Genomic DNA, 144,179 nt, shown 5'->3' with positions numbered 1-144,179 from the left:
CTTGCCACTTCCTATTGAATAAGGGCAATAGGACCCCACTATCCTGTCCCACACTGGCATGCCATGAGCACTTCTTGTTACATACAGTAAGCAAGGAACACACCAGCAATCAAAGGGTTAACCCTTAACCCCTCAAGGCTCTATGACACAAATGTACATGCAGGCACACACTAGGCTTGGTATACAAATGTATTTGCAATTCACACCTCAACAATGAAAGGTTTTATCATGGTCAAGCAATCTTATCTCTTCTACACTGGCAATGAATTAATTTAGAGCAATAAGGACATGAACTATTAATGTTTTTTATTTAGTATACACAATGTACAATGCTTAAAAACAATTAAGATGACATGACATTCATAACAAGCAATACAGTTTAAAATAAAGGGATTAAATTCAGAGTATAACTTACATATAAGTGGTATATTCTGGCCAAGGGAAACTGGCGTGAAGATGGACAGCTTATCAATCAGATTGATTTCTCAAAAGTACTGGATTATCTTTCCATAAGGTGATGTTGCCTGTTGGGAGGGAGTGGCGGCAATATACGGGATGGGGCAGGCCTGTACAACTCTTGTCCATGACTGGGGACACCTCTGTTGTGTCAGTGTACTGCAAGATTTGCCCCCTCTGTGTCCTATAGAGCACCTCATTAAGCGTTTTACCTCTATCCTGTTGTCAACTGGCACACATTTCAGTTTTTTGGCTACTGAAGCACCCATCAGGTCACACTTGTCATTATCTTTTTTTCATCAGCTTGTTTGCTGACTCCAGTACCCTCAAAGTCAAAAGTGTGTTTCGGCTTCCCTACTCTTTTCTTCCCCCTCTTGCCAGGTTGTTGCCCGTGTTGCTGAGTGGGTTCTTGGGTGGGTTGCTGAGGGGGTGCTGAGTAGAGATGGTCACTGACCCCCGTGTTTTGGTTTTGGATTCGGTTTTGGATCTGGATTACCGTCGTGTTTTGGTTTTGGTTTTGGTTTTGCAAAACCGCCATTGCGTGTTTTGGTTTTGGTTTTGGTTTTGTTTGGTTTTGTTTTGCTATTTTGTTGGAAAATCTATGTTTTTGTGCCTAAAATAACCCAATTTAGTGCTCCAACTGTTTTAGAGATAAGTAATCTAATTGTTGAGGTAATAAATCATCCAAAAAAACAGTTTAATTCTTTGTTGGTAGGCCTTCATTTATTCTACACACAAAACAGATTGTCTTCCTCTCCATCTATGCATATTGGCAATGCAGCCATCGTCTTTGGATGTATATTACACCCTACACTTATACTTAAATATGTAAAGAAATGGAAAAAGACAGTTTGCTTTCTGTCTCTATAGGCCCCCCTCCACTTTTTAAAAAAAAAAAAAAATTCAGCCATTATAGACTGTACAATATTAATTGACATGGAGAAAGCCAGTTTGGTTTCTGTCTCTCTAGGCCCCCCTCCACTTGTATAAAATACTAATAAATTCAGCCGTTATAGACTGTACAATAAAAATTGAAATGGACAAAGGCAGTTTGGTATCTGTCTGCATCAGATCCTCTCTCCACTAGGAGTAAAATAGAAAACTATTCAGCCGTTATATAATCTAGAATATAAATAGAAATTGAGAAAGGCAATTTGGTATCTGTCTGCATCATAATCATCAACATCATCATTAGCGCCCTCGTCGCCTACACAAATCTCCCCCTCATCTTCTTCTAATTCCAAAGTGGCATCCTCAATTTGGGTATCACCGGCTACACTCGGGCTATTAAGGCACACATCAGCAGAATGCTCACGATTAGACATCCCACTGTTGGATGGACTCTCTACAGGGATTGTTGTCATTTGTGAATCAGAGCAAACATTCTCCTCTAATGCCTTACTGTTATCTTGCAGCTCGGCTTTGACGCGTAACAGTAGTTGTGCACCAATTGTAGGCTGGGTAACTTTTTGGGATCTGCCACTAATAGCCAAAGGTGAAGGCTTCATTCTCTCTTTGCCACTGCGTGTGTAGAATGGCATGCTTGCAATTTTTTTTTTATTGTCACTTAACTTTTGCTCAGTTACACTTCTTTTTCGCTTCAATACAGTAAAAAATTTTTTGTTTTTTGTTTTTTGCACTAATTTGGAAACACTCTGTTGTTTGACATCGCCTTGGCCAGATGACGTACTGGGAACACTAACATCAGAACTGGTGACAGTACCTGGTTGCTCATTCTGATCATATGTGGACTGCTTTGAATCCATTCTGAGCGCAAAGCACTGGGGAGTGCTAAAAATTATTTGGTAGATACTGCTGACAGATATGACTTTTGACAGCCAGAAATATTAATGCACAATTAGGGAGGACACCCCAAAAGCACTGAGGTGTGCTAAAAATTATTTAGTAGATACTGCTGACAGATATGACTTTTGACAGCCAGAAATATTAATGCACAATTAGGGAGGACACCCCAAAAGCACTGAGGTGTGCTAAAAATTATTTAGTAGATACTGCTGACAGAAATGACTTTTGACAGCCAGAAATATTAATGCACAATTAGGGAGGACACCCCAAAAGCACTGAGGAGTGCTAAAAATTATTTAGTAGATACTGCTGACAGATATGACTTTTGACAGCCAGAAATATTAATGCACAATTAGGGAGGACACCCCAAAAGCACTGAGGAGTGCTAAAAATTATTTAGTAGATACTGCTGACAGATATGACTTTTGACAGCCAGAAATATTAATGCACAATAAGGGAGGACACCCCAAAAGCACTGAGGAGTGCTAAAAATTATTTAGTAGATACTGCTGACAGATATGACTTTTGACAGCCAGAAATATTAATGCACAATTAGGGAGGACACCCCAAAAGCACTGAGGAGTGCTAAAAATTATTTAGTAGATACTGCTGACAGAAATGACTTTTGACAGCCAGAAATATTAATGCACAATTAGGGAGGACACCCCAAAAGCACTGAGGAGTGCTACAAATTATTTAGTAGATACTGCTGACAGAAATGACTTTTGACAGCCAGAAATATTAATGCACAATTAGGGAGGACACCCCAAAAGCACTGAGGAGTGCTACAAATTATTTAGTAGATACTGCTGACAGATATGACTTTTGACAGCCAGAAATATTAATGCACAATTAGGGAGGACACCCCAAAAGCACTGAGGAGTGCTAAAAATTATTTAGTAGATACTGCTGACAGATATGACTTTTGACAGCCAGAAATATTAATGCACAATTAGGGAGGACACCCCAAAAGCACTGAGGAGTGCTAAAAATTATTTAGTAGATACTGCTGACAGATATGACTTTTGACAGCCAGAAATATTAATGCACAATTAGGGAGGACACCCCAAAAGCACTGAGGAGTGCTAAAAATTATTTAGTAGATACTGCTGACAGATATGACTTTTGACAGCCAGAAATATTTATGCACAATTATGGGGGACACCCCAAAAGCGCTGGGGAGTGCCAAATATGAAGAAAAAATAATAAACCTCTATCCTCCTCTCTGCACTAGCGATTTTGGTTAGAGCAATTGCAAGAACAATATTGTATTCTCTGTCCCTGCTCTAATTAGCCTATGACTACACCCTGCTCTCTCCCTCTGTCAAATGGCGATGGATTGCTGCTCAGCTCGGTACTCGGATACCCAAAGTTCGGGTGGGTTCGGTTCTCGGAGAACCGGACCCGCCCATCTCTAGTGCTGAGTGTATTTTGCAGACTGCTGGGCAGAGCCGGATTTACACCTCATGGGGCCCTAGGCAAGATATCGGTTTGGGCCCCCCCCCTCTTCACACACACAGTGGCCCCTCACACACACATAATACACGCACGCAGTGGCCCCTCACACACGCATAATACACGCACGCAGTGGGGACACACACACACATAATACACGCACGCAGTGGGGGGACACACACATAATACACGGACGCAGTGGGGACACACACACATAATACACGGACGCAGTGGGGACACACACACATATAACACGGACGCAGTGGGGACACACACACATAATACACGGACGCAGTGGGGACACACACACATAATACACGGACACAGTGGGGACACACACACAATACATGGACACAGTGGGGACACACACACACACAATACATGGACACAGTGGGGACACACACGCACAATACCAGGACGCAGTGGGGACACACACGCACAATACCAGGACGCAATGGGGACACACACGCACAATACCAGGATGCAGTGGGGACACACACACACTTAATATACTACCCCACCCCTCCCCCAACTTACCTTTTTCCTTGTAGGAGCTGTGGAGTATTCATCCCCTTCACACATGGGATGATGTAGTGCATGTCCCATGTGACACACAGCAGGCCACACAGAGGAGGGAGGGAGAAGACCAGCCACCACACTAGCCCCATGTGGCCCCTCCCCCGACTCGCGGCACCTGACCCCCCCTCCCCCGATTTGTGGCAAGCACGAGTCGCTCCTGTCCACCCCAACTGTGCCCCCCGAGATGCCTAGGTTGCCTAGCGGTAAATCCGGCCCTGCTGCTGGGTTGTAGTTGTCGTCTCCACCGGATCCTCCACCACATCACACATCCCCATCTCAACAAAGAGAGATGGCTGTGTAATGAAAATACAAATGCAAAAAGAGTTAGTATGATAACAATAGATGCATGTATTGATTTAACATTATAACAATTTTTCATTTACAGTTCCCAACGATTGAGTAATGACAAGTTATCGCAGAAGAAATTGACAACTGCGGTGGGGCCATAAATGGCAAACAGAATCAGAATTATGCCACCCTCTAAAAGTGGTTCTTATTTCTACAACTACAAGGAATTCTTCAGTAATATCCTGATGGCCATAGTGCTTGCCAAATATGAATTTATATTCATGGACATAGGGAAAAATGGCAAAGTGTCAGATAGTGGGGCATTGGAAAAGATGCCATAACAAATGACAACCTTAAAAAGAATGCCCTGAATTTGCTAACCACCTAAATTTTTACCTTTTTTGGCTGATGAAGCTTTTGCACTGCAAGCTAATATTTCAAAACCTTACTCCCAAAAAACTCCTGAAAAGAGTAGTGGAGAATACTTTTGGTACGTTGAGTATCAGATTTAGGACACCACTTGAGTCTTCTCAAATGAAAAATAGAAAAGGCCAAGTTAAAGAGGGAGGAGTACTTGCAATATTTTAATGCTGAGGGTGCTGTGTCCTGGCAGAATGACATGTTATAATATATGTACATTGACATATTATGCATTGAACTTCTATTTTTATTTGTATTTCAATAAAAGTTTTTTGCATTCATGATTATGTCTGTTTACTTACTATGCAACTTGCTGGTATATATTTGTTTTCCAGAGGTAACATTGCATATGGTACTGAAGATAAAGTATGCATTATTGCAGATGATGTAAAGATATGCAACAGGGTAAAACAAATAATGATATAGGTAGACTAGAGAAATGGTCAAGAGATTAGCAACTACAGTTTAATGCCAAAAAATGCTAAATCACGTACTTGGGTTTCAAAAACCCCAAAACCCAAACATAGTAATTATGACACAATAATGGAAATTACCGAAGAGGAAAGGGATCACTATTTCAGGTGCTTTGAAGACAAGTAAGCAATATATCAAAGCAATGAGATAGGCAAGTCAGATGCTTGGTTGACATAGGGAGAGGAATCAATAGCAGAAAGAAATAAGTAATAATGCCACTGGATGTGTAATTGGTATAATATAAATATATTGGTATAATATAAATACATTACAAAGAAGGGCAACTAAAATGGTGCATGGCCTACAGCACAAAACTTACTGGGAAAGACTAAAATATCTTAATATGTATAGTTTGGAGCAGAGAAGGGAAAGGAGGAACATGATAGAAACTTTCAAATATATCAAGGGTTTTAATAAGGTTTAGAAGGGAAACATTCTTCAATGGAAGAGACATTTTAGAATACAAGGACATGCAGTGAAACTGGAGGGAAGTAGTTTAGAGGAAATTTGAGGAATAACTATCTCAGAAAGGGTAGTGGATAAGTGGAATGGCCTCCCACCAGAGGTGGTAGAGGCTAATACAGTAGAGTAGTTTAAACATGCTTGGGATAGACAAAAGAATAAAGGATCAAATAGGATTTGAGGTTGGTTACCATAGGTTATAAAATATATATATATATATATATATATATATATATATATATATATATATATATATATATATATATATATATGTGTGTGTGTGTGTGTGTGTGCAGGGCTGCCAAGAGGAATTCAGGGCCCCGGTACAACAAATTCATGGGGCCCCCCTTATAGTCGAGTATGCTTAAAAAATTTTTCGGAGGTGTGGTCATGCATTTTGGGGCGTGGCAAATGTGCAATTGGGGCGTGGCTAACACATCAAAATCACTAGGCTCTCAATTCAGGACATCTAGCACCACAGTGTAGTATACAAAGAATGCAGTGTGTACACAAAGAGTTCAGTCTTGGCCTGCACCTTACATTGGGCACAACACTCACCAAAAATTGCCATTGTCCCTAGTAGAATCACAACATTTCACATACTGTCCTGCTCTCTCCTACCTGTTCTTCTCACTTTCACCACCTGTGGCTGCATGTTTCTTTAGTTGCGACTTGTCTGGATCCTGGAATGCTGGGGGCCCTATTTGGAAAAAAAATGGCTACATTTAGATAATTCCAAACAACCCTGGCGTTAAATCAATACCATCCACGATTAATAATTAGGCCATCCTCCAGCTCCAATATTACAATAATGTGCCCCTTCATCATCGCCATGCCTTATGATCACACTGCGCCCTCCATGCTGCTTTTGCCCCCTTCACCTGGCTCCCCTTCATCACACTATACTATGCTGCTCCCCCCCCTTTTTCAATCCCACTGTGCCATGTCGCCCCCCTTTTGAACCCCACTGTGCCATGCTGACCCCTGTTTTTTAACCCCTCTGTGCCATGCTGACCCCTGTTTTTTAACCCCACTGTGCCATGCTGACCCCTGTTTTTTAACCCCTCTGTGCCATGCTGACGCCTGTTTTTTAACCCCTCTGTGCCATGCTGACCCCTGTTTTTTAACCCCTCTGTGCCATGCTGACCCATACAAGAACACAGATGACATGTAGAACATGCAAAAGGGTTTATTATTGATTTGCTATGAAAAGATTACTATTTCCATTTGCTTTATGCTTTTCGTTTAGACAACAGAGCAGGTAGGTGTCGCTGTTGAAGGAACTATCAGCAATTGTCAAACAGACGTTTGTGATTATATTTCAGAATTTGACCGACATCATTCCATCATTGAATATGATTTTTAGGACATTTATAAAACCAAATCACATGATATGATGTACTTTGGTACAATAAAACTTGATCATTGGAGCGTTTACACTAATACGATATCTTACCAAATCATCATTATCATCATCATCATTTATTTATATAGCGCCACTGATTCTGCAGCGCTGTACAGAGAAATCATTTACATCAGTCCCTGCCCCATTGGAGCTTACAGTCTAAATTCCCTAACATAGTCAAACAGACAGATAGACTAGGGTCAATTTTGATAGCAGCCAATTAACCTACTAGTATGTTTTTGGAGTGTGGGAGGAAACCGGAGCACCCGGAGGAAACCCACGCAAACACGGGGAGAACATGCAAACTCCACATAGATAAGGCCATGGTCGTACACACTAAAATGATATCTTACCAAATGGTTATTTATCTTCTGATCAGCGCGATACTTGGATGAATAACCAGTAGTGTGTTTCCCAGCTTTATTCAAATGTATCAATGCAATAATAAAAGCAAAAATGTGCTTCCACAAAGTATTAGTTTAGTGGTATGCACACTTCTTTTTTCTAAAAATTTGTTTTCACTTGAACAAAATGCCCCCATATGCTCTCAGACCCCCACAAGCCTTCACATCGCACATGTACTCCAAAAACCACCCAACATGCCACTCACACCTCCCTAAATGCCTCCAGCATACCACTGAAGGGTGCCCCTTATAGCTCACCACATGCCTCCCAGAACTCAGCACGTGCTGATAAAACATTCCCCCATACCCATCAGACCTTCAGACATGTCCCCTTAGCTACTTTTGCAGCTAATTCTATTAGCTATTGTTCTCCTTCCAGCCAGGGCCACCTTCACTACATTATGGGCCCCCGGGCAATGCAGTGCACCGGGGCCCCTAAATACATTATATATATATATATATATATATATATATATATATAAATAGTGTGTGTGTGTGTAAAAAAAATATATATGTATGTAAAAAAAAAGTGATAATATATATAATCACTTTTTTTACATATATATATATAGGGGCCCCCTTAACTTACCTTAAGTCCGATCCCCTTCTCTTCTTTTTTCTGCGACGCTGAGTCTCTTCTACGCTCCTCCGTGCTGACTTGCAGTGAATGTTGGGCGTGACACGCCCAACATTCACTGCGATCACAGCACGGAAGAGGGGACCAGGGAGGGAGTCGGATCGCCGCTGACGTGACCGCAAGGTAAGTATTTTTATTAATTTTTTTTGCAGGATTTCAGCGCTGCCTCGGACGGGCCCCCTTGGGCCCCCGGGGACCTTCCCATTGTGCCCGATGGAAGAGACGGCCCTGCTTCCAGCCCATTGAAGAAGAAAGGAGCGCACGCTGCACTCCTTCCCTCTCTGGTGTACTATGTGAGCTCCCTGCATTATGTAGAAGAGGAAGGTGGCTGCTTCCATTCAGTATTATTCTCATTCTTTATTACAAAGTATGTCAGATCAGGAGCAACTGGCTATGGGCCACAGTTAAACGCTTGCCAGGTTACTGGCAGAAACAACAACTTGTTGTACTCACCAGGTCTTGTGCTATATTTATGTAACTTGTAACATTTTTATGGTTTTATTCACAGACACTTAAAGAGCCACTATTTTAACATTTAGCAAACATTTAAAATAAAATATTTGGATAGTAGGCAAAGAGGTCTAGCTCTCACTATTACAGTTCTCGTTCATCTTCCAAATATTTGTAGAAAGTTATCCACAATTTAAAATGATCCAGACAGTGCTATAATACTGCTATAGTTTATTGAGATTACAGGTTTATTTTTAACATGCTATTGATTGAAGGCCATTGAATGTCCAGATGCTGTTTCTATTTCAGGATTAACAGTTCTGCTGTTTATGCAGTAACTTTAAGCTGCAGGAATTATCAAATCTTTCCCTTAGATGAAGCCCTCGGCTTGCACTCCTGTGTATTGTAGAAATACACAGTAAGTATCCCGTGAGAGTATTATGAATGGGTACTCCATGACTCAGTCCTCCTGTTCTTTCCTGCAATACAATGAACAGGAGCTGCTGACAACTGTGCAACAAAGAATCCCTCCCGTATCTGACTATTGACTCAGCACTTTTATGTTTTCTTTTGTTTTAGAGCAGGGGTGTCCAACCTTTTAGCTTCCCAGGGCCACATTGGAAGACGTCGAGTTATTTTGGGCCGCAAATAAAATACACTAACACTAACGATAGCTGATCATCAAAAAAAACATAGAAAACATAGTTAACATATTAAACTTACTTGGAAATGAAGTTAGTAAGAGTTAGGAAACCTGTTGCAGAATCATGATTAAAGCAGTAGTCCCATTACCAGCTACAATTTAACTTACCTGCATCTGCCCCTTAGTGGGGTTTCAGGAATTAAATGCCAAAAACTTTTTTTTCTCTCTTTCTGCGCCCATGAATTATTTTTTTTATTCACCAGTTTGAAATGGTCATCGATATAGGTAGCATCAGGAGGACTAATAGAGATCTACAGAGATTTAAAGATAGGGTGGCGGGAAAAAATGGCTCATGGAGCAGCCTCCGATGAGGGTAACAGTGGGTGATATTTTCACCCTACTCAGCACTGCACATTTAAAATGGTTTAAAATATTAAAAATACAATTATCTCTTAATATTTATATTAGATACATACAGAGAACACAGCTAGTTCATAATTGCATGGTGCAAAAAGTCCAAATTCAGAGTAACAACAATAAGATACTGGATAATCTTTCACTGCTGCTGATAGTTCGCGCGGGTGACTCCTCTGTGCTGCGCTACGCAATGGATGCCGGGTGTGATGACGTCACCCCCGACATTCACTGCGATCGCCACACAGAGGAGGAGACCAGGGAGGGAGCCGGAGGGCCAGCTGACGTAACCGCAAGGTAAGTATTTTCTTTTTTTTTTTTTTTCAGGATTTTTTTTTTCAGCGCTGCCCCCTTGCCACAACCAAAACTCCTGCTGGGCCACATTTACAGGCATGTTGGACAACCATGTTTTAGAGTAATTCAGAACACCATTTTAAAGGATATGATTCTGGTAACATGTTCATTTACCAAGGACATCATTTCCTAAGAGTGCTCCATATCACTATTTACTGAAATGTATGTTTCCATTTATACTTACAAGCTCAGTAGTCAACCACATTTGTCCAATATATTTTACTTGATTTACAGAATGCTTCAGAAAGGTTGCCCTCTAAACCAGGATTAGGCATCCTATAGATTGCCTGCTCTTGTGGAACTATAAGTCTCACAATGCTAGCCCAAATCTTTTGCTGGCAGAGCATGTTTATTCCACAACAACTGAAAAGCCATAGATTGATGTTGTAAACTAAATGTAATTGTAGAAACTACACATATGCAAAAGTAATCATTTGAAGCCAATTTGAAGCATGAATTGCTTGAAGCAGAGTTAGCGACAAATGTTACAATGGCAGCAAAATACTCAAATGGCATGAATCTCAATGACTGGCTTTTATAAGACACAATTAAACAATTTAAATAATTTTGTGTACTGTCCCTCACATTAAGCACTATTTATGGGACTGAGAACTGTGTTTGAGATGAGTTTAACCACCCCAGGAGCGAGATTTAGTGTTAGTGGAAAGATTGGAAGATTTCAAACTCTTGCTTCAAGAGGGTGAAACGGGCTGTTGCCGTTTGACCACTGTGTTCCTAAAGTTCAAGAATATTTAGAGTGGGAGCCGAGTTTAAGTACAAGCCCATCTATATTCAACCCACAGAGCCTGGGTATATGAGAGAGATTGAGCAAGTGAGGAGAAACCCTGAGCGAGTGAGGTAGGTGCAACTTTGTTTCATTTAATGGCTCATTTGACACCATGCTGTTGGGAGACCCTGCTCCATTCCACTCTTGCCTCTACATACATAATTACACTGCTAATTCACAAGCAGCCCAATCACATCAATGGAAAGATCATTGCCTAATGCCATATCTGCATACTCATCTCCAAAAATACTCTGTCCTGCTGGGAACATTGCATTAGTCTGATTGGCTACAGATTGTTCTATCCCTGCCCTCAAAATCCCTGCTACAAAAGTTTTAACTTTAAAATTAAACCTATTGCTGCATATGATGGCAAATAAGTGACAGGAGAAATACAGTACTGCAATGCATACAATGAGAAGCAGTGACTCTTTAGCTAGTTATACCACTTTCATACTGCCGCCCCTGCAATATCCCGGGTTTTTGAAGCCGGGTTTTTGCAGGGTCTCGGAGCGTCCCAGCTCAGAAACACCATTCATACTGCACCTCGGACCCCCTCGGACCCGGGAATTTCCCGGGTTGACCCCATTCATACTGCACAAGTCTGTGCCCTGGCAATTTGTGGGAGTCATCACCAGAGCAGTTTTCATTGGCTGAAAAATGGTGATGTCATTGAAAGGTGACTGGTTTGTTGATGCATAAAGATGATGCTAAAGTGGGTGGTGATTGTTTACCACATTACTTTTCATCATGGCCGACGACTCACTTTTGTGTAGCCCAGAGTTCATGTTTACTAGTATTTTTTTGCTGTTTTATGCAGCAAATGAGAGTTTGCTGCAGCTGCTGACACTGTGCACTCTTGCACAGTCCCAGTTCAGGAGGAGGAAGGCGAAGTTTATGGCACAACAGAAGAAAACTCAGTGTCTGTATATGCGCAGGAGGAGAGCGTTTCTCAGGGCCAGCATTGCCTCAATTTTGAGATTCAGTGCTGCCAGTAACCGAACCATGCGTGCCAGAGAGCGTAGCCACGGAGAAGCTTTCTGGTCTACTGTGGAAGCGTTTGAGGAACAGCAGTGGATGCAACACTTCAGAATGTCACGTGGGACATTTAACTATGTGCTGGACCTTATTACCCCAGCACTTTCCAGGAAGGCCACTAACTTTGGGAAACCTATTCCACCATGTAGGCGCCTTTCTATTGTGTTGTGGTGGTATGCTACCCCTGGAGAATACCGGACAATCTCCTGCTTGTTTGGAGTGGGGATATCCACGGTGTGCACTCTAGTGCATGAAGTCACCACGGCATTGCTGGAAGCCCTGTATCATCGCTTCATCTCCTTACCGCAAGGTCAGCGCCTGGATGATACAATTGCAGGATTCCTGAAGCGTGGGTTTCCACAGTGTGCTGGAGCCATAGACAGGACACACATCCCCATCATTGCCCCCACAGACAACCATGCGGATTACTACAACCGCAAAGGCTGGCATTCCATCATTCTGCAGGCTGTGGTTGACCACAACTATTGGTAAGCATTTTTTATGGGTTTTTTTTATGTGACTGTGCCATGTGTAATGCGTATTGTAAAACATATTTATATATGTTGTTTTTTTATGTTAGTTTCACAGATGTTTTCATCGGGTGGCCTGGACGTTCCCATGACGCCAGAATTCTAGCAAATTCGGACCTTTACCAAATTGCTGAGGAAAGACAAGATGGCTGGCTGTTCCCTAGAGAGGTAAATATAGGTGTAATGTTGTATGATGTATTTGTAATTGAAGCTTATATACTATTGTTTGCTATCAATATTGTATGTATTTACTGCCCCTTTTTATATACAGATGTAACACTTGCAAAATGCATTTTCACCATATAGTACCAAGTGTACTGCGTTTTTGACCAATATTTTAAACATGGTGACGTGAAACTGCATGTTTTTATTTACAGAAATCTACATTTGTTGATGGTGTGGAGATACCGGTACACATAATTGGGGATGCTGCTTACCCTTTGAGGTGCTGGCTGATGAAGGGGTTCACTCAGCAACATCACCTGTCTCAGGAACAGATCCGTTTTACACATACCCTCAGCTCTGCTCGGATGGTGGTGGAAAATGCTTTTGGGCACTTGAAAGGACGTTGGTGCTGTCTATTGAAGCGCATTGACATTGACACCAAGCTTGTGCCCTACGTGGTTGCTGCTTGCTGTATTTTACATAACATTTGTGAAATTCAAAAAGACCAATTTCTACCTGAGTGGAATGTGCAGGAATCTGAAATGCCAGTGCTGTCAGTGGACTCCAGTACTTTTGAAGGAGAGCGCACCAATACCTCTGCTGAATTAATTAGGACCACCCTCACTGCCAATTTGACCTCACTTGTTTGAATGTACCACACAAATGTAAAATTAAAAAATATATGTTTATTTCACATATTGTATTTTGTTTTATACATATTTCCTCATATGTCTCTTCACAACAAAATATAAAATGACACAATATAAAAGTGCTTACTTGCATGTAGAAAAAAATAAAATATATACATAAGTAGTAAACCCAAGACACAAATGTGCCCAAACAGTAAGTGCAAATTTGCTTTTCAGGTTATATATATATATATGAGAAGCTAACGGTGTGATTCCAGATCACACGTAACATACATGATAACAATTAACAGTGAAACATTTGACCATAAAACATGATTATTACAATTGCCTATATTGTGGCATTTCTGGTGGTGGAGTGGTTTGGAGTGGATAACCCGGTGGGTATTCTATGTTGGGGTTACCCATAGGTTGAGCATTTTGTGTATTCTGTACCGGGTTTGGAGGGTTATTGTTGCCTAACATGGGTTGCCCCCGCTGGTACATAGGATAATGTCCGTCATAATAGTAAGGACTTGAAGGAGGTGCCTGCACCCGTGAGAGGAGTCTGTCCATGAATCCCATAATACACTCACGATTTTCGCGTAACACGCGTTCCTGCATGTTCATGATTTGCATGAGGAAAGAGTCCTGGAGATCCCGCTCATTGTCCAGGAAACGCTGTAGTTGTGTATTCTCGTGTTCCCTCATGGTGCTTTCCATCTCCCGCAGTTGATCCATCATGACAGTTGTCATTGTTTTAGTTGCTTGGTCCATTTTGTTGGGCCTTTTGCGTTTTTTTGGAACGTTGTAAACTGTACGTAGAAAAAACACAGTAAAACATACATTAGAATATATAATGTGGCAGAACAAAAAAGCAGTGTTGTAAGCTGATATGTGCTTGAGGCCTCCTCCCTCTAGTTTTGCACTGCAACATATGCGTGTTAATGTTTTAATACTTTGGAGTGTATTACATTTGTCTTTTGGGCTTTTTGTTGATATAGTTCTCTTTTTAAAGTTATGTAGAAACATTGGTGTTTGATTTGCATTTATGTTGATATACTTCTCTTTTTTTGACAGTTATGTTCAAACATTTTTTTTTTTAAAGTTATGTAGATATATTTATTGGTATTTGGCTTGCATTTCGGTTGATATAGTTCTCTGTTTTTGGGACTTTTGTTTATACAGTTCATTTTTTTTTTTTCAATTATGTAGATATATATATGTATGTATATATGGTTGGTTATTATGTGAGATTATTAAAGATACTTACTGTTGGAGCGTAAGCTGGGACCTGGCATAGACTTTGACACCGGCACTGGTTCTGGCTGCGTTTCTTGCGAAGTCTCTGTAACGACTTGCGCAGCAGTGAATGGCTGTGAATCGTTCAATTTCTCCCAAGACATGTTGGTGTCATCTGTTGTGGCAGAGCACTCCAGTTCTGGGGTGTCTTCAATAGAATCTTCTATTATTATCGTAGCGGTCTCGCTTGTCTGTGTGCTCTCTGGTGGTGTTGGTATAGCCGCATCCACATTGCTAGAAGATGACAGTGCAATTGGATTTGTCAGAGGAGAATGTCCAAAGACCATATTGCACTGGTCATAAAAGGGCCAGTCCATTCTTTCAGCGCCACTTTTGCGCCTGTTGTGGTCATGGACTTTAGTGTACTCTTCTTCAGGGACTTTAATTTGTTCAGGACTTGTTGCTGTGTCCTCTTTATGCCACGTTGAGTGAGTATTTTGGCGATGTTGTAGTACACTGTGGCATCCTTCACAGTCCCAGTCACTTGCCTTCTAATTTCTTCCTCCCCTCTGACATTCTGCAGCTCACGCACCTCTTCCTCTATCCAGTGTGTCATTATTGCTGTAAATAAACACTGTTTTTGCAAACTAATAAAAGCTATTTTCTCCCTAAAAAAACGTTTCTGCTTCAGCTTTATGTTCAGTACACCATCCACCATCTCTCCTAAAAAGCTTCTACAATGTTCCACGGGCTTCCAACGATGACATCATCCTCCAGAGACAGGCAGACAGCCAATCAGCATGTTTTCTGTGCAACCCAGGTTGAAAAACCCGGGTTGCACCATTAATCGTGCAGGCGACCCGGGTCCGACCCGGGAATTACCCCTCGATAAATGCCGGGTTGAAGCTCGACCAAGGAAAAACCTGGGATTTTGGTGCAGTATGAATGGGGTATAATAGGCATGGATCGCAAAAAATATCAAGTAAGACCATTAACTTATATACTGTGTGTAGATTATGCTTGTTGGCTTGCTGGTCTAACATAAAATAAACACAATAGCCTGTGAAGATTGTCATGGAAAGTGAGGACCACAAAACAGCTGGCCAGTCAGTTGGACAGTCCTGCTATGAAGATGTCCAGGATATAATAGGTCAAAATAAATGGGTCAAAAGTAATAAATCAAAATAAATCCAGTTTGGGGATTTTTTTCCTTGATGATTAGGTACTGTATGATATGACCTTCAAAATTTCCTATTATGTATCTCTAGTAGTCTGCATAATTCATATTGCATACTTTAGGATATTGTAAGGGCTGCAATTCCCTTTGGATAAAAATGTATGTCAAGACTGTGTGCATTATAGATTCCTAAATTATACTTCGGCAGACTACTTTGCAGGATGCACATACTGTACTTGACTATAATTTTAACTCCATGCACAGACTAAGCTAATATGATAAGAATCATTTCCTTCTTTCACATATGATAGAATGAGCCTTTGTGTTCTTATAAGCTTTGTTCACTACTCAGAAAGATTACATTATTATACCTAACTGCTCTATAGTAAGTGTATGTTGCACACACATATATACATTTTAAGTTAGGTAAATGGCTAAAATAAACAAAAATCTAAAACATAGATTAGATGCGTAGATGCTCATGTGTTAATAATGTTGGTATATTTGCTGACTGTTGCTAAAAGATCTAGACTCACTGAAGATTTCCAAGTGAATTTAGTATGATTAAACATTTAAAAGTGATACTGTCATCATCATTTATTTATATAGCACCACCAATTCTGCAGCGCTGTATGGAGAATATTTGTCACTCACATCAGTCCCAGCCCCATTGGAGCTTACAGTCTAAATTCCCTAAAACACAGACAGACATACAGACTAGGGTCAATTGGATAGCAGCCAATTAACCTACTGGTATGGTTTTGAAGTAGCAATATTATAATATTTATAATAATATTTTATTTTCAAATCCTATATAATAATATATGATATTATTATATAGGAGTATGAAAATACAAAGGGTTAGGCAGTCCATATATACAATATAACAGGTTAGTATAACTAATTTGCTTGTGTCTATGACTTCAAGTATCAAATTAAACCGTTAAATTCTTGTGGCATTTGTTGCTGTTGCTAAATTGTTTGTCATATATATGGTGGGGCTGCATACGCTATGTAGCTCTAAATAAACATACTACCCAATAGCACAGTTTTTAATGGAACAATCCCAATTGAAAGATTAAAGAATGCTGGGGTATAACGCAACAAAAATGAGGGTGTTGTTAGGTGCTTATTTCGTCCCTTTTCTTAAATGTTGGGAGGTATGAATAAAGTTGTACACACATATATATATATATATATATATATATATATATATATATATATACACACACACACACACCCCTTTCTTGTCACTCTTGGAAGGTATGGTTATAACACTATTTGCGTGGTTCCACCTCTAATCTTCGGCACAGTGGCACCACCCAAGTCTTTGGTATACTGAGAAGGGATGCAAAATTCTAGTCGCTCCACCAGGGGTCGTCTTGGGTAGCCCCTTGTACCTGACCACAACATCACTGACAATAATTTGGCACACACACAGGAATATACACATATATTGGGGATTATTCATTACAAATTGACGGGATAATAAGTGGGTATATAAAACAGGGTTTAAATCAGTAATGGATACGTAGTATAAAGTGAGGCAATTTCAACATGACAGAAACAATGAGGATTGTCACTCACTCCCACTTTTGGTGCCACAAACAATCACTACACAATTGGCTAAAAAATTACAATACAGTTATTACTTATTATAAACTAGTGCACTGCTAGCATATTTATATATATATATCAGTATTATCTCAAATTTTATCGTTGGTGCACTTGACTGTGACCAGGATTACTATATGATGTATACTATGGTTGGGTTGCTTTCCAATTCTCTATGTTGCCTTAGCGGATGGATGAAAATGACAAATTCTTCCTGTGAATGTCTCTTTGCGGAAGGGGGAGCAAAATGAGGATTGATAGTATATTACTGTTCAAATGTGACATAGGATTCCTCTTGATAATGGTACTTTACAATAATGGTAATGTAGTAGAGATGATGCAGTATAGGATTTTGTAATATGCCAAATTAATAAATGTGAATGTTAGGATGTACTTTTTGTGCGATACACTTATCTCAGTCCTCTGATGGAACCAAAAATATTAGCATCCGACAGTCATCTTCAGCCCTTATAATCACGCATCTCACCAGTTTAGTTCTATGCTGTTCATTGGTTTTCCTTGGTTACCGCTATCTGCTGTTCTTCCTGGCGTTCCTCTATCTTCGGACGTCATCTTGCCTAGTGGTCTGCGCATGCGCTAGCCCGGGAACCTTTTAAACCTCTGCTCCACAGTAATTGGATCATCTTCAGCCAGTTCACTTTATAAGGACCCTCCTCCGTTTAATGTGTGTCAGATCATCAGGTCTCCCTACCTGATAGGAAGCATCTCCTCTGACTCCTGTTCATATACTTACGTTGTTCCTTACATTGTGGATTGTGCAGCTCATCGCTTCTCAGCATCACCTGTTCAGCTCATCTCACAGTCAAGACTTGTGGCTGCTACAGCTATTCTGCCTTACCATGGTGGTTCAGCGCATTATCTGCTCTGCGCCCCCTAGAGGACTGCGACCTGCGGTTAAGAGCAGCTAAGACCATATTTCCTTGCGGGAATCCCTGGTGAATATCTGTCCTCTGTTAGACTCCGCACCTCTCTGGTGGAAAGCTATCACTCGAGCAGAGATCAAGACCATTCCCATTATTTGGCTCTTGTGACACTTATCTTGATTGCAGTCTAGCTTTTAGTCCTTCACCGCTCACCCGCAATTCAAGCCTCCCTCTTCATTGTCGGGCTAGCTTGGGAGCACTAGCTGACGCACACACCGGCAGATGTTCCTGGACTTGTAGCGCTATATAGCTCGCCGTCCATCTATCAAGGATGCTGGCACTAAAATCCAGCATCTCCTCTGTCCACACCACTGCTGCAGCCTCTCTTCACACATTGTCTCTCGTTCTCTGTAACTGTCTGCCTCAATGCTAATACCTCTGTTTTGACTCATATCTCAGGATTTTTTCATACTCCTCCCTTCATCATAGCTCATCCCTTTCTGTGTGTCTTATTCCTCCTCTAGATTCCACCTCATGCTCACAGTCCTTCCTTTCTCTCTCTGCTTTCCTTGGATACTGTCCCGATCTTTTTGGCATTGCAAAACTAGCAGGTCTGTTATATGGTGCCTGCAGTATGCTTGCTATATATATATATATATAAGAACCCGCTAGATGATTTGTGGAAGAGCTTAGAGTATCTCCTAAACAAAGGATTAGGCTTTGGGTGACTGACAAATTGAGCACCCCAGTATTTATTACTCCTTACACTAAAAATTCCTCTTTTACCACCTTTCAAAGATATTTAAAAAGCTAGAAAATACTCTGGGATGGTAGTTTGGACTTGGTATTGGCATGTTCACAGGCAAGAGACTGTGGATGTGAATATTTTTTAAAAATGGTTATATTTTAGAATCATTCTTGAATAATTCTTTGAGGTATTGTGAAGTTGCTGAAATAAATGATGTTATTAATTAAGCACCAAATCTGTTTAGATAGCTTTTAATGGTTTTAATGAAGTTAACTGAGTTTAATGGTGGGCTGATGTATTACCATGATTGCTACATTTGCTCTTTTTTTGACCGAGTTTTGTGCTTTCCCATTAGTACATTAGTACAGTATTAGTACAGTCCCCCCTCTCTGCGCTTCTCAATTAATTCTTGAAAGTTTGTAAATTGTTAGTTTTTTCTTTTGACACTTACAAGGAACTAAACTCAAATATACACATTTAATTTGAACTCTCGTTTTTTTAAGTACTGCTAAGTATGCCGTTGAGATATACTGTTGAGATTTGTTAGGGATGATTAAACAATTTTTTTTATATGTTTTGATTAATATATTGATTACTGTGATCTTGAGAATCAACAGCCCTTAATGAGTACTTATTGCATATTTGTTAAGGAGTACATTAGTATTACTATGAACACTCTTTTTAAAATATATATATATTTTTTTATGTTTTGATTTAATATTTTCTAACCAAACACTTTACTATTCGTTATAATCTGTTAGTTTGTGTCACACGCTGGCCCAGCAAGCGGGTACCAGCGGTCTTACCTCCCTCCAGCAGGCAGAAGTCCCGGCGATCGTGGCCGCATCCTCCTAATGGCGGCAGCCATCTTGCTTTTGGGTCTTCGTATGCGCAGACTTGTTCTTCCGTTTAGGACCTCCCACTTGTCCTTCATTGGCCCAAATCTGTTGGAGGGATAATTAAAGCATCTGACCTAGCTGTCAGGTGCCTGTTCTTTGTGCTCACTTCCCTGCAAGTGGTAGGACCAGGCTCTTTCTCTGCTCCTGGAATCCTGTCTGCAGATCATACATTGAACTTCCACGCTGTTCCAGTGACTCCGTTGCTACCTGCTCTGAGTTACCTCTCTAGTGTGCAGCTACAGTTCAGTATCTCCTGTCTGAAGACCACTCATTGAACTACCATGCTGTTTCAGTGACTCCGTTGTTATCTACTCTGAGTTACCTACCAGTGTACAGGTACCGGCTATTCTCTCTGTTCTCTGCTCTCCCAAACTGATCTGCCTGGTACTCTCTCAGGGGGCCGCGACCTGAGGGACAGGGGCTGCTAAGACCATACCTCCTTGCGGGGGTTCCTGGTGAAGTCCACCTGTTCCATTAGACCCCACTACGTTGGGTTTAGTGGTGCCAAATCAGGCAGATTCAGGGGATCCTAAGATCACCCACGAATTTCGTGACAGTTTGGTAGTAATTCTTTTATCAGATATGAGTGTTGTATTAAAAGTATATGGCAACTCTTGTAGGCACCATGTAAACAGCAAAAACAATAAAAGTATTATTTCCCAGGCGCAAGTGGTAAAGTGTATATCCGTATATAAACCAATTAAGTTAACAAAAATTATTTTTTATTCACAAATAGTTGCATATATGACCTTTAAAAACATGCAGTTTGGTCCGGACCAATAGGTAAATACCTTAATTCAATACTACAAATCAATAAGCGAGATATTACCATAATAAATAGCTTCAAAACCACATAGGATGAATCAAGCATTAATATATGAGAAACTAGGCACAGTTATGCATATATCATTCAATAAGGTCTCTCAACTCAAGTCCTTTTAGGCAGTTATCATGAGACAATTGCTACTTGTTAGCAGACAGGCTTTTCAAGTGGATGTGATAGGTTGCTAATACAAGTAGCAAGGAATTGTGGTCAAAAGAATCCGCGGTCTAACCGACTGAACAAAAAAAAAGTTAATGTCTTAAATATTCCACAATAAGAGTTTTGAGTGTCCGGCTCGGTCTATATAGAATTCCACTTACAGTTTTGTTGGTCTGACTAAATATAACTCTCTGGTCCTATGTCCATAATAACTATAATATCCCGGAACTCGAAGATACTGCCAGAGTAGGAGGAGCCTGCTGCCACCACTGGATTCCTTTATGGCATCCAGAACCACGTTCCTTCTGGGTAAATGTTGCTGCTAGCGTACTCCCGTGCTGGTACACTTGGACTGGTACCCCTGACTGCTTACTAAGGATCAAGGTGCTGTGGATGGATCCCCCCTGGCCTATCACACTGGCCAGAGCTGCTGGGTAGCGGCAGAGTGGTGGTACTGGAGAGCTGGGTCCAAACATCAGGCACCCAGAAACGGATTAGATTTTGAGTCTAATCTGTAGGTCACAGGAATACAGCAATATTGAAGAAGTTGTCAAGCAGGCTCTTAAAGCAGAGAGTGATGTTTATTTCACTCAAGTGTCCTGACAAGGACAGTTCCACTGATTAACGGTATCAGTGGTCAGCTCTGTTGGAACATCAGAATGATACATTTCAGTTTACAAGGGCTCTCTTTTTATACAGTTTTAGACACAGCCTCACAGGCTATTTTTAGAATAAAAAAACTGTTTACCCAAACATGCAGCAATGCAAAGCTAACAATATTTACTCTTATCTGTAATATCCTAAAACCTTGCTGTGACTTCCTGCATCTTATCTTGGACATAGTGGACATCTGACAGCAAGTCTAATTACCCCTTCCTTTCTCTTAAGGGGTATTGGACACTCACATCAAAAGGTCTAATCAACATGAGATTAGCAGGGATGCTTTCTTCCAACAGTTGCAGAATACACATTTCCTCCAAAGAAAAGAATTCCCCAAGAAAAGTTGCAAACCTCAAACAAGGCATTTCCTTACACCAAGATATACAAAAGACTTCTAAACAAAGGCTTATTGTATCAGATATATACATCAGAATTAATGCATTTCCTCTAGCAAGTTTAAAACACATAAAAAAGCGAATTTTCTCCCCTGGTCTCAGAAATAAAGATTTCCTGTATCAAAATATACACAATATCAAAAATGAGTGCATTGGCAATTATATAAATAAGCGCCCTGCGCTATTACCTTTCAATAAATTTATACCATAAGTTATTCATAAGTGATCCAGTCACACTTCTCCCCCCTTGTCTATGCGGGCAAACAGCATGCCATGTCCCAACGATTTGGCTCCTGGTCCGCAGTCTCCTAGGGTTACCGGAGTCGGCTCTTCCTGCCGAGACAGTCCATCCGCATTACTGTGAGCCTTTCCTTACTTGTGCATTTGAAGGGCAAGGCTCCAGCGCAACAAACAACCATTTTCCCCTGAGGTGTGTTGTAGCCACTTTAAAGGATTATGATCAGTCATCACAGTAATATATCGTCCATACAAATAAGGTTGATGTTTTTTCACTGCCTACACAGTGGCCAAACATTCCTTCTCAATTGTGGCATACCCCACCTCCCAGTTTAGCAGTTTTCTGCTCAAATATGCCACAGGGTGCTCCTGCCCATCTGGCCCCGCTGGTTAAGTACTGCTCCCAGTCGATACTGTGACAGTTTGCAGAATAAAGTCCTTGTCATAATCGGGCACCAACAGTACTGGAGCATGAACCAAGGCTTCCTTTAACAACAGAAATGCCAGCTCACAAGTGGGTGTCCAGTCAACTACTTTGGAGAGTTTCTTCTTAGTGAGATCTGTCAGGGGCTTCGCTACAGTGCTAAAGTTTGGTACAAAATGACAGTAGTACCATGATGTCCCTAAGAAGGCCAGCACATGTAACTGGGTCGTGTGCTGGAGCCAGTCTTGGATTGTCTTTACCTTAGCTGGTTCTGACCTAACACTACCTTCCCCCCTCATGATGACCCAGGAATTGCACCTTTGACATCCCCATCTGGCACTTCTTTGCCCTAACAGTCAGACATGTCAACCCAATCTTTCCACCACCAGCCCTATTTTCTACAGATTATATTCCCAAATCTTACTGAAAATGGAAATGTCTTCTAGGTGACCCTGAACTCTGTCTGTCCAGCTCATCTACAAAAGCGTTAATACAGGGCAAGGGGTAGGTGTCAGACATGGGCACATTATTCAACTGGCGGTAGTATACGCAAAACCAAGTTGCCTAATCATTCATGGGAACCAATTCACCGGAGGAAGCAGATGGACTGCACAGTGGCTGGATCACACCTAGTTCAAGCAGCCCCCACATCTCCCTGTATAAACTCTCCTTGGCCACTGGTGAGACCCGATATGCGGGTTGCCTAACTGGCCTATGCTCACAATTGTCCACGTGGTGCATCACCAAGGAAGTCCGACCAGGCTTTCTACTGAACTGAGTCGTAAAGGGCCACAGCACTGCCTCAAGCTGCTCACTCTTGCGGGCACTCAACTGCTCATCCCAGACCCCTTTCCTCTTCACCACCTTTCTCACTGGTATCCGCAAGGAGGTCAGGCAGTGGCTCACTTCCTGGTTCCTTAGTCAGTAAGCAGCAAGCCGCTGCTACAGACTCCAAACGCTCATGGTAGGCCTTCAACATATTTACGTGGTAGGTCCGCTGCCGTCTACCGTCATGCAAGTGATGTCACTCAGGCATTTTGAGACCCTGTACAGTCCAGCCCAGGCAGCCTGGATCTTGTTCTGGCGCGTGGGCATCTCAAACACTTTGTCACACGTGCCCTGATCATACCAAGTCTTCTGTTTTTGCCTGCGCTTCAGGTAGGTTTGCTTGCACGAGACCCATGAGATTCTCTAACTGATCTCTGAGCTTCAAAACATACTCCACCACAGAGACATCCTGGGTTGGTAGCTCCCCTTCCCAAGACTCCTGGAACAGGTCAAGAGGTCCACGGACTCTCCATATAGTAGTTCAAATGGGGAGAAACCAGTAGGCTCCTGCAGCACCTCCTGATAAGCAAACAGAAGGTGCAGCATGTAGCGTTCCCAATCCCCCCCTCGGAAGTTACAAATGCCCGTAGCATGTGCTTTAGAGTGCCATTAAACCGCTTGCACAGTCCGTTAGTCTGGGGATGGTAGGGGGCAGTATGGAGTTGCCACACTCTACACTTTGCCCAGAAACACTGGACCAGTTCACTGATGAACTGTGTCCCTGGATCGATTAGGATCTCACTAGGGAACCCTGCTCTGCTAAACACTCCTAGAAGCACGTCTGTTAACTTTTCCACATTTATGGAGGACAGAGCTACATCCTCTGGATATCGGGTAGCGTAGTCCACTACGGTGAGGATGTACCTCTTCACCGATCTACTGTGCACAGGCAGGGGACCTACTATGTCCACAGCCACTCGCTCAAAATTTTCTCCAATTATTGCCAAGGACCTGAGGAGAGCACCAGCACTTGGGCACCTGAGACGCTGACACCCATCACAGGACTTACAGTAGGCCCGGACATTCCATGCCAGAAAAATTTGTGTGTCAGGCGCTTATGTGTTCAGTTTCTTCCCTGGTGTCTCACCATAGGGATTACATGGGCAACTCACATTAGTTGCGCACAAAAGCCCTGTGGTGTCACCAGTTGACCTTGTTCCCGGACTTGTCTATCCACATATACCTTCCTAGCTACACCGTACAACAACCCTTTACGCAAAGTCACACTCCCCACCTGTATCGCTGGATGGCTGCCACCAGCCTGGCGCCTCATGTCTTTCAATGATGGATCAGAGAGCTGCGCTGCCCTGAACTCTTCCCTGGGGCCCTCACTATCGTCTAAGTCAGGATACACTGCATGGAGGTCTACACACTACAGCAACGCAAAATCTTCAAAAACTTTCCCGTAAAGCAGAACGTCACTGGCATAAATCTCGCACCTCTAATGACTTCTACACATATACTTCTATCTACCGCTTCTATCGAAATTCTCTGGACACTGCAAAACAAACATACTTCCAATCTCTTATCTATGCTCAGGCTTCTAACCCCAAACGCCTTTTTAACACATTTAAATCTCTTCTCAATCCTCCCACCCCGAACTCTCCGTCTACTATCAGTGCCCAGGATCTTGCTTCTTACTTCAAGGACAAGATTGATAAGATTAGACTAGAAATGGTATCCTCTTCCTTGACAAGCAATCAGCTCAATTCCTTCCCACTACCCTCTGACACCCTCTCTTCATTTGACCCCACAAATGAAGAGTAAACGTCTGCTCTCTTCTTATCTTCCTACTCTACCTCCTGTCCTCTTGATCCTATTCCCTCACAAATTGGTAGATCCCTGTATCCTGTGCTCATTTCACCTCTTTCCATCACTATACAAGCACGCAGTGATTACTCCTATTCTAAAAAAACATCTCTCAGCTCCCGTGCCCCTCCAAGCTTCTAGAGAGATTTGTCTACACTCACCTCACACGCTTCCTTTCCGCAAACAACCTATTGGATCCTCTTCAGTCTGGCTTTCGTTCTCAACACTCCACATAGACTGCGTTGACTAAGGCTGTCAATGATCTGATCACTGCTAAAACTAAACGCCATTACTCTCTCCTAATTCTCCTGGACCTCTCGGCTGCATTTGACACCGTTGACCACTCTCTTCTCATACAAACACTGCAATCCCTAGGTCTTCAAGACACTGTTCTATCCTGGTTCTCATCCTACCTTTCTAATTGCTCTTTCACTGTTAATTTCTCCGGGGCCACCTCTGTTACGCTTTCTTTATCAGTTGAAGTACTGCAAGGCTCAGTGCTAGGTCCTCTGCTGTTCTCTATCTATACCGCTTCTCTTGGAAATCTAATAAGTTCCTTTGTATTTCAGTATCATCTCTATGCAGATGATGCCCAAATTTATCTATCCTCTCCTGATCTCTCGACATCTATGTTGTCCCATGTAACTGACTGTCTTTCTGCCATTTCATCTTTGATGTCCTCTCGCCAACTCAAACTTAATCTTTCTAAAACAGAGTTAATAATATTTCCACCCACCAACAAGAGCATACCTGACATTTCTATTTCTATTGATAACATGACCATAAATCCCAGCCCACAAGCTCGCTGCCTAGGTGTAATCCTCGACTCACACCTATCCTTTGTTCCCCACATTGACTCTATATCTAAATCATGTTACATACATCTAAAAAACATTTCCAGAATTCGCACATATCTCACACAAGACACTGCAAAAACCTTAATTCATGCACTTATCATCATCTGACTATTGCAATTCCCTCCTTACTGGTCTTCCCCAAAACAGACTCAAACCCCTACAATCTATTTTACACGCAGCAGCTAAATTGATTTTCCTTGCAAATCGTTATTCCTCTGCTGAATCACTCTGTATTTCTCTACACTGGTTTCCTGTTTTCTACAGAATCCAATATAAAATACTTTTACTAACCTACAAGGCCATCAACAAAGCTGCTCCAACATACATCTCCTCTCTTGTCTGAAAATATGTCCCAACTCAGCAACTTCGTTCTGCACAAGATCTCCGGTTACAGGACTTTTTGCGGGCTGCACCCACTCTATGGAATTCTCTCCCTCGCACAATAAGACTCTCCTCTAGTCTACAAACTTTCAAGCGTTCCCTTAAAACCCACCTCTTCAGACAAACTTATAATATTCCTCAACCACCCTCTTAACCTCACTACATTACCCTATTACCATCCGTTACACAATTTCACACAAGACAACTACCCCCTGACCAACATTGTTGTGTAACAGGATCATTTAGCTTATGAGTCCCTTTTACCTTTGCAGTCTGGCTGGGCCAAAATGCAAAATGTAGACTTAACCTCATGTATCAAACTCTCATTGACCCAGAGATTGTAAGTTTGCGAGCAGGGTCTTCTCACCTCTTTGTCTGTTTTACCCAGTTTGTTTATTAGTTTACTGTGTTAGTCCCCAATTGCAAAGCGCTGTGGAATAGATTGGCACTATATAAATAAATGATGATGATGATGTTTGGGTGTCTAGGATCAGTCAAAGGGGGGTCACTGTGGTCTGCTATACTCACCGTTGGAGCTGGCATACTGCTAGGGACAGGAGCATCACCGGGCACCCACACAAGATCAAACACATAACCTGTCTCCCCTCTCTTCCAAAGTCCTTTAAATGTGCCCTTTGGAATGCACGCTCTGTTTGTAACAAACTTACCTCCGTACACGATCTCTTCATCTCAAACAACCTCAACCTTCTAGCAATAACAGAAACATGGCTCACGCATTCAGACACTGCCTCACCTGCAGCCTTTCACATGGTGGTCTTCATTTCACCCACACCCCCAGACCAGGAGGCAGACAAGGAGGGGGGGTTGGACTACTTCTCTCCCCACAGTGCACATTCACAGTTCTACCAAGTGTCCCATCACTCACGTTCACATCTTTTGAAGTACACACTGTTAGGATTTTTAACCCGTTCTCAATGCGTGTTGCTATCATCTATCGCCCCCCTGGTCCACACCAACACTTTCTTGAACACTTCTCTGCATGGCTCCCTCACTTCTTATCTACTGATATCCCCACCATCATCATGGGTGATTTCAACATCCCTATTTCTAATCCACGTTCCAATGCTGCTTCCAAACTACTCTCTCTAACCTCCTCACTTGACCTCTCCCAGTGGATTGAATCCGCTACTCATCAGGATGGCCACTGTCTTGATCTTGTTTTCTCTAGACTATGCTCAGTTTCTGGTTTCCTTAACACTCCTTTCCCCCTCTCAGATCATCACCTTATTAGCTACTCGCTCACCCCCAGTTTTTTACTCTCCCTAGTGTCAAACCCTTCCAAACCTCCTCACAACCGCAGGAATTTCAACTCTATTGATTTTCAACAGTTTTCCACCTCTCTCCAACACCTTCTTTCCCCAATTTCTACATTCTCCTCCCCTGATCAGGCAGTACCCCATTTTCATCAAACCCTAGCAACTGCCCTGGATCAAGTGGCTCCAGCGACACTACATACTTTGCGTAGAATTCGTTGCCAACCGTGGCACACTACAGTAACACGAACTCTGCAAAAACTTTCTCGTAAAGCAGAACGTCACTGGCATAAATCTTGCACCTCTAATGATCATATCACATATACTGATATCTACCACTCCTACAGAAATGCTCTGGACACTGCTAAACAAACCTACTTCCAATCTCTCATCTATGCTCAGGCTTCTAATCCCAAATGCCTCTTTAACACATTTAACTCTCTTCTGAATCCTCCTGCTCCAAATCCTCCAACTAACACCAGTGCACAGGATCTTGCTTCCTATTTCAAGGACAAAATTGATAAGATCAGGCTTGAAAGGTTATCATCTCCCTTGACAAGCAATCGGCTCAATTCCTTTCTAGCACCCTCTGACACTCTCTCTTCATTTGATCCCACAAATGAAGAGGAAGTTTCTACTTTCTTCTCATCTTCCTACTCTACCTCCTGTCCTCTGGATCCCATGATGAAGATCAGGTTGGCAAGAGACAACACCCTCTGCATTGCTAGGGGACGTAGTCTTTCCAGAGGCAAAGGGCTGACTGTTTCCTGAAGAAATAGCACATATGGTGTTTTCCTCTGGGCTGGCTGAAGCTGTTTTTGCTGGTGATGGCTTTTGTCTAGCAGCTGTGGTCTTTTCCTCCAGGCTGGGTTGTGCAGGTGTAGATCCTGAAGACTGTAGTTTAGCAGCTTGGCTCCGGTAATAGAGTTGAGAAATGCAGTCACAATTCCACCCCCAACATCGTTGCCCAAGATCACATCAGTCGGGAGGTCATCCATAACGGCAACATCTCGCAACTCTCGGCCATCTCCCCAGTCCAGACACACTCTTGCTACAGGCACTTCTTTCTCCAGTCCATCTGCCACGCTAACTTTGGCAGTGCGATCCTACAATACTGCGGCAGGATCAATAAGATGGGGACTCACAACAGTAATTGAGGAATTGAGGTCCCTGAGTCTCTCAGTCCTTCACCCTGCAGAGGTCCCACTTGGACCATCTGCAGTTTCCTCCACATGTTTTTGGGGGGTATTTTGGACACACAGATGACTCTCTCTGCCGAGTCACCTTCAGACACGCCACACTGCATTGGGCTGGCAGGGTTGGTAACAGTCTCTAATGACTCTCCTTCACCAGTTAAGCAAGTCAGCCGGGCCCCAGGACTCGGATTAGGGGCACTAGTCTGGGGTGCTGGGGCTGTGGGACAGTCCATCCTTAAATGACCGGTTTTCCCGCAGTTGTAGCACTTCTTCTCCCACCTGGGCTCCAGTTGTCTCTGATAACTCCCAGGGACAGGACGGGGTGGTGGCTGGTGAATGGTACCCGAAAGATTAGGTGCTTGCTTTTGGGGGTGAGTAGAAGAGGGGTGTTCCCCTGATTGTACAGTCCTTTGGTGGTGGCTGCTAACCTGGCACTTTTGCCAGTGTGGCCTCACTGCCACATACTGATCCGCCAGCTGGATAGCTGCTTCCAGGGTGCCTGGCTTCCGATCCAGCACTCATTCTGTCACCTCTGATGCGCACTGGCGGTGAAACTGTTCTTGGCACATTAAGTCTATTACCTCTTCCATGGTCTGGGCACCTGCTCCATGCACCCACTTCCAGGCAAACTCCCGCAGCAGGTTGGCAAACTGGTGGCGTAGAAGTTCTTGGCAAGGTCCCGGAACTTCAGACGATAGGTCTCTGGGGTAATAGTGTACTGTTTAAGGAGTGCCCTTTTCACTATATGATAGTCCACACAATCATCTGTGGCCACCCCACGGAAGGCCTCCAGTACACGTCCTTGCACCAGATGCTTAACCTATTCCTATCTGGGTACAGCGTGTAGCCTGCAGATCCTTTCAAATACCTGCAGGTGCTCATCAATATTCCCAATAAAGACCTCAAATTATGGGCAAGGTAGAGATGACAGTCCTGATCCTCTAGGGGGCTCCTCCCCCCCTGGACTGCATGGCTGGTGCCCTTCCCCCTTGGCACCATGCCTCGATGACCTGTGCTGGCTCAGCTGCACATGTGTTGTCCCCTAAGGCCGCCAGCTGGATCTTTAGCCCGGCAGCCCTAAGCTCATCATAGGACAGAAGGGCTGGTTGTGCGGGTGCAGTCTGCTGGGTAGAGGTTGCTGCTGTCTTCACCTCGATCCCGGTCGTCAACTGGGCCCCCGCCAGGCCACCATCAGTTTCCTCCACCTGGGTATGATTCTCTCTGTGCCATTCCCTCAGCGCCTCTCTCATCTTCGCCCTGTTTGGCGAATGGCTAATGTCAATGCCCTTGGCACTGCACAGAGTCTCCTGGCTGCAGTTATTCCTCTCCTGAATAACTCGGCTCTCATGATTGGTTCACAAAAAGCCACCTGGGGTTATCCCACTGCTTGCCACCAGAAATCTGTGACAGGATGGACCGCCTATGCCACCCTGTCTGTTATTGCTGGGAGCCGGCTTGGCTTACTTTGCCACCATCCCCTTTCATTATTCCGAATACGCCCCTCCTGTCACAGTAGGAGGTCCCTGCTGCCACCACTGGACTCCTTTATTACATCCAGAACCACGTTCCTTCTGGGTAAATGTCGCTGCAAGTGTACTCCCGTGCTGGTACACTTGGGCTGGTATTCCTGACCGCTTGCTATGAATCAGGGTGCTGTGGATGGATCCAACCTGGCCTATCACACTGGCCAGAGCTGCTGGGTAGCAGCAGAGCGGTGGTACTGGAGAGCTGGGTCCAAACCTCAGACAGCTAGAAACAAATTCGATTTTGAGTCTAATCTGTAGGTCACAGGATTACAGCAATATTGAAGAAGTTGTCAAGCAGGGTCTTGAAGCACATAGTGATGTTTATTTCGCTCAAGTGTCCTGACACGCACAGTTCCACTGATCAAAGGTATCAGTAGTTAGGTCAGATGGAACATCACAATGATACATTTCAGTTTACAAGGACTCTCTTTTTAAACAGTTTTAGACACAGCCTCACAGGCTATTTTTAGAATCAGGATGCAATCTGTTTAACCAAACATGGATTAACATGCAATGCAAAGCTAACAATATTTACGCTTATCTGTGATATCCTAAAACCTTGCTGTGACTTCCTGCATCTTATCTTGGACACAGTGGACATCTGACAGCAAGTCTAATTACCCCTTTCTTTCTCCTAAGGGGTATTGGGCACTCACATCAAAAGTTCTAATCAACATGAGATTAGCATGGGTGCTTTCTTCCAACAGTTACCGAATACACATTTCCCCCAAAGAAAAGAATTCCCCAAGAAAAGTTGCAAACCCCAAACAAGAGATGTCCTTACACCAAGATATACAAAAGACTTTCTAAACAAGGGCTTATTGTATCACATGTATACATCAGAATTAATGCATTTCCTCTAGTAAGGTTAAAATAGAAAAAAAAACGAATTTTCTCCCCTGGTCTCAGAAATAAAGATTTCCTATATCAAAATATACACAATATCAAAAATAAGTGCTTTGGCAATTATATAAATAAGCACCCTGCACTATTTCCTTTAAATAAATTTATACTATAAGTTACTTATAAGTGATCCAGACTCACCTCCCCTAGAGCAGAGGGCTGCTTGGGCCAGATGCTGTGGTATTCAGGTTTCTCCATACTAGGTTGAAGGAAAATGAAAATAGATGCACTGCTTGCAAGACCAGTAAATGTAAGGACACCAAACCCACTAAACAGCTCAAATCCAACACCATGGGTACCACACTCCATTAAGGGCAAAATCACATGTGATACCACAGGGGTAATTTATATCTCCCGGAATGCCCTTGTGGTTAAAGTTCACAGGGGTGAGAAAGCCAATAAGTCATGGTGGCGGGGGGTGATTTCATTAATAAAATATCACAAGAGGAAACTAGATGGATTTTTAAGCTCAAGACCCTCTCGCTCAATGGCCAGAATATTGATTTTGTTCTTAATACCCTTCTCTAACTTATGTCTGTCTAAAATTGAATAAAGAATCAGCTGTGAGATGCTAATCGAATTTAAGATATATCATCTGCCACCTGTATATAACCCTTCTCTGTTGTATGTACAGTGTGCAGATACATTTTCTGTGGCATATAAGTAGGACTACAATTATCTAACTACTATTGTTGGACTACTGAAACATGGCTACCAAATATAAAGGACTAACCATGAACATTGATCCCTCTCTCTATCTATTGTGACTGTCCAGTGCCTGTGTAGAATGCAAAATAAACTGAGTAAAGCCAACCAAGCTCAGGAACCCATCCCTTTAAAAAGGACTCCATGATAGACTCTTCATTCATAGTAATTTCATTACTGAACATTCCCTGAAGAAGTCCTGCCGGATGAAACGCGTAGAAGAAACTGCTACATCAAAGCAAGAACTATTGACATCCACACACATACTCCTCTCATCAGTGGGCCCGCTTGCCGGGTGATTATTACAGCAAATCAGCTGGAAGCCGGCGATAACCCGAGTCCTACTGTGCATGTGCGAACACGGAACAGGACTCTGAGAAACCTGCACCCCACAGCATCTGGCCCAAGCAGCCCCCCGCTTTAGGGGAGGTAAGGAGTATCTTCGAGTTCCAGAGATATTATCGTTATAATGGACAGAGGACCCGAGAGTTATATTTAGTCAGACCAACAGAACTGTAAGTTGAAATCTATTTAGACTAGAGATGAGCGCACTCGGATTTCTGAAATCCGAGCCCACCCGAACGTTGCCGATCCGAGTCGGATCCGAGACAGATCCGGGTATTGGCGCCAAATTCAAATCTGAAACTGAGGCTCTGACTCATAATCCCGTTGTCGGATCTCGCGATACTCAGATCCTATAAATTCCCCGCTAGTCGCCACCATCTTCACTCGGGCATTGATCAGGGTAGAGGGAGGGTGTGTTAGGTGGTCCTCTGTCCTGTTAGATCTCGTGCTGTGCTGTTTAGTTCTGTGCTGTGCTGTTTAGTTCTGTGCTGTGCTGTGCTGTGCTGTGTTCTGCAGTATCAGTCCAGTGGTGCTGTGTGCTGTGCTCTGTCCTTCTGAGGTCAGTGGTGCTGCTGGGTCCTGTGCTGTGTCCTGTTCAGTCCAGTGGTGCTGTGTCCTGTGCTCTGTGCTTCTAAGGGCATAGTTATTTCCCCAATATTCCCCTGTGTTTAAAAAAATAAAAAAAAGTTATTTAAAAAAATACCAAAAACTAATTTAATTTTTTTTAATTACCACAAAATTTGCACAACCAATCCTGCAGTATAAGCCCATTGGTACTGCAATATTACCAAGTTCACACATTCAGCAGTAAAAGTCCAGTGGTACTGCAATATTACAAAGTTCACACATTCTGCAGTATCAGTCCAGTGGTGCTGTGTCCTGTGCTCTGTCCTGCTGAGTTCCGTAGTGCTGCTGGGTCCTGTGCCGTGTCCTGTTCAGTCCAGTGGTGCTGTGTCCTGTGCTCTGTGCTTCTAAGGGCATAGTTATTTCCCCATTATTCCCAAGTTTTTAAAAAATAAAAAAAAAGTAAAAAAAAATAAAAAATTAAAAATTAAAAAAAAAATATATAATTATAACCAAATTTGCAAAACCAATCCAGCAGTATAAGTCCATTGGTACTGCAATATTACCAAGTTCACACATTCTGCAGTATCTTGTGCTACATATAATGGAGACCAAAAATTTGGAGGATAAAGTAGGGAAAGATCAAGACCCACTTCCTCCTAATGCTGAAGCTGCTGTCACTAGTCATGACATAGACGATGAAATGCCATCAACGTCGTCTTCCAAGCCCGATGCCCAATCTCGTAGTACCGGGCATGTAAAATCCAAAAAGCCCAAGTTAAGAAAAAGTAGCAAAAAGAGAAACTTAAAATCATCTGAGGAGAAACGTAAAGTTGCCAATATGCCATTTACGACACAGAGTGGCAAGGAACGGCTTAGGCCCTGGCCCGTGTTCATGACTAGTGGTTCAGCTTCACCCACGGATCTTAGCCCTCCTCCTCCTCCCCCCCCCTACAAAAAATTGAAGAGAGTTATGCTGTCAGCAACAAAACAGCAAACAACTCTGCCTTCTAAAGAGAATTTATCACAAATCCACAAGGCGAGTCCAAGGATGTTGGTGGTTGTCAAGCCTGACCTTCCCATCACTGTACGGGAAGAGGTGGCTCGGGAGGAGGCTATTGATGATGTAGCTGGCGCTGTGGAGGAACTTGATGATGAGGATGGTGATGTGGTTATTGTAAATGAGGCACCAGGGGGGGAAACAGCTGATGTCCATGGGATGAAAAAGCCCATCGTCATGCCTGGTCAGAAGACCAAAAAATGCACCTCTTCGGTCTGGAGTTATTTTTATCCAAATCCAGACAACCAATGTATGGCCATATGTAGCTTATGTAAAGCTCAAATAAGCAGGGGTAAGGATCTTGCCCACCTAGGAACATCCTCCCTTATACGTCACCTGAATATCCTTCATAGTTCAGTGGTTAGTTCAGGAACTGGGGCTAGGACCCTCATCGGTACAGGGACACCTAAATCCCGTGGTCCAGTTGGATACACACCAGCAACACCCTCCTCATCAACTTCCTCCACAATCTCCATCAGATTGAGTCCTGCAGCCCAAGTCAGCAGCCAGACTGAGTCCTCCTCAATACGGGATTCATCCGAGGAATCCTGCAGCGGTACGCCTACTACTGCCACTGCTGCTGTTGCTGCTGTTAGTCGGTCATCTTCCCAGAGGGGAAGTCGTAAGACCGCTAAGTCTTTCACAAAACAATTGACCGTCCAACAGTCGTTTGCCATGACCACAAAATACGATAGTAGTCACCCTATTGCAAAGCGTATAACTGCGGCTGTAACTGCAATGTTGGTGTTAGACGTGCGCCCGGTGTCCGCCATCAGTGGAGTGGGATTTAGAGGGTTGATGGAGGTATTGTGTCCCCGGTACCAAATCCCGTCGAGATTCCACTTCACTAGGCAGGCGATACCAAAAATGTACAGAGAAGTACGATCAAGTGTCCTCAGTGCTTTAAAAAATGCGGTTGTACCCACTGTCCACTTAACCACGGACATGTGGACAAGTGGTTCTGGGCAAACGAAGGACTATATGACTGTGACAGCCCACTGGGTAGATGCATCCCCTTCCGCAGCAACAGCAACAGCTGCATCAGTAGCAGCAACTACAAAATGGCTGCTCGTGCAAAGGCAGGTAACATTGTGTATTACAGGCTTTAATAAGAGGCACAACGCTGACAACATATTAGAGAAAATGAGGGAAATTATCTCCCAGTGGCTTACCCCACTTAGACTCTCATGGGGATTTGTGGTGTCAGACAATGCCAGTAACATTGTGCGGGCATTAAATATGGGCAATTTCCAGCACGTCCCATGTTTTGCCCACACCATTAATTTGGTGGTGCAGCATTACCTCAAGAGTGACAGGGGTGTGCAGGAGATGCTTGCGGTGGCGCGCAAAATTGCTGGACACTTTCGGCATTCAGCCAGTGCCTACCGCAGACTAGAGGCACATCAAAAAAGCTTGAACCTGCCCTGCCATCACCTCAAACAAGAGGTTGTGACGCGCTGGAACTCCACCCTCTATATGCTGCAGAGGATGGAGGAGCAGCAAAAGGCCATTCAGGCCTACACAGCCACCTACGACATAGGCAAAGGAGTGGGGATGCGCCTCAGTCAAGCGCAGTGGAGACTGATTTCCGTGTTGTGCAAGGTTCTGCAGCCATTTGAACTTGCCACACGAGAAGTCAGTTCCGACACTGCCAGCTTGAGTCAGGTCATTCCCCTGATCAGGCTGTTGCAGAAGCAGCTGGAGAAAGTGAGGGAGGAGCTGGTAAGCCATTGCGATTACACCAAGCATGTAGCTCTTGTGGATGTAGCCCTTCGTACGCTTTGCCAGGATCCGAGGGTGGTCACTCTTTTAAAGTCAGAGGAATACATTCTGGCCACCGTGCTCGATCCTCGGTTTAAAGCGTATGTTGTGTCTCTGTTTCCGGCGGACACAAGTCTACAGCGGTGCAAAGACCTGCTGGTCAGGAGATTGTCCTCTGAAGAGGACCGTGACATGCCAACAGCTCCACCCTCATTTTCTTCCACATCTATGGCTGCGAGGAAAAAGCTCAGTTTTCCCAAAAGAGGCACTGGCGGGGATGCTGATAACATCTGGTCCGGACTGAAGGACCTGCCAACCATTGCAGACATGTCTACTCTCGCTGCATTGGATGCTGTCACAATAGAAAAAATTGTGGATGATTACTTTGCTGACACCATCCAAGTAGACATGTCAGACAGTCCATATTGTTACTGGCAGGAAAAAAAGGCAGTTTGGAAGCCCCTGTACAAACTGGCTCTATTTTACCTGAGTTGTCCCCCCTCCAGTGTGTACTCGGAAAGAGTTTTTAGTGCAGCGGGGAACCTGGTCAGTGAGCGGCGAAGGAGGTTGCTTCCTCACAACGTTGAAAAAATGATGTTTATAAAAATGAATAATCAATTCCTCAATGAAGTACAGCACTGCCCTCCAGATACTACAGAGGGACCTGTGGTTGTGGAGTCCAGCGGGGACGAATTGATAATGTGTGATGAGGAGGAAGTACACACTGTAGGGGGAGAGGAATCAGAGGTTGAGGATGAGGATGACATCTTGCCTCAGTAGAGCCCGTTTAGTCTGTACAGGGAGAGATGAATAGCTTTTTTGGTGTGGGGGCCCAAACAAACCAATCATTTCAGCCAAAGTTGCTTGGTAGGCCCTGTCGCTGAAATGATTGGTTTGTTAAAGTGTGCATGTCCTATTTCAACAACATAAGTGTGAGGGCCCAAGGACAATTCCATCTTGGAACTTTTTTTTTTGCATTATATGACCAATCAACAGTCGTTTGCCATGTTCAAAAAGTAAAACCAAATTTAAACAAATTCAAGAAATTAAACCAAAAGTAAAATGCCCTGTCATAATTTAAAACAAGAGGTATTGACGTGCTCTAAAACTACTGTATTGTTGTTTATATTTTATAAACACTACACTTGAAAGCTTGAGTCTTTCAATAAAAAAGTAACTGTCCATTGCACTAATATTTGCAACAGGGACAATTTTAGGGTTAAGAAAGTCAACTAATAACACTTCGACGCTGTCTGTCTTTATAAACACTACACTTGGAAGTTGGAGGAGGTATTGTGGCCCCGGCACCAAATTTACTACCGGGGCCACTCCACTGTGCAGTCCATATTTAGGTGTATCAGATATTAAACAACGGTGACAGTTGATGCCCAATTTTTTAATTATATTGTGGCCTCGGTACCAAATTGTGTACCGGGGCCACCACACTACGCAGTCCATACCCTTTTTTGGTGGAATTCTGACCCGTGGAGGGTTTTTTAATTATATTGTGGCCTCGGTACCAAATTGTGTACCGGGGCCACCACACTACGCAGTCAAGATAGATAGATGCGTATCATAGATAAAGTACATTCAGTGGTGTGGGGCAAATTGAAAAATATTCAAAATGCACTGACATTATCAAAAACAAGAGGTTGTCACACGCTAAAACTCCAACATGTATATGATGGAGAGGATGGAGGAGCAGCCGTATGTGCAGTGTAATGCAGACCTGTTGAAGGTTTTTTATATATTTTATTGTGGTGCCCAGTGCCCACTCCTCTACGCAGTCCAGGTACATTTATTGGTGCGAATCATACAAGTTGATGGTTTTCTTATTATATATATTGTGGTGACCCACTCCTCTACGCAGTCCAGGTACATTTATTGGTGCGAATCATACAAGTTCAGGGTTTTTAATATATATTGTGGTGACCCACTCCTCTACGCAGTCTAGGTACATTTATTGGTGCGAATCATAAAAGTTCAGGGTTTTTAATATATATTGTGGTGACCCACTCCTCTACACAGTCCAGGTACATTTATTGGTGCGAATCATACAAGTTGATGGTTTTCTTATTATATATATTGTGGTGACCCACTCCTCTATGCAGTCCAGATACATTTATTGGTGCGAATCATAAAAGTTCAGGGTTTTTAATATATATTGTGGTGACCCACTCCTCTACGCAGTCCAGGTACATTTATTGGTGCGAATCATACAAGTTGATGGTTTTCTTATTATATATATTGTGGTGACCCACTTCTCTACGCAGTCCAGAAAGATACCTCGTTGCAACGTTTTGGACTAATAACTATATTGTGAGGTGTTCAGAATACACTGTAAATTAGTGGAAATGCTTGTTATTGAATGTTATTGAGGTTACTAATAGCATAGGAATGAAAATAAGCCCAAAAACTTAATTTTTAAACTTTTTATGTTTTTTCCAAAAAAAATCCGAATCCAAAACCTTAAATCCGAACCGAGACCTTTCGTCAAGTGTTTTGCGAGACAAATCCGAACCCCAAAAATAATGAAAATCCGGATCCAAAACACAAAACACGAGACCTCAAAAGTCGCCGGTGCACATCCCTAATTTAGACTGAGCCGGACACTCGGCACTCTTATTGTGGAATATTTAAGACATTAACTTAGAATCTTTTTCAGTCGGTTAGACCGCGGATTCTTTTGACCACAATTCTTTGCTACTTGTACAAGCAACCTATCACATCCTTTGGAAAAGCCTGTCTGCTAACAAGTAGCAATTGTTTCATGATAGCTACCTAAAAGGACTTGAGTTGAGAGACGTTTTTGAATGATACATGCAAAACTGTGCCTTGTATCTCATATATTAATGCTTGATTCGTCCTTTATGATTTTTAAGCTATTTATTATGGTAACATCTCGCTTATTGATTTGTAGTATTGAATTAAGGTATTTACCTACTGGTCTGGACCAAACTGCATGTTTAAAGGTCATATATGCAACTATTTGTGAATAAAAAAATAATTTTTGTTAACCAAATCGGTTTACATACGGATATACACTTTACCACTTGCGCCTGGGAAATTATACCTTATTGTTGTTGTATTTAGCTTTCTAGAGGATTGGGACCCACCTCTAACAAAACCAAGTTTATTTCCCAATAAGGCAGCACCAACTATAGTCTCACATATAGGGAAGTGTGAAGCTCTCACTTTCTTTTTGTTACCATGTAAACAGCAACTTCAGTATGTGAAAATAGGTTCTTATGGAGGATGTGTATCATGTTTAATATTAGTAGTTTGTCCTTCTATTTTGGACACAGTGTGCTTTGAAAATAAGTAGATAATATAAACAACTGTTTTACTTTGTAGTTTATGGATTATTGTTTTTTTCTCTTTCTGCTGATCTAGATATTATTATCAATTGCTTTTATTATAAAAGTAACAAATTATTTTTACTAAGATTAGTTTGTGAATAATTTTAACCATTAACCAGAGCCATCGTACACCTGTTCATTATGAATGTCTCCTATTTAAACTTATTCATGATAATACCAAGCCATAATTCCTGACTAAGCCCTCAGGACGAAATGCGTTGGACCATGGCTTTGCACAGGTTTCCATGGATACTACATGTGTTTGTTCACCTGACAACATTGAGAGATTAGCATTTTACAGCACATGCTGTAGAGAGAAGTTTGTTAAACGAATAAAAGTGAAAATTCAGCACAATGGAAGTGCCCCTGTTTATGTTTCAAAGCTTTGTAACTCCTGTTGAGATCAGGTAATTTAAAGGGGAAGCTGCAGAAAGAATACATACTCAATAAGAAGTTGCTAACAGTCAAATGATTAACATAGATCTTTCTGAAGTTGGAGCTATGAACTTTGCATATTAATTATTTGTTGATTGAGCATGGCACACTTATTTCCTGTTTTATACACATAGAAGGCTAAAAAATGTGCTGCATTAAATGTTATAAATTACATTAATGAATGGTACATTGTACCATGTTACAAAGAAATAGCTATGCATTAACCAAATATACAAGCATATGTCATTTTAAGTAAATTTTATTTGGTAAAAATATCAGCTGCAATGCATACACAACATAAGAAATCTCATATCTGTGTCATCTATTGAATAATATAAATCTTTAGTACACACAGGGAGTGATCAAATATAGTACTAACTCTAAAGAAATATAAAATAGGAACAAAAATGCAAATAACTAAATAAATAAACTCATAGCAACCAGACAAATTTTTGCCATACTCTGTCTTGTACTAGGCTGGTCAAAGTAGAAATCGTATTCTTACCTCTTTATGTGCATCAGACTTGTACTTTTTAAGAGGTTTTACAAGGTTACTATTTTACATCCTCAATATAATGCATTAAAAGTGAACTTTTTTTATTCCACATATTAGCCATAGTAATTTCTTTACTAGGTAACTATGCTTTGTGGTTTGAGAAGAATACATATGACCATATGTGGCTTCACAGAGAGAAACATGAAAAAACAGATAAGAGAAGAGATACAAGCTGTCTGTTGATATGGTACTTGTGAATACGTTTGTTTTTGCAACCAATTACTTTTCTGACCCACAAATGTTTCAGACACTGTATTTTATAAAACATGTCTAGTTGATTAACAATAGAGTAATACATCATGCTGATATTTGCTTTGAAATAGCGTGCAGTTAATGATTGCATACATTCTACCAAACATCTTCATAGTACACTGATAAGTTTTTACTAGAATAAAAGTTTAAAACAGTGTTTATGTTGAATGATTGTTAGCACATTTTCTGTATACCTTGACTATGTAGCTTAAATGTTTATGTAATAATCAAATGTATAGAGTATATCACATGCATTTGTTTGCTTTAAGCATTTTGACTTTATACTATGCATCCACTGGTAGTAGTCGTTATTACAAAAATACCAACATGAAAATGCCGATTCTACTAAGGTAGACGTAGAAAATAGAGACTAACTGAAATACTTACAGAGAACATTTCCATCACAGTGCCGGCTTGTTCTGCTGTTGGCTTTTATACCAAGCTTGCCGGAAATGTTCTCTGGAAGTATTTCAGTTAGTCTCTATTTTCTACATGTCTATATTAGAAGAGTCAGCATTTTCATGGTGGTTTATTGTGTTGTTGGTATTTTTGTACTTTCAATAATGTACCCTACCCGCATCCACATCCAAATACATTTTTCTGATCATATGCAGGTGTCAGTGCAATGAAGCCCCGTCTGGGTATTCAGTTCTGGGCACCATAAAAGTGCACCCCTTTCAATGGTGGGAGTTCCAATAAATGGTGCAAATTTTGTGCAAATGTGCCTCTTCTTATGGAAATTGTATAGCTCTGTATGTCAACATGGTGGTGTCAATGGAGGGTGTTCAAGAGTTTCCTCTAATTGGAGGAGCATGGTGCTTTGGGGTTTTACTAACTAAATTCAGGCTGGATGCATTCATGGACTACACATAGCACCTACATGAAAAAGTTTTTGTTTTGTGGGGTGAGATATTTAAATGAGTTTGAAGGTGTGAAGAGGATGCACCTCTGGTTACCAGGTGATGACAGAGCTTTTTTTCCCCAATTCAAATGAAATGTTTGTGCTCTGGTGTCAATAATTCCTATATATTCAATTGGATGTCTTTTGTATCGTCCAAGCTCATTTGAAGCAGGTAAGCACATTTATATATGTACAAATATCTATGCAATAAAAGCATTCAGACAACAAAACGACACCATATAATAAAGGAAGTCTCAATATTCCCTTACTGTCATAACTGATTTAAGACAAAGGGATTAGGCAGGACTTTTTTTCTTCTCACACAAGCATTTTCATATGTACCCGCATTCCCAAAAGTAGGAGATTTCCCAGTTAAATGTGACGTTCCCAATAGCAGAATTTTGTCATGGTCCTTTACTGAAAAGCAAGGTTTGATGCAAAGGGTCAAGGTAGGGGTCACAAGAAGCCCTGGGCATTGTTACAAATGAGACCATTGCTACCCCAATAGAATACTCCCATCCATATTAAAATAGGCAAATTTTATTTGTCATACAAGCAAGAACTCTGGCAAAACACGATCTTCCCATTTCTTACACATACTAAAGAAAATCTATATTCTTTAGTCTAATATATTTCACCTAAGGAACAAACAAACTTCTCTTGTCAATCATTACTCAACACTGAAGTGTAGTTACTGCACGGCATATACATAAGTAAAAAATCTTTTTAATAAGTCTATCTCAATCACTTATCATTAGGGTGGATGTAGTAATTAGAATGAGTCTATTGATTAGATGAGTTCTATATGTTGTTCTTCCTCAGCCAAAAATTTGTTTATTGTTATATATGTCCCAGTATTTTCCTTCCACACACAATATAATGAAAAACCATATACAGTTTGTAATTATGGGCAACACTATGGCAAATGGTAACACAGTTAATTAAAGAGTAAAGTTAATAAAACAATTATAACGTAAAATAAATGCTTCAAAGTATGGAATAAATTTCATAACTTTTTCTAGTTTTGGAAAAACAAAATATTATAGCTTTTCAGCCTTATTGCAATGCATAAGTAGTACAAACTGTTTAATCCACTAAGTACTAATTAAGCTCAAAACAATTTACAGTTAAGGTATTTAAAATAGAGTTCTGTTTAAACAATTGTAGTCACTTGAGGATCGGTCTTCAGCATTCAATAAATTCCATTTGGTTTGATGATATCCTTTTTGCATCTAATAAAATATAAAACAGCACAAATGAGGTAATACTATTATCATGTATCCATTGCATCAGTCCACATGTATTAAAATAATCAAAATGGTCAAAAGGAAAATGTTTGTAAATCCACTCTTGTCATCTAGAGAGACTTGGGCTGAGTCATTAAGGAGAGTAAAGCATAAAAATGGAGTTTTCACCTGGGCAAAACCATATTGCATTGGAGGGGGGGGGGGGGGTAAATTTAAAACATGGGAACATATTTATAGTTGAGGTAGGGCATGTCCTAGATTAACTTTAAATGTCAGTGTAAAAATAAAGCTTTCAGATATTTGTGTGCTACATGAGAAAACAGCCAGTATTTTCCTTACATGCAAAATAATAAACTAATTTACATTCCTTGCATTTTAACATGGTTTGTCTAAGAGAAAACATACTACTTTTTTTTGCCTTGCTCTCCTTAATGACTCAGGCCCACTATTGGCGTGTTTGTGGCTTCAGAGTCGTAGTTACCTATGTTTCCATGTTTAGGAGGATAGAATATGTACGTAAACGTTTCAGCTAATGGAAAGTTAATAGAAATCTGTTTTATGAGCTCCACCCACACATGCCAGGATTACTAACTTTCAGTATTCTATCAAATGATGTCTAATGATTAGAAAAGATTGGCCAGATATTTATTTAGGCTAATACATACTATCACTCGTTAAGTTCATTCTTTTATGAACTTCACTAAAGAAGGCAGGTTTGTAGTTGCGGAAAAGCCACAAATATTGAATTATATAACTAACAGGCTAACCCAATAGTTCACATCATTTCTGCAGCTTCTCACCTAAAACAACATGAGGAAAAGAAACGATTATAAAATACTTAACATCTAACAGGTTGGTCGGAACTGCCAACCAATCAGATAAAATTATGTGTTCAATAATTCTTATAACTTAGTCTTCCACTAACCAGTTTACATTGGTTAGCATGATTTTAGAGAAACCTGTAGCATCAGCTATCTTCAACTCAAGATAACCAGCACCAAAACACTAATAACAGACCCAGAACATTATTTTGGATCTGATTTAGCCCAAAATGATCTAATAAAGTGAAATCAAGTAAAGAAAAGCAACCTGAAAACCTAGATAGAAAAAATACATCTTATTCTATACTATAATAAATTCTCAAGTTGAAGCATTCAGCAATCAATGGTAGAGTTCCCTTTGACAGACCAGCAAATAAAATACATTGAAATGTTTTGAAGCTATTTACAAACATTTCTCATATACTTGATTGATGGGAACTGAAAAAAAATGCATATATCTGATGTAATATCTCTGCCTGTGCGGATAGTTGCCAATATCTGATGCAATATCTCAGGCTGTGTGGATCATTAGACAGTGGAAGAAACAGTGTAACTGGACTGGAACCAGAATGCTGACTGCATTGTCTGGGCAGAATTAACTGAGTAGACTGCTAGAAACCAGGTTGGCATCTTAGGAATCAACATTGCACTTTCAATGGGTTATAGGTCTAGGAAGTCCTTTTATAAGAACTACTATGCCCTGATTGGAGGCTGCAGTCAGCTGAGCTGAAGCAGCACTCTGACTGACTGAAAGGAAGCATCTGACAGAATTCAAGATGGTGGCTTCCATGTACTGGTTTTGGAGGGATCTCTGGAGTGGAGACAGACTGGGCAGCATCTTGCAGAGAGATTTGAAACCAGCTGAGCCTATGGACTGTAGAGACAGCCGAGAAGGACAGCGGAGGGTCAAGTAACAGGCCCTGAGAGTTGTGGACAATATCAGCTAAAGCAAAGCAGTTTGTTGATGAGGACATCAAACTTGAAAACAATTTCCCTTCACCACTAGTTAGTATGCTAGAATATTAGAAGGGGGTATTTGGTGTGGTTGCAATTTAGAGGCATTTCCAGTATCCAAAGCCCTCAAACATAATTTGAAAATGCGAACAGTATAGTAACTCTTTCATTTAATACAACACATATTTCATGTCACAATTTAAGGAGAAGGATTTAATATATTTTTTCCACCCTCGCTTTTTTCTTCCCATTTATGTTACCTATCAAAACTCATCTTGGCTCTTTGCTGCAAAGCCCACCCTTGCCTCGCTTCCCATAGGAACAAAATAATCAAACTGCCCTTAATGCTAATAACTGGTATTAGCCTAGTAGGCTGAAAATATTTAATATTAAATACAACAGATAAAATAGTAATGTTAAGCGTGCAAAAGGAAGTGCGCTGCATATACAGAGTGAAAGAGAGCACTATAAGACACTTACCGGTATATGGAGTTGCTGTTTTTACAGAAAGCAGTTTAACACTCTCCTTATTTGGAGCAGATCTGTTACAGTAAAAGAAAAGTAAATATATATCTCTTGTAAGATGATCTCAAAATCCCTTATTTACAAAGGAAAACATAATACTATGTACATGTGTATATATATATATATATATATATATATATATATATCTATATACATGTGTATATATATATATATATATATATATATATATATATATATATATACAGGGTGATTCAAAAGTCGTAGTACACCCTTTTATTTCAAAAACTCTACAGGAAATTGGGAAACCTGAATACTCCAGTAAGGTATGGGTGACGTGGTCTATCTTTTACGGTATGTACCAAACATGGGCGCCATCTTGAAATTGGGCAATCGGCCCAATTCCTGTAGAGTTTTTGAAATAAAAGGGTGTACTGCGACTTTTGAATCACCCTGTATATATATATATATATATATATATATATATATATATATATATACCCATAGTATTATGTTTTCCTTTGAATATAAGGGAAGTGTGTAATTTATTACTGGATATAAGAGTTAAATAACTTACCTATGAGTTTCTCATTTTTTAACTCTTATATTAAACCAGAGACCAGCTTAAGATGTGGTGGCTGCTTTAATATAAAATCATAGTCATTGTGAGTGCTATTTTATGAACTTACAATTCTTTGTAACTGTAAATGTCTCTATTACATATGGAGTACGATTTGTCAATTAATCATTTTATTTACACAATTAAACACAAACCAGCCCTCAATTGGTTGTGGGTTACAATTGGATGTGTTTTACTTCAAATGCACAAGATACAGACTTTGGGCCTGATGCTGAGTAAGGAACAAAGCACAGCAAAGGAACAAACTTGTATCTTGGCAAAACCATGTTGCATTAGGAGGGAGGTAAATATAAAATGTGGGGACAGATGTATAGTTGGGATAGGGCACACTTGGCTAACCTGTGGCACTCCAGATGTTGTAAAACTACAAGCCCCAGCATGCTTTGCCAACATATAGCAGCTTATTGCTGGAAGGGTATGCTGGTCTTGTTGTTTCACAACACCTGGAGTGCCACAGGTTAGCCAAGCCTGGAATAAGGCATGTCCTCAGGGCCGGATTAAGGGAATAGAGGCCCCTGGGCTAAGGGGGCCTCCATTCCCCCGTGAGGCCCCCCGGTGAGCCATGCCGAGCCGCCCCCCCCCTCACCGTGAGGCCCCCCTGTGAGCCGCCTGCCACCCCCAGGCACTTACCTCCTTCTCCTGACACTGCAGTCCTTCCCCGGCACACTGCAAGCTCCTTACTGAGGAGATCACGTGAGAGTGAAACTCACGAGATCTCCTCAGTAAGGATTACTGAGCACTGGGGTAGGACCACAGTGAAAGTGTTCAGCAGCATTGATCGGGCCGGCGGCGCCCCCTCCCCCTGCCCGATCAATTATGCTGCTGAGCACTTTCAAGGGCCCCCTGGATGCCCGAGGCCCCTGGGCTGTAGCCCAGGTAGACCTCGGGTTAATCCGGCCCCGCATTTCCTAGATGAACTTTAAATTTCAGTGTAAAAAAAAAGCTACTAAGTATTTGTGTGCTACATGAAAAAGCAGCCAGTATTTCCCTTGCAAGCAAAAAAATAAATCAATTTGCACCCCTTGCATTGTAGCATGGTTTATCCAGATGCAAATTATTTCGTTTTTTGCTTTGCTCCTAACTCATCCTCAGGCCCTTTGCTGTTATAATATAGATTTTGTGTCATAGAATAAATTTTTGAGCTTCAAAATTATTTATTAGCACAAAATACATTTCTAAACTACAAAATAAAATTTGAATCACAAAATCAATTTTGTGTGCTATAAAATATATTTTGTGCCATCAAATCAATTTTGTGTGTTCAAAAGCAATTTTGTGCCATAACATTTATCACAAAACCACATAATCAGTACTGTAAAAGACTAGTTTTTATATAAGAAAATCAGTGTTATCTTACAAAATTAATCTTTGGTGGCTGTAATAATTTCATACTCTGAAATCAAATTTCTGTTACAAAATAATGTATGTTTTTTTCTATATTTTTTTTGCCCAGAAATTTGTTGTACAAATTTAAAACACAAATTGAGCTTCTTTGGAGAAAAGAACGAGACCAGTAATTTTGCACTATTCACAACTATGTGTTACCGCCGAATGTTATATATGATTATTTTAAATTATACAATAATGTTATTATATCAAATATAAATGTAATAAATACAATACACAAACAAGTTAAAATATTTTATCGCAAGACAGACAATATTAGTGGAAAGATCACATACCCAAATTGCAGAGATTTGTCTTTGTATATACAATACATCCCAGTAAAATAAAATAAATTATGTCAAGATTAATATTGGAAAAAATTTATTTATTACTCTTATTTTATATCAAGGTGGTAGAGGTCAGAGTTATACATGTTTATAGTGAAGGGAAGATTGAAGCAAAAGTTATGGAGGCAATAAAGTAAAATCCAAGCCTGACTGTAAGACAGTAGATACAGTAGTAAACATGAAATATGCATGTATCGCACATGTGTGTTGTTCATCTTTCTTACATTCATTTACTTTTATTGCATTTTTAAAACCTGACACTTATAGATATATTTGCCACATTGTTTCCAACTGTCCTTAATTACTAGAGACAGTCACAGGATTTAGACATTTGTACTTGGAAGTGTCCCTATTTTTTATTTTTAACCAACTGCACAAATCAATTCCCCTATATTCTGCATGTTTGATGCAAATCTTACCATCTAATTCTTATTTGCTGGGCTTTGGTAATTAATATTTATTGAGGAGTTTGTAAAATTGAAAAAAGTACACTATAATCAAAAGGCCTGATGGGGACTGTTGTGCACCAAGGTCTGCTAAGACAGCAGCAGTGACTAAGCAGTAAAGTGTCTTAGAAAATAAGTTAAAATGTTAGCAACTATATATGCTGCTTACATTAGTTTGCATGCATGATGCCTGGCTAAGGCTTTTACTAAGGAGGCATACAGCAATATGTTGAATAGGTCATTGATTTTAAACTGTGCAGTGCTCATGGGAAAGATATTTTTGAAGTAAATGTGGTGAGAGCAGTCAGTGTAGTAATTACGGTCACATTGGCCTTCATTCTCCCATCTAATGGGTTGGCTCTGCAATGTCGACAGTTAATATGTTGACAATTACAATGTCTACACCATAATGTTGACACAGCTAAAAGGTAGACAGAATGCTGGCATGTTCATTAGTTAGTTAAAAGGTTGACACTCAAAATGTCTACGTAAAGCACTAGATTTAAAACGGCAATGCAGGGAAAAAAAAACAAAACTAAATGTAAAAAAACAAAAACGTGCTCTTCTTGCTCCAAACAGCTTGACACTAGTGCTGTCTGGTACTAGCAATATCGGGGGGCAAAAATGTACACTTTGCAGGCCAAAGTGAGCTCTTAGCTGCACTAGTCCTATTTATAACATGGGGATTTCCCATGGCTTGCACTTACGGTTTGAGTTCAAGCTGTGGGAAATCCCCATGTCATAAATGTGTGTACTGCTGTAAGACCTCATTTTGCGGCAAAGTTCTTAGGAGCTAGTTTTGCGTCTATCAGGGTCTTTCATTTTGCAAAGAATCCATGGATGTATTACAGATAAAGACTCTGGATGTAGATGAGCAATAAAGAGGGTTGTGTAGGTGTTTTTTTTTATTTCAATTAACATAATTTTTACAATTGTGTGTGTTTTATTTTCATTTTTCCTTGGTGCACTACAGGTCCCACTGTGGTTTCCCCAAGTGCCAGCATGCCTTGGTAGCCATGGGTATGCAGGTGCTTGTAATACTACAAGTGTCAGCATGCCCAGGCAAAACATTTTTACTGTCAAAACATTAATATTATCACACACCTACCATCCAGAGGTGTGGTATCTAGTGCTATCACCACAGGGCTTGGTACACCTAGGGGAAGGGGTGGGGGTCTGCATTCTTTTTTGTGGTCCCGAATTCCTTAGGGAATCCAGCCCCATGCTGACCAGCCCGAGACTGGTTTGGCATTATGGCAGGGGGATCCCACACTGTGGGTGTCCCTGCTATAGTGCCAGCAGCACAGGCTTGCAAAGCCGGCTACTGGTAATATTAAAATGGTGGGGACCCCATGCTTTTTGTCTCCCCGATTTTGCTATTACCAGCCTAGGCTGACAGCACTAGGTTTGGTTCACAACGTTTTCTCTTTTACATTTAGCCTCATTTTTTCCCTTTAAATCTAGTGATTTATGTCAACATTTTGACTGTTGATTTTACAGCCTGTAGATATTTTACATGTCGATCTTTAAACTGTGTCGACTTACTGAACATGTTGATAGGCTGACTGTCTATCTTTAAACTGTGTCAACATCATGACTGTCAACCTTATGGTGTAAGCATTGTAAATGTTAACACGTTAACTGTCGAAATTCCAAATACACCCCCTTCTATTATATGTTAAAATCCCAGATTTTACCTCCAGACTTTCATTTTATTGCTACTTACATTAAAGAGACATTAAGAATTTGATTAATTTCCACAGATTTTTTGCTGTGCTTTGCTATCTGAATTACTTTTGTTGTTGAGTGGATGAGGGCTTTTAAATAGTTGTGAAAGAGATAGCAACATGTGATAGCCTAAATTGAAAACAATTATTGAAATATGATACCTCTTTACAAATAGGCTCGTTAATGTTATACGTCGTCTGGGGAATTTATGCATGACAATAATATTAATATTAAAAAGATAATACTTTTTCAGTATTTTAATTTAATTTAAATAGCTGCCTCAGCTTAATAGCGCTCAGTAATCATACAAGATGCCTGAATCCTGTTGTTTAATGCTGGGTAATATACAATAATATTTTAGAAGATTGCAAACATACACTTTAAAAAGAGTAGTTGTTGGGGAATACACACATAGTATTACTTACAGTGAAATAGTGTTGTATGTAAGTCGTAGTAATATAACAATTGGGTGTCAAACAGAATAGAGTATTTCTATGGGCTGAATAAAGGTATGTACTACTGCTATTACTGATTTATTCATGTTCTTACAGTATCATTACTTTATTATTATTCATATTGGTATTATTATTTACTGTTTTATTTATTAACAACTATTTATATAGAGCTTACATATTACGAAGTGCTTAGTAGAGAATATGTAATCATTCACATCAGTCCCTGCCCCAGTGTAGATTACAATTTTATTCCTTGACCCCCCCCGCCCCCCCTTCCCCCACCCCCCCACACACACACACAGAAATCCGTTTTAATTACATAAAAAAACAATTATCTTTTTATTATGTCTATGGACTGCGGGAGGAATCCGGAGCACCCAAGGAACCAAATGGGGCCATTATCGGAATCAAGCCAATGAGCATTAACTCATCTGTCAAAATATTAAGGAAAATTGTTTTCTAAATATTTATATTTTTATGTTATAAAACATATTTTCATTTTGCCTTAAATGTGCCGAGAACTTTGTGAGCCTTAAATGGCAACTGACATTTATGATGTCAAACTTGTTCCTAGAACAGGACAGACAGTTTACAAAGACATTCACTTCTGGCTTGTCTTCATTTAATGATGTGTTTTAATAAAGTGTTGGCAGAAGGTTACTTACACTTTCAGTCCAGTGTTCTCAGAAGCTAAAAGAGAATAAATTGTCAGACATTATTACAATTTCCCCAGAAACGTCTAAATTACTAAGTGACAGTACATTAACTTCACATTGTTTTTGTAATGTTTTTCTGAAAATATTCCAATTCTGAAATAGTTTTAACTTACGCAAGCTCACATTATGACTATAGCAAAGGTCAATTTACAGTTACACTTTTATCAAAAACTATGTAGGGTTAAAATTTAAGTGAATAATGTCATGATTCCAGATTGAACAATGTCCCTACACACAAAATAATGGGGTCATAGTTCAACCAGTTTTTCTACCATGACTAGCAAAATTAAATTGAATTCAAAGTTTGATTGAATTTAATCAGCTAGTAAAAGTTGTCAATCAAATTATACTTAGCCACTGGCTCATCATTCATTATATGGGGGGAGGGGGTACCACCATGATTTCTGCCCATTTTTCCTAAAACTAGTCCTGTACACGACAGGTATACAGACTCACATGCCTGACAACAAAGTTGCACTGGAATATGTTTCAAATGTCAGTAAGGGTGATTTCCTCTCAAATGGTCATTAAGGAGAGCAAAGCAAAAAAAAAAAGGAGTAACTTTGCACCTTGGCAAAACCATGTCGCATTGAAGAGGGAGAAATTCAAAATATGGGGACAGATTTGTTGTTGGGGTAGAGCATGTCCTAGATCAACTTTAAATTTCAGTGTAAAAATAAAGCTATCAAGTATTTGTAAGCTAGATGAAAAAACAGCCAGTGTTTTTCTTACGTGCAAAATAATAAACTAATTTGCACCCCTTGCATTGTAACATGGTTTGTCCAGGATCAAATGTAATTTACTCCTTTTTTTGTTGCCTTGCTCTCCTTAATGACTCAGGCCCAAAATATATCTAGGCTCATAGTAATAATTTTATCTTTACTGTAGTTTTTGATAAAATGAACTCTCCAGTCTCATCAAGCTAATTCTCAATTATCTATGTGCAAAATTTATTGAGGAATATTCTTACCTGGGGCTTTTTTCTGGCATATTTTGTAGAGAAATACTAAGACAACCAGGACAATAACAGCCAGGACACAACCCACTCCAATCACAATCCCTGTAAGTAAAACATGGTTAGTCCTATGTAGTGAGTATTCTCAGATGTGACCACTTCATTAAATTTACACCAAATCTTGTTATCTTTAATGGTGTCACCAGAGCCATAATCCATTTTGGCTATGCTTACACACCTTCTCGTTCCTTTATTCTGCCTCTTCAATAGAAAGTGCTGCAAATGGTCATAAAGTGCAAACAATGTATGACTTCAGAATTTGCCCAACATCATTCCATTGCTCATAGTGAGTTTTTCTAAGAACCATAGGGAGTTCAGTTTATAAAATCAAACGACATGATGTGCTTTGGTTCGATAAAACACGATCGTGGGAGAGTACGCAATAATGCGATATTGGACTTAACAGTCGTGTATGGTGTGATTGGCATGATAATCAGGTGAAAAAGTCACTAAGGAGAGCAATGCAAAAAAAGGAGTAAATCTTTTCCTGAACAAACCATATTACAACACAAGGGATGCAAATTAGTTTATTATTAACATAAGTTAAATATTGGCTGCTTTTTAATGTGGCACACAAATATTTGATAGCCTTATTTTTCATTCTCAAATTTAAAGTTAATCTAGGACATGTCCTACAACAACTATGAATATGTGCCCCCATTTTAAATTTAAAACAACCAGTATATAACTTATGTGCAAAATAATAAACCAATATGCACCCCTTGCAGTGTAACATGGTTTTATCCAGGAGAAAACTAATCTTTTTGCCTTACTTTCCTCAATGAATCAGGCCATATCTATCTATCTATCTATCTATCTATCTATCTATCTATCTATCTATCTATATAAACAAGTTAACCCGTGCATGATACTCATGCATTCTAGTCAAATCAAGCTACTTAAGGTGTTAAAAAGGTTCTTGTCATGCATTTGGGCCTAGCCCAGGCCTCCTAAGGGGAAGAGCATTACTTCCCGACGCAAGTGCCCTTTTTTAACGTGGTTTTGTCCACATGTTACCACCTCATAATTTTTCTCCATCACCTCATCCTTCATCTTCATCGCCACATCCTTCATCAAGCTACTTAAGGTGTTAAAAACTCCCCACTGTCACCCCCGGCAACCACCAACCACTCCCAACTGTCACTTCTCCTTCAAGAAATATATAGGTCAGTGTATAACCCTGCCCAGCAGGTGGCGCTGCAGCTTGGTTTTTTTTTTCACACACGCCACTAGGCATTAATATAGTAGATTACATTATTACATTAGATAAGTCTTATCTTTGTCTACTACAGTACAGAGCAGTGCTGAATACTTTGAGAGAGATCATTTGGGCAACTTCTAATCAGACATTCATTAGATTGTACAATTGTATTAAATCAGTATCTTTTCGTAAATTCCACTAAAATTAATAGATTTTCCTTAGTAGCTCCAAGTTTAATAAATAACCCCATAATGGACATTAATAACTTAACTATCAAATAAATAATGGTCTGGAATAACAAAACAGTTTAGTGCAAAGCATGCAAATAAATGCATGTAAAAATAAAACCCATTCTATTCTGTAGACATACAGTAGAGATTTTTTGGGGACTGCATTTTCTATTTCAATGCGCTCAAAGTATGTCACCACACCAAAGTCCAGTGATCTGAGTTTGCTTCACAGATCCGATTGTTGGATTATTATTTTTTATTGCACTCCTCATGTGCCGCCCAAAAAATACAATAATTTTACAATATCTAACGTCTATTTGTTTTCAACTATAAAAGTTTTGATTGGCCAGACTACCTAGTTACATATACTTTAATTTTATTGTTGAATGACATACTTTCCAAGGTTATGAAGCCGCATAGTTTCATAATCTAAATTTGGATTGTAGTTGATGACAATGGTAATAAAGGTGTGGTGTGTTAACCACTTCATGACTGGTAGATTTATACCCCTTCTAGATTAGTTTACCCAACCGAATTTTATATAGCCTTTGGGGACAGATAAGGCTTTTTTAGTAGCATATATTATTAAAAAGTTTTTTTTAGTGTTTTTATTATATGTGGAAAATAAGCCCAGAAATATGAAGAAAGTACATTTTTCATTGTTCATACCCATAAAGATGATTAAATAGCTATTGCATAAACATATACCAAGAAGTATTCTTATTGTTTATCTTGATTCCAGGGCCCACATGTATGTGTATTTTAGGCAATATATGACAATGTTATATGCTCTAGACGCAAAGATGTATATTTTAAATTTCAAAGAATAATTATGCTTTACCTTTAAAGTTACCCCCAACGTTACTCCATCTAGAGCACCAGACACTCCAAACAATTTATCTGTGGATATGTTGAATATTTATAACAGCTGTTTTTTTTGTTTTGAATCCCTTCCAACATTTGAGTACCCGACATCGAGACAGGGGACGTGACCATGCCACAATGGGGGTGTGGTCAATCACCAAGAGGGCTGCCCCTTAAAAACCTCCCTTCCCCTCCAAACACTGCAACACACACCAGTAGCAAGTGTGTGTAACCCATTCACTGTTGTGAATGGAAGATACCTCCCAATGTTCCCACCCATGGGACAAACATGTCCACGTGTGGGAAAGCAGGACAAAGCCTTAAAATCAGGACTGTGCCAATTAAACTGGGACAGTTGGGTGGTATGCCTACTCTGTGTATGCTTTATTTGCTGGTGGACACTTGGCATGAATCGCAATCAATGGAGTTTATTTTGAATTAATGTAATTTTTATATAGCTGACAGCCTGGATCAATGCCGAGGAGTATGAGAAGTTTTAACCTCTTATTTTGCTGGCATGCACTGGTCTTTGGCAGGGAAAATTACAAATTGTATTTTTTTCACAAATGTTCTATTTCGGCTATGCATTAGAGTTAGGAGTAATTCCAATGAAAGGGTGTAAATTTGCATCTGGACAAACCTTGTTGCGATGCAAGCGGTGCAAGCTCTTTTTTTTTGCTTGCAAGAAAAACACTGCCTGCTTTTGCATGTAGCACAGATACAGGGCAACTTCATTTTTACACAATGATATAAAGTTGAGTCCTCCATCCAACTCTAACTCTGTCCACACATTTTAAATTTTCTCTCCTATAGTGTGACACAGTTTTGCCAAGATGTAATAATTGCAGCTGCTAGCTGGAACGAGACCCAAAATGAGAAAGCTTTGTAGGTAAAAAATAAACACGTATTGAGCTACTTATGCTGTGTATTGGGATACCACATGTGTGTGTGCTTTCCTCCTTGCTTAGACACATGGCAGGGCCTGGAATCAATGGAAAGTCTCTGCACCCCATTGTTGACCAACTGTCCTCCATAAACCACACTTCTACAAATTAGAAATGCTCTTCCATTAGTAGCATTTTGTTCTGCCCTCCTGTGTATCCCCCTTTGCTAGAGGTGGCCCTTTATGGAGGGAGTTTGCATAAAGGATGTCAGAGGTGTTAACTTGTCATTATCTACTGCTGGCTCAGACTTAACCATGGGTGCCCCCACTGCTCGCATTGTCAGGCAAGCAAGAATTTCATATGCCCTGTCTTATATTACTTTACAGTTATATAATTCCTTATACTTATAGTAAATATTAAGCAAATAATAACTTAAATTAAAATAATCTAACAGGCTAAATAACTATAATAAAACTACTAAACAACAGATGTAAAGCTAAATTTTTACCACTAACTATAAACAAATCTATGTTTAATTTTAAAAAAGTTTACCGGTGGTACCTCGTATTAACCATACTGCAATCAATTTACCCAAGTAGCTCATCTCTTTGTTAGAGGTGCTGTCAAGAAAATTTTTAATTTCTACATATATGGTGGACCTACCTGGCCCTTCAGAGATTCTGGTTCAATTTATATTCTCTTCTAAACTTCTTATTTTGACACTGGCATCTGTTTCTACCCCAAATATTTCTTACAGCCCCTCCATCTCTCAGATGTTCCAAAGTATCTTAATAAACTTTTCAGATATGTTATGAGTGCTACTATCTGTCTCATTACTAGCTCTTGGAAGAAGCTAATCCCTCCTACCCTAACTACCTTCAGTAAAAAGATCTGATTCATATATGAAATGGAAATGATGACCATTATCCTGCAGAACGCACCAGTCTCATTTAATTTTACTTGGGGTCCATGGACTCCACTGAATAGTATTTTCTGCCCTTTGCTCTGATACCTCCCTATCATATCTGAATACCACTTTAGGGCTTGTTGGCCCTAGATCCTACCCTATTGTTCAAAATGTCTCTTTCTCTTCCCCCTCCCACCAATATTTATCCTCCTGACTTTTCTGTCTCTCCTTCTGACCCAACTTATTTCCCCTTTATTTTAACCAAAATCCAGGCATCTGATATTTACTTCTTTCTAATTTTCTGTAAATTTAGAATATTCATGTAGAATCTATATTTGGTTGGCTGTATTACACAATACTTTGTGTTTTTCTCTTTGCTAAAACATCATTGCTATTTTTAATATGTTTTTACATGACTGTTCTTAATAGATTGTGATTTAAAAGAAAAAACAGAGTATCATATAAAGGATAGTTAACAGCATGTTTCTGATTGCCTAACAACCCATTGCTTGCTAATACTCCCATAAAAAACACTTAAAAAATAAACACTAACACTAAAGTAATTATCTTGTTTTAAATGTATAAACATAAAAACTTACATCCCTTCACTTTACTTATAAACTTATAACCCTTCACTACCTAACATCTACCTTAAAACACTAATAACAACCTCAAACTATCTAACTATAAAAAACAAACGCAGAACTTTATTTAGAAATAATTTTTTACACTCATAAGAGAGAAATAGTTGATCATGTTCATGTATAGTGGGTTAGATAAAAGCATTCTGACTCACTTTAAATGTAGTGTGGTCAGTCCTAAACCAGGTAAAATGCATTCATGACAATACATCTTAGATCAGGCATACCATTTTTGTTCTTTGTTGATGACTGTTTTTCCCCATTCATGTGATTTTCGATATCCATATTTTCTTTTTGCAAATAAAAGAAAAGAAATAGAAAAAAACACAGCAACATGGTAGTACATTAAACTATTACAAATAAATTATACAATTTACATGGACATTAAAGTGCAGTTTGTTTTCCCCGTGTTTCCATAAACAAAATTAACATATTGCTGGTACAGGAGGAAAAAAATTTGTCCAGGGCCGTAAAAAGGGTGGTACAGTCCATGCAACTGTTCAATGTGCACCACAGCCGCATCTCCCCCTGGAACCAATGCAATGCTGCCACAGAGCAGCAACTGTCGCCCCCTGAACAGAGACCACAACTATAAGAAAAACGCCCACCTCCCTGCCCACTGCAGCGTCACTGATGATGTCACAATGCTGCCAGTGAAGAGCTGCCTGCTAGTGATGGGAAATCTAGTTCATTTTGGAGATTAGTTCATTCTGATCTAGTTCAGTCAAAAGATTAGTTTAAAAGATTAGTTTTTTGGCTCATTTGACTCAGTTAGTTCATTTAGCTCAGTTAGATCAGTTAGATTTAGTCTATTACACATACTGTAGGCATATCTACTACTATTTCATTAGATGAGTTATAGTCCTGTTAAAATGATCAGATAAGTTTAATATGTCTGATAATTTTTTAGATTTTAAAAAGGGCAATGACTTATACAAAAACTAGTAGTGACATGTTGAGCTCTGCAAAGTTAATAACATTTTCATTATTATTTTTTGCTTCCATAATATGCAAATGAAAAAGACCCAAATTCATAGTATTATCAAATGTCACTTTTTTGCTTTTAAAATACAGTGATTAGAGAAAAATCTCGTAATTCGGGAGTCTCCCGGAATCCTGGGAGACCTGCCAATTCTTCAGCATCTGCCAACTTCACTAGTGAACTGGGCATATTAGAGCCGACATGACGCGATTCTATAGGAATCACGTCATTTTGGCCCCACCCCTTGTGGCATAATGCCTGTTTTGGGTCTTTTTATAGCTGTAAAAAGACCCAAAACAAGCATCACGTCACTGGGGGCGGGACAAAATGGTGTGTGTAATGAAGCCCTGCCCCCTCCATCCATATCCTGCTTCAGGACGTGTCCAACATAAAGTTGGCAAGTAGGACTAATCAGCTTCGGTCATTTTTCTAGCAGAGTCTATAAAATGGCAGAAACTGATTGGTTGCTATGGGCAACATTTTCACTTTATCTCGAAAGGTTTAATACATCTCCCCTGTATATATGGTGGAGTAAACAGAACTACAGTATATAGTGTGCAGCACTCAGCAGTGCACTGTGTCTTGAGTTGACAGGGAAGGGAATGTATCCTGTGACTTGTGAGCTAAATGATCTAAATGATTCAAAAGAGCCAGAAGAGTCAAAAGAGCCAGAGGATTCAAAAGAACCAGAAGAGTCAAATGAGTGAAAAGAGCCAAAAGAATGACTCATGACTCATAGTTCAGTGATCAGCTCCACAGAGTCTCACACAATGTCTGAGCACAGCAGTGCCACCTTTGGTAGTTTAGAGGTACTGACTCATGAGTATTATATGAGAGAGCTGCATAGCAGTGCTGCTGTATTAGCACCTACAAACCCAGTAGCATATTTAGCACAGATAAGAAGTGTAGGGAGAGGGGAGTTCAGGACCCAGTACCAAAGCCAGAATTAAGACTAATAGGACAGTGATTTTATCACAAAAAGGTGAGTAGTATGAACATACAGACACTCACACTCACACATGGGCTTTAGCTAGTCAGTGCACTTTCAGATGTTTTTTTAAAATTAGATTTGCATTTCATGGACTGTGTTATGCTTTCTACTTTCCTTTTACAGTTAGGAACTAAAGAGCCAGTGTGAGTGAGGCTGCTAGAGCTGCTCTGCTTTATCTCTAACTCCTCCCACTTGTTTTAGTTCCTGGTGAACTAATCTTTGTCAGAGCTGTGAACTAAATGAGTTAGTTCTCTTTAAAGATTAGTTCATTTTGAACTGATCATTCATGAACTACCCATCACTAGAGCCTGCAAGGAGGGAAGCTGCTTAGAGACCCAAGCTAAGTGCAAAGAACCAGATGGGGTGTGGGGGGGGGGGGGGGATGGATTTGATTACTTCCTGCTGTCAATGAAGAAATGTGCAGAGGTTACCAGACAGAGGACTCTGTTATGACCTGAAGTGCTTTCCAAGACCCTGTAGCATGTTTTCACTCAATGTTGGAGGGACAGATATTGCTTTTTGATATGGAGAAGCCAATGGTGAGTGAAAGAGCAAGCCACCATTGCTGCTCTCTAATAGTCTATTTACTGTAACATGAGAGGCATTGCTGTCAACAACATCTATACAAATATTTTCTATACACAATATACCTTTGGAGTTCAAGTGACACTAGCAGCACAGTTAAATTTAATTTTAGAATGTGACAAGATACTAGGTGTTGAGCTAGTGTATCAGCAATAAGGCTAAATTTTAAAAATAAATAATAGTTTACAGATATACTTTATATATTCAAGAGGCGGAGATCTCTAATAGCAATAATAACCTTTATTAAGTGTGCTGAAAATGTGTATGTTAACAGCTTGATGTTGGATCTGGTTGGGGGAAATAGGGCATGGGAATGCTATTAATTTAATGTTGGGCTGGTGGGAGGTAATATGAATGATTATTAATACTGGTAGGTTTATTGGCTGCTAGAAAAAAAAATGACCCTAGTCTGTCTGTCTGTCTCTCTCTCTCCCTCCCTATGTGTGTGTGTATATTAGGGAATTTAGACTGTAAGCTCCAATGGGGCAGGGACTGATGTGAATGAGTTCTCTGTACAGCGCTGCGGAATCAGTGGCGCTATATAAATAAATGGTGATGATGATGATGAACTGTGAATACAATACAATCAATTTTAGAATTGATTGGGGGAAGATTGGCCTCAAGTGTTTACTCACTAATTATTAAATGTGGATGCTATTAATTTAATATCAGGGCAGGGTCCAGGGAAATAGGCATATTTATTAACTTAAATGCTATTAATTACAATTTAGGACTGGTTGGGGTTAGGGCGGGCTCAAGTGTTCACTCACTGCTCAGCTTTCCGGGAGGTAAATAATAACTATGTCTTTCCAAACAGGGATCCAACATTCCAGGATCTGGCCAAGCAGCAACTGAACTTAAGACATCAGCAACTACAGTACCAGGTAGTCAAAGCTCCAAGAACAGGTAGTAGAGTGCAGCACAGCATTGGATAAGGGTCTTGTAAAGGACTAGACACACATGCAGAGTAGGATGGCAATGCACCACTGTTGGAAGGCAGCATCTACACTGCCAGTGCTCTCTCTCGCCCAGGGTACTACAATGTCTAGTTACGGCTCAGAGTTTGCCTTGCTCACCTCCTTGTACTGCACTCCAGCACCAAATGTGAAAATCTATTATCCAAATTACTTTATTAATTGCCTCTACTGCCTACAACTCATACTGTAGTTCTTCTAAATCACCACATTTTTGTCTACTTTCATTTCAAATATCTACAAATTCCCACATCTGTATTTACCACATATTTTATCAGTTCTGCCATGACAGCCAATGAAACCATACATATTTGAGTAGGGTTAAAAAATACAAGTGCAATCATTTATTATATTTATTGAAGTATTCACTTACCTTCTTGTCCTATTGCATTGTTCACAGAAGCAATTTGGTCAATGCCATTAACATTATTGTGCTGACCAGCTGTTGTGTTGTCCTTAGTCTTCACTTTTGTAGTGCCAATATCTGGCGTTGTTATATATTTTCCTAAATAAAAATAAACAAATACATATTATTCAATATTATAAAACAATAATAAATTAGTTTGCACACAACCTCATTCCTCCCAAAATTTAGATTCTAACCCCAGATTTCCTGGATTCCTTGATAGAGACAGGGAATCAAATCTTTGCCACAGTGGTATATATATATATATATATATATATATATATATATATATATATATATATATATGTTGCCATTGTTATCTCTAAGTTCTGTTATTTTGTGTGTGGGACCTTAAGTCTTTCTACGGGGTCGGTCCCATACTGGGCTACTTTGGGCTGGGTCACTGTGCCACCTGCATTTTCTTTTCCTTTAAAATGTTCCTAATAGGCTGCTGATTTGAGTTTTGCCCCCAGTGTAAACATTTGTCAGTCCTCCCTTGGTGGTAATTATAGCCGTACAGGCTAAGACTTATGTTTTGTTTATCTTATGCCGCTTAATAAAACCAGCTGTGGCTACTTGAACCGAGGCACTATACTTCGGTGATGCATGGGATGTGCAGCCATTTACCCCAGGAGACAGCACTTCTAACCTAACTTTGTGACATTATATATATATATATATATATATATATATATATATATATGTGTGCGCAAAGTGAGGGAAAGACATGGTTTTGCGCTGGGTACATCAGGATAGAGCTGGGGAAGAACTTAAGGTTTACAATGCTTTTCCTGTGGGTGAGCAATTGAAGTAAAGGAAGCTGGCCAATCTAATAGACAGATGGTCTGTGTTAGGTTAGTGCTAGAGATGGCCAAGGGTAATAGATTTTACCACCTAAAATTATTAACTTACAACATGTATTTTGCCTTAAATTCCTGATGAACCCATCTTAACAGGATCAATGGATATATGTTCCTACAACTTTGGAACAGAAAAGGCAATATGGAGTGGATTTTATGGGTGTGGTATGTTTTAGTGATTTTGATAATATGGACACTGACTATATGTACATAAAATTCTGAACACGTTACGTCACTTAGCATAGCGACACAAAATTTTTGGTTTTAAAGTGGCAACATCAGGAAGCGGAGCCCTACATTAATAGTTACTCTAACCCTAATTCTAACCCTAACCCGATCCCTAATGCTAACTGTAACGCTAACCCTAACACCTAGCTTGGATTATTGATGCGGCAGGTCCTGGCATTAAACCGGAATTGTTAGTGTCCTATATTAAAGTGACATAAATTCCAAGTGGCTGCATTTTCTGAGATTGCAATTGATAGGCGCCGAGTCAAAGCCATGTTGGAAATGTTTTTTGTCTATTTATTGGTATGTCTATATTTTTCTAATGTCACTCTCATACTGTTCGGCATTTTTATGTAGATATCGTCAGTTGTTATTAGTATACTGGTTTTCCATTTCTAAATAATGGGAGCCTACACCAGCCCATAATCCTGTTTATGTTCAAAGTATTAAAAAAAAAAGTATGCTCATTCAATTTCACTGAGCATGATTTTATTTGAGAATTGTCAGCACCAATGACAAAGAACATATGCATGTAGGGGAGGCTGATTTCAGACTATGCCTCATCTACAAACCTTGATTGTTTAAATTAAAAGCAGGGCTGGGAGATTGATCGAAGATTAACAGCACATTTATCAAAAGTCTGGGAGAACAGACCAGCCATCAGGTTGTTTCAGGCACATTAACCCTTCTGACAAATGCCAGATTTGCAATCCAGTCTGTGAGCTTAATAACTGTATAATAAAGATACCAGGATAAGTGTCTTCCTGCAACACAATTTTCACTGCAGCAATTACATTTGCTTGGCTAGAGGTCTCCTCATTAGTTTTCTGCTGGCATTAATGTCCAAAACCAGACACATAAAAAAACCTGCCACAGAATGGTCTATAGCATTATTATAGATATCCTTGAATGTCTCTATGCATATAAATTCAGGTCACTCGTTAGAACGTTGCACTACCCACTATGACTTGATAAAGTCTGTCATAACTTGGGAAATCATGTAAGAGATAGGCAAAAGAACAACTGACCAAAATACTCAGCAAATGTATTATGTATATGTATGACAGATTTCAGACACAAATTCAGCAAATGTATGATAAAAAGTACAAATTAAGTAAAGTGCTATGGATGATGAAATCTACAGTTTTACAAATATATAATAGTGCTAATTTGATTATCTGCTATACAAATAAATTGTTTTGTAGTGTTCCTTAGTGATGTGATCATCTGGGCTGGATTTAATTGTATCGGTTACCTACTCATCTGGAAGCCAGTGAGTTTGTGATTTCTACCAGCATTCATGAGAATGCAACCTTGCCAGTATTTCATACTTACGAACTTTGAATAGTTGGTTTCCGGGAGCCTATCATGGGAGGTGAGCGTGACGGGGGCGGGGCTTCAGAATGTGCGCCATTTTGGCCAAACGCAAAGTCGCGGTGTTTGGGAGCTAATTATGTCTACTTCACTAGGAAGTGGGCAGAATTTGGGAGATTGCCACACTCAAAATGCGGGAGTCTCCCGGACATTTCGGGAGAGTTGGCAAGTATGCAGTATTTCCTCGTAAATATAATATGCTGAATATCAGATAGGCCCAAATAATGTCTTCCTTCACTACATTCAAAGAACTGTTTTTATCGTTTATTGTTTAAGGAGATATTCATGGTTTATGAAAGTTAGGTCTGACTTTGGTATTGATTTACAAAAAAACCCCCACATGTTTTAGAGGTTTCAAGCAATTTTCTGATACCATGTTTATAAATGGGGTTTGACATTTGAAATTAAGAGATATGAGTGAGAGTTTTCATTTTGCTTGCTGTGTCAATGTAAAATCAAAGTGTATTATCCTTTAGGATGTAAGCTCTCAGGAGCAGGGCCCTCTTTCCTTGTGTGCTCCTTCTACTGTTCCTTCACCCTCTGTACATCTTGGCCTGCTTCGCTAGCCCTGTTTTCTTAAGCCTCGGCCTTCTTCTCGCTGATTTCTACCATCCCTTTCACTATCTGTCAGATATAATCTGATTTACTTTACCCGGTCACCTGTGTTTGTATATATTTTTGTATCATGTTGTGTCTTGGTTCTGTTTTCTGTATATGTTATGTACGGCGCTGCGGACCATTTGTGGCGCCTTATAAGTCAAAGATAATAATAATAATAAAAAATAATCAGAGCATCACCTACCAGTGGTCAAATTATGGAAAATGGTAGAAAGAAAATACTGACATACTGACATGCTCATCAAGATATATACATTATAAATTACATTGCAATATGTAATCTTTCAATGGGATGGTAGGTTTGGGTAATATGCATGATTTGTGTGCTACATGAGATGAAATATATTATTTTGTGCAGGTTCTGGAAATGTTTAGAGAAAATAAAATGCATGCTGACAGTTTATATTTATTATATAACATAAGCGGTGTAAATATACAGTATGTATAAAAAATTCTGATATACCGTATTTCCCCATGTATAGGAAGCTCCACTGTATAAGACGCACCTATATAAATCATGTGAAAAAATTGAGGATAAACATTATCCTCAATTTTTTCACAGAGTATTTGTGCAGCTTATACAGTGGAGAGACTATGCTATAGTGAATTCTGACTTACCCTGTCAGATGATTCCTCTGTCTGGTAAAGTCTTCTGTCTTCTCTCTGTCTGATCCTGATGCTGGAGATCCGATTAAGGTCCTCTCTGCGATGTCCGGATGTCCTTTCAGGACCTTGTCAATCCTTTGAGGACCTCAAGGTCCTGAAAGGCATGCCTTTCAGGACCTTGTCAAGGTCCTGAAAGGACATCCGGACATCGCAGAGAGGACCTTAATTGGGTTTCCAGCATCAAGATCAGACAGAGAGACGACTTTACCGGACAGAGGAGTCATCTGACAGGGTAAGTGCTACTACCCCTGTATAAGACGCACCCAGTTATTAGACCCAACATTTTGGGGGAAAAGGTGCGTCTTATACATGGGGAAATACGGTATATCCTTATCTTTGATTACTAGTGATGTCACAGAGTCACAAAAATATCAAAATATTTCACTATGTTTTCCATTTTGGATCTTACATCATCCAGCCTTAACCTATTTAATGCTGGTCACTACAGTCCCCATAGCTTTTCAGCACCAGCTTTAAAAAACTAAGGCAGTCTCAAGATGACAGCATAGCTATTTATTGGCATCCTATGGACTCCATCGCCGCTGGAGAAGATCCGTTACCAGGTCCCATAGCTTTGCACAATATTAGCGGATAAGATTACAGATATGGAGGACCGTTCCAGATGGAATATCATCAAGATCCGTGGTGTCCCAGAATCAGTCTCCACCTTTGAACTTTTTAACTTTGTGTTGGAGCTCTTCCACAAACTCCTCCCTACAGTCTCAGATCATGATCTGCTTCTTGACTGCATTCACAGGCTACCTAAACTGAGATCTGGCCTTCAAGCAACTCCTTGAGACACGCTCCTGAGGGTCAATTTCCCCATTAAGGAACACATACTGAAAGCTGCCAGAGCAACAAGGTCTGTAGAAATCCTTCGGGACCTTCAACTAATTCTAGACTTTTCTGCTTGCACTATAGCCAAGTGGAGATCGTTTCAAACCATCCCAAAAGCACTGAGGGACCATGAGATTCAGTATAGATGGGGTTTTCCGGTTAAGCTCATCATTCAACGAAACAACAGCTATTCGTATAATCTCTGTAGTGGAGGAAGGTCATTATCTATTAAAGTCCTGAAACATTCTGATCCCTGCTAGAGATCCTGCTCTGAGAGGTACAGATCCGTAGAGAATTGTCTACGGTGGATAAAGACCGATACTGTGCCACTGCTGTGACTTTCTTCCTCCTATAGGACCTTCTTTACTTAATGACACAGCCATTATATGTTCAGGACAGTATGGAATGTGATCATCAAGTACTAGAATTGCTTTGTGAGATGATCACAATTAGCAGCCCCCTTTCCAAGGGAAAGAACAGATCAGGATACAATGCACACTAGGTTAAGCAGGAACTATCATCAGCATTGTTCTGGTACCAGGAAGGGGTTTATAAAGCCAGCAGAACCAATGAGATATTGCAGGATGATTAGCTGCATGAGTGCAGCAAGTGATTGGACAGCTGATGCTGCCAGACGGAGAACTGAAGAGACGCTGGTTGCTAATTACATAACAGCCAGCTGAATCAATGAGGCACCGACTGCGTGGGAGAAGAGGACACTACTCTTGTTGCTGGGCAACTAGTCCAGAGCACAGCGGCGGGCACTTTGCACATGCACGAGACATCATACAATTCACTGCAACTTAATAAGGAGAAATGCTGGTAACAAATGAGGCATGCAGCAGTGACCACTGCATAACTAAACATATCAGGGCACAATCTACCACTGGCTGACAGTGAAAGGATGTCAGTTAGATCTGACATGTAGCAGTGATCATCAAATTCCTAAACACATGAGAGTGTAATTCATTGTCACCTGACAGGGAAAGGACACTGGTAACAGATCTGGTATGTGGTGGTGATCACCATACACTGGTTACATCTGGGTGCAATCCACTGTTGCCTGACAGAGAAAGGACGCTGGCTACTGTTGCTAGGCAACTGATCTGGTGTGCTGCAGTGATCACCATATTTCTTAACATTATTTTTGTCAGCGCACACCTGAGTTTGTGTCTTACTTCTCATGCAAGTTAGGTCTATGGTTGTGCTTCCTTCTTCTGATTCATAATCTGTTGATGTGGTCATGATGTGGTTCCTCTTAGGCAACTCGAATTGTTTACTGTTGATGATTTGCATGTCTGTTTATCCATGAATTTCTGTTTATGTTTGTGTTACGTGTGGATCTCTCAGGTATTTATTTACTGTTTATTATTGTCCATTTTTCATTTGACATAATAGTAAGGTTAGGTTGTGTAGGTTGCTTTAAAATAACATAGCCTTTAGCTTCTAAATTACATATCATGTATGGGTGGTGGCTTTCCATGTTTTGTTAGTTCTCATTTTGTCCAGCAAATACTTTAACCCTATGTTTTGTGTTAATTCAGTTTTACTCTTCCTGCTGCTCCCTGGTTGACCCTTTTCCTTCTTCCTACCCCATGGCTACTTTCCCTAACAGAACATAATAGTCTTTCTTGCTCTCTCAGACAATCATTACCTACAAAATTTTCCGAGACAGCCTTTTGCATCACCCATTTGCTATTCTCTCCTCCATGGCCCATAATTTATATGGTTACATTTATTTCTTTAAATGTATAAGGTCTGAATTCCCCTAACAAACGCTGTTCAGCTCTTGCATCTTTCTGTCAACATATGGCGGATATAACTGAAGTACAATAAACAAATTTTCGGCTAAAGCTCCCCTTCTCTTTAGGGATAATCACTTCCCAATCTGCTAAATATATGGTTCCCTCAAACGCAATAAAGATGATATTTTGATTACCTCAAAGATTTCTTTCACACTCAAATCCAATATAGAAGACAAAAACAGATGTTTCTTGATCCTTATAGGCTCCCTGAACAATATAATAGTAACCATGATTTCCCTCTATGCCCCGAATTCTAGGCAGTTACCATTCTTGTGGAGCAACTTTCAGGAAATTGAGAAACACGAGGTGGGCAGTCTAATAATTCTGACTTTAATATTGTACCGGACCCCAAACTTGATAGAGACTCACTATCATGTTCTCATCTGAGCTCAAACCTTATGTGAAACTTCTTGTGGAATAAAGTTTGTATGACATCTGAGGGATGAATGAGCCTATTTCTCCTCTGTTCAGAATTTTTACTTTCGCATTGATCTTATCTTGTCTGACAAATGGACTTTGCAAAGCACTTCTACGGTCCAGATCCTCCGATGACATAGTCAGACAATGTTCCGCTCTTATGGACCTCTTATGGTACTTGTCCCAACACTTGCTGACACTGTTGAAAGCTAAAACCGCCCCTCTAGGGAACTTAAGAAGGAGTTAAGCCACGTAAAATGTCGATTACAAAAGCTTTACCAGTTTTAAACTTTGCTATTTAACTGGTAAACATTTAATTATTACTTTATGGCAAACTTATACCTGACTAGCCGCTGCTCTGCTATGTGCGATCACGTGATTATTATAACACTTGATCGTGATAATAAGAATAGCAATTGAGAAAATATTTTACATTCTTAAGTAGTAAATCGATAAACATATGTGTACATTCTGTTTATCAAGAGTTTGTGGTTTAAAACAATATTGTTTATTTGATGAACGATTATGTTAATTCATAAAGCCATGACGATGTTTTGATATGAAGATTACTACAACTATATGATTGGTTAAGTAATGGAATGTTGGGATATTTAAGGGTTTCTCTATGTATTGTGCATCACCTCTGATGAAACCACCCACTTGAAGGCAGAGAAATGCGTCAGAGCTCCAGCCTGTGCAGACAAACAACCAATACATTTGTCCAGCATTGTCCAAGGAAACACTTTATGTTTGAATATAACATGACATCTTGAGTTCCAGCCTTAGCAGAAATGTGATGAGACATCTGCAATTACATTCTAAGGTAAGCAAATATATCCTGTGTTTTCTTTTATTCTGCCTAAAAGGATCAACTATGGCTTTCCTATGAGGCATCAATATTTGAGAAGTACCATCACGTTTTTCAGTCTTACTGGGCCTGTTAAAGGACGCATTACAGGAACTGTACACCCTCTTTCTGTTGGGAAAATAGAGTCACCGATGTCCTAGATATATAATAAGTGACTGTGGTTTCTGAGGGACATTCATATGTTTGGATTTTTATATGATATTTATATTTACAACAGTATTCTGCCACACTGAGCATTGTTATTATATGTTATTTAATATGCATTAATATTTGTAATAATTTTATTATTTTAAATAACTTGTTTACTTTTTATCAGTGCTACTCTATATTTTTTTGTTTTCCTTCTTTATAATTTACATTAAAAATGGGTTTAGTAACTGTTTATTAGTGAAGCTGTAGGTAATATAGGCACCTATCAATAGTCCAATAAGTCATGGTTCTTGTTTTTAATGTCTTTTCTACTAGATTAGTCCTTAGTTCCCCATGAACCCAACAAGAGATCCAAAATGACATTAAAACCCTTCCAAATGACAAGGCCCCTGGTCCTGATGGTTCCATTAATAACTTTTATTCCACCTTTCAAACTGAACTAATCACAATTCTTGAACAATTGTATAATGCTGGTACAGAGAGGGGTAGTTTTTTCAACTGAAATGTTAAAATTGCAAATTGTAATTATTTCCAAGGCTAGTAAAGACCCCACGTCCTGCCAGAATTATAGGTCTATTGCCCTACACAACTCTGAATTCAAAATCTATGCTGACCTCATAGTGAACAGACTTAACCCTATCATTCCGAGACTCCTTCATCCGGTTTTGTGTTGGGACGCCAAGCATCAGACAACACATGACAAGTGATTAACATCAAGCACAATTTTTCCTATTCATGGAAAACTACTGGACCCTTTTATTTGGGAATACTAATCACTTCCTATGTGGACACGATACATACAGGATAATTCCAACTATTCCTCCTTGTTACTGCAACTTACCAACCTTACAAAACCCTGGTTGCCATACGAGGTCTCCAGGATGGGTAGGCTTGCTGCCTTTAAAATAACATTGCTTCCTAAAATTATATATCCATTTTGTACACTACATTTTCTTTTGCCCAAACTTTCTTAGACAAACTCCGATCCTTCATGTGCTCATACATTTGGAAGGGCAAACCCCCACGTCTTGTCTATAGATGCATAAACCTTGGGAGCAAGCTAGGGGACCTTGCTCTACCGCATTTAGCCAAATATTACGAGGTTTACCTCTTGTCACAATTGAGATACTGTTCTTTTCCTCTGCACCAAAAGCCTTGGGTTTACTTGGAGAGAGCCCTTATTCACACTTTCCCTGTTGTATACCTCATATGGGTTCCTAAAGTCTGGTGACCTTCTAATTCTGCCAACCCAAGCTTACTAAGGACTCACTAACTCTTTGTGAGAGAGTCACAGACACAAATAAGTAGTTGCCTCTCCCCACCTGTAACCAATTGGTGAAAGTGATCGCCAAGCTTATCCCTGACCTCAACCTCTCCTCCTGGTATATTATTGGTACCCTCACTCACATACATTTTAATAATGCATTCCTTATGTCCTTAGTACAGCTCAGTGACCAGTACTACCTTCTAACTCATGATTTCTACAAGTTCTCACATCCCAGTGAAATCAACACATTGCTCTTCATCAATCATCCGCCCTGGTTTTGGCTAAATTGTTGAAGGGCCACAACAGAGTGGGTATCACTTTCTGGTATTAGTTTCTGACCTCAGTGGACAAGCCCCTGAAATCCCCTGCCCAACTACAGTGGGAGCTAGACTTTTATCAGAAACAGCAGGGACGTGGAACATGGAAGTAAGAGAATGAGTTGCCACGGCGGCGGCTCGTGACACCAAGGGGAGACCATATTCTTGTCCGCTTACCATATGTCATGATGCCTCAATCACACTGAAATTTTGATCAAATTGTTTAATAGGTGATACTTCACTCCTGCAAACTTACATAAAATGTGGCCTTCATAGTCAAAGTATTGTTAGCACAAATTTAATGAGATTGGTGATATTATTGAAATATTTTGGAGGTGCCCAGTAGTTCAGACATTTTCAGCCAAATGCGAGATGTGATTCACCCCACACTTCCTTTCTCCCCTGAACTGGTGCTCCTCCATTACTCCCTTTCCTCCCACATCCCATCCTGTGACAAGTATGTGATTGGCCATATCCTAATTACCACTCGAGCCTCCATAGCCCAAGTCTGGAAGGCTCCGACACTCCCTTCTCTTCACAAAATCATCTCTAAGGATCAATCTAGTTTTGAGATGGAGAAGCAAGGCATGCGCTACTCTCGTGCTGCATCTTCCCCTTTCATACAGTGGTTTAGTTGGAATGGGTACATCACTGATGGAGAGAGAGCCCTTCCTAATCTGTCTCCCCTAGTGACATCCTCAATACAGGTCCATTGGCTTGAATCTCCCCAACCCACACCTGACTAGCTTTTCTTATTTATATTACATGCCTTCTCGGTCTCACAATGTTCTTGTTTATATTGATGGAATATATATATATATATATATTTACGCTGATTTATGCATTTTATTATGTTCATTCCCCACAATGTACCCTCTTCCATTGGAGTAGCTTATGTTCCTCTTTCCCTTTTTGCTTTTTACCTTCCCAAAACTGAAAACCCTTAATAAAAAAATATTAATGTTAAAAAAAATCCTTATATTTTACACTGGAGAGTTGGGATAATGTATAGTGTTATGAAAAAGCATGTCCAATCAGGCTGGCAGTAGACCCAGAGAGGCCCAGCATATATGCACATTAGTGGATACACTATAATTCACTAAATTGTGCTATTGCTTTTGGAGATGAGATTTTCTCAGATATGTCAGGATCAGACTGCAGCAAAATTCCAGTCTGAGCCCAATAAGTTCTATCCTGCCAAGCATTTGTTTAGTCATTGCTGTTACCTACATTATGGGTATGACACTTCTACTAAATGAAAGAGCCACAGACATGTCAAATAACTTGACATGTGACAAAATATTAGTACAAGGGTGAGGAAAGCAAAGCACTAAAGGCAGTGTGACAGAAACACAACTTAAATATTTTCAATAGACATAATCACTGCACAGTATTGTTTAAAGCAGGGTTTCTTAAGCTGCACTAGGGGGCCCTATATTGAGATTGGACTTTAGTATGTTATACCCAGTATATGTAGTTCTAAAAGATGTATGATCGAATGGGGTTTAAAAAAGCAGTTTGTGCGGACAAATATATGTATAACTAAAATGTATTAAATATATGCAAATAACAGTTTTCTTATATTTAACTCACAGTTAATGCATTCATTAAAACATATATACAGGGTCAGAGAAATGTCAATGCATTTACCAGCAGACAAAACTTTAGGGTGCAACACTAGTGAGAAAGTGATGAGTTCATCTTTAGTCTTTACTGTATATTGTTTCATGTGTTCATGTGAGACAATTGTCCTACAGTATACTAAATATTACTATCACCTCCATTAGTATGGGGCTGCATCATATACCAAAGGTATCATATAAGATTTGTGTATTAAGTTAAAAAAGCAGATACAGTTTTCAATTTTGGGGGTAATCAAGGACATAAAGTTTGAAAAATAAGCAGGTTCATGTACAGCACTTAAAATGAGAGTATATATCTATTCACTGGGTAATAGTAATAGAATTGTGAGGCTGAACAACTATCCGAAAAAGGTAAGGACACTCCCATTGGCAAGGAATAATATTTCTAGTAGCGATAGTGAAAAAAAATCTACCTGGCACAGAATATGTTTACTGGAAAATTGTTCCAACATAGATTTATTTATAGAACCAATTTAGTAACATATCATTAACTAACCAACCATGGTTGAATTTAATTGCTATATTTGTCTCAGTATGACAACCTGTGAAGCTGTAATCCTTCTCATGGGAAACAAGCACATATTTAGGCAGACAGTGCAGGAAAACTCTTAAAAAGACTTTCCTTCTCTGATATTAAGGCAGCTGCTGACTCAACCCACAGAAATCTAACATATTAAAGGTGCACTAGCACCGACTAGACAAAATTAGTAATGTGCACGCCCTTCCCCAGTCAGAGCCGCCAGAAAAATGGCCACTATTACCAGGATCGTACTTTGGGAGGATTTCCCATTAACTAGATATCACTCCACATTCCAGTCAGAACAGTTATGTGGGTTGGAAGGAGGAAAAAGCTTATAGGATCTGGCCAGTTAGTTATTGCATTACAGTCATAAACTATACCTCTTTGTTTGCAGTCTAGGATTCATTTTTGCTGTAATCTGCCTACATTTTAATGAACTTTGGCTTCAAGAAAATGGCCACTATTATTGTTCTTTTTTATTGTTAGCCCTAATGTACTGTTCTTACTTACTATAATGTGTTTTATGTGACTTTAGGGAGGAGGGTGCACAAAGTAAGTTACCTGTGATCCTCTGCAGTTTATTTGCCGCTGAGAGGGATGTGAAGCAATTGGATGTGAGGGAAGATTAGCATTAATTTTATAGAGTTGTATTAATTTGTAAAGTATTATATTAATGTGGTAATATGCTCAAGATGGGTTAATGTAACGGAGGTTAATATTAAGGTATTTTGCTTTACATTAATATACTTCTTTTTTATTCTTTCAAGTAATTAACATATGTTATTACATTTATATACCTCGCACTTTTCGAATTCTATTATTATTGTGACAGTGGCGCATGCAGGGGGGTTTCTGAGTCTCCAGAAACCCCCCCCCCCCTGCGCTAACTAAGTGGCCGCTATAGCTGCACTGTCCTATACAGCAGCCGCGGCGCTGTCAAAGAAGCGTCCGCGGCGGTGCTGTAGTGTATACAGCACCGCCGCGGACGCTTCTTAGACAGCGCCGCGGCTGCTGTATAGGACAGCGCTGAAGAAACGGAGCTGCTGCGCATGCGCAGCAGCTCTCACGGGGGGTGGTTTTTTTTGGGGTCGGGGGGGAAATCCCCCCCCCCCCCCGACAATCCTCTGTTCGCCCCTGTGTGAGTAGTGTTATTCTTTGGGCTTCAAACATTTGGAATCCCCCCTCCATAAATTCTATATCTGCCTTTGATATCAGCCCTGGCCAAAAAACAAAGGACCTATCACAAAACACAACCAAGAGATTGTGATTGGTACGGTGGTAGTCATTTTTACGACTATCATCACAACAACACTACTTACCCCCTACATCCTCATCACAAAACTGTTATTCCAGACATCTAGCTATTCCCGACTGTTGAAAAAGCTGACTTGCAAGTATTTCCACCCAGACACAATATGTTCCTTGCTAAGGCATGTGTCTTTCCACATCTCAGGAAATGCTACTAAAACTGTCCCCTCTCTACCCTTTATCTTATTTCAATAATCTAACACAAAATGAAGTCTTATTTTGATTCGCTAGGTGCACCGGCATGCCTTAGCAAGGAACATCCTCACTGGACACAACTCCTCACTCCTCTTGCTCAGCCAAATCATGCACTTGGTGAAATCAAGGTATATCTGCCCAAATCTAGGTGCACAACACCATCAAATGGCTGTTTTGCAATAATGTGGTCCTCCTACCACAAAAACCCATGGCATCTGTACCTAATTTGAACAAAGTCTTACAGAAGTTTACCAATATTTCTAGCCTCTACATTAATTCTAGCAAGTTACTAGCTGTGAATTTAATCTCATTGTCAAATGTTTACTGTTCATTATATTTTGTAATTGTACAATGGCAATTATGTTTCATACATGTAAAAAACATTTACAGAATATGCACATATCTTACACAAGACACTGCAAAAATGGTGACGAGAACTCCGACACGTTTGACACCTACTCAAAAATTCCGATTTGACAAAAAAACAAATACAATATAAACAGATTTACCTGATAACTGAAGATCCAGATTTCCGATGGCAGCGGAATGCTGACAGGCAGTCTTTCCAAAGACCCAGCTGTCTGACACTTCAGTTTGACGTCAGTGCGCCCTACATTAATGTTCATTTAAAGCTGCAGGTGAAGTGTTTAAAGACAGCCTGCCGGGTCCAGACATTGCCGATTTAAATTAACATTAATGTAGGGTGCACTGACGTCAAATTGAAGTGCCGGACAGCTGGATCTTCGGAAAACACTGCCTGTCAGCATGCCACTTCCATCGGAAATCTGGATCTTCAGTTTCCAGGTAAGTCTGTGTATATATTGTATTCATTTTTTGGTCAAATTGGAATTTTTGTGTAAGTGTCAAGATGTCGGGGTTCTCGTCACCGTTAAGACGTACCCAACCCGATACGACGGTGCCTTCAAGACCTAGGGATTGCAGCGGTCGTGTGAGAAGAGAGTGGTCAACAGTGTCAAATGCAGCAGAGAGTTGCAGGAGAATTAAAAGAGAGTAATGGACTTTAGTTTTAGCAGTGATTAAATCATTGTCAACGCAGTCTCTGTGGAGTGTTGAGAACAAAAGCCAGATTAAAGAGGATCCAATAGGTTGTTTGCGGAAAGGAAGCGTGTGAGGCGAGTGTAGACAATTCTCTCTCGATTCTCATTAGTTTATTAATAATATATTTTCACCATTCACAACTAATAAGGTTTAAAGTAAGGTAGTATGTTAAGGTAGTACGTTATTTATTATTATTTCATGCAATTGTCAATACATGTCTATTATCAAAGTGTTTACAAAGCTGACAATTTCTGCACCCCTCTTTTGCTGAAAAGGGTAAACTGTGTGTGATAAATACCAAGCACTCATTTACATAGCATTAAAAGCAACAATTTTGAAATTCTGACTTGAAAATCATTGTTATGATGTGCCGAGCTAAAATGCAAGATTTGAGTAAATGATTAATAAATGTTTTGGCTAAATGGATCTCATTCATTTTTGGGAAGTTTGTTATTTCTATTTAATATGCACTGTATTTTTGCTGTTGTATTGCTGCCACAGCTGGTGCTTATTATATTTGGTCATTAAAATGTGAATACAAAATAATGTTTGATGTTCATTTCAAGAATTTACCTCTGTTATGGTAAATTAATATGCTTTACTATTACATTAATGTTCTTAATGTGTTTGCTGCTGCATCTACAAATATCCATGCGTATTATTGGATGATTTATAAATACTGTGCGGGTCATTGCCTTGTGCCTCATTGTTAAAATGTGAGGTACATGTGTTTTTCTTGTGAATGCAAAAGTAATTTCCTACAGGGCCTCTAGGTGGAGCTCAACACTCACTTTGTCTCACAACACCTAATGAGGGAGCAAAGGCTGTGGCCATTTAACCTACCTACTTTACAGATAGATTTGGGTTTCCAACTTCCAATGGCTTTTTTTTTATAATATCAGTAAAAGGTTAGAAATGCATTGGGGGTGCACTAACAAATAACCATCAATATCTGTTACATTTTATGTACAAGTCACATTTCCCAAAATAGTTACCTTTTGGTGCATAGCAGCTGTAAGCACCAAATGTAGAGATTAGACTCAGTTTATATGCATTGTGATTATTAAAATACATCAGGGATTAGCAATTGTGGGCACCTAAGGGTATCTGACGTAACTCCAATAGATTTCATAGGAGATAAACAGCATAGTATTTCTGCAGTTTTTTGAGCCCTTGCCAAGTGGCACGCAACTTAGTTTTTAAATGTTATAAATTAGTAAACAAAATAATGATACGCTGAAATTCCCATGCAATGTTATGTTTATAATATTACACCACACAACATGTGATCTGGGCGTCCTGTCTGACAATTAGATCTGTATTCACTTAGGCTACACATGTGGAGAGACTGTGCAGACCTAGTCACTGGGTGATAGGGCTGAATGACCGGATCACAACAAGCCTATGAACTGTAATTGGCCACTGTGCCAAATAACTTACACATGAGGTTATCTATCCAGTTCAATCAATACATTATCGATCCCAACTAGATATGGGTCATGGGGAAATATTGGTTATGGTCAGCAGTCCAGTTTGGATTTCCCAATATGTAGCCAACTTAAAGGGGATGGATACCCCCAGTAGGATCTAATCAGGGATCACAAAAGGCCAGGAGTCTCGGCTGCCAGTGTAACTGGTGAAATAAGGATGTTACATGAGTGTATGTGGGCATCACACAAGTGTATGTGTGCTCCCAGACCTCCTTCCACCAGGTACTCCCTTCTGGTGCCGAACCTCTTGGCCAATCACAACTTAATGCAATTCAGCTGGTTGTATCCATGCATTTTAAGTGCCTATTTTAAAGATAACAACACGATTGCAAACATGCACAGCAAAAAAAAACCATAAGAATATTATAACATCTGTTGTACTGACATTTAAGTTTCATAGTTTTTAAATGTGATGCAAATAAAACATGTTGAATTCAGTTTGGTATAATATCTCTTTCAAATTATCACTAATTCCTATTTTTTTAGAGTATCATGTACTGTGATAAATTATACATTGCTCTGTACTGCAGCAATGTGATTAACTGTTTGTGACACTTGTTCACAGCTAATTCAAATGTAAAACAATGCTGTGAATGCAATTTCCATGTCAGAGATGATCCTGAAAACATTTGATAAAACCAGAGAAAATGTGGATTCATTTATTTATTTAAATGATCCTTCTGCAGAGATGAATTTATTAAGTTATTCTATATTCACAGTTATTTTTGTATTACAACCTGTATAATAATTGCATTTACTTTCATTAAGAAGGCAACATATGTGTTATACGCCTGCTGCAGTCCAGATCCCAGAGAAAAAGTGACATCATACTGCAGAGTCTACGGAAGTTCTGAGCAGTCAGGATAGAGGGAGGCCAAAGGAAGCCATGGACAACTGCCAGCTGGACAGCCATAGATAACAGAAGCCTGCCATAGTGGGTCCTTAACATAGCTACAGCCATAACAAGAGTATATGTACACACTTGCTTCTAACTATTTAAATGGGCTTTTGTGGAGTTTGTAAAAAAAATCCCACTTAGCTTATTAAAGTCACAATATAGAGTAGTAGGCCACATTGGTTTCCATGAGATTGAAATAAGAAAGAGAAACGCATATATCGTGTTATAAATATGAAACTAGGGTGCAAGCAGTGATCTGGGGCCTGATTCATTAAGGATCTTAACTTAAGAAACTTCTTATTTAAGTCTCCTGGGCAAAACCATGTTACAATGCAAGGGGTGCAAATTAATATTCTGTTTTGCACATAAGTTAAATACTGACTGCTTTTTCATGTAGCACACAAATATCAACTTTAAATTTCAGTGTACAAATAAGCTATCAAGTATTTGTGTGCTACATGAAAAAACAGTCAGTATTTAACTTATGTGCAAAACAGAATACTAATTTGCACCCCTTGCATTGTAGCATGGTTTTGTCCAAGAGACTTAAATAAGAAGTTTCTTAAGTTAAGATCCTTAATAATTCAGGCCCATGATCCCTTGCCAAGTGGAAAGCAACTTAGCTTATTTGGCCTTAAGCATACCTTTCATATACACATAGTGGAGGTAGCCAAGTTTTGGGATGAACCAACATTCATGGGAATGAAGCATTTCAATTTAACAGAACTAGTGACATCCCTGAGACATGAGATACAAAATGCTTCCTGCTACTGTGAAGCCACTAGTTCCTAGCGAATTGATAGACTACATTCTAATGGATAGTGGATCATTCCAGAGATAAAAGATGATTGAGTATTAAGATTATTAAGAACGATAAAGCTAGAGATTGAATATGGCCTAGTGCATTTTATTGAATTGATCTCATCATGTCCACGAAAACTCACTGATATAATAATTTGTTGTTTTGCAGAAATATCTAAAATCTTAGAACCACAATTGACCATATCTGAGGCAGAGTAAGCTATATTCTGAACAGCTGTTCCTATGTTAGTGTTACAATGTAAGCCATGAGTTGTGTTTACCTTGTTATTTAATAGGGTAAATTTCTTAACTACACACTATTGCCATATTATTGCAACTTATGGCTCTTGGGATACACTGTAACATTGCTTGTTAAGACTGAAAAATACTGCAGCTGCTAACACAATAAAACATGACCTAGAAGGCAGTCAATTGTGTACTCTTTCTGTAACTGTCCAATTATGAGAAAATGACTGCAGCATTCCTGGATTTCTTTCACTGCTATTCTGCTAAAATTATGAGTATAAAAAAAAATGATTAAATTAAGATGACAGACAGAACAAGTCATCTCATATGTGCTAGTTCAATTAGGGTGCTGTCATTTATTTGTTACATGTTTGCAAAATCATCATGTTAATAATGATGGTGCCAGCAGTGTGCACTAGTACCACATAGAGGAAAAACAGCAGCTGTCTGAGGAATAAACTCTTTGGAAAATAAAACGTAAGGACTTGTTATGCTCAACAAATACAAACATTTTTTATGAGGTGGAAAGTTTTAATTGGATCTTGGTAGTGCAATTGATATTACATATTTGAATTATGCAGAAGTGTTAAATACTGTTCAACTAAACAGGCTGGTACATAAGTCTGGTAAGGGGAATAGGTCTATGGAAAAAGTATGTGCAAGGGTGGTGAACTGGTGCACAGAAGATAAAGTGTAGTTGTAAATGGAACATATTCAGACTGGGCTAAAGTATTGGTGTACTGCAGTATTGGGTCCTGTCTTTTTATTCTTCCATTTAATGAACTCATAGATGGCCTACAATGTAAGGTGTCCATATTTGTTGATGACACTAAAAATACATGATATGTGAAATTGGAGTGCGACATGGCAAATGATAGTTAATGTAAATAAATGTAGGTTATGCACCTAGTCTGTAGTATTTACTTGGCTAGTTACATGTTAAATGGAATAACACTGGGGAAAATGGAAATGGAAAAGGAATTAGTAATAATGCTAGCTGGCAGGAAGCTGAGACGTAGCACACAGTACCAGGCAGTGGCTGCAAAGGCGAATAAAATCCTGTCGTGCATAAAAAGAGGTATAAATGTAAATCTGCAGCTATTATTACTGGAGGATATTATGAGGCCCATTTTTGCAGGGAATTTATCCGTTTGCCATTTCTGGGGTCGGGCAGGACCCCCTCCCCAACACACATACACTAACATTGAAAATGCTGCACCAGGTGGTTTGTTTTTCCTTAATCAAGATCAATACAATTAGAATTAAAGGAAGGTGGAAGGTGATGGTTGTTTAAATTTTATTATGTCGCTATCTTTTAAGTCAGTAGGTCTTCAGTGAGCAAAAAATATTTAAATACTCTAACAATGGCTACCTGTTATTGCTGACTGGATTGTTGGACTGACCATTAATCTCACAATCCACATATTTGAATATTATACTCCTAATTTTTTGTAAAGATATAGGATACCCTGATCCATTAAAGGCTTTCTCTTCATATGTAATCCCAAACAATTGGCCAAATCCCACTTTAGCAAAGTGCCCATGTGAATCTTCTGTGGTACTTTTAAGGTTCCTTTGCACATAATCTCTTCAAATGGCTCCTCTCCCCATAGTTATCATTCCACCTCTCTCCTTCCTCTTTCTTACCCCCTTTCCGCTGTTGATAATCAAAAAAGACTTCATACTTGCTATTGCTTGAAATGTAATGGCCTGCATTGTTCTGAATGTATATGTCATTAATCCTGATTGTATTTCTTATGAAGGGATAGACGTACCTCCGAACAAATACATTCTTAAAAAGAAATACCCTTAAAATATATATCCAGTCCTTGCAACAAGAAAACTGTGCTCATAACATGTAATAACAGCAAAAAATTGTTTGCATAAGCTGCAAAATGTTATTTATGGTAGATGTAACTTCTAATGACAGAATTACTGTAACTTGGTCTGTAAGGCCACAAGGTAAAGTAACCTAGTGTAATAACCAGATTAATAAGGAGTCTTGGGACTGGTATTATGTCCATGGTGGTCGCAGTTCATTATTATAATTGCAGTAAGGTGACAAATGAAATAACATAATATAAAATAATATAATACTATGAAATAATGACTTCGGAATCAAAATTTCAATTGTTAAATTATTTAACAAAAAAAAAATCAATAAAAAAAAAACAAGAGCCCCATTTTATATGTTAATGTAGCTAATGAGGAATTGTAAATACTTTCCAATTCACAATACAGTTGTAGATAATAAATGAATATAGTACAACACTTCTGTATAGTACTGCGAGCAACCATGTATTAAAGGGTAATAGCCACTGAAGACAAACAGGCGGTAGAAACAACCCTTGTATCTAAAGATTAAAAAGTGCAATGCAAAGTAGCCTGGCCTAACGGAAATACAGTAAGCAGGCTTACATTTAGTGTGTGTGTGTGTGTGTGTGGGGGGGGGGGGGGGGGTTCCTAATGCCCAGAAACTCTCCTAATACTTGAATGATGTTTTCTGCCAGTGCTACATGGATATTATAGAACAGGGATGCTTGGGGCAGTGATTGATATTGAAATTGTGTGAGATATGATTACTGGGACAGTGGTGTAATATGGATGCTTTTAAAAACAGAGTGCAGTTTCAGTGTGCACATACTGAAAACAATGGAGTTTGTACTGTGCATAGCATACAGGTTGTGCTGTGTATAGCTGAGATGTGGTGCAATGCATAGCATAAAGGATGTGTGCTGTGTAGCAGAGGGGAAATAAATTGCTATGCATAGCAGATAGGCTGTGCTCTCTGTAGCACAGTGGTTGTGTGGTGCATAGAGGAAGAGTTGAGCAGTGCATAACAGAAAGATTGCATGGTGCATAGCAGAGAGGTTGTGAGGTGTATAGCAGAGAGGTTGTGGGGTGCATAGCAGAGAGGTTGTGGGGTGTGTATCCAAGAGGTTGTGCTTTGTAAGTGTGGAAATATTTAATCATGGTTCAAGGGCTGGAGGTGGTGCATTTACAACAGTGTTACCTGTTTAGCAGGGCATCAGAGGTAAAGTGGCAGAGCTCATCATGTACAGTCATGGCCAAAAGTTTTGAGAATGACCCAAATATTATTTTTCACAAAGTCTGCTGCCTCAGGTTTTATTATGGCAATTTGCATATACTCCAGAATGTCATGAAAAGTGATCAGATGAATTGCAATTAATTTCAAAGTCCCTCTTTGCCTTGACAATAAACTTTATCCCAAAAACAACATTTCCACTGCATTTCAGCCCTGCCACAAAATGGCCATCTGACATCAAGTCAGTGATCCTATCGTTAACACAGGTGAGAGTGTTGATGAGGACAAGGCTGGGGATCACTCTGTCATGCTGTTTAAGTTAGAGTAACAGATTGGAAGCTTTAAAAGGAGGATGGTGCTTAAAATCATTGTTCTCCTTCTGTTAACCATGGTTATCTGCAAGGAAACACGTGCAGTTAGCATTGATTTGCAGAAAAGGGCTTCACAGGCAAGGATATTACTGCTAGTAAGATTGCACCTAAATCAACCGTTTATCCAATCATCAAGAACTACAAGGAGAGAGGTTCAATAGTTGTGAAGAAGGCTTCACTGCGCCCAAGAACATCCAGCAAGCGCCAGGATAATCTCCTAAAGTTGATTCAGCTGCGGGATCGGGGCACAACCTGTGCAGAGCTTGCTCAGGAATGGCAGCAAGCAGGTGTGAGTGCATCTGCATGCACAGTGAGGCGAAGACCTTTGGAGGATGGCCTGGTGTCAAGAAGGCCAGCAAAGAAGCAACATCTCTCCAGGAAAAACATCAGAGACAGACTGATATTCTGCAAAAGGTAAAGGGATTGGACTGCTGAGGACTGGGGTAAAGTAATTTTCTCTGATAAATGTCCTTTCAGATTGTTTGTGGCATCTGGAAAAATGCTTGTCTGGAGAAGGAAAGGTGAGCGTTACCCTCAGTCCTGTGTCATGCCAACAGTAAAGCATCCTGAGACCATTCATGTGTGGGGTTGCTTCCCAGCCAAGGAAGTGGGTTCACTCACAATTTTGCCTGAAAACACAGCTATGAATAAAGAATGATACTAAAACATCCTTCAAAAGGAACTTCCCCCAACCATCCAAAAACAGTTTGGTGACAAACAATGCCTTTTCCAGCATGATGGAGCACCTTGCCATAAGGCAAAAGTGATAACTAAATGGCTCGGGATGCAAAACATCGAAATTTTGGGTCCATTGCCAGGAAACTACCCAGACCTTAATTCTATTGTTAACTTGTGGTCAATCCTCAAGAGGTGGGTGGACAAACAAAAACCCACAAAGTCTGACAAACTCTAAGCATTGATTAGGCAAGAATGGGCGGCCATCAGTCAGTATGTGGCCCAGAACTTGATTGACAGCATGCCAGGGTGAATTGCAGAGGCCTTCAAAAAGAAGGGTCAACACTTCAAATATTGCCTAAACTTAATGTAATCGTAAATAAAAGCCTTTGACACTTCTGAAATGCTTGTAATTTTACTTTAGTATACCATAGGAACATATGACAAAAAGGTCTAAAAACACTGAAGCAGTAAACTTTGTGAAAACCAATACTTGTGTCAATCTCAAAACTTTTGGCCATAATTAAGTAATATACATTTAAGTACCCTACTCTTTTTACAACGCACATTTCCAGGAACACCAGTCATGCAAAGGTCAGCAAACAGGGCAGCTCCACAAACTGTAATGTTGGTATGCTCCTATATATATTCAATGTGGATAAAATGAAAAGCTCTGCCAGGACAATTTTCTTCCAGGAAGTTGGTAAATGACACCTCCTGTCCCTGTTTTCTTATCCTCTTTATTGTATGGCTTGGTATCTACTTTGGTCATCATGACGCTATAAATCCTTATGAAAGTATATGTAAAAAACATAAATTACATTATAACAGTGTTCAGTGAGAATATCATGATGGGCAGTCGCTCAAGATCTTCTTAGAAAGCACCGAGTGCAATGTACTTTCATGCATCTTCCCAGAAGTAAAGTTTCCATAGAAATTATATTTAATTGAAGTAAACTACACTTATACCTGAGTAAGACATTCTCTCCACTGACTATTGAGGATAAATACTGTACATTAAAAGGTTCTAATTATGTTAGACAAAGAGAATATGTGCAATATGAAATGAATAGTCTATAAAAAGGTTTCTTTATTTCAATCTCATCCTCATGTGTCTGTTATCTAGTCATCGTCACTCCCACCTCTTCTGTTCCCTCATTATGTCACTGCACAGCCCGGGAGGTATATATTAAGCAGACTGGGTGTTCTACTAACAGCAACAGCTGGGCAGCAACTGACCACCTAACTCTCAGCTAAAGTCAACTGGGCAGAGACTTAGATCAGATTGAAATGAAAACTAAAGTGGAGTTATCCTCATACCTTTCACAAAATTTCAGAAACAGTTGAAGTATATACAACAATTGACCAATATGGGCAAGTTAATCACTATTAGACAAACAAACAAAATAAAACTACAAGTTTGGGCATTTTAATGTATGAAAATTCACATTTGTTGTAATTTATTCCCTACAGATTCCTAGGAAATGAATTACAAAAAATGGTGATTGGGACAAGTGCCTCATACAACCAACCCTTAAAAATAATTACATTTGTGTTTTATGTATACTAATAAAGCACCTGAAAGCAGTATAGATGGATGCAAGTCTCACTCATTTACAAATATTGCACTGTTTATTGTTCTAGTTATTATGTCAGATAGCCTTGCTGAGTGTTACAAATATCAGCTCAAATATAGCAGCGATGATAGACCATTCAGATAAAGCACTGCATAAGAGATTCATTAATGAGTTTTAATTAAACCCAACCCATAATCGGAGATAAACACTGCAGCTGGCTACTCCAGCTTGTCACAAAACTGAATGAATAGCATGTGTAGATAGATATGCTATTAAGATTTGTTGTGGGAAATTAACACAAAGGGCTTGATTCATTAAGGAAAGTAAAATAACGAGAAACTTTGAACCTTGGCAAGACCATGTTACATTGCAAAGTGGTGCAAATTAATTTATTATTTTGCACATAATAAAAATACTGGCAGTTTTTTCGTGTAGGACACAAATACTTGATAGCTTTATTTTATACAGTGACATTTAAAAGTTTATCTATGATATTTCTACCCCAATTATAAATCTGTCCTCACATTTTAAATTTACCTCCCTCTCCAATACAATGTGGTTTTGTCAAGGTTCAAACTTACTCATTTTTTTTTGCTTTATTTTCCTTAATGAATCAGTACCCAATATCTTCACATAAATATAGCAATTCTTCAAACTCGGGCCAGTAAAAGAGAGCAAGGTTTTAGAGGGAAAATTCTTTCAGACTTCTGTGTGTTCACATCTAAAACCACACTGGTATGCAGGGCCGGACTGGCCATCTGGCACTTCTGGCAAATGCCAGAAGGGCCAGTGGCTAGATGGGCCAGCCCGACACTTCCCCTGGCTTTCTGATGGCTGGCTCCTCCCCAGGAACCAGCCATCTCCGTTGCACTGGATCACTCTGCACTGTGCCCTGTAATGTGGACACAGTTTTTGCATAATTTTATTTCTCTGAATGAGGGAGGGGATCACGCAGAGGTACCACGATTTCCGCAGTGGGGGGGGGGAGCCGCGATTTTTGCGGGGGGTGCCGTGATTTTCGCGGGGGGGGGGTTGCCCCGATTTTTGCAAGGGGGGGGGTTGTCAGGAGTGTGAGAGAGCCAGGGTGGAATGAGTGCAGGAAGAGAACAGAGAGCCAGGGGGAAAAGGGGGTGCTGGAAGAGGGGTGAGAGCCAGGGGGAAAAGGGGGTGCTGGAAGAGGGGTGAGAGCCAGGGGACAAAGGGGGTGCTGGAAGAGGGGTGAGAGCCAGGGGGAAAAGGGGTGCTGGAAGAGGAGTGAGAGCCAGGGGGAAAAGAGGTTGCTGGAAGAGGGGTGAGAGCCAGGGGGAAAAGGGGTTGCTGGAAGAGGGGTGAGAGCCAGGGGGAAAAGGGGTGCTGGAAGAGGGGTGAGACCCAGGGGGAAAAGGGGTGCTGGAAGTGAGGTGAGAGCCAGGGGGAAAAGGGGGCAGTGGAAGAGGGGTTAGAGAGCCAGGGGGAAAGGGGGGTGCTGGAAGAGGGGTGAGAGCCAGGTGAAAGAGGGGTGAGAGCCAGGGGGAAAAGGGGTGCAGGAAGAGGGGTGACAGAGCCAGGGGGAAAAGGGGATATAGGAAGAGGGGTGACAGAGCCAGGGGGAAAAGGGGTGCTGGAAGAGGGGTGAGACCCAGGGGGAAAAGGGGTGCTGGAAGTGGGGTGAGAGCCAGGGGGAAAAGGGGGTGCTGGAAGAGGGATGAGAGAGCCAGGGGGAAAAGGGGGTGCTGGAAGAGGGGTGAGAGCCAGGTGGAAGAGGGGTGAGAGCCAGGGGGAAAAGGGGTGCTGGAAGTCGGGTGAGAGCCAGGGGGAAAAGGGGGTGCTGGATGAGGGGTGACAGCCAGGGGGAAAGGGGTGCAGGAAGAGGGGTGAAAGAGCCAGGGGGAAAAGGTGGTGCAGGAAGAGGGGTAACAGAGCCAGGGGGAAAAGGGGTGCTGGAAGAGGGGTGACAGAGCCAGGGGGAAAAGGGGTGCTGGAAGAGGGGTGACAGAGCCAGGGGGAAAAGGGGGTGCTGGAAGAGGGGTGAGAGCCAGGGGGAAAATGGGTGCTGGAAGAGGGGTGAGAGCCAGGGGGAAAAGGGGTGCTGGATGTGGGGTGAGAGCAAGGGGGAAAAGGGGGTGCTGGATGAGGGGTGATAGCCAGGGGGAAAGGGGTGCAGGAAGAGGGGTGACAGAGCCAGGGGGAAAAGGGGGTGTAGGAAGAGGGGTGACAGAGCCAGGGGGAAAAGGGGTGCTGGAAGAGGGGTGACAGAGTCAGGGGGAAAGGGGGTGCTGGAAGAGGGCTGACAGTGCGGTGCTGGAAGAGGGGTGACAGTGCTAGGGGGAAGGTTGTGCAGGAAGAGGGGTGAGAGCCAGGGGGAAGGGGGTGCAGGAAGAGGAGTGAGAGGGACAAAGGATAAAATGGTGCAGGGGCATAGCTAAAAGAAAGTGTAAAGGGAGAGACATCTTCAGAATGGGAATGTCAGGGATGCAGCCATCATAAAACACAGGTAGTAAGTAATGAAGAATGGTAATGCACAGAGGGGACAAGTGTTAAAAAAAAATCAAGCCTTCATACTCCATTCAGGTATATTTTCTATACCCCCACTTCTAAATTTCCACTACGACCACTGCCCTCGGCCTGTGCTCCCGACTGCCTGTGTGAGCCGACAGCTGCTGATCACTCCTCGCCCAGCGCGCCCAGAAGAAGAACAGAACACAGGATGCCATAATCGGGTAAGTTCATATATTTTCTCATGTCCGATGTGTTTTTCACCATCTTTTCTTGAACTGGGAGCACTACTGTGTATCCAATGATGTTTAAAACACTATGTATCGCTCATTATTGTGCTGTGATGTTTCTTGCATATTTATCTGTACAGAGAATTTTAATTAAGAGGAAAAAACGCTGCTTGTCATACATTTTATCTTTGATTGTGTCAATATATCTATTTTTCCTTGCATTGTAAACGGGGTATTAAGCTGCTCCTGGGACTCACACTCTCAGTATCTGATATGCTGTACCAATTTTTATTTGTGAATGAGTTTTTGCCTGGTCACTACTATTGATTTGGCATACTGTTATTTGGGGGCACTACTGTATGGCATAATGTAATTTGTGGGCACTATTGTGGCATAATATGATTTGTGGGCACAATTGTGGCATAATATGATTTGGGGGCACTACTGTATGGTATATGATTTGGGGGCACTACTATGCCATAATATGATTTGTGGGCACTACTGCATGACCAAATATGAATTGAGGGTAATATTATGTGGCATAATATGACCTGAGGGCACTGTGATGTGACATATTATGAGCGGTGGGCACTATCGTGTGGCATAATATGAATTTATGCCAAAGGCAAGTCTCTCATTGTTGAATATGACGGGAGCCCAATGAAGTTGCTGTACCGGGGCCCAAAATTCCTCTTGTCGGCCCTGCCTGTGAGTCAAGGGGGTAGACATCTCCAGGTAAATAATCTAAATGTTTCCTATCTAATCAAACTGATGGATCACATCCAATTATTTCTCACCCACCTCCTCTATCCCCCTTAATTTATATACTGTGTTATTTAAAATGACTAGAAAAGATGCATATCCAGTTACTGTAGTAAAAAAAATATTTTTCTCTGACATTTTGCTGTAGATGGAAATACTTTTTATGCGGCCACGTGGGTTCAAATGATCGTTCAATAGTTATGTTTTTTCTGATATATTTGTTAGAGTTTTATTTCATGTGGAATGATTCATGAAAATTCTGCCATTACTATTTAAGTGAGGGAAAAGAGTACCTGTTACCTATATGTGTGTAAGTATTCTGTTGTTGCTATCTTGTGGGAGATTTGAAAATAGCAAAACATTGGTTTCCTACAGTGGCGCCTGTATAATTGGGGGAATTACTGTAGTATGGGGTGACGTAGTGGTGGCAATGTTGTAGTGTGTTTGGGGCTTAGTATTGCTAATAAGTAGGAGAGAGTATTGCTGTAATGTGGGGATGATGTCGGTTGCTGTAATGTGGGAGTGATGCTGGTTGCTGTAATGTGGGGAGTGATGCTGGTTGCTGTAATGTGTGGGGGGGGGAGGAAGTCTGGCTGCTGTAATGTGGGGGTGATGCTGGTTGCTGTAATGTGGGGGGGGTAATTCTGGTTGCTGTAATGTGGGGTGTGACAACGGTTGTTGTAATGTGGGAGTGATGCTGGTTGCTGTAATGAGGGGGGGGGGTAATGCCGGTTGCTGTAATATGGGTGGGTATTGATGTAGTATGAGTGTGTGGGTTTTTTTTTACTGCTGTAATTTTGGTATAAATAATGTATTGTTATGGTATTTATTGATGTAATTGGGGTACTAATAATGTAAGTTTGCGGGTCATTAGGAGAAATAAATACCCCCCACACACACACACATACTCATACTACATCATGTTGTACTGCCCCAGCAACGCACACTACCCCAGCATCAGCACGCAACAATATAGTGCATGAAGCCCACAACAGGTGGGCCTGTGTGCTTTAAATGACAGGGCTGATTTTTAGTCCCAGTCCGGCCCTGCTGATATGTATAAAAAATTGCAGGATATGTGTTTACAATCAACTTTTATTTTAAAGCAGGCTTGTCCAACCTGCGGCCCTCCAGATGTTGTGAAACTAGAAGTCCCAGCATGCTTTGCCAGTAGACAACCAGTTGATAGCTGGAAGGGCATGCTGGGACTTGTAGTTTCACAACATCTGGAGGGCCGCAGGTTGGACAGGCCTGTTTTAAAGAAAAAAAAATTGTTCATGAATTTTTTCATTCCTATGTTTAAGCAAGGTAGGAAGACGGCAGAGTTCAAATGATAGAGGGGAAGCAAATAAAAACAGTAGATAACAATATAAGTGTATAATAACAGTCAAAATGTTTTTTTCTCATATTTCGGATAGTAGGTCCACTTTAAGGCCAAGAAAAATTATTTCAAAATATTAGACTTGTTAAGATTCAATTCTGCTTAACACGCAAATCATGATAATTATTTTTCACGCATGGTAAAGAGTTGGAAAGCTCCATTAAAAACTACAGTACCAAATCTGTACATGTGCCAAAAATGAAGGATTTGCATTACACTAGTTAAATACAACTGCTGTGCAGATATTTAAAAAAAAATAATTCCATGGATCGTTACATGTGCTCTTCTATCTCCTGTAGGACCTTCCTACAAATTCTCTGGATTGTATCTCATATGAACAGGATGCCTTTCTCTACCATTTTTTAGACCCACAATATCATTGGAGGTTAAGCTGAGTACATGCCTATGCAATACTTTAGATGAAATTTCTGTAACGCTTTCACTAACAGTTGAATGTCCCAAGGAACATACTAATTCATGTGTACATACATTCATGTGTACACAATTTACCTTCAGATCTGTGATCTTCATCTCTCATTACCATCTGCTGAAAAGACATTGTTCCATCGTTGATCGTGATTTTTAGGAAGTTTAGAAAATCAGAACAACAGATGCGATGCGTTTTGGTAGGAAAAAACATGATAGTTGGGGCGTATACACTCTTGCTATCTGTGACCAATCGGTCGTGAATCGAGTGATCTGTATGATAATTGCATAGGTATGTACACAGCTAAAGTTCTTCAAGACAAATTTAACCATGAACATGATTTAAACTCTGCTACATGTTGACATTCAAGTGTTTTCTGATTCAATATGTAGGTTTTATTATCAAATAACATTTTTAACCTCTAGGGGGTAAATGTATCAAGCTGAGAGATTTCTGGCGGGTTTGAAAAGTGGAGATGTTGCCTATAGCAACCAATCAGATTTTAGCTATCATTTTGTAGAATGTAATTAATAAATGATAGCTAGAATCTGATTGGTTTTTCAAACATGCCGGAAAACTCTCAGCTTGATACATTTACCCCTAGATCTGAGTTGCAGTTGGAAAATATTTTCTTTTCTTCTTAAAATAATTGATGAACATATATATTTACTGTTTTATGTAAAACTGACAATAATTCAATTACCTGTTGGCTTGATTGCAGGGCTGACTGTTGTTACGTTTGTTCCGTTTTCTGAAGTATGATTATTGGAAGAAAATATTTTGGTAGAAGCAGTTGTAGGATGGTATTGATCTGTAAATTAAAATATGTAATAATCTTTCTAAAACTGTTATTGGGTGCTTATGGCATTCTGCTACCCTCTTTTTCTTGCTTATATTCTTTTTAGAATAGGTGACATACACCTTTACTCTAGTGAGTTACACCCTCATAAAGGGAGAATTAATTATAGATCTTATTTAATTAATGTACCACCAAATCTTTTCAAGCTGCTGTACAGCACTGTTTTGCAGAGAGCAGTATCATTGTTCCAACAAAGTAAAAATCTAACATTAGTCTGGCAGGTGCCATGATGGCTTTAATGATCCAAAGAGGAGATACTGTTTGGGGCAGATGTTTTTAAAAATCCAAGTAACGCTGTCAAGACCCTTCCCTTTGATCTTCCCATTGGAGCAAATAAAAAGCTTATTGGAAGCCTGAAAACTCTGCTAGGAATTAAAAACAAAAAACACCCTGACTAAGAGAGAGGACCCCTGGCATGAACCGCTACAGCCAATTGGGGGCACAATGAAATAGAGATCAAGGTAGAGGAAATATATATATATATATATATATATATATATATATATATATATATATATACATATATATATATATATATATATATATATATATATATATATATATATATATATGTACACATATATATGGCGTGAGTTGGTCAGCTTAACATATATTGCAATATGTGGAACTAACATTCCCTGTTTTTAATGTAGAACAGTACTTGGAACAGCATTAATTATGTGTTTGGTGAGTGCAGAGTATCCCTGCTTTTTATATATATATATATATATATATATATATATATATATATATATATATATTTATATATATATATATATATATATATATATATATATATATATATATATAGTTATATGGTAATCTTATATTTTATATCATTGTATTGTACCATTTTCATTGCCATTGTAAATTCTAACTGTAATTTAATTCATAGCAGCAGTAAAAATCCCAGGTTCTAAATGACAGACAGATTATAATTTGTCTTACCAATTGTTTGGTTCAGCTTGATTGATATGTCGGTTCCATTGTTTGTTTGATTGTCTGCTAGTTCTGGAACAACAATATAATTTGTTTTTACAACATCTGGCCAGTGTATCAAAAAGCAAATGAAGTAATTGTGTCCATATTTGCCAACACAAAACAGTTTATTTGCCCAACATGTACTTTGACAGAAAATATCATCAATATGTTAATGAAAAGATAAGCACCTATAATGCCTTACCAGAAGGTTTGAGTGTAGGTGGCGTTTGTAACGATGTTGGAGCCAAGTTGCTTTCTACAAATGAAATACAGATTTCATTATTGACTTTCTCCAAATTGTAACAATAATGTATTTAAATAGTAAACTAAGACATCTTAGTGGAATCAGTTTAGAAAACTTTCTGGTCATTTTAAAGTTGTGCTCACTTTAAATAAAAATATACATGTTGCATATCATAATGCATTTATGAGTGAAATTATAATTTCATTATAACTCATATCATAAACACAAATGGTTCTAGTGATCTAACACTGGAATAAACATTAAGGGGGGTATTCAATTGACGGCGTGATCGGCGAAAATCATACGCTCGAAAAATATTACTGTTAATACGGTAATCTGCGCGTAAAAACCGTTAATACGGTAATTTACTCGCTGGATTTCAGCTTGCTACTCAGGGAGCTGCGAGCTGAAATTCAGCAAGTAATTACCATATTAACGGTAATATTTTTTGAGCGCTCGATTTTCGGCGATCATGCCATCAATTGAATACCCCCCCTAAGATTTAGAATTAAATGTTAAAAGGTGATATTCTGAGCCACATCAATTCCATACTTACCAACTTTACAATGTTGGTATCCGGGAGCCTGCAGAGGAGGTGGGCGTCATAGGGGGCGGGCCTCCACAATCCGCGTCATTTTGGACCCGCCCCCGTGACGTCATGACGCAAAATGTGTCATTTGACAGCGGGGGGCGGGGTTAAACGCCGCGATTCACCAGGAATCGCGGCATTTGTGACCTAATTCTGCACTTCACTAGGAAGTGGGCAGATCCGGGGTTTTGCCACACTCGCCTGGGAGTCCGGGAGACTCGCTCAAAATGCGGGAGTCTCCCGGACATTCCGGGAGAGTTGGCAAGTATGATCAATTCTACAGTAATAGTTTTTACTTGCTGGTAGTTGCCATTTTGTCTGCATAATGTTGTTACTAGCAATCAAAATTCTCTAATACTGAAGATGTTCTGCATTTATTATCTATATTTTAACGTGAAGGGTAAACAGGGAGCATAAATTGTTACTAATGGCAGCTTACTGCTCATCTATGTCAGTAACTGGAGATATGGGACAGACTGTCATCATTAAGAATCTTTGCAATATTTTCTGTGTACATAGAGATGTTATCACTTCCAAAGTAACAAAAGACAGTTCAGTTAATTTTATATAGAAACCAGTAGCTCTCTGAACTAATATTTCTGTGAACGTTTGGCCTACATCCAAAGACGCTAACTAGAATCAGCACATAATCAATCGTATATACCTGCTGCTGCAGAGTGTTCTGCCTTTATTGTGTCAGATTCCATATCACATTTCTTATCAAATAGCAAGTAATTGTAATAGAATTAACTTCAACCTCAGTGCATACAGCTTAATGCCACTCACTTTATGCTTAGTTGCCTACTCTCCCAGAATGTCTGGGAGACTCCCGAATTTCTGGGAGTCCTCCCGGATTTCTGGGAGAGCAGGGTGGGTGGGGGTGGGGCTTAGTGACGCAATTCACATGTCATCGTGGCTCACCCACTGCTGCAATAGGCTAAATTGAAGATGCCCCCACACGCCCAGCTGCCCTCATGATCTCCCGGAAGCCAAGTCAGAAATGTTGGCAAGTATGACTTTAAGAGCCTGTGAGGTGGTTGATTAGAAGCGAGTGGAGGCTATATATAACCTTTGCTCTTTGTAAAACCTGCTTATATGCTTCCACTTCTGCACTGTAATAGACATTGGGCCTGAGTCATTAAGGAAACAAGGGCAAAAGAAGGAGTAAATTTGATCCTGGACAAACCATATTACAATGTAAAGGGTGCAATTTAGTTTTTCATTTTGCACATAAGTTAAATACTGGCTGTCTTTTCATGTAGTACACAAATACTTGATAGCTTTATTTCTACACTGACATTTAAAGTTGCCCTAAAACATGCACTACTCCAACTATAATTCTATCCCCACATTTTAAATGTATCTGTCCCTCCAATGCGACATGGGTTTACCAAGGTGCAAAGTTACAATTTTTTTTTGCTTTGCTCTCCTTAATGATTCATGGAAGAACAAGTCAGCAAAAGATAAGTTTAAAAGAAAAAGAAAACAACAAGAACAAAATATATAATACCTTTTCAAGTATGTAATTAATGTTTGCATGTTGGGAGTTTTGCTCCACTTCAAAGTTTTTTATTTCTAAATCAGAAAACTATGTATCATTTATGGTTGCGCCGCCTATGATAACCAAGTGTTTTTCACTGATGTAACTGCCACATATGAAGGGCTACATCTGCCATTATTATTATTAATAATATTAACCTTTATGTATAGGGAACCACATGAGGTCCATAGCGCCGTACAGAGGAAAAATAACAAGACAGTACATGGTAAAACAGTACAATAGAGTAAACTAATAACACTACTCAACACAGCTACTGGGGAGCAATGGCTATATTCAGTGCAGGCTGAAACCTGTTCCCATTAGCATAAGTACAACTAACAGGTTTAGAGCCACTGAAAGAGATGCAAAGACAACAGACGAGTGGATGAATTGGACAGAGAGCCCAAGGAGGTGCAGTGTAGCTGGTGAGCAAAAGTTATAGGTAATGAGAACAGGACGGAAGAGGAACCTGCTCACTAGAGCTTACATTCTAAAGGGAAAGGGGTCAGACAAACAGTTAATACATGGAGGTGAGGACAAGAAGCAAGAGTGAGAGAGATGGAGGAGGAAAGAGGGTGAGGTATGCTATATGATGGAATGAATAAATGGAGGACTGGTAAACTTTTCTAAACAAGTGTATTTTCAATGACTATTTGAAGAAATACAGATTAGTGGATAATCTGACAGAACGAGGGAGATCACTCCAATGGTGTTGGCAGTACGGAAGATAAGGGAGCAACATGTGATTACCATAGAGGAGGAATGGTGAAGGTCATTTTCTGTCTAGAGGGGGAGGGAGTATGAATAAAGATGAGGTTGGAAATGTAGATAGTAGTGGAGTTGGAGAGGGCCTTGTACATGTGGATGAGGCGTTTGAAGAGTATTCTATAGGGGAAGGGGAGCCAGTGTAAGGTTTGGCAGAGAAGGGAGGCAGATGTGGAGCAGTGAAAGAGGAAGATAAGTCTAGCCTCCTAACGCCACGACTCGCTGTCTCCCTCTGGCTGCTTCCCGGCCATCTCCATGACGACTGAGACGTCACTTCTGGTTTTCGAACCAGCCATTGCCAAAACAGTCAGGATGCTCTGCCTCTGATCGTTGCACCCCGGCATGAGGGGTGGCCAGGCATATGCGCCACTTGTTGTAAGTAATTAGTAGCCTCCTGGGGCTTCTCTGTGGGATGGCTGATTGGTTCCTCTATGTATTTAAAGCAGGGAAGGTTTAACTTCCCTGCTGGTTATAGCATTCAGTTCCTGGCTGCTGACCTCCTCCTTTTGCCTGTTACTTTGATAACCTTGTTTTCTTCCGGCCCTGACCCTTTGTCTGAACCTTACCTCATTGCCTGTTTATGCCCTTGGACCTTGGCTTCCACCTGACCATGCTTATCTTCTGCCGTCACTCGCTCCACTGCTCTATGGTATAATTTATAAGCTTGTAATATGCTGACTTTAAGATCTGGGGCATCTGTGTACCTGTGAGCGCAACAAGCTCTACGGGAAAGGCGGCTGCTATAGGCGAAGACTTCTATAGTTCTGTTCTACAAGCTCATGATAATAGCTGTTAGCCGTAACAGCAGCATTAAGTATAGAGCAAAGATAACAAGACGGGGGAGGCCAGAGCGGGGAGGCCAGTAAGGAGAAGGTTGCAGTAGTTGAGACGAGAAATGATCAGTGAGTGGATAAGAGTTTTGGTTTCATCCTGGGAGAGGACTTGTCTTATGTGGGCATTGTTGAAGAGCTGGAAGTGATTGGGTAAGAGATTGAATGCAAGGAGCGAAGGAGAGTGAGAAGTCAAGATTGACACCCAGGCAGTGGGGTTGTAGAACAGATAAGATGGTGGTGTCGTCAACATTGATAGAGAGGTTGGGAGGGGAGGAGACTCTTGATGGAGGGAAGACAATGAGTTCAATTTTGATTGTGTTAAGTTTGAGATAGTGTAAGGACATCCAGGAGAAGATAGGTATCCAATCTGTCATTTGTTGACCAAAGCTCCTTGTTTATACCAGCTCCTTAGATCACAGGAAAATAGCAATGTTATAGTGAGAATGGTAATCATATGGCGACAGCTATAGGAGTTAGTATAAAGAGGGTGAACAAAGACAAATGTCAATCAAATGTCATGTTTCTCAATAGTAATGCACTAAAACACACTTAAAAATAAAAAAAACTTCTAATTCCCCTATGACTTCCAAGACTAAGAGCATTCCCTATGGGATCTCCCAGAGATGATTTCCAAAAAGTAGGCAAGTATGTTAAGAGAGAAACCCCCTAATGGAACATCTTTTAGCTAGATTAGAGTTTAGAAAGTTTTAGATCTGTCAGTGTGTCATCAGACCTCTATTTAAAAGGATTTCACTAAGCACTGAAGTAAAGTGCATCCATTATGCATATGTAACTTATTACTTGGTTATGCAGCTGGCTGATCTACCTGCTGCATGCATCCCTGCAAAAATCTGTTTGTGTACATGAATTTCATGGGAAGCCCATAGATTGGATGTAGTATTGGGTATTTGACCACATTAGTTTTCAAATAGTAAATCTCCCACAAGTTCAAAGTCATAACTGGTGGCAGGACTACATCGCTGCTATCAGGCCTGGTAGTAAGAGGACCTGGCCCATCCTCTACAAAAGGTTTTGCTTTGATCTGCTGAGTTTGGGTACAATTTAAATTGTGCTGGGGGCCCGGCTTCTGAGTGTTATGCTGCTGATCCTGACCTATCAATCATCCTCTTCATGGAACTATTTGAACAGCATTAATTTAATGTTAAATCCTGTTCTTGAAAGATGTAAGTTAAAGTATTCAAAGTTACAGTTGTATTAAAATTTTAATTACTAAGTTCTTTATAGTCCAAACTATGGTACGCTACTGACGCCTTCTTTGTCCTCTGTTTAAGGGGTAAAAATATCCCTTTGTGAACACATGTGAACATGTAAAAGCTACTATGATTCATGAGAGATATCTTTATCAGTAACATATATATATATTTGTTAATAATCCATTTGTGTTGAAAAAGAGGCATCAACCATAATAATGCAAATTACAAATGTATATAGTATACTGTAACTGTGCTCAGGAGAAAACTGTAAAGTGGGAAGCAGATTTACCTTACATGCTAATTGTATTTATGGCAGTAAGTGATGGAGTCATTTATACAATTATGCTGGGACTCTTTAGCTACATCACTGCATCCTATTGTGAAATAAACCATCTTAATAGTCTAAATAAAATGCAGCATAAGTAATTCCTTATAGTTCATGACGTATAGCAAAATGGAAGTAATTATCAAAGCCTGGACTATTACAATTTATGTAAGTCAGCAGTTTCTAAATTATAATTGTAGTTAAAGAAGATGCTTCAGTATAGAACAAAATAGTTATGAAACCAAAACAACCTCTGCAAGTGTATTATAACACTACAAATCTCATATGAATAATTCAGGCTTATTATTGAAAATAATAAATTTAAGGTTACTTGAGGACAATAATAAAAATGCAGCAGGCAATGTCTAATATACAAAATTCAGTTCTCAAGCTGTAAGCTTTATTATTTACAATCTATCAACACATGCAAATAAAGCCATCTAGTAAAAGAATGGATTACGTTGTGGTACATATTTATATGCTGTAGGCTTCCATGAGACAATGGAATTAAAATTGAGCAATAGAAACATTCCTGAACAAAATCATAAAAATCATGAGCCAGGATATTGACTACATATATTAGATGCTCACATAATCGTAGTCACATTTGCTGGGGACTACACCATTGCACCAGCCTATAACATACATCAGTTTGCCCAGCCTAAAAGGCTAGTCAAGTTGGGCATATCGCTGCATTCATCAGGTTTGCTGCTCCTAAACTGGTGCTAGGGCAATGTCTATAGGGATGATTTATTTTTGCGTAAAATACACATTTGTTACAACCAGAGCAGATAGAAGAGAGCTAGTGCTAATCCTGATTGGCGCTAGTAGACCAAGGCTGCAGAGTATAACGGGTTCCACGTATTCACCAAGAACCGCCGCAAGGCAGTATGGACTTTACTGCAGACAACTCATAGGTCGCGGTCCCCTGGACTGCCTCAGGATGCAGCACTACAGAATGGAGAGGAGTAGGAAAATAAACCGAGACAACACAAACGGGCTGGAATCTGATACACAGGAGCAAGGCAGCGAAATGTCAGACAGACCAGTTTCGATAAACAGAAGATCCTGCAGCAATACAATCACAGAGAGCAGGGAAGAACCACAAACACAGGGAGCAGCAAGTGGAGTCAGAAGCACAGCAACTAAGGTGCTCTGACATAGGCCAAGTGTCAGAGCAGGGTTTACGTAGAGGCAGAAATTTAAAAAGCCCACCCCAACAGGCGAGTCACGTGACCAGCCACCCGGACGTGCCTGTCGCGACGCGAGTGGTGAACAGCGCTGGAATGAGGACAGGTAAGTCTGTGAAAACATTCCTGTGTTGCACATATGTTTCATAAATACATAAGCGTACATCCGCAAGTACTTAAATCCTTACAGCTACATTACATCAAGTTGCTACAGTTTTCCCATTTGATTCTTAAAGGGGAATCAACAGATATCGGTATTTAATTTAATTTGTATTTGAATTTGTATTCTGTTTTTGTGTATTTAATTGCATTTTATATTCAAAATGTGACATTTATCTTTATTAATACCACTGTTAAGACACTATTATCACTTGTATATCTGACACTTACATTATTATATTGTGCGCAAATACAGTAATGCCACTTTAGCATTTACTACTAACATTGTCAAGCCACAACCCTACATAAACTGAACGCTATCATGGGATGTAAATATACGCCTGATGTATACCTGGCACAAATTATACTGGTTCTGAGCTGGAGGCACCTTGAGATATATCCGACTGAACATATGTATTTGAATACACTTTTTCGTGTGTGTCTCATCGCTACAGACGTTTTAAGCGTATACTTGTCCACCTCTAGATGAGCCTCATAATGCCTATAAAAATGTTCATGTCCATCTCTTTTTAGATCATTTTAATATGAGATGCACATGTCAACCAAATAAGTAGAGCAAGTTTTTCCAGTACTATCGACAGTGCAAACGCCATATTAGCAACACCTACCTACATGAACACATCTGCTGCCTTTTTGTGTTTAGCAAGTGGTATATTTGGTACAAAAACAACAAAAAAATATGAATACAGATATTTACAGAGTTTTCTACTTTCAGAAAACCCCCATTCTCTAATTAGGGCTTAATTAGAGCCTCCCCCCATAAAGCATTCAAGTGCTGGTCACTCTAGGTGTATGGCAAAGGTCCCAGCTCCAGGAGTCCGCAAAATACAAAGTATGGTCCTAGAGATGATACCCCAACAACTGTACTATTGAGGTCATTTTGTAAAATTAATTTTTAAAGTGGAAATCCCCTTTAGTCCCTGATTCAAGATAAAATATAATACACTGTTGTAGGACCATTTATTTCACAATGGTGATTAGTTAACAACTTCCACCAATATATTGTTACAGTTTATTTTTACAACATACATATGTAACTTGTTGTGGGTATAGGATCTATTATCCTGGATGCTCATGACTTCAGGGATTTACATATTTTAGAAAGCCATGCCTAAAATATACCTAATTCCATTTAAAACTATACCTGTCTTACCCCCACAGCTTCTGGTATTCCTCTCCTCAATAAAAAGTTTAACAGTGCTCCTCACAGTGACTGTAGGAGACAAATGAATTTATATGTGCATATGACATTATCACCAAAGAGCAGCCATGAAACAATGCACCATTCTAAAGTATAGTTATATTTTGAAAGTAGTTTTGGCAGCATGTTTGTTACACAGTAAAATTTTCCAGCAGACACAAGGTTCTGGTTTGCTCATTAGATGAGAAATAACAGGCCAACAGAGATATGTTTTCAGCAAGATAAAGGGCTTAAAAAAAAAAAAGAAAAGAAAAACAATAATAGTTATTGCAGGATGGATTATCTCAAGTCAAGAAGTCAGATATATAATTTCAATAAAATTTCAAATCATATCTGGCTGCTACACTAGAAACAAGCACTCAGTAAAGGTACATTCCTATCTATTTATTCATGCTTCTGGGAAATAAGCACTTGAAGTATATAATACCTTCACATTTAAAATTGATGATAAATGTAATCTTCACTTTCAGAAATTTTAAGAATATTGTTATACAAAATTTATATAAATAACAAATACCTGGCGCTAATAATAAACTCCACTGGGATGTTTTAGAAACGCCGCTAGTCCGGGGAGAGTGTCACTCCCCTCAATAGTACCAATCACAACAAAACAATGACAGCGCAAATGCAAGGCATCCATTGGGTGATATGAACCACTACTTTCCAATAATACTTGATTAGATATAAAGTTCCACAACGATTGCAAAAAATAAATAAAATCAACATTTATTGTTAAAATACATAAAATCACCAGAAATAATATGTAAGTATTAGTGATTAAGCTGATGACAAATAGCATATAATGTATAATCAATATCAGTGTATCTTCTTAAATGACCACATGTATAATGGCTCCCTGTTACAATGTATCTCAGACCGTTAATAGTTCTATCTCCGACAAAGATAATATGTCCCGACTGCTGAGATAAATACCCGATTCGTCTCCTAAAGATGTAAATCCTCCAGTAATAACAACAACAAGCTTGTGGTCTTTTACTACTCTCTATGGCAAGAGCAAGGCAAGCATAGACCCAGAGGGAAAGAAGGAGAAAGAATCAGACCTGTTGGATGAAAGGATGGTTCCAGAGGAAAGGCTCATTTTCTCATATGCCCCTACTACAGGAGATATGAGATAACAACCTTGATGACTTCAGGAATTTCCTGAGAATGAATGAACCAACATTCCAGGAGTTGCTCCAACTTGTCACCCCCCTCATCCAGAAGGAGAACACCCGTTTAAGAAGACCCATATCTGCAGAGCAGAGACTGGTTGCTACCCTGAGATTTTTGGTCACAGGAAGAACACTGGCATATCTCAAATACAGCACAGCAATTTCACCTCAAGATCTAGGTTTGATCATACCAGAGAATAGGATGTATTGCTCCCTGGGCGCATGCAGCAAGACCACTTGATCATACCAGAGACCTGTGACGCTATAGTCCAAGTTCTGCATGCACGGTATATGATGGTTGGTAAAAGAAATGCTAGTTTTTTTGAAAAAAATATTTTAATTAACATAGAAACAAAGCAGTTTACATAAACACTTAAACTATATAAAAAATGTGTAATTTCAAAAAAAGGAAGGGGTCACAGCTGTTCGTCCTGTTTTCCAATGGGGATGGGCTGTATACTGCACCATACTTGTGCTACCCATAAATGTAGAAGTCCTGTAGGCTGCCGGGTTAACAGATAGTCCTCTTATGAAGGGATGTTGCATGTGACTCGGTACTGGCCGAAAGGTATATGATTGGGCAGGCCTGAAATCTCCTCGTTCCTGTGTGTGGTGGGATTGTGTTAATATAGTTTCTGATAATACATCCCCCTTGTTGACCTACAAATAGTGTAATACACCAAACGTTCCATCTCTATTCGCATTTCTCTACTTGCATTTCTCATTTTGTTTGAAAGAGTTGCTCCTAGTAGATCAAATTTATCTTGTCATTGTTGTGGCATCAATTAGGTTGCGGACTTTATCATTTTTTGTGTGAGCGCATCACTTTTTTTCCCCCTGGCACCTTGATCCCTTATGGTTGTGTGAGTAGATCTGTGATGTCCTGGCTGTCTACTGTCAGCTGGCAGGCATGCATTGGTGTGCCATGTAGCTCTGCCACATTAGAGAGTGCGGCTTCAGATACGACAGCAGACTGTGTAATGAAAACCAAAATGTAAACTAGTTAGTGTAACATTAAGCATGTACCAATGTAACATTCCAACAATCTTTCTCTTTCAGTTTCCTGCAACGGTTGAGCAATGGCAAGTTATTGCGGAAGGTTTTGAAAGTCTTTGGCATTTCCTAAACTGTGGTGGTGCCATTGATGGGAAACATGTTAGAATTATGCCACCATCAAAAAGTAAATCCTATTATTACTACTAGAAAGGATTCTTCAGCATTATTCTGATTACCATTGTGCATGCTAACTATGAATTCCTATTTGTGGACTTTGGAAAAAATGGGAAGGTGTCAGATGGCGGGGCATTGGAGCAGAATCCTTTCCATGCAAAACTTAAAAGCAATGAACTTAATTTGCCAACACAAAGTGACACGAAATATGGACTGAAGTTTGCATTTTGTAGTTGATGAAGCGTTTGCACTACCCACCAATGTATTAAAATCTTATCCACAATGAAATCTGTCAACAGAAAAGAGGATCTTTAATTATAGATTGTCAAGAGCCAGGCGCGTTGCGGAAAATGCGTTTGGTATTTTGAGCAACAGGTTTAGAATTTTTCGGTCAGCTATAAATCTACACCTAGACAAAGTCGACAGAGTGGTTTTGTCCTACACAACTTCCTTAGGTGTGAAAGGTCCAGTGTGTGCAGTACACTTAGAAATATGGAGAACACTTTAGAAGTAGCAGAAATTGTAGGATTGACACCACTGGACTCATCCCAGCTGAGAAATGCCAGTCACATGGCAAAATTAAACAGAGAGGATAATTTACAATATTTTAATGGTGATTGTGCTGTCATGGCAGAATGACATTGTATAATGTATGGCCAGTAGCATTGCTTGTAAACTGTATTGTGAGGTACATGTAAGTAAATAAATATTTTACACATTTACAATGTTTCACTTACTGTTCAACTTGACGATATGTCATCTGTTTGTACAAGATCAGTATCACGCATCGCACCAGTTTAGTTCCGTGGGGTTCATTGTGTTCATTGGTTTCCCTTGATTACCGCTATCTGCTGTTCAGCCTGGCATTCCTCTCTCATCGGACGCCATCTTGCCTAGTGGTCTGCGCATATGCTACCCCGGGAACCTTTAAACCTCTGCTCAGCGATGATTGGATCAGCTACAGCCAGTTCTCTTGATATGTGCCGTCCTCCGTTTAATGGGTGTCAGATCATCAGGTCTCTCTACCCGGCAGCATCTCCTCTGACCCCTGTTCAGCTACTCCCGTAGTTTCTGACATAGTGGATGGTGCAGCTCACCTCTTCCCAGCAATACCTGTGCAGCTCACTGCTTCTCAGCAAACACCGGTACAGCACATCGCCTCCCAGCAATACCTGTGCAGCTCACCGCTTCTCAGCAAACACCGGTACAGCTCATTGCTTCCCTGCAATACCTGTGCAGCTCACTGCTTCTCAGCAAACACCGGTACAGCAACTCGCCTCCCAGCAATACCTGTGCAGCTCACTGCTTCTCAGCAAACACCGGTACAGTTCATTGCTTCCCTGCAATACCTGTGCAGCTCACTGCTTCTCAGCAAACACCGGTACAGCACATCGCCTCCCAGCAATACCTGTGCAGCTCACTGCTTCTCAGCAAACACCGGTACAGCACATCGCCTCCCAGCAATACCTGTGCAGCTCACTGCTTCTCAGCAAACACCGGTACAGCACATCGCCTCCCAGCAATACCTGTGCAGCTCACCGCTTCTCAGCTTTTACCGGTGCAGCTCATTGCTTCCCAGCAATACCTGTGCAGCTCACTGCTTCTCAGCAATACCTGTGCAGCTCAGCACTTCCCAGCAATACCTGTGCAGCTCACCGCTTCTCAGCAAACACCTGTGCAGCTCATCAATTCTCAGCATTTACCGATGCAGCTCATAACTTCTCAGCATTACCTGTACAGCTCATCGCTTCCCAGCATTACCACTGCAGAGCATCAATCATCATCGGTCCTGTTCCAGAGTTATAACACCTGTGTGAATCTCAGTGCTATTTCTCTCTGCAGCTCATCGCTTCACCGCCGTGTTGGTTCAACTTATCTCACAAGTCACGACGAGTGGCTTCACTGCAGAGCATCGCTCATTGTTGGTCCTGTTCCAGAGTTATAATACCTGTGTGGATCTCAGTGCTCCAGCTCTCTGCAGTTCATCTCTTCACTACTACTTCCCTTCTGCTTTACAGTTGCTTGGTGGTTCCGCGTGTTATATGCTCTGCGCCCCCTGGAGGACTGCGACCTGCAGTTGAGAGCAGCTATGACCATATTCCCTTGCGGGAATCCCTGGTGAATACCTCTCCTTATTTTACAGCTAAGATTTCCAGAGAAGAGGCAAGGTAGATATGACCTAGCCCCACATGGCCTCGACCTAGGAAGTTTCCTCGAAAATTAAATAAATCCAATCAATCCGAATTACCATTCCTCGAATTAGCCTTGAACAGGCCCACATCCCTCCTTTTTGAACCTCTACGCTAGGTAGAAGTCATTTACACCAGCCCCCTGTGTATCAGTCACTCACCATAAGAGCACCTTCTCTGTATAAAGTTATCAGTACAACTCTCCCACATCTCAGGAAAGAATGGAGATACGAAACATAGATACTATCACTCTGTCGTTTCTGGGACCAGGTACCAGTGTTACGCTAAGGCATCCGTTCAACTTACATTTATTCTGCAAATTACATTTTTTTTCTGTAAATGATATATATGTGCATTGAGATGACTTCTTAATATGTGTAATGAATCATCAACATCAACATTTATTTATATATAGCGCCAGCAAATTCCGTAGATGATATGCATTTATGTTTATATTACACATGGACATTTACGAATAAATTGTGATTGTTTACATAAAGGATCTCAACCATAAGACCTCAAGATAATCTTGCACCAATCAAATTAGACCTTAGACCAGCACCTCCTATTTCCAGTGAACAACCAATCAGTTATTAGAAGCAAGGATATTTAAACATGCATGCTGACTGGAGACTCACTTTCACATATCCTTGAGGAAGTCTATAACTCTGAGGTAAAATGCGTTGGTTAAGATTAACTACTATTGACTTTATCTGCATATACAAACAACTATCACCAGCAATATACTTGCCCAGCTGAATTTGCCACCAGACCTGCAACCTGTGAGAATTCACCCGCTTGTGGGACATAAGAGGCTGAAGACTTAGACAGGGTAAACAGCTGGGAACGTACCGGACCTATGGCGCATGCACAAGCAAGCATCACTAGGACAACCGCACAGCCTTTATAAACAATGATCTGCGTTGCTTACAAGGGACGGGGAGAGAAACACAGCAACATTACAGATATGGGAAACTCCTCCCGCTTCTACATGATTTTACATCAATATTAGGACTTTCATTGTTAGAACTATACTTGCCGTAGAGAACTCATTCAATATATATGAGAGCTCATCTAAGGGACTTCATTAACCCTACATTATATTGAACTTGACTATACTGAATGGTGCTTATTCATAGGACTAATATTATAGAGAGTGCTAGAAAAGACTCTGTGTTAAAAGATGCCTTACATTTGAATGGACACCATTTGGTCGCCCATAACGCAGTTTGCCTATCATTAGTATGCATATGCTTATTCACTCTGGCCAGAATTGCACATGTTTTTCAATTATGTATATTGCATTTTTAACTTTCAATACAATAAATTAATATCTGCAATCTTCACTACATATTTTATCTTATACAAACCCCACAAGAGGGCCAGGGGTTACTAAAATTAGCCTGGGTTTAGTTCTGGCCCATGTTTCCTGTTACTATGTAACACTCATTGCTTATTCGCTATTCCAAATGTCAATAATTAAAATGCTGCACAACATTTTATAAATTGCCACTGAGTCCCATATGGATTATGTTGTGTTATTTTGCTTGTCATTGCACATATGTGTCATTGGTATAATACAAACAGTAGCCACTTCATAACAATTTGTCTAAGGTGCCATCCTTTGGGTTCAGCTGAAGGGCAGCTACAGGCTTCAGATATATATGGCTATTGTGTTACAGATATAACCTGGAATGTCATGGGTTTTATTCTGGTTGTCAACTTTGCATTGATACCAAGAGGAATTTAGGTTACATTTTACATAATTCACTATTTATTCTACATTAGATTGCGTGTCACTGCCAGAAAGGTTACTATTTTGTACAGCAATATAACATAACATGCTACATAGCTACAATATACGGTATCATGCAATGCTCATACAACATAGCATGGGTTTAGTCCTGGCACATGTTTCCTGTTATGAATACTTTCACTTACTGTTTCAAATGTCAATAATTCAAATGCTGCAGACTATTTTATAAATTGTCACCCATATTAGTTACTTGCTAAAAAGTTACTATCTTTTAAAGCAATAAACCATAAAAGGCTACATAGTTACAATACACAGAATCATGCAATGCTTATAAGGCAATAAAGGCAACAAAATGTATTTCTACCTGTTTTTGCACTTGCATTAGAAGTCGGTGTAACACTGGTAGTAGCGGTGCTTGAACTTAAGATACCTGCAACAGATAAACCTTTTATTAAAACACTAAATATAAATGATTCCATGATACTGTTACATTGATTCATACACACAGGATTTTGTGTATTATCTGATAGGCAGTACGATTATGTATATTGGAATTAGGTCTATCTGACAGTAGTGCTCAGTGAAGTAATAGGAATCTTTGTGCTGGTTCTGACATGGCTTTTTTTCACACCTTTTGTGACATTACCAACAAGATAGATCATCTTATAAAGGTCCTGACTGGATTGGGAGCCCATAACTGGGGATGTATGCCAGAGTTCCTTGAAATATTAGAGCATTTGCATGGTTTGTACTACGCTTAAGAACTTTCTAACCGTATAAAGTGATTTTAGAGGCTGGTTGGGCATGGCCATGCTTTTCAATTAGATGGATATTGCATTTTTTATCACATATTCTTGCTCATGTTATAGTTTTCAGTTTTGAAATAAAAATAATAAAAATTATAATTATAATAGTGTGTTGCTACTATGATTACAAGTGGTTCAAATGGTTGGGATGGAAGTCTGCTCAGAAATTGTGGTGTGCGTGGGAGGGAGTGGGCAGCATGGTGGTGATGTGGTTAGCACTTCTGCCTCACAGCACTGGGGTCATGAGTTCGATTCCCGACCATGGCCTTATCTGTGTGGAGTTTGTATGTTCTCCCTGTGTTTGCGTGGGTTTCCTCCCACACTCCAAAAAAACATACATGTAGGTTAATTGGCTGCTATCAAAATTGACCCTAGTCTCTCCCTCTCTGTCTGTCTGTCTCCCTCTCTGTCTGTGTGTGTGTGTCTATAGGGAATTTAGACTGTAAGCTCCAATGGGGCAAGGACTAATGGGAATGAGTTCTCTGTACAGCACTGCGGAATTAGTGGCGCTATATAAATAAATGATGATGATGATGACATAGACATTTCCTGCCTATCTAAGTGTTCTCAGAATAATATGTTGACTGTGATGATGAATAAAATAAGTGCAATCATTACATTTATTATTATTTTCTGAACAGGAGCAATGAAAGATAAAGAAGACAATGAACATTGTTGTCAACATATGTATTATAATGTATGAATAAACCGATTTTGTTTCCTTTATGACTATTTTGTTGAGTCAATGAAGTTTAAAGTTAAACCTACCTAAGTTTTTATATTGCTAAAAGGTTACTGCAGAACTGCACCATCATTTTCTTAACCTGTGTCTGAGACAGAAGGTGCACACTATGAGCTATAATTGGACGATTAGGGCAAAGACTTTTCTTTAACAGCATTGAAAAGCAAGATATATATGAATAAATGTATATATGTAAATTAGTTTGACCTTAGCTCTCAAGAGAACAGATGTTTTACCTATACCAAATGTTCTACCAGGTATCAGTAATGTGTCAGATGTAGACAATACACAGTTCCTTTGTTCCCTGTAGATCTGTTTGGTTATTTTTAATACTTTGTATTTTCAGTACTAACTAAAATTAGCATGTGATATGTATGTTTTTTAATATTTTTATTTTTACAAATTTTAAACTTTACTTCACATGTCAAAATGTATTTGTCCATGTATATAACTCCTGCATTGTAAAATAGGGGTAGTGGTGGGGTTACCTGAATGGGAAGTAGCTCTATCAGATTGCACTGTAAAAATGTATTGATCATTCAACATTCTAAACATCTTAAAGTTCCACGACAGCATAAACTACAACATTCTGTGTGGCAGCCTGCCCTAGTCTTCTGTAATTGGCTGCACCACCTATAAGCTATTGCTATTGTTGGTAACATTGCTGCTGATCTGCAATTGATCCAACTATCCATGGCTCCACCATTACTGTCCTAAACAGTGACAATTCTTGGAAATGCCAGAAGAGTCAGATTGTCAATCTAGGTATGGTCAGTGACTCAGAGAAGCAACAGAAGCTGAGTACACACTACAGTTTATTCAACCAATTATAGTGTCAACCCCTTGATAAACAACTGTTAGGTCCTATATTGTATTAGTGAATATGTTATTGTACAAAAGCACATTGTATTGTTTGATTTGATTTTATAAACTGACTAAAAATGACTATCAACGTTGGAACAATGTCGGGCAAATTTGGAAGTTTGTACTCACTCACGACCAGCAGTGTTGGCAGATCTCTATGGAGTGAGCAAAGTCACAATCTTTTCAGCAGATGATTATGACAGATGAGGAGCACAGATCTGACAGTAAATAATGTAGGTGTCTACACATAAATCTGCATGCTCATTGGGACTTTCAGTAAAATCGTTACAGAAATTGCATCTGCAGTCATTTTTTGTAGTGTGTACCCAGCTAGAATTACAATATGCTACAGGTTCATGGCATCCTACAGACGGTTTTATGGCTTCAGCACCTTTGTCATGCGTTGGAGAGCCCACATTATTTCACTGGATAGATTAGTATCTGGAATATTGTCACAAGTGATATTAAACTGGAGGAACCAAACAAAAAATACACTTGTCACAGATGAAGGGCTGTTTGCAGCAAGAAACAAGTAATCCAAATGCACAAGGCACAAAGATGTTGCTATTGGACAGTGTTGGCCCTATACTGCAATGGTGTGTTTGCCCTAGGATGATGCAAATGAACATGATGCATAAACAATAAGATGAATCCAATTATCACAGCTGAAATTCTATGTTATAAATGAGACTTAATGGCAACCAATCAAATTCTAGCTATCATTTTCTAGAATGAACTAGATAAATGATATCTGCAATCTGATTTGTTACTATGGGCAACACCTCCACTTTCCTTTTTCAGAAGCTTTGATAAGCCTAACCCTCAGTGCTTTCAGTTTTCTTAACTCTTTATATCTCAATTGCATCAAAATATAAGTAAAATAAGAAACACATTGTTCCAGTGTACAAACAAGCAATACAGTGTAACTTAATATAACAATAATCATAAAACTGAAAGCTTGCAGATATGCTCCAATGCAGTTAATAATATCTTACTTGTCTGTAATATGCAAATGGTTCCTAATTTATCAAGGTAGAAGCAGAGCATATATGGCAATCAAAGTAGAAAAGGTACTCATAGGAAATAGGTGGTTGCCAAAAGTCACATATGCATGTGACCGCTTTCTGGGCGCAGAGCGATTTCACACAAGGTGACCTGCGAAAACTGGTGCAGTACTCATTCAGCCCCTATGTGCACAAGCCAACATGAGTACTTGTGCACCTGTAGCCTATGTACTACTACACTCTCCCCACATGCCACTGGCTGAAAGATCTCATTTATTCCAAAGACCTCCCCTTTTATCTCCAAAGGGACTATTTTACCAACTCTTCAAGTCTGATCAGTCTTAAAAAACTGTTTGCGTGGATGTGAACTAACCAGAGTGCTTCCATTCAGATTTGTATTTCATGTGTCTAGATTTACATGGCTGATTTTTTACGCTTATAATATGTAAATATAATATTTTTACTAGTAGACCATTCCAGTATACCATTACTAAATGTATCTTTAAATATATACCTCTTGGTTACAATGTTTGGATGTTTGTGAAAGCATATTACATGACTAATATGTCTTTACTTGGAATTAGTGTGAAGTGTACTTTCCATGTGCTACTGTATCTTGAATCCCCAAGATCATTAAATGTATTTTTTTCCAGTAATATCACTTTTCCTTTCTAAATCTTGAATTGTTTTAACAGTGTTTTATCCATTAGGCCAAATGTGTTAGTGAAGTTAAAAACAGGAAACAAAAATAACTATACAATATGCAAACATGTAGTGGAAATTAACGCATTTAGCTCCTTAGTGTAGAGTATATTTAACTTTCAAATTAGTAGTAGAAAATTATGCAAATACTACACTGTAATTTCAACTAACAAATACACCAGCATGTGTCTGGTATTTACAGAAATGTAATGAGAAGAAATGTTATGCCATGCTTTCTGTTTATACATCTCAAAAATAGAAGAGGAAGAGGGAAAGGGAGAGGGAGAGCGAGGGGAAGAGGGAGGGGGAGGGAGGATTATCTGTGTTCAATGAGAGGGGTACTTAAAAGGGTACTGTTGCCCTCCATACTGTGCTGCATTAGGAGGTTCTTTTGTATATTATTATGGGTTTTTATTATGTCTATAGAATTTTCTGGTCATATAGGGTTACTGTAGATTAACTGGAGGATTTTTGGTATGTGTTGAGAATTAGTTTGGGTCAATATGAGGACTATTTTTTGCTTTTTCATTATTAAAGGTGTGTGTATAGGTATATTTGAAAACTTTGTGTTTATATTTGTTTATTTCTGTTTACTTAGGGGTTGACCCAGAAGTGTAAGTGGAAATTTAGGAGAGGTGGAAAATGTAAGTGAATTGAATGCTACAATTTACAATGAAGACAGTAGGAGAAGTTTGGCATTCCAACGTACACCAACCTACTTCGACCACTGTGTAGACCTCTTGTACATAACACATGGACTGGGGAGGTGTATATGTAACTTTAAGCCTATTGGTGCCTGTAGAGGATGCAATGCTGTCATATTTTTTTACCCTCTACTAAAAGAAGCCAACAGTACATTGACCCAGAGATTAACATTATAAGTGAAGAGCACACTCTGATGGTTTCCTCCTAATAACAATAATAATAATAATAATAATAATATAAATCACTCCAAAAATATTTTTAAATTAATTTTAGTGGCCTCATTGAGGGTTCATTTAAATTTAATCTATCTAATGAACTTGAGTGATACACCATTTGAGGCGTGCCAGTTTTATTGCAGTGTTCACAAAGGTATCTTCTCAATGTATGGACATATTTCTTTTTATACATGATCATTTTTTCGAGATTCAAATATTTTTTTCAGATTCAGATGGGTGGGTATTTGTTTTTTATATGTTGGACTGATTGGTGATTAAAGATTCACTCAGGTTTTACTTCAGACATTGGATATGGTGCAAAATAACGCTAGGAGCTGCTTTTCTAGAACATAAGTGCTACAAGATATCTATTATATGGTGAGGAGACAGAAAAAGGACGGCACAGTGACAGTTATATAATGGTATCACTTTGTCTTTATAAGTAAGTGCAAGTGGAGAGAGTACCATACCCAAAGCTGCACCTTTCCTTTTTAACTTGTTCATTAATATTGTACCTACCCCTGAAAAAAAAGGTTGTTTGCAGCAGGTATGTTAGTAGTCAATGCTAGTGGAAGTACTATCTAACAATGCACCACAATGCTTCTCTGTCAGTAGTGTGCACGGAAAAGACAAATAATTCTAGGTGATGTTCAAACTCATTGGCTCCTTTATAATGAATTTAACATGATTTTTGGGAAATTTCCAAGATTGTTCTTGAACCCCAAATTTGCTGATTCAGGAAACTTGTTGCTAAATAGTTTAACACAACTCTACATACATGTGATGGGGGATAAAGCTGAGTATGAAATAGAGTATAAAATTCTGACCTTTACTGAGCTTTGGAAAATGGTCTTGATCATACAGTTTAGGAGGATGGAGGATAGAAAATGACTGAGGAGACCAGAGAGGACATTTCTAAAAACAGCTTCTATCTATCTATTTTTCTAGATAATGAAAACAAGCCTGATATGATCAATACCATTTTTTTGCACATTCACTTCTAGAACTGTGATTGTAATTGCTCTGCAGTATTAATAATAATAATAATAATAATAATAATAATAATAATTGAAGTATGCCTTCAATAGTCCTTCTCCAAGTCAAATAAAACCCAATACTAGCTCCCATCTGAGTACTTCCATGACACCATCAAATCCCGAACCCACTCCTACATAATCAGAGTGAAGAGATCTACGAACAGTTCTTCTCTGAACTACTTTACATTTGACCTTCCAGAATGCTAGCAATGACACAGCATTCTGGTGCATCAATAAATACAGATGCCTGTGACACCTCACCACTTTCATGGCCTATTATCACAATAATCCTCAAAAATTAGAATGGAGCACATGGTGCTTACACAGACCAATCACCATGCATTTTTTCTTTCATTTGGTGAGAAACATAATGATAGTCACATTGATGTGGAGTGTGTGATGTACATTATTACACAGCCTTTATATCCACATAAATGTTCCCAATTTAAGGTACTTGTCAAATGTTTTAGTAGTATAATAAATACAATAACTAATATATAGGAATCATTCCAAATAATTATATTTTGTATATCAAATTGTTTTAGGAAGATATTTGTAGAGCATTATGACAGTAAGGATTTATTGGAAATAGCATTTGGAACATTGACAAACTAACATTAGAAAATAGCTAATTAAGTAAAAGAATAACAGTAGAAGTTCACAATGTATAATGTATAAAGCATTAGTGTTTCTAATGCAGTGTCATTTTCTGTTTAAAATTTATAATTTAAGCAGCTTAATTAACAATGATTTTATTGAATATTAATTAAATTTTAAAGACCCATACCAAAGGTTCGGAAGTAATTTTTTTTTTACAGATATTCAGAACTAAAAATGAGTATGTGATTTTTAACATTTATTTTGCTATTAACCCGTATCAAGGCAAGAGATGATTTGTACCTCAAACACAAGACCCATTTCCCCATTTTGTGCAGCAATCATTTCACCTGGAATAACTTTTAATTGCTTAATTATACACTTCATAACTGAATGGTGTACTTTCTCCATGGTAGCTGGGAATCCAGTAGCACCATATACCTGGGCTAATAGGATTAATTTGCGATATAATAGAGGTGGTGAGCTGTAGCCTTCAGTCTGAGGAATTTTCAGAAGTGTCCAATTTATCAAAGTGCGGTGTTACACATTGCTTACTTGATTGATTTCCCCCCCTTATTTTCTCACATTAACATGCTAACTGCAACACAGTGGAAGCTCCAAAACACATTTTCTGTATTTGTCATTAGTGCCATTAGCTATCTAGGTGTAGAGATACAAAGGGGATTCATTGAATTTATCATAACAAATCCCACCTTGGCATGCATGGAATGTGAGTGTGAAAGGTTTAATCAAAACAAAATCACCTGCTCTCTAGTCTAAAAACTACCAAAAGTTCTCCAAATTATATTTTCTCCTCACTATTAAACACTCAGGGCCTGAGCCATTAAGGAGAGCAAGGCAAACAAAAGGAGTAAATTTGATCCTGGACAAACCATTTAGCTATGCAAGGGGTGCAAATTAGTTAATTATTTTGCATATAAGGAAAATACTGGCTGCATTTTCATTTAGCACACAAATACTTGACAGCTTTCTTTTTACATTGAACTTTAAAGTTGATCTAGGACATGCTCTACCCCAACTATAAATCTGTTCCCACATTTTAAATTTACCTCCCCTCCAATCCAACATGGTTTTGTCAAGGTGCATAGTTACTCCTTTTTTTTTGCTTTGCTCTCCTTAATGATTCAGGCCCTCAGTTTTGCTACCTCTAAGATTTAGTTCAAGAGATGACCATCTTTGGAAGACTCCAGTTACTATTTGCTGATACCAAATCAAGACCTAATTTAATTAGCGTTACAGTAAACCAAACAATTCCCTGCACAAATATAGTATAAAAACCAAGCCTATATGACATGAGAATTCTTTAAGAACACAAACAGGACATTATTTAATGGATTTAAATATTACAGAGTCACAATTATAGAAATTGTGATAACAAACTGATCTACAGAAATAATAAGTACAAAACAGTTTTCTTAAAATAAACAGGTATAAAAACAGAAATTATCATTGCACACTTGAAAGGCTTGAAGGTATGGATAATTTATCAATAGAAAAACAAACAGAGAATTTCTAAGATTATTTCAGCACTTTTTAAACCATTTTCGTTTTTATCCTGACCACCCTGTGACAATAGAAAGGGAGGGATACTGGTATGATAATCTATTTTATCAATATTTTATTGTACTTTGTTAAAACATTTCTAGTAATGAGTTTTATAAATATTACAACTATTCTTGTTCAGGAACATAACAGAGATATGATAATAAGTCCACTAAACTAGAAATGAAATTCTACACATATGCATAGTAAACAGGATTATGTGATATGGGTTCCTTGAGGAGAAACATTATCTCTATAGCTTCCTTATGAGGCTGATATCTATCAAAAACATATTTTATGTGGCTGCTTCCACTGGTTACACATCTGTACAGTGGCATCCACTAATATAGATTATGAAAAGTATTGTTTTGATCATCATCATCATCACCATTTATTTATATAGCGCCACTAATTCCGCAGTGCTGTACAGAGAACTCATTCACATCAGTCCTTGCCCCATTGGAGCTTACAGTCTAAATTCCCTAATATAGACACACAGACAGAGAGAGACTAGGGTCAATTTTGATAGCAGCCATTTAACCTACTAGTATGTTTTTGGCGTGTGGGAGGAAACTGGAGCACCCAGAGGAAACCCACGCAAACACAGGGAGAACATACAAACTCCACACAGATGAGGCCATGGTCGGGAATTGAACTCATGACCCCAGTGCTGTGAGGCAGAAGTGCTAACCGCTACGCCACCGTGCTGCCCTGTTTTGATGTATTTTATCACTGTCCTTGAAAGGACCAAAACTATTGTTCTTTGTACCCAAATTAATTTCCACATCTTTTAGCATCTATGGCCATAAACCATGGATTGACCTTCTGTAACCCCAGGCATCTCTACATAAACATGCAAGCTAGAAGACAAAAGCAGGAAACTGAAGCATACCTCAACATTCAATAACTCTTTGTTTACTTATACACAGTGAATTTCACATGTTATCAACAACAACATGTATTTTTGTGAAGGATTAGGGCCACATTAATATTATTTTCCTAAATATCATAATTAGGCAGTAATCATGAATTTTGGTACATTAGTATATTTGCTTGAATATTGGAAGAAGAAGCTTGACCAAAAGGCAGATTTTTCCAGATATGCCCATAAATAATTTCCTACCCATGTGATAATATATACAAATTCCATATAAAATAGAAAAGTCCCATTAAAAATCCCAATAATTCCCATTATGGTTGTAGCCATATTCTTCCATGCTGAATGCCCCACTAATCATAAATATCTGTGGATGTATACCTCTGTACTTGGAGCCCAGCAGTATGTGGACACTAATCTGAGGAAGTAAATTAATGTGAACTTTGCTATTTTATATGGAATTTGTATTGATTACCACTTATTAATTAAGTTGCTATAAATCACATAAGATCAATTTGTTTATCTGAATTTATTTATATGTGATCTATTTTAGACTGTACAGATTTGTGTTATTTATATTTGCATGTACACCAAATTTACACTGATCCTACTTGACTGTTAGATAAGTGTCATAGATGGATAGTATTACATTTATACCGAGGTCTGTACACCATCTATCAAGGCAGATATATAGCTGAAATTATGAGCACAACATTGAGATTTGTGTTGGATTTTGTTTGCCTGAACATTACATGGCAATTATTAATATATTACTGCATTTGCTGCTATAGCTCCCTAAGACCTTACTTATATGTTCACATATTTAGTATATGTATTCTCAGGAGCACTAAACAAAGACGTTTCAGGCTGCTTTGGAATTTCACTGCTTTTTAAATATAACCATGGGAACATTATGAAAAAGTACATTGTTTCTTGATTTTTGTCTATTTTTACTTGGCTAATAAACATAAGACCTCATTTAGAGTTTGACGCATTTTGTGCTGTAAACATACATGGAAATACTATTGCAAAAAATGTGTCCTTGCATGTGTGTTTAATTACAAGTATCACAAGAACTTCCAACTCAAAACACAGCAGTATGTCTGTGTCTGGAACACAAATGCATAAACTTACACCCCATGAAAGCGTAGCGATGCAGTGTTAGTTATAAATGCAAAATTACATTACCCTATTTGTACACAATATATTGTAATAAAGTGTCTGTGTTCACAGTGTTCTTAACAAATGTAAGTCATGTTTTCCATATTAAATGTAGTTAAATACAAACACTCCCACATCTGTTCTTTACCATTTTATAAATCCAATGGGAATCTTCTTACCCACTCTAGTACAAATGAAAATGATAAATATGAAATCCAAATAGATGGACATAAATTGTCTGCAACGTCAATCAGCTGGAAAGATGAGGCTAAATAGTGCAACTAGTGTCATCATCATCATCATCACGTCTCTGCATCAGGAGGTACCCTCAAAAGTTAGGCCTACTAAGAAACATATCTGAGGATGCGTTCAAGTCTCATTAGGTTGAATCTCCAGCTACACTTATGCATACATGGCATCACTGTTCTCAACTTATCGTTGTCAGTCCCCATTCTACTTTTGAAGGTGTTAGGAGAAGCAATTTTACACGCATCTGTAGTATGGAAAAGCATATATTTACACCCCAAATCTAAATAAATAAAGATTAAAGCTATCTTTTTTAAAGTGTTTAAAAAAGAAACCCGTAGATGTCCATAAAAACAATATAAAGCTTGCATGGGCTGTATAAAAAATTTAAAATACTTCCCAGCAAAACAGATACAGCATAACAATGGGTATGGCCATAGAGTTGTAAACTTCCAGCAGACTTGAAGGGTTTAATGAAGCAACTTTTTCCCTTAAGGGAGCAGTTTATTTGATTAAGTAGTAACTAAATTAGTTTGATTCACATAACAACATAGCGCATGCTATATGTTCATTATTCATATTATAGTAATAGAAAATGAAAAATATTAACCGTAAGCAAATACCTTGCGTTGTTGATTGTGAACTTGCAGAAGGTGCACTAGTGGTAGTACTTGATGATACTGTACAATTGAGAAAAAGAGAAAAAAAATGTTTTTGTACATATTTTTTTCCACAAAATACATTTGTTAGTGTGATCTTAATGGCTACTGAGCATAAAATACATTTTTACAGTTGCACCTGATGCACATATACATGTACATTGTTCAATTGCATATATCACAATATATGTACAACTCAAAACACAGCAGTATATCTATGTCAGGTGTAGAAATGCATTTACTTACACCCCAACATACAGTAGCATAGATATGCAGTTTTAGTTATAAATGCAAAAAAACACATTACCCTATTTGTACACAACATATTGTAATATAGTGTAGCAAAGAGGCCTATTTGTCCCACCTTTCATGCATAGGGATAGGTGAGGTCCAGGGAAGTCTGCAAGGGAAGGCTACATACAGAATTAATTCCGCACACAGACAAACTCCTAGTCTACACACACAGGTGGTCTAATGAGGTAATTAGATCGAGGGTAGGAGACTTGTGTATGTAAAACCTGGGTTGGACAATTGTGTTTGTGACTGATGCTGGAAGAGCTGGCCAGTCAGTAGAGAGCTGGACTGTGTTTAGGGTCGACAGGAGTGTAAACAACGTGAATTGTTTACTGGTGTCATCCTGTAGAACTATTGCTCTTTATTGTGACGATACAATAAAGTACCGTTTAATTTGAAGTTGTCTGTGCCTGATGTCTGCGGGGTGTCAGTATCAGAAGGTGTCAGAAGTGCTACAATAGTGTCAGGTACGTGAAAGAATAGTGTCTTTACAGTGCTATCAACAAAGCAAAAGTTGCCTTTTCCATATTAAAAGAAACTAAACATAAACACCCCAACATCTGTTGTTTACCACTTTATAAATTCAATGGGAATACTCTTTCCTGCAGTAGTTCAATGAAAATGACGAAATATAAATCTGTACTGACATAATACTAGCTGAAGTATCCGGCGTTGCCCAGGTTTAAATCTTCAAGTTATAAAGTTATCAATGAGCTGGATGTAGCTGTCAACGTTTTAAAAATAATTAGTAGTCAAGATTTAATCCAAATTCATCCAGTCAAAGGCTCAAAACAGGTTCCCTGTGTCAAAGTTCTGCCCAGCGTCCACCAACAGGATGTCCAACTGGGACCCTAACCCCACCTAAAACCTGACCAGGATCCAACTGGACCACATCATGTTGGTTTCATCCTAATCAGTGCAGATGTGTCGGATTGTAGGCTCAGAAGAGGCTCCCCGGGTCAAAGTTCTGCCCAGAGTACACCAACGGGAGGTCTGACCAGGACCCTAACCCCCTTAAAACCTGGCCAGGATCTAACTGGACCCCCTTGTGCTTGTTTCATCCCAATAGGTCCAGGGGTGTCCAAATGCATAACTGGATAGTCAAACAAACAAACAGACCAATTAATTTTATATATAAGATAGCTACAATGCCAATGAATGATGTACTATCAGCTGGAGGTACCAACGTATCAGAAGCAGCTAGATGGTGCTGTTGGTGTCATCATCATCATGTATATATTTACATCAGGCCTCCCGTATCCGCTACAGATAGGCCCAGTTTAATCAAATAAGTAGTATTGTAATTAGTTTGATTCATATAACAACATAGTATTCATTTTCATATAATGATAATAGATATTAAGCATAAGCAAATACCTTGGTTTGTTGGTTGTGAACTTGCAGAGGTTACTCCAGAAGTACTTGATGATACTATACAATTGAGAAAAAGAGAGGTTTGGCGTAAATTATTTACTCACAATATAAAACACAGAGTCACATAGTGGACCTCATTTAGAGTCGGACGCAAAGTCCGTTTAAGAAGTGTAGGAGTGGGAGTGTGCCGCAGCTTGGTAGGGTATAATGAGTGGCAAGCAACCCCAGTTGCATCCCACTCTTAATACCCAATCGAGATGCGAGCAGTTCCTGCAGCTAGCCAACGCTTGCGCCACCTAATTCCTGCCGCACAGCTTTAGCCCTGTTTTGACGTGTGTTGTGTCTGCGCCACACTGCGACTAGGATGTACTTACATGGTCACGCCTTCACAATTCCGTGTTTCTCCCATTCTCTCGTAGTGAGCCGCAACCTGTTGCAAGTGTTAATTGCGTCCAAGATGCAGGTGGATTTGGTGCTTTCTGCACATGCGTGGTAGTGTTTTTTTGTTGGACACGCCTAAAGCGGACTTTGCGTCCGACTCTAAATGAGGTCCAGTAAGTATAACTCTTTCAAACAAAAACACTGTAAATAATTTCTTCTCAATTCCTTTATTGCTGTAAATACTATATTGCTATATGTGTAAGGACATATTTTGCTCACAATAATGTATAGGAACAAACAAAAGCCTGTTGAACTCACACACCGCTACTTTAAATACATGCAGTTCTTATTTAAGTTTACATAACATCATCCTGTGACAGGAAAGGTTTTATTTACATTGGGGCGGCTGAATAGTTATGGCATCTCACTGAATGCTAGAAGGTTTTTTCTGTCTAGGCTCTGGCTTCCTTTATAATAACTACAGATTAGCAAAGCTATTTTAGTAATTCTGTATATTTGGGGCGTTTCAGGATTCTAGAAATAAGTTGAACAGTTTGTCTAAAATTTGCCTTTATGGTGCGATAACCAATTAACCATTAGTTGTTAAGCACATTCACGATGATGCATTTTAACCAAATACAGATCATATTGTCTGCCCCAGTTGTCTCCAAATGACTTTAGCTTGGAAAAATCATAGAGAGAAAGGTCAAAATATGGCAAAGGGTAATATGACATCAGGCTGTGGATGTAGCAGTATCCTTGTTATAAACACTAGAGGCCTGATTCATAAAGGCACTCATACTGAGTGCAACCTGCGTATAGTATTAATCGCACATATTTAGGCTTTGCACACTCCCAAATTAATCAAAGCACAGATCTCATGATATGTGAACTGTTAAAATCGGGTTTAGGTCTGCTGTGCTCTATTGTACAAGATGCTGCAGGATACGTACGAATACCTATGTGGATTATAAATTTGTTAAAGAATGCACAGAAGAAAGAAATATTGAATTAATGTCACATGTTAAAAATATAGGCATTAATGATGAAACAGTTTTTTAAAAAAGTGTTTTTATTTTATTTTATTTTCCATAAACTAAGTTTATTAGAACTACTGATGTCTAATGCCTACTGAGCCTAAAATACATTTATATAGTTGCTCCTGATTGCAAACACATGTTATAGCATGCATTCGAGATTGTTATCACTACTGATCAGGACTGACAGTAGCCCTTTAGCTGGAGCAAGAGATATGGCAGAAAAACAAATTTGGCACACCCCTGCAGTAGTCTGACAATGGCAAAACTCCCCATCCCCGCCCCGTTCACTCCACAAAATCATATGTTATAATAAGTTTCCTTTGCGTTCAAAGATGGAGCGGGCAGAGCTGTGTTCATGGATATATCTCCCGGTTCTGGGCATGCGCAGAGTGATTTTGAGTGCGATATGCTCAAAATCAGCAGGTAGGTGCCTTGATAAATCAGGTCCTTGGTGAATACATTATTCAGCATACACAGCACTGCTCTATTTTAAGACAGCAAATAACTAGGATTTTGGCTTAGCATTGTGGGAGAAGAGATTACCTAGTCAGAGAACACACTTCACTGGATGCACCCTTTGGAAATGTGAACTGTCGATAAACATGTATTCTATGGAGTTGATACAGAGTGAGTACCACGCCTGTTGGAGTATTTTAGTTGGTTTTCTACTGCACGTGCCCAGAACACTGGACGCACACATGTGCATCCATGCAGCTTTACGTGACTCAGCCACTGCTAGATAGCTGGGGTGTTCTAATGTAAGATAAGTAAATGATTGCACAGTTGTGAACAGATCTAGACAGGGAAAAAGACGCATTTACATCTGGAAAAGCGTTTGCAGGTGGTCAGAAACTGGTACGAATACCCGATGATGATTATGATGATCTCAGTCGCTGTTTAATTTTATAAATTATTGTTTTTAGCCTTCAATCTCTAGACTCATTGCAAAATTGTAGAATGACAGAAAAAAAGTCTTATTGCAGGACTGTATTATAGGGATGTCCTTTACAAATAAATAGAGGTGAAGGACATTTTCATCACTGTTCTATGTAACATTCAACCACACTCCATATTTGGCTTCAAAATGTTGCACATTTTACCAGTTTAATTTGACCTTTACTGTTTCGAGTACTATCCCAACCTAACCACACAGTAGAATGAATTTAATATTATCCCATGGTTATTCATATATTGTTAATTTACAAATACAATGCAGACTGGCATTCCATGGAATGGGGAAGCAAAAGTGAAATTTGAAGATGGTATTAGCGATACATCACACCTCTGCAAAGCAGCCTCTACCGCTGCCATTCTCAATTCCTGTAAAATTTTGCCTAAACTTGACTCATTTCTAACAAGGATGGATCTGCAGTCTTACTTCTACTGGTGTTATCTGTAGCCTAGCAATTGTTAGTAAAATAACTCCTATAGTAAGGTGTGCCTTTTTTATCCTTCCTTACAAAACAGCTTTTCTTGTTACATACATGATTGTGTTTTGTTCCATTTCATATTGTTTGTGAATCACACAACAAGATGAAAGGAGGAAAATGTATGCCAGTTTAGAGAATTGGCAGTCCTTAAGAGATTTTCTTTCAACAGAGATTCATGTACTAACAATGGAAGGAAAGGTAATCTGAAATATGTGTCCTTTAATACCAACAAGATATAAAGGCAGTCTTTATTGTCAGGTTTTTTTATTCTATGGCTACACATACAATATTCTCTGATTAAATAAAAGCTGATCAATTCTCTAAGCATCTTTAAGCCCCTTTAAACAGTTATTTACATTATTCATTTTTTGAACGAGTTGGTTTATATAAATAGATACGATTTTGAATGGACAACTAACTGCCAAAGCAGTTAAAATCCCTGAAGAATAGTTCACAATGAAAACAACAATACTATTTGTAATTCATTAACTAAGCAAAAATAGTGCAATGCTACTTGTTTACACCAAGCTCCTTTATAATACCACTTTGGCTTAAGGAGTTTTTCCTGCACTAAAGTGCAATAAACTGCATTAGTTCCACTTTATGTCTGCCTCTTTAATGGCACTTTCATTATAACACTAGACTTTACCTGTGGTTTATGCTCTTGTTATAAAGAGAGGACCCTGAATAATTAAATGGAATGTGTCATGCAAAACAGCAACATTACTTTACAAATGTCAATGTAAAATCATTTATACATTGCAGAAAATTATGTTATTTTTAGTGAGCCCTCTTTTTACTGCTATTGTCATGAGGCTAACACTGGATGGTGCCTACTTGCTGGGATCTATGCAGCTGAATTTGGAGGTGTGGAGTCTAATGTGCTCCTGGTCATCTCCAGAGACCCCCCGCAAAAAAGTTTGGATTTAGCCGCAAAGGATGCGCAGGTCGTGGTACTCCAAAACAGCTTCCAACGAAGCAGATAAAGAATCGTAGTCAACAGTCCAGGTAAAGCTGAGTCGGGATGAACAGCTCAGAGGGAATTACCAGAGAGAGGTCACAAGGAAGACAGAGGTCAATACCAGGAAAGTAACAAGCCAAACAGAAGCCAGGGAAGGTCAAGACAAGCAGGGTCAGAATCCAATATCAGGCAGAAGCAGGAGGTCAGGCAGTCCAGGTAAGAATCCAATAAAACAGGCAGAAGCAATATGCAATGGGAGGTCAGGCAAGCTGGGTTAGAATCCAAATAAACAAGCAGATCAGTACTCTAAGGAGCAGGGTAGCACTGGAGTCAGGTGGGACCTATTAGTTGGGCACCCTAATGGTGCTAAAGTGTGCTTTATATAGAGGAGGCTAAGGCGCTAATTAATGGTGGTGGGATGTCAAAGGACGCTGTCAGGATTCAGAATAGAGTTGCCTAGCAACAGGATGCACATGCGCCATACTACTGGAAGAGACGCGTCTGGTTGTTATGCGACCAGACGCATCAGGACAGCCCAGAGGCGATCGTCCCTGCATGGGGGAGGAAAAGCAGGGACCTGACAGCTATATTGTTTTAATCATGGTACTGTCTCTTTATTCTTGGATCTATTTTACTTTTTATGTACAGATTATGTATTATTATTATTATATAGTGGCAGCACCACTATCTGGATCTTCGATGGGCAGGTACTAAATATTCATAATTGTGTCAGCCCAGCCTTGCTCTGTTTGATGGTGTAGAGGATCATCCCAGACAAGGGACTAAGGGGACAGGCAGCATAGATGTTAGTTTGATTAGTGAATGCGTGCCAGCATAGGAAAAAACAATGCAAGATTATGCAAAAAATATGTCAAAAGATCAACAGCTACTCGGTCTATACCTCACAGACAACAGTTTAGGCCACCTCAACCCCTGGCCCATGGGTAGGGCTATGGACGTGGTTATAATACATTTCTATCAAATTTTACATACTCAAACTTTTGGGACTTTGCGTGGAAAAAAAACCAGCCACTGATAATTGTACTCAAGATATAGACCATAAACATTGGTACAATTATTCTGGCCAGAAACCAATCTTCAGAGACCAGAACCCTTAAATGGACAAGGCTAAATCGTAAACCATGCTGCATCATCTTCCCTAGACTCTTTACACTAAATTGACTATGATCACTAATTCTGTGTGGCAATAGTCTAGGTTAGAGATGAGCAACAAAAACTGGTCCTGGAATATTCACCCTTTCTGCATTTTACATGATTTACTTGTGAAATTTGGCCTTAAATGTAATCAGTCCTTCCCCAGCATCTTTCCACAGAATGGTGAAGCAAAACTCGAATATTGTATCATCAGAGCTTTCTACCTTTGCAAAATTGCCTCTTCCACTGCAAAACTCAATTAGTGCAGTTTTACTCATCTCTAGTCTAGGGCTATAGGGTCTTTCAATTGTGTAAATATTTTATTAGTTAATCCATGCTCATTAACTGCTTTGACATTTCAATTAACCCAGTATAGTTGATATATTGGTATAATTATATTCTACTTAAAAAATATTGACATATTACAGAAAGAAGAAATGAGCTAACAATCTAAGAGGTGTGTGGAACACTTGAACACTTGATACTAACAATTGTATGTGTAGCTTGAAAAAATGTGTATGGCTATTGTAAAGCAACATTATTGTGAAGGGAATACCTTGAGATTGCTGTGTACATAGTTTATTTTATTAAGCAGGTATAGTATAGATAGATTAGTTAGGTCAGTATTGTTATAACATTGGTTATGTTGTTAGTTAGCATATGACATTAGTGTTTAATTAGGTCAGGTACAAGTTAGTTAAGTTAGATTAGAGTATAGTTTTTTAAGGGATAGTAGCACAAGACTGGCAATAAGATGATTACTGTTCCACTAGACCAGTGTTCCAAACTGCTGGGGAGATATAGTTAAGTTGATGTTTGTCTGTTATTTCAGTTAGCTAAAATCTGGGGTCTCATGCTGTATATCTCTGATCTGTCGACCTCCAAAATAAAATCGCACTGTACCATAATTCTGGTGTCCGTCAAGATATCAAGGTACCCATATACTCACATTATATTATCAACCAACAACAATAAAGCAGTCATTGGCAACTGGCATTTCTATGCAGTTACCAGTGGTGCATCACTGTTGGAACAAGGAGAGAGAGTGAAGGGCAGAGACATAAAACTAGTCACTGTAGAAAATCTTAAAACAGTCAGCTGACTGTGCTTTGACTGTCCTACCTCTTCTGGTTCTGGAGAAGGCTTTCACTTTTGTGCTACATGGGCACTTGTAGTGCTATCCATCTGCTCAAAGTAGCTATGTGCCCAGTATATTTTATTTTCACCATGATCATGCTGAATACAGAGACTTGATTTTTTTGCAAGTTCACCTAGGACGCATAGGTAAATGGAACAAGTTGAACAAATTTGCGTAAAAGCAGCAGTTTGCACAGACAGAGGGGGGAAATGAAGGTGTTCCTAATAAAGTACGGTATGGGGACGCTCATTCAGTGGAGAACTACAGAAATGAGATTTGATTTTGTAGAGCAAGATGATTGTAATGATAGAAAAGGTGCACACTCTTGTGCAGTGTGTCTCTAAATAATTTTCAGCTCCTCTGCACTTTGATGCACAGTTCCAATTTGTGGAAGAAGCTGAAAGAGCGCTCAGCGGACCATTGGGACACAGTGGTACAACACCAAGGGATATTGCCATGTGCATCAGATGCACTTTGTCAATGACCTTTTATGAATGTATTTTTTCAACTTTTCTGTATCTGTTACAGCTAAATAAGTGAATTAGCCAAACATGGACATTTCTGAAGACAATATTGACGTTTTTATAACTCAACAATTTATACTGACAATATTGTATATTTTAAAGCATGTTGTGTTGTGGACAAGGGAATGTGTGCACATTTGAAATGTGCAGATAGATTTAGAATTGGGAGGTGGCGCGTACTAGCTCACCTCTAAGCCGCAGAGTAAAAATAAAGCTGCCCAGTATTTGCGAGCTGCGTGCAAATCTGCTGGTATCTTCCCAGCATACAAACAAAAATGCATTTGCACCTTGGATCACAGCATGATTTTTCCAGGTACCAATTCGCAACTTTTAGCGGGACTTGCTCCTAACTTAAAAATAAAACAAACAAATAAAGGACTGTCATGGAAAAACCAGCCCTCAACATGTAACTGTCATGTATGTATGAATAAAATAATCTTCCTCTTAGAGCTGCACTTGTTTTAATGCTGTCTTCTGTCTACATCCTCCCAACGCAATCTGGCAGCGTCAGTTTAAACCTGAAGCCATCAAGTCTGAGGTATGTTGATTGGAATAAGGTAGACTTAATACACCTGGCCCACTGAACATGGAGGACCTGATTCATTAAGGAACGCAAAATGAGCACTATTAATATTTTTGAAAATTGAATGGAAATTGCACACATGTGCGCCCATATTCAAGTACAAGCAGTTCTTACATTTGTAAGTTCTCTCTGCCTACATGACACTTGCAGTATGTAGACAGATAAAAAACACACTGAAGCATACGCACAATGTATATGTATGTAGAACGTCTCACCAGAACGCGCAGTGGAAAAAAATATTATTAAAACACAAACACCTGTTAATAAACTTATCTTTTTTTTTACCATTAAATACATTTATTATGATGTTATTAATGCCTGCTGTACATACAATAAATTTCCCATGTCCTCTTAATTGCAAGCACATGTTAAAGCATGCATATGTGACCGTCATCACTATCAATCGGCACTTATACCTGCCCTGTAGCTGTTGCAAAAGATACAGCTATAAATCAAGTAGAAGAGAGATGGAGAGAGCTTGAATCGGACGGGTGTGCGTGTGCTCAGCCTGTACATAACTGACGTGCATATGCCTTTCTCTACCCCGTTCTGCCCTTGAAACCATAGGCTGTCGGAAGTGTACTTTGCACTCAAAGTGATTTGCATGCACTTGCGTCACTGGCGTATAGTCTGTTTCTGCACAGAACAATTTTACACAAAATATGGCATAATTCGGGATTTACGTTTCTTAGTGAATCAGGCCCGGTGTGTCTGCATGACTGCTAAGCACTAGATATAGTCTGCTAGAAAGTGTATCTAGCAAATGATTATACATAGTATAGTGGATATAATTGTGAAAATTTACTATTTTGCACATTTAACTCCTAAAATAAAAGTTCACAAATGACTAATCCCTAAACTTGCCATTTTACAGGGTAGAAACCTATGTTTAAAACCACACAAACTGGACTTAATTGATTGAAAACGGTGATGAAAATCTTTATTAAGATGGAAAAGATATTTGGGATTGTTAACCGTTGTCAGTAGTTTTCTTTTTGGGTGTTTCAATAAATACTCAAAGAATATGTGACTTGCTGGTACTGGTCCGCTTCCATTTAGAAATCCTAGGCAGCCTATTTTTGACTATGCATAGTGACCAGAGACATATTTATATATTTTTTATCTATGAAGCTTCAGTGCAACCATGCCATATTTCTATATATATATATATATATATATATATATATATATATATATATAGAGAGAGAGAGAGAGAGAGATAGAGAGAGAGAGAGAGAGAGAGAGAGAGAGAGAGAGAGAGAGAGAGAGATCAATATCTGAAGCTATATATATATATATATATATATATATATATATAAGCAATGGCAAGGTTGCACTCAAAGTTCATAGATAAAAAATATAGAAATATGTCACTGTGCATAGTCGAGAGTCGAAATTTTTTACAACAAAATATAAATATAACACATAATGATCCACTTGTTTTATTTCTGTATACTGTACACCATCATAATTATTGTTTATATATAAGGCACCACAAAACTCAGCAGCGCTGGACTGTTGGTATTACAAATCATACAAAACAGAAAAACAAATCATACATTGAAGCAGAAACAGAACAAGGACATACAAGGTTGATGGAGGAGGTATATACATGAGACAGAGGGCAGAGAGGGCCCTGTTAGTGAGAGTTTACAATCTCGAGACATGGGGAATCCCCCAGAGACATGGCACCTGTCACACTATAGAGCAACATGGTGAGAGTGAATGACGGGTACTTTGGGTCACCATGTTCTAAAAGAATTACACCAAGATTTGCTACATTTGTATCTGTAGCTGGTTGTGTGCAATGGATATAGATTAAATTATTGAAAAATAATAATTGTTCTGCCACCAGAATATTTGTCAGAACTAAACCAGGGGTAAATTTCCTCAAGCTGCGGGTTTAAAAAAGTGGAGATGTTGCCCTTAGCAACCAATCAGATTCTAGTTATCATTTATTTAGTACATTCTACAAATTGACAGCTAGAATCTGATTGGTTGCTCTAGGCATCATTTCCACTCTTTCAAACCATCTGCTTGATAAATTTACCCCCCTATGTATATAGATAGTGTCGTTAACTGTCAATTGGTCACGTCACACATAAACAATCTATAACATTTAAAAAAAAAACATTAAATTAAAAAAAAAGACCTAACTTTGTAACCTGCAAGTAATGGGGGTCCGAGCATACTTTAACAACTTAAAACTCAAAAGTGGTAAGAGAAGCACGGCATTATACTGAGACAGCTATATGTAAATTAATATGAATTACCTGTGAGCAGGCTTATGCAAGATAAGACCAAGGCGGCAGCTCCGATGGGCTTCATGGTTCCTTGTGACATCCCCCTCACATTGTCTCGTAATATTTTTTGTTTCTTTTCTCATACAAGGCAGGACTTAATTATCATGTGGAAAAGGTGTGTACAGGCACTGCCTCTTTCTGCTTATTTTAGGGCTGATAAAGAACATGAGGAAATGCACAAGCTCCCGCTGGGAGTTCAGGACATGGGGGATGTATTGTTTAAATTCTTCACAGGAAGCTCTTTTCATTTGGCATGTAGACATGTTGTTCTTAATAAAATTATAATTTTTTAACCATATGAGTGCTGACAGTATCCCTACTAGGACTCATTTTTGTAAGCTCTCAGATTGTTTGTCATAAAAATTCTGGCGCATGCTAAGTACATATAATTTATATAGAATTGTGTCAATGTATTGTTTCTTACTATGCTTTATGCATTTATTTTGCTGTAAAAGTAGTAGCTGCAAACTTACACCGTAAATAATTGATAAAATATCAATGTTTGGTATGAGAACAGATCTAGCCTGAAAAAAAATCAACAATCTTTATTTATAAAGTGCAAACTGGTCAAAGCACAGCTCAAATTCATCTTTGAACTTGTTGTGCACCTCAAATGTGCAAGGACATCTGGGTTGCCATCAAAGTGCGATGTTTTACAGAGCAAGATGGAGGCATTTGTGGGAAGGAGCAGGTTTACCCCAGTTGTCACAAACTCAGAATATTCTGCTTACTGGTTTTGGCACTACTCACCAAAGAGGCGCGGAGTCTAACGTGTCCCAGGTCTTCGCCAGGAACCACCGCAAGGAAGTATGGTCTTAGCTGCAGGAGACACGCAGGTCGCGGTCCTCAGAGGGAGCAACCAGTGAAGCGGTAGGATGGAAACGGTGTCAGGCAGGCTGGGTCAGAACCGAGAGAATCAGGATATGCCACAGGAAGAGTCCAATATCGTAGTCAGGAATAGCCGGGTCAGAACCAAAAGTCAGGATATGCCACAGGGAGAATCCAATATCGTAGTCAAGAATAGCCAGGTCAGGTGTCAGAAGCGCAGGAGAGAATGGTCAACAAGCCGGGTTCAATACACAAGGAGCACAGAAGAAGAGTGGTCAGGAACAATCCGGGTAATTCACAGGAGTCACTAAAGGAATGCACAGGAACGCTGGAGCTAGGTGGGACCTAATACTCTGGCACTCTCCTAGTGCCAGAGTGATCCTTATATAGCACTAACTCCAATCAGCGGCGGTGGTGACGCTGAACACCACCGCCGGAACTACTGGGAAGCGTTCCGTTGCTTAGCAACGGAACGCGTGACCGCCGACACGGAAGTGTGCTCGCTTGCCTAGCAGCCGAGTGCTCAGCGGCAGTAGCAGGCGTCTATCCCTATGCGACAGACACAGCACGGGGGCGGCGCCTGACACCAGTGATAGGAAGAGTTAGGTGGAGTGAGGGCTTTCCATTCACTGTATGGGTCACATTAGTGCACCTTGTTTTACGGAGAACTGCAAACATTAGATTCCACTTCACAGAGAATGTTTATTAAAATTAGATACAGCATTTTCTGAGGCATTCAATGCTGTACAGGTGGTGCACATCTATGTCCACGCTGCAAAACCAATTCATTTTTGCACCAGTCCTGAGCTGGCGGAAATCAGGTTTCCTATACTTTTATTGAACAGCATCTTTCATCTTTCAGTTGCACTGTGGGGCAGAAGCATATTTTTAGGAACTATTTACCCAAGATAGAACCATGAAACAAGTCCAGTGGTGGTTTACGTATCTCAGAAATTGCTGCTCTCCTAGTATTTTCAGGCACAACAGCCTCTAGAGATTACAGAGAATGGTTTGCAAAATTAAAAACAACTAGTGAGCAGGAGTTCTGTGGGAGAACATTTCTTGTTAATGAGAGAGGTCATAGGAGAATTGCCAGACTGGTTCAAGCTAACAGCAAGGTGACAGTAACTCAAATATCCTTATATAACAACAGTGGTGTGCAGAAGAGCATCTCTGAATGCAGAGCACATTGAACCCTGAAGTGGATCAACTATAGCAGCAGAAGATCCCACTTGGTTCCTCTATTGTCAACTAAGAACAGGAAACTAAGGCTACAGTGGGATGTTGCATGGTCTGACCAATCTTAAATGCCTCTTTCTACTGGAGTATTGTTGCTGAGAACTTGCTTTGTTTTATCGCAACAGTCTACCCATATTTTTATAGTTACTACCATAGGATAATGCGCCATGTGACAAAGCACACATCTCCAGCTGGTTCCATGAACGTGATTATGAGTTCAGTGTACTCAAAAGGCCTTGACAGATGTCAATCCAATAAAGCACCTTTGGGATATGGCAGATGGGAGATTTGTATCATGAATATGCACCGTGTGCATATTCACACAGTGAATACTGTGTGATGCTATCATGTCAACATGGACCAGCATCGCTAGAGAATATTTCCAGCACCTTGTTGAATCCATGCCATGGAATCCAATCTGTTCTGGAGCAAAAGGGGATCCTAGCCAGTTTTATAAAAGTATACTATTAAAGTGGACACTAAGGGGCATATTCAATTACGATCCCGATCCGCGGGATCGCGCCAGAATGGCCGCAAATCTAATCCGCGGTACCGCATTAACGTGGATTTTCGTTCGCAGCCCATAGGGCTGCGTACGAAAATCGGCGTTAATGCAGTACCGTATTAACGGCCGTGCTGCGCATTTTCCGCGGTAACGCGCGTTACCGCGGATCGGATCGTAATTGAATATGCCCCTAAGTGTAATATTCCATAATGCATACTATGGCATAGTGAGATACTGCCACATCTGATGAAAGGGTTAATCTCCTGAGAGTTGAGATGAATTCCCATCCATTCCTCATAGGGGAGGACTTTGGGGCTATTTAAGGTCTACGAAGATAGGCACTGTAAATATTCAGAGGGTAATTAGGGTAAGTTGAGACTATAGCAGGGAGGGGGGAGCATGTCAGAAGGGGTTATGGTCACCGCACATGGGTCAGGTCGGAGGAAGCGGTGGGTTGAGGGGGAAAGGCGTTGTCACAAATCGGGATCTTAGCCGCACTTACCTCATCCGCCGCTGTCATATCACGGCTACCTGGGTCCCTTCTGGCCGTCTGCAGCATTCCCATCCTCCACACCTCCGTTTGTAAACAAACACATACTGTTTGTTCTGCTGCATGGGCGCGGCCATCTTGGATGCAGTCAGGTGATCATTCCAGACCAACCAGATTCTGCAGCTGTGATCACATGAACTGATCAGACAATAGTTGTTTGGGACACCCTATTTAAACCTGCTGCTGTGATCTGTTCATTGCCAGAACAACACACTTCTCTCCAGAGGATAGTTCTTGGCTCCAGTGTTCCTGTCTGCATTCCTAAGTGCAGTGTTCCTGTCTGCATTACTAGTGCACTGTTCCTGTCTACATTTCCAGACTGCTAATTCCCCTGCTATATTCTACAATCAGCAAGAGCATGAGCAAGAAGTTCATCCAGGCTGCTAAGTTCTGTTTCACATACAAAAGTGGAAGCTGCTCAAATCAATTTATAGGCCATAACAGGTGCTTGAAAGGGTGGGGTTATCCTGCAAGGAACAAACACACAACATTTTTTTCCCCAGCACACTGCTATAGCCAGCAACAGATCTGCCATTTCTACTGTAGATAAAAATGCAAAAATCTTTGTTGCACACATTTGCAAATGTATGTTTAAGCCATCCGCCACGCCAAGGCGCTTTTGCTAATAGGATGGTCCTACTCTAAACAATGAGAGTCCCATATATTTGGGCCATACATATGTGTTTTTAAATTGAGAGCCAACTTACCAAAGAGGTACCCCAGAAGCCTCCAAACAGCAATTCAGTGCCAGTACCCCCTCTCAGCTACTGACACCAACATGCCTGTTTCACTCCTGCTCCAGCTAGTCCCAAGGGTCCCGAATCGGATCAAGAAATTCAGACGACCGTGACAGTTTGTTCTGGCCCAATGGATCCGCTAGGGGAACATACCCCGAGGGAGGACTCTGTCCAAATATTAGCTGGACGCATTGAGAGACAAGAAACTAACCAGGGGCAAATTTTGAGATTGCTGCAGGATGTTTCTACACGTATGGATACCTTGCAGTTATTCCGCAGTCAACCATCCCATACTCCGCCTGAGCCAGTAATACCTGCTTCCCTACCCACTTCATCCGGACTCCATCTTCCCACACCAGCTAATTACAATGGCGATCCGAAGAATTTCCGCGGGTTTCTCAACCAGTGTAGTATACACTTTGAATTACAACCCGGGAATTTCCCTACTGCACGTACCAAAACTGCTTATATTGTTTCGCTACTATCAGGGCAAGCTCTGGCATGGGCATCACCGCTCTGGGAAAAATCTGACCCAATTTTATCTGATATTGATAGCTTCCTGTCTACCTTCCGCAGAATATTCGACGAGCCTGAAAGAACAGCGTCAGCCGCTTTAGATATCCTGCGGCTTCGGCAAGGGCAGCAGACCGTGGGCCAGTATGCCGTTCAATTTCAAACACTTTCCTCTGAGCTGTCTTGGAATAACGATGCTCTTGTTGCGGTCTTCTGGCAGGGCCTGTCTGACCACATTAAAGATGTATTAGCATCTCGGGATTTACCTACAATGCTAGACCAATTGATTACCATCTGCAATCGGGTTGATATTCGGTTCAGAGAGAGAGCTCTAGAAAAGAGGAGGCTGAAACACCCCAAGTTCCTCCCTATTCAATGGGTCTGCGCATTGTCTCCTTTCCCTGAAGGACCCATGCAACTAGGCAAAGCACGTCTTTCACCCACCGAGCGACAACGGCGAGTTAGAGAGAAACTTTGCTTATACTGTGCCAGTTCCGGACATCTGCTACATTATTGTCCTCGCAAACCAGGTAAACATACCCTCCTAGCTGACTATGAGGAGGTGAGCCTAGGAGTGGCCCTTCGCTCCCCACAAGGCAAGGACTGTATTATCCCAGTCACCCTGAAACACGCTCAAGACTCCCAATACATTTCAGCCCTGGTGGATTCAGGAGCAGCTGGGAATTTCATGTCTGCCAAATAAGCTGCTGAACTAGCCATTCCACTAGTGAAAATTCCAGTGACCATCTTTCTCTCTGCGGTTGATGGTAGCCGTATTCCAGGGGGTACCATTACGCATCAGACTTCTCCAGTGACTCTCCAAATAGGAGTTCTGCATTCTGAATCCCTTACCTTTTTGGTCATCCCAGAAGCCACTAGTCCTGTGGTTCTCGGGTTTCCATGGCTTCAATTGCATAACCCCCATATCGACTGGTCGACTCCACAAATCTTGGCGTGGGCTCCAACTTGTTTCGAGTCCTGTTTACAACGTGTTCTTCCACATTGCTCCACCTCTGATAAAGAAGTTTTGACAGTTCCTTCTGCCTACCAAGAGTTCACAGACGTTTTCAGTAAGCAGGCTGCTGAAACTCTACCACCTCAGCGGGATTGGGACTGTCCCATTGATCTAGTTCCAGGTAAAACCGCACCACGTGGCAGAGTCTACCCTCTTTCTATCCCTGAGACAAACTCTATGTCTATAGGCCATAACAGGTGCTTGAAAGGGTGGGGTTATCCTGCAAGGAACAAACACACAACATTTTTTTCCCCAGCACACTGCTATAGCCAGCAACAGATCTGCCATTTCTACTGTAGATAAAAATGCAAAAGTCTTTGTTGCACACATTTGCAAATGTATGTTTAAGCCATCCGCCACGCCAAGGCGCTTTTGCTAATAGGATGGTCCTACTCTAAACAATGAGAGTCCCATATATTTGGGCCATACATATGTGTTTTTAAATTGAGAGCCAACTTACCAAAGAGGTACCCCAGAAGCCTCCAAACAGCAATTCAGTGCCAGTACCCCCTCTCAGCTACTGACACCAACATGCCTGTTTCACTCCTGCTCCAGCTAGTCCCAAGGGTCCCGAATCGGATCAAGAAATTCAGACGACCGTGACAGTTTGTTCTGGCCCAATGGATCCGCTAGGGGAACATACCCCGAGGGAGGACTCTGTCCAAATATTAGCTGGACGCATTGAGAGACAAGAAACTAACCAGGGGCAAATTTTGAGATTGCTGCAGGATGTTTCTACACGTATGGATACCTTGCAGTTATTCCGCAGTCAACCATCCCATACTCCGCCTGAGCCAGTAATACCTGCTTCCCTACCCACTTCATCCGGACTCCATCTTCCCACGCCAGCTAAATACAATGGCGATCCGAAGAATTGCCGCGGGTTTCTCAACCAGTGTAGTATACACTTTGAATTACAACCCGGGAATTTCCCTACTGCACGTACCAAAACTGCTTATATTGTTTCGCTACTATCAGGGCAAGCTCTGGCATGGGCATCACCGCTCTGGGAAAAATCTGACCCAATTTTATCTGATATTGATAGCTTCCTGTCTACCTTCCGCAGAATATTCGACGAGCCTGAAAGAACAGCATCAGCCGCTTTAGATATCCTGCGGCTTCGGCAAGGGCAGCAGACCGTGGGCCAGTATGCCGTTCAATTTCAAACACTTTCCTCTGAGCTGTCTTGGAATAACGATGCTCTTGTTGCGGTCTTCTGGCAGGGCCTGTCTGACCACATTAAAGATGTATTAGCATCTCGGGATTTACCTACAATGCTAGACCAATTGATTACCATCTGCAATCGGGTTGATATTCGGTTCAGAGAGAGAGCTCTAGAAAAGAGGAGGCTGAAACACCCCAAGTTCCTCCCTATTCAACGGGTCTGCGCATTGTCTCCTTTCCCTGAAGGACCCATGCAACTAGGCAAAGCACGTCTTTCACCCACCGAGCGACAACGGCGAGTTAGAGAGAAACTTTGCTTATACTGTGCCAGTTCCGGACATCTGCTACATTATTGTCCTCGCAAACCAGGTAAACATACCCTCCTAGCTGACTATGAGGAGGTGAGCCTAGGAGTGGCCCTTCGCTCCCCACAAGGCAAGGACTGTATTATCCCAGTCACCCTGAAACACGCTCAAGACTCCCAATACATTTCAGCCCTGGTGGATTCAGGAGCAGCTGGGAATTTCATGTCTGCCAAATAAGCTGCTGAACTAGCCATTCCACTAGTGAAAATTCCAGTGACCATCTTTCTCTCTGCGGTTGATGGTAGCCGTATTCCAGGGGGTACCATTACGCATCAGACTTCTCCAGTGACTCTCCAAATAGGAGTTCTGCATTCTGAATCCCTTACCTTTTTGGTCATCCCAGAAGCCACTAGTCCTGTGGTTCTCGGGTTTCCATGGCTTCAATTGCATAACCCCCATATCGACTGGTCGACTCCACAAATCTTGGCGTGGGCTCCAACTTGTTTTGAGTCCTGTTTACAACGTGTTCTTCCACATTGCTCCACCTCTGATAAAGAAGTTTTGACAGTTCCTTCTGCCTACCAAGAGTTCACAGACGTTTTCAGTAAGCAGGCTGCTGAAACTCTACCACCTCAGCGGGATTGGGACTGTCCCATTGATCTAGTTCCAGGTAAAACCGCACCACGTGGCAGAGTCTACCCTCTTTCTATCCCTGAGACAAACTCTATGTCTGAATATATAAAAGAGAACTTGAAAAGGGGTTTCATTCGTCCATCCTCTTCACCAGCAGGAGCCGGGTTCTTTTTTGTAAAGAAAAAGGATGGTGGATTACGTCCCTGCATCGATTACAGAGGTCTCAATGACATTACCATCAAGAACCGGTATCCTCTGCCCCTAATCACAGAGTTATTTGACAGAGTCAAAGGTGCCCAAATATTCACAAAGTTGGATCTCCGCGGGACCTACATTTTGATTCGCATTAGGCGTGGCGACGAATGGAAAACCGCCTTTAACACCAGGGATGGGCACTACGAATATCTAGTCATGCCATTCGGTCTGAGCAATGCCCCAGCAGTTTTTCAGAATTTCATAAATGAAATCTTTCGGGACTTACTGTACCATACTATTGTGGTATATTTGGACGATATCCTCGTTTTCTCCTCTGATATCCAGTCCCATCGCAGACATGTTAAAGAGGTCCTCAGCCGTCTCAGAAGGAATAAACTGTATTGCAAGCTTGAAAAATGCACCTTCGAAGTTGAATCCATCCCATTCTTGGGGTATATCATCTCAGGTACTGGTCTCCGTATGGACCCAGAGAAGGTGCAAGCTATTCTTAACTGGCCTCAACCATCTACACTAAAGGCAGTACAGCTATTTCTGGGATTCGCGAACTATTATCGAAAATTTATTCGTGGCTACTCTACTGTAGTAGCACCACTCACCGCCCTCACCAGAAAAGGAGCTAATCCTGCCAAGTGGTCTGAAGAAGCCCAAACAGCTTTTCAACTTCTGAAACAAGCATTTATTTCTGCTCCCATACTCAGGCAACCAGATTTAACCTGTCCATTCTACTTGGAAGTTGATGCCTCATCTGTCGGAGTAGGGGCAGTTCTTTCCCAAAAACCAGCTGATGAGCAATGGCATCCCTGCGGGTTCTTCTCCAGGAAATTTTTACCAGCTGAACGAAATTATGCCATAGGGGACAAAGAACTGCTTGCCATCAAATTGGCGCTTGAAGAGTGGAGGCATTTACTTGAGGGAGCTCGTTATCCTGTCACAATATACACGGATCACAAGAATCTGCTCTACCTTAAAACTGCACAGTGCATGAATCCACGACAGGCCCGATGGGCACTATTCTTTTCTCGATTTGATATCCATGTCACCTTCCGTCCTGGTTCCAAAAATCGCAAGGCCGATGCTCTGTCACGTTCTATGGTGAAAGAGGAAGATTCCATCACTGTGGATCCACGGCCTATTATCAGCCCACTCAGCATCGCAGTCAGCAGACCCGACAATACACCTCCCCAGGGAAAAACTTTTGTTTCTGAGAATCTGCGTAAAAAATTGCTCCAATGGGCACATTGTTCTAGATTTGCCGGTCATGCGGGCATCCGCAAAACTCAATCTTTCATATCGAGAAGCTACTGGTGGCCTACTCTTCATCAGGATGTTCAGCAATTTGTTTCCGCATGTGGCAGCTGTGCCCAACATAAAAGTTCAAGACAATCTTCAGCTGGTCAACTTTTGCCTCTGCCTATTCCACCAAACCCTGGACCCATATTTCTATGGACTGTGTTTCTGATTTGCCAAATTCTAATAATTTCAATACCATCTGGGTCATCGTTGACCGATTCTCTAAAATGGCGCATTTTGTTCCTCTCCGTGGCCTCCCATCAGCACCTATACTGGCTCAGCAATTTATAAAGGAGATCTTCCGTTTGCATGGGTGTCCTGAAGAAATCGTCTCAGATAGAGGAGTTCAGTTTGTGGCGAAATTCTGGAGATCCTTATGCCAAGCACTACAGATCAAACTAAACTTCTCTTCGGCCTATCATCCACAGTCCAACGATCAAACGGAAAGAGTCAATCAGGACCTTGAAACATTTCTCCGTTTGTACATATCTTCTTCTCAAGACGACTGGGTAGATCTGCTTCCTTGGGCAGAATTTGCTCATAATAATCATTATCACGAATCTTCTGCTTCCACTCCATTTCATACGGTCTATGGCCTACACCCCAGGGTACCCTTGTTTACTCCACTTCCTACAGCCTCAGTACCTGCCTCTGAAGTTTTCCTAAAGAATTTTGCAGGCCACTGGCGCCAAGTACGGGAATCTCTACTTAAAGCGTCCCAACGCTACAAAATTCAGGCCGACAAAAAGCGACGAGCCATTCCAAGCTTGAAACCGGGAGACAGAGTATGGCTGTCTACTCGCAATCTACGCCTCAGAGTTCCATCTATGAAATTCGCTCCCCGCTTTATTGGACCGTTTAACATCTCCCGGGTCATCAATCCAGTGTCCTACAAATTACACTTACCATCTTACCTCAAGGTACCCAACTCCTTCCATATTTCTCTCTTAAAACCACTGGTGCTAAATCGGTTTTATACACCCAAACTGGTTTCTCCTGAAGTGCAGACTGAACATGGTGACGAATATGAAATTAAAGAGATCTTGGACTCTCGGTTTCGACATAAGACCTTACAATATCTAGTCGACTGGAAGGGCTATGGTCCAGAAGAGAGAGCCTGGATCAAAGCTTCTGATGTCCATGCTCCATCTCTCATCAGAAAATTTCACCGCAAGTTTCCAACTAAACCCCAATCTAAGTGTCCAGTGGCCACTCGTAAGGGAGGGGGTACTGTCACAAATCGGGATCTTAGCCACACTTACCTCATCCGCCGCTGTCATATCACGGCTACCTGGGTCCCTTCTGGCCGTCTGCAGCATTCCCATCCTCCACACCTCCGTTTGTAAACAAACACATACTGTTTGTTCTGCTGCATGGGCGCGGCCATCTTGGATGCAGTCAGGTGATCATTCCAGACCAACCAGATTCTGCAGCTGTGATCACATGAACTGATCAGCCAATAGTTGTTTGGGACACCCTATTTAAACCTGCTGCTGTGATCTGTTCATTGCCAGAACAACACACTTCTCTCCAGAGGATAGTTCTTGGCTCCAGTGTTCCTGTCTGCATTCCTAAGTGCAGTGTTCCTGTCTGCATTACTAGTGCACTGTTCCTGTCTACATTTCCAGACTGCTAATTCCCCTGCTATATTCTACAATCAGCAAGAGCATGAGCAAGAAGTTCATCCAGGCTGCTAAGTTCTGTTTCACTCCTGCTCCAGCTAGTCCCAAGGCTCCCGAGTCGGATCAAGAAATTCAGACGACCGTGACAGGCGTGTTTCATGCCAAGCCATGGTACCCATACTGGATTGAAGGCATGGTCTCTATCATGGAGGTAGTATGTAATTTGGCATGTGGCGGCCAAATGCCACATGCCAAATCTGCCTTTTGAGAGCCAAAAGGGACGGAGGTGAGGTATTTTTCCAATTAAGGGCTATGAGTGATTTGGCTCTTTTCAGGATTTGGACAGTTAATTTCTTGGAGAATTTGTCCAGGTCTTGAGGAGGGTAACATAAAAGGAATACCCAAGGATCTTTCAGTATGGGGCTTCAAATAGGGTATTTAGGAGACTATGGAAGGAGGTGATCATCGGGCAGGACCACCAAATATGAAGAATCGTAACCCTGCGGACACAGTCCCGCCAACTGTAGGGCGAGGGCAAGGAAGAGGGAAACATTCTATGGAGTCTTGTGGAGGTGTAATACCAATAGTAATAAATTTTGTAGGAAGTTTCCTTGAGTTTAGTTGATATAGAGCATTTAGCTATCCCAGTCTCATGTCCTTCAAAGGTTCTTCATCCGGGGGAGGCCTTTTTCCCCCTTGTCTTCATGAGGATTTGGAGAGGGAAGGGCAGAAGTGAGAAGAATATTATATATCTGAGAAATCATGCCCTTGTCCAAGGGATGTCGTCTACAAAGAGATTCAAAGGGGGTGAGATCCTTAAGAACATACGTTGGTGGTAGAGATCTCAAGAAATGATTAATTTGGAAGAATTCAAAGGGACTGAGAATTTGGGATGGGGATTGGAGCTGGAGATCTGCTAGCGAAAGCCAGCAGCCTTGTTTGTAAAAATCCACTGGAAATTTAAAACCTGCACGAGACCAGTTACGGTGGGTCGTAGAGGCAGATTCAGGAGAGAACACCGAATTGTGCCAGATGGCGTTTAAAGGAGATATCGCAGTTGAGAGTTTTAGTTTGGAGGAGTTGGAGTCCCAGAGCGTGGCGTCAAATTTGATAGAAGGGAGTAATTTAACGGCAGGGGGATGACGAGCGGGTGATACGCCCCAGAGAAAAGTGAGATTGGGCAGGGTTATGTAGACCGATTCTACAGGGTGAGTCAAAAGTCGCAGTACACCCTTTTATTTCAAAAATGTATATAGGAATTGCGAAACCTGAATACTCCAGTAAGGTATGGGTGACGTGGTCTATCTTTTACGGTATGTACCAAACATGGGCGCCATCTTGAAATCGGCCAATCGGCCCAATTCCTGTCGAGTTTTTGAAGTAAAAGGGTGTACTGCGACTTTTGACTCACTCTGTATATTGAGCCATGCAGTGGAGACAGAGGGAGCGTATGAGGCAACAATTTGCAAAAGATGGGAGGCCAAATAGTATAATTTGAGGTCGGAAAGGCCTCTTCCCCTACAGGGATTGGTCGTTTTAAGATATTGGCTTAAATTCTTGGAGGTCTATGATTCCAAATAAAGCAGGTGAGTGGCTTCTGGATGTTGTCGAGGAAGGAAACAGGGAAGCTACTGGTAGGTTTTGGAAAAGGTACAGCCATTTGGGGAGTATATTAATTTTAACAGCTATGATCCTGCTCAGCCATGAAATAATAAGGCGGTACCAGAAGATCAGGTCGGATTGCGTCCTGGAGATAAGGGGCAGGAAATTCTCACGAAAGAGGAGGTCGTAACGAGATGTGAAGAAAACACCCAGGTACTTGATCTTCCTATTCTGCCATTTGAAATTAAAGTTAGTCCGGAGGAGCTCTGTATCCCGAGGGGAGATGTGAAGCAGCATGGCCTCTGATTTGGTGTAGTTTATCTTATATCCAGAGACATCACTGTAGCTCTGGAGGATACCATATAGGTTGGGTAGGGAGATCCCTGGTTAAGTAAGTGACAGGAGGATATCATCTACAAAGAGTGAGATCTTAGAGTTCATATTACCCACCTTGACCGCCTGTATGCTAGGGTTAGATCTAATTTGGGAAGCCAGGGGTTTGATTATTAGAGCAAATATCTGAGAGGAAAGGGGGCAACCCTGTCGTGTTCCATTTCGAATGGAGAATGATTCTGAGGGAGTACCATTAATCAGGACTTTAGCAGTAGGGGTAGTATATAATGCTAGGACGCCAGTGAGGAAGTCGTCAGTGAAGCCGAAGGAATAAAGGGCTGCCTTTTTAAAGTTTCATGAGATCTTGTCAAATGCTTTTTCAGCATCTAGAGAGAGCATGATAGTTTGGTATCTCCTGGAATTTGTAATGTGGATGATGTCAATGGCAGGTCTGGTATTGTCCCTCGCCTGGCGTCCTGGGATAAACCCTACTTGGTCATAATGGATCAGAGAGGGGAGGAAAGTATTCAGACAGTTTGCTAGGATTTTAGCATCTATTTTCAAATCAATATCGAGGAGAGAGATTGGTCTATAACTAGCACAGTGGAGCGGGTCTTTGCGGTCTTTAGGGATTACTACAATTTTAGCCTCCAGCATTTCTGATGGGAGAGGGTCACCTCAGAGGGTGTTGTTATAAAGGAATTTGAGATGAGGGGCCAATAAATCAGAACATTTTTTGTAGTATGTGGCCGTGAAGCCGTCGGGGCCTGGGAATTTAACACTTTTTTGTCCCTTGATGGCTTGATGGATCTCGTCCATCAAGATCTGTTTGTTGAGAAGTGAGAGGGCTTGGTGAGATAATTTAGGTAACCTAGCTTTAGCAAGAAAGTCAGTGATCAGGGCAGAGGGAGTTCTCCGTGTTGAAGAAGTAGTGGAAGCCTGGAGGTTATAAAGAGCGGTGTAAAAATGTTGAAATGCTGTTCTGATATCTGCTGGGTCGTGAGTTAGCTGGCTATGGGACTCACGGATAGCAATAATATTTCTATGCGTTCTAGCTGTAGACGTGACGCAAGAATTTTATCAGCTTTGTCTCCTTTTTCATAAAAAGTCTGACGGAGCCATTTAAGGCGAGTGGCCGGTTGTTTAGAGAGAAGGAGGTTTAGCTTTGCTTGATTTCCCAGAGGGCTGTCAGGTTTGCGGAGTCTGGGGCCGCTTTTTGTTGGGCTTCTAGGACAATTACACAATTTCACACAAGACAACTACCCCCTGACCAACATTGTTGTGTGACAGGATCATTTAGCTTATGAGTCACTTTTACCTTTGTAGTCTGGCTCGGCCAAGATGCAAAATGTATACTTAACCCTATGTGTCAATCTCCCATTGTCCCATAGATTGTAAGCTTGCGAGCAGGGCCTTCTCACCTCTTTGTCTGTTTTACCCAGTTTGTTTATTAGTTTATTATGTTTGTCCCCAATTGTAAAGCGCTACGGAATATGTTGGCGCTATATAAATAAATGATGATGATGATGATAGGGCTTGAAGTTGGATGGAGAGCTCATTGATTCGGGCAAGGTATTCTTTTTTGTGCCTGGAGACCATGCTGATCATGTGTCCCCTCAGGATCACTTTGTGCGCTGTCCACAGAGTGGCTTTGGAGACTTCTGGAAGATCATTTAGCCCAAAGTAGTCCTCCAGTCTTGCCTTAATCTGAGATACTATATATGCACTGTGAAGAAGGGAGTCATTAAGATGCCAGGCAAAAGGCGAGGCCGGGGTAGGAGGTCAGAGATGTCAATTGTAAAGAGAGCATGATCAGACCAGGTCAATGGGTGGATCCAGACCACCTGGAGATTTAGGGCCAGTTCATGGCTGAGCAGGATCATGTCTATGTGGGAGTATGACCCATGGGGTAAAGAATAAAATGTGTAATCGCGTGTAGACAGCTCCTTCACTTTCCAGGAGTCATGGAGAAGCTGGGATTTCATGAGACTCAGGAGGGATTTAGTGGATTGTGGGTCTACTGAGAGCAGAACAGCAGCCGCCGGGGTAGAACTGTCCATGGCGATATTCAGAACAGTGTTAAAGTCGCCCGCTACATTAAGATCCCCCTGTCTAAAACGGGTCAGTAGGGCATCTAGTTTGGTGAAGAATGAGTGTTCGTGTTGGTTAGAAGCATAAACATTTACTAGTGTTCAGAGCTTGTTGTTTAGCTTACCTATCAGAATGAGAAAATGTCCGTCTTTGTCAGCAAGAGAATTGTTGAACTCAAATGTGAGGTGACGTGCCAATAAGATTGAGACCCCTTTTTTATTAGCTGAGTGGTCACAAGTATGGTACGAGTCGGAATATAGCTTAGACCGGAGCTCAGTGGGAGAGTTGTGTAAGAAATGAGTTTTCTGTAAAAAACTAGGTCTCCACTAGGGTATGTAAGGGTCGCATGAAGTTTGCTTCATTTCTGGGGGCTGTTTAACCCTTTTACATTAAAGGAAAGGACCCTAAGACCCATGTGCGAAGAGGGAGAGGAAGATAGAATGGAAGCATGAGATGAGAGAATCAGGTGGGAGATCTGAGTAAAACTGAAGTGGTATCTAGGAGGCTCTTGGGGCACATATAGGGGAAAATGGAGCAGAAAAGAACCTTAGCTTATCGTGATCTGTGTGAGTGATGAAGGGGGCAAGGAGGAGGAGACAGTGGGAGGGTGGGGTAAGGCGGTCACATGGCAGGGTAGGCCGGGACCTATGGTGCCGACATTGGGAGGGGAGGTTGTGAGCCGATAAGGCACATAGGTCAGCAAGGGAGTCTACAGCTCCCAGGGGGTGTGGCAGGACATCCAAAGGATGCATCAAGAGGGTCCAAATAGTAGGGGCGAGGTGCGGACCCTCCCAGGGTTTTTGAGATGGAGCGCTGGAGATGAAAGAATTAAAAAGTGATGGGTGGAGCAGCCGGGTGGTATGGAGAGGAAACATAGAAGGGGAGGCTTATGGTAGGGGGTAGAATAGGGAGGGAGTAGTAGGAGATAGAAGGGGCAGAGACGGTGGGGAACAGAGGAATATATGTAGCATAACACAGTAATACAACTAGTTGTTCAATCTATACAGAATAAACTTATATTAGATTAACTCGCAATGAACTAAACAACATCGTAGCACATGGCGCTCTCATTTCACACCTCCCGGGGGGCATCCGGAGTAAAAGATAAAAGATGTCATTTGAACATGCAGGCACCACGGTTGGGGCCCGTACGGCAAGTGTAATAGGGAGGCGTAAAAGGGGGCGCCACCAGAGGCACAGGAATAAGTAAGTACTGTTGAGCACTGAGAGACTAGGAGGCCAGCCCTCAATAGAGGGGGGATTCTCAAACAGGATCTAAGGCCCAACAGATAATAACAAACAATTATAACATCATAACATAGTGAGAACATATAAGTCAGACCTGTCAGCAGTGTATTAAACCAAATAATTAGATGGACAGGAAAGGGCTCTAAGCCTAAAGAGCAGCTGGGGTCTCGCAAAAGGCGGGAACCCCTAAGTGGTGTGTAGCCTGGAATATGAGCCCTCAGTATGGAGGAACAGATAGACTATATTGGGACCCAACAAATAGAATCTTACAAAAGCTACATAATAATGCAATAAGAACATCAACAGGCATGGGTGGGGTCCTGCAGAAGGCGGGAGACCCTAGGTGGTATGTAGGCTTCCCGGGTTCAGTCAGTAGAGAAAGGGAATCAAGGGGGACAGAAAGAAAAAAATAAAATAATAATAAAATAAAAATAAAAAAATAAAATAAATAAAAACAAAACAGAAAATAACCTGATGGGTTCTGACCCCGGGCACTGAATACTCATAAGGGGGGGACAGCTAACAGGTGCTGAAGCCCAAAAAATAGGAACATAATAACAGTGAGAACATGTGTAAAAGGTACATGAACAGTAATTTAAACCAAACTGATAAATAGAGGGTTTCCAATAGTAGGATAGTCAGCATAGGACTTTGAGCCTAAGGCACAAGTGGGATCCCACAGAAGGCAGGGATTCCTGAATGGCATGTAGTCAATCTTTCTTCCGTAATCAACCCAGGGTCCAACCAGTGAAGAAAGGGAGCGAAAAGGAGAAAGAGACAAAAAGATAAAACCTGATAAGTCAAGTCAAGTCCCTGAAGATCCAGTTGACGGTGCTGAGGATTCAGGAACCGTGGTCCATTCAGAACGAGGGGCTTCACGTGTGGACAGTCTTGGTGATCTCTGGGGAAGAGGAAAGTCTCCGGGGGGGTCAACATTGTTG

The 144,179-nt window shown here is 40.2% G+C and overlaps 1 protein-coding gene across 1 annotated transcript; it reads right to left on the bottom strand.

Moving 5' to 3' along the window:
• Positions 1-41,888: 41,888 nt before the first annotated feature.
• Positions 41,889-127,494, bottom strand: EMCN (endomucin). Its single transcript, XM_075201182.1, has 13 exons — positions 127,318-127,494; positions 117,836-117,889; positions 116,129-116,185; positions 105,351-105,416; positions 90,821-90,874; positions 90,586-90,648; positions 89,482-89,589; positions 60,235-60,366; positions 56,557-56,619; positions 51,558-51,647; positions 50,537-50,561; positions 44,867-44,928; positions 41,889-42,596 (listed from the first exon to the last, which is right to left on the bottom strand). Exons 1-13 carry the CDS (start codon positions 127,385-127,387, stop codon positions 42,550-42,552), a joined length of 891 nt encoding a protein of 296 aa, XP_075057283.1. The 5' UTR covers positions 127,388-127,494; the 3' UTR covers positions 41,889-42,549.
• Positions 127,495-144,179: the final 16,685 nt, after the last annotated feature.

The sequence above is a fragment of the Mixophyes fleayi genome, chromosome 1 (genome assembly GCF_038048845.1).
Source record: "Mixophyes fleayi isolate aMixFle1 chromosome 1, aMixFle1.hap1, whole genome shotgun sequence".
NCBI lineage: Eukaryota > Metazoa > Chordata > Amphibia > Anura > Limnodynastidae > Mixophyes > Mixophyes fleayi.
Note: the sequence above shows the minus strand (reverse complement) of the source record. Positions and strands in the feature narration are given on the sequence as shown.

Coding starts and splice junctions, on each gene's coding strand:
- EMCN (XM_075201182.1), bottom strand. CDS start 127,387: ATGTCACAAGGAACCATGAAGCCCATCGGAGCTGCCGCCTTGGTCTTA. Junction 105,417..116,128: donor TTCACAATCAACAACGCAAG/GTATTTGCTTAC, acceptor TATCTGTTGCAG/GTATCTTAAGTTCAAGCACC. Junction 56,620..60,234: donor CAATGCAATAGGACAAGAAG/GTAAGTGAATAC, acceptor ATTTGCAAAAAG/AAAATATGGATATCGAAAAT.